General features: G+C 40.3%; 4 protein-coding genes across 4 annotated transcripts in view; all 4 read left to right on the forward strand.

Moving 5' to 3' along the window:
• The first annotated feature begins 4,957 nt into the window (after positions 1-4,957).
• Positions 4,958-36,969, forward strand: LOC115903324 (putative uncharacterized protein ENSP00000383407). The gene is made up of 9 exons (XM_030947749.1): positions 4,958-4,981; positions 14,205-14,342; positions 20,486-20,526; positions 22,911-22,948; positions 24,426-24,512; positions 28,307-28,374; positions 31,866-31,934; positions 34,853-34,976; positions 36,893-36,969. The coding sequence occupies exons 1-9, from the start codon at positions 4,958-4,960 to the stop codon at positions 36,967-36,969; spliced, it is 666 nt and encodes a 221-aa protein (XP_030803609.1).
• Positions 36,970-53,155: 16,186 nt separating this feature from the next.
• SAMSN1 (SAM domain, SH3 domain and nuclear localization signals 1) lies at positions 53,156-86,347 on the forward strand. Its single transcript, XM_030953155.1, has 8 exons — positions 53,156-53,282; positions 69,424-69,495; positions 70,071-70,226; positions 72,173-72,293; positions 73,614-73,765; positions 75,830-76,036; positions 77,536-77,686; positions 86,095-86,347. Exons 1-8 carry the CDS (start codon positions 53,226-53,228, stop codon positions 86,298-86,300), a joined length of 1,122 nt encoding a protein of 373 aa, XP_030809015.1. The 5' UTR covers positions 53,156-53,225; the 3' UTR covers positions 86,301-86,347.
• A 30,452-nt stretch (positions 86,348-116,799) lies between these two features.
• HSPA13 (heat shock protein family A (Hsp70) member 13) lies at positions 116,800-126,221 on the forward strand. The gene is made up of 5 exons (XM_030948875.1): positions 116,800-116,914; positions 118,353-118,693; positions 121,010-121,223; positions 121,788-121,955; positions 122,868-126,221. The coding sequence occupies exons 1-5, from the start codon at positions 116,890-116,892 to the stop codon at positions 123,521-123,523; spliced, it is 1,404 nt and encodes a 467-aa protein (XP_030804735.1). The 5' UTR covers positions 116,800-116,889; the 3' UTR covers positions 123,524-126,221.
• A 12,123-nt stretch (positions 126,222-138,344) lies between these two features.
• The window catches only part of LIPI (lipase I), a 15,894-nt gene continuing 10,059 nt past the window's right edge, over positions 138,345-144,179 (forward strand). Inside the window, exons 1-3 of the mRNA XM_030952789.1 lie at positions 138,345-138,402; positions 141,514-141,890; positions 143,753-143,861. Coding sequence (XP_030808649.1) covers positions 138,354-138,402; positions 141,514-141,890; positions 143,753-143,861 — 535 coding nt within the window. The 5' untranslated portion in view covers positions 138,345-138,353. The remainder of the gene's footprint in view (positions 138,403-141,513; positions 141,891-143,752; positions 143,862-144,179) is intronic.

Consider the following 144,179-nt stretch of genomic DNA (forward strand, 5'->3'; position numbering starts at 1 on the left):
TGACTTCTATACCCATAATTCACTGTAGACATCAGTTTTGTCTGATAATACATAAATTGACCTGATGATAGAAGTTAGCAGTTTTCACTCTAAATTGCAGAATAGCGCTAGATAGCAATAAAAAATGTGTGGGGTGATTCACTGAGTTTCTGTAAATTATAGAGCAGGGGATTTGGCCCTCCTGTTTAGGAAATGTACATTTCATCTCTAAAACAGAAATGTAGTTTTTCCTTTCATTAAAATATAAGTGCTCTGAAAAACAAAATTAAATCTTTTGGAACAAGGGAAAGAACAATGTTATTTAACCTGAAAAGAAGGTTAGCCTCAAGGAATAGCTGAATGTTACAATGAATCATATGGAAAACACCTTGGGCTTTTGTGGTGCTGTGATTAAATGTGATCAGTTAGCAGGACAAGGTGCGTGAAATTCTGATTACAGAGAATTTGATGGGAATTTTGCCAGTGACTTTATTATGCACATAGCTTCCCTTGGATCCTGGAAACTGTGAAAGCATTTTACTTGCCTATTTGATTTTGAGCTAGGGAATATTGGCTCTTCTTTATTTGCTTGATTTTCTGGGGTGGAGTAAATGTTATAGCATTTTATGTTGAGTAAGATTAAAATAGTCTCTAAGTGAGCTAAACTCTGTTGAAAATCCTTGTTGCAAAGGTGTAAAAGCTGCTGTATTGAATTGATCCCTACATCTGTAAGATTTTCTTTTCAGAGGAGGAACAGACTATTGCAATTTGGCAGAGGTGAGGAGGATTGTGAAGCTTTTTCCTTACCAATTTTTAATTAGCTGCTGAATGTAAAAGGAGGAAATGAAGAAGCTGCCTCTAAATTGAAGGAGATTCTAAAAGGGAAAAAAAATCAATACCGTTTAAGGAATCAGATTTTTAGTTGATACTTCATGGGTCCTTTCCAAACTATTAAGTAGATGTAATTTAGAGCCACTGATTGGAACATCTGATTCAGGAATATCAAATGTTAGTAGCTCTGTCTTAGAGACTCTATGGTGTTTGTGGTCTGAAATGGAGCTTTCTACCATTTGGAGTGTCTTCAGGGGATGTGCATGGCAGAAAATGTTAAACTTGTTTTACAGTAGAAGTCTCCCAGGTTCAAACAGGGACTTCTCATGGAGCTCTTGGCCATGGGTTGTGGGTCACACAGCTCTGCACAGAACTGCTTTGTCACCTGCCTGTTGGAAATGAGCAGGAGGACCTGAAAAGAGACAGGGGTTTTATGCAGTGTGTGCCTATGGGATTGCCCTCACGTGTCAGGGAATAAGTGGGGTATGGAGTAGGAACTGGCTCAAAGAAGTGCTGAAAGTTCTCCCCAAAGAAATGGGACAACGAGAGGGGAAGCCTCTGATTTAATTTCTGAACTTCCACTTCCTACCTAGATAATAGCAATGCGCTATGCTTACATTGAAATGATATTAAAGTAATAATTCAGCCTTTTACATGGAGTGAATAGAGAAATGTGGCCACTCAGCCTACAAGAAGTTATATATTTAACACTCAGACTATATCAGGCAGTAGCATTGCTGCTTTTGGTTTTAAACCTGTATGAAAACATTCAGATGGCAAATAAATGATGATCAGAATACAACTAGATGTAAATTTTAATTAAGGATTGATATGCTATAAGAGGAAAAACTGGAGGAGGAAGAAAATAGGAGTAAATATTATTTCCATATTTACTGAAATGTGTCCAAGTTAACAACTATTGATACATTATTTTATCTTTGTCCATCACACAAAGAAATCTGTGAACCATACAGCCCTGCTGAGTTCTCCCAGTGGCAGATGAAGCTGCACCAGTAGAGTGGCTGTCATTAGAAGGGGAGCCTGGAGCTAGAGCTCAATTGAGAGTACCTGCACCATACCTCGACCTTTACTGCTTGTATGCCATGTTAGATTATGGATTGCCACTTACTGTGAACACACAGCTGAAATCCATTCTCCTGAAAAGGCCAAGGATGCCTTGAGATCTCAGCTGTGAAGTCTATTCATTGTGCAGGAATAGAAAACTCAATATATGAAAGTCTCAATTTGTGTGACTTTTTTTTCCTTTTTTCCTTTTTTTTTTTTGAGGATGTAGAACCCAAGCATGCAGAAATCATGGAGCAGTGACAAAAGAGAATTAAATGCTCACCATAATGTAAGATTAAAGCTGGGAAGTGAGGGAAGTGAAGGTTCAACTATTTGATAAAAAACTTTTTCCTGTCTCCTGTTTTAGTGGGTTTGCTGTTTTGTTATGCTACTGCTGCAAAAAATGCACTATTTATAACTGATAAAATATACATAGAGGTCACAACACTGATGTTACTTTCAAATTTGATCTATTTAGTTACTGTTTTTTAATTATTCTCAAAGCTCAAATTCTTTCCACAGAGAGCAGTGGTGTCAAATGGCATTATGAACTCTTGCTGAATATTTTATTTATATTATTCATCCTGATAATAATCTGTTGCTTCTTATTTTAATTATTCTAGTAGGTGTTTCCTTACAGTTTGTGATTTATCTAGTAGTCTAATGTCATCTCTAGTTTAGGCCTATCAACAAAATTGACCCTTACAGAAAGTTGCATCAGTGAATAATAAACATGTAAAAAGTGCTACTTTTTCATAAGAGAGTTTTACCACTGACAATATCCAAAACCATGTATGAACATGTGCATTTTTGCCTTCCTACACAGTTTCCTTGCCATATATGTGTATCTGTAACTCTAAGTATAGGCTGCTTTTTCTATTTTAATATTTATTCTTAAATTATTCTCTGTTCTGCATGTCTACAAATATAGGCAAAATGAAAACTGAATGGCTTAGTTTAAGGTCTGCCCTTTTAGTTACTCTTACCTTGAGGATCTGCAGTATAAAATCAAGAAACTTCCTCCTAAATGGAGTTTCATTAATGGGTTTCAGAGTATATAGCCAAATCACCTCTAAAGCTACAACCCAAAATCAAGAAATTAAATAAGTCAGAATGGAAGATTCAGAATTACTTATTTTCATTTTACTATAGTAACTTATATAGTACTCTAGTCTTTCTGGAGTTTTCCAGATAGCTATTACTGTAAATAGGCATTAAAAAAAAAAAAGTAATTAATTCTCTTTAGCTGGAAAGGGTGCTTTTGGTCATTACTTTCATAGTGCTCTGCACATGAGGTTTCTGCTGGTAGTTTAGTTTTTCCAGCTGGAGAACCTGAGGCACAGGAAGGATTAGTACTTGCTCCGTCACAAGAAAACTAGCAAGTGAGCCATAAAGCAAATGCAAGCCCATCTGTGGCAAGCTTGGTCTCTCAAATGTCTATTTTTGTGTCACTAGGTGGTAATTGACAAAATCTGTTACTATTCCTCAAGTTTATAGAAGGAGTAAATGAGAAGTCTTTTATTAATTTGCTTCTAAATGATAACATTTGTCATAAAGCTTTTCACAGCCAACCCTACTTTACTAATATGTGAAACCAACCTGAAATTATAACTGAAAAGGAGGCCTGGGAAAAGCCTTCAAGAAGACTTTTACATACTTCACAGCAAATGGGAAGCATGTAAGTTAAGGATTTTTCCTTTTAAAATCCTGAGTCTTATCTGTGTTTTTTGTGTGAGCCTTGTTTGGGTTTTGCTCATGGTAGAAACGAATTATTTTAAAATGTATTTATCCTGCCAAAGTACAGATGTTTCAGATTTGCTGGGATGCAGATTCAGACTACAAAATTACTAGAATAAACTGAAACAGTCAGAAGTAGGAGTGATGAAAAAGATGCCTGTCCTTTACAAATATGAAGCTGAGGGCCCAAAGAAAGGAAATCAAGATCATGGTCATAACACGACACTGCCTCTCTATTAGTGATGAATTTCAGCTTCTCTGTTCAGTACCAATTGCTCCTTGTTCATGTAATCAAATTTCATAGCATTCACATAAAAGCTGTCAGAAATTAATTTATGGGAAATTAATTGTGGGTTGGTGGGCAATATTATTCCCAACACAGTCTAATTTCAGGTATTTAATAATCTGTAAAAATTGAGACTGACAGTGCTTTTTCAGCATTAATTCTTTGCTAGACTGCTCTATTCCACAATTGGTGATGGAATTTTCCAGGTTTATACCAGCTAGTGACATAGACTAGTGTTTTTCTCTACAATCACTTCTTCTTTGTTTGCTTGTCTGTGTGCATTATAATACCTCTCACTATAACCCATGGATCAGCTTTAACCACTCCCAATTTTTCTTATTTTCCAGATTTGCCAAATTTTCAAATGACAAAATTGGTTTAATTCTAATCTTCATCATCAAGCAATCAACATGTTAGGCAGCAGTTTGGTAACTATTTTTTAGAGTACAGATGTACAATTTGAGGTTTTTGCTTGGTTTTTCATTGGTTGGTCGTGGGTATTTTCAATAATTTGTTTGTGGCTCACAAGTTGGTTTTTTTTCCCCCGAGATCTGTAAGTAAGAATGTTCCATTCATAATGTAGTCACTAATAATTACTGAATTTTGTATATTAATTCATGTGTATAGAGAACCAGCATTTCATTAAAATTTCTGTCTTTTGATAATCTCAGTAAATTGAGAAGATTTGCCTTGGAGTTTGTTGCATGTGCCAGTAGCCTCAGACAGAAAAAGTTTTATTTCTCTTAGCTTATAAACTTTAATGGAAACAGCAGCTTGCAAGAGAGCATTTTCTGAGTTCATGAAAATCATTCAGACCGTGCTTTTGTTTTGCTAGTAAACACTGCTCTTTAATTCAGAAAACAGTTTGTATTGGCCTGGGGAAGCCTGTCTCATTTGATAATGGGCTCTGAATCCAGTGGATTATTGCAGGGATTTTATCTTGCAGTAATCTCCAGGGAGAAATGTACAAACAGCTGGGAGAGCAAGAGGGAACCGCATTGTGCAGCAGGAGTTTGTGGAGCAGAATTTTAGGGTGCTGGAGTGGATCTCAATACCAACATGAATCTTTTCTGTTTTTCTCTGGTAAGTGTGAACAGACATTTTTTTTAGTGGGTTATTGAGTTTATAAACTGAACTGGTGGGTGTGCTTCTATGGACAATAATGAAGGGTTTACATCACAAACAGTGCAAGGGTTGTATAACAGTGAGTGTCTCTAGCCTAGACAAGGAGATTTTGTGCAAGAAATTGTATGTAGCAAAATATGTTTAAGTAAAAATATAAAGCAGAGAATATATAATAAATGTGGCATCCACTATCTGGGACTATTGCAAAAACTTGCAGATTTAGTCATGAGGCTTTTAATCCAAGAATAGTAAAAACCTCTGAAGTATGATAAAATTACTAAATATATATATGTTATAGTTTGTTTTCCACAAGGGATTTTTTTTTTAAGATAATAGTATCTTCTTTTCCTTCTTCAGTAGTTTGGGAGAACTGCTAGAACTTTTCAAGCAATAGTTTTCTATTAGCCAAACATGAGAAGATGGTAACCAGGAATAAATTAGTCATGGCAATATTTGCACACAGACAGAGGACTTGATTTAAGACCCTCTTTAGTTGTTTTTTTGCACTTTCTGTTTGTTTGTTTGTTTGTTTTTGTTCGTTGGTTGGTTTGGGGAATTTTCTTTCTTTTCCCCCCCTTCTCTTTCCTTGCCTCAAGGCACCTGCTCAGAATGAACAGGTAAATCAGGATAGGAAATCCACAGAAACTGTTTCTGTTTTAAGAGCTTAACCATCTGCCAATACCAATGCCCAGTATTAGTAATGGTAATTAGCTGAGTATATTTGCTGTATTTACCCAGCACAGTAGATCTGTTTGCCCATTTTTCATCTTTTGTCCTGATATTTAGTATATCTTTCCCATACATTTAGAGAGAACAATAGAAATCAATATTCAAGCTGCACTGATAGAAACTCAAATAGGGCAACTGCTTTGTGTAAATCGTTGCTCCTGATTGCTAATACTATCTTAGTGCAGAGTCCTGGTGTTTTCCAGATCATAAGGATTAAAAGCTGGTTTGTACTTAAAGTAAAATGCAGTGGTATTTCAGGAATCTGTTGCAGGAGCCTCTCAAAAAAATAATTCCCTGGGAACTCAGTGACAATTTTGATCATAGTTTAGTGTGAATACCTATGTATTTGTACAAAGTTAACAATGGCTTTGTGGTACAGCCTGTAACAGCTTGAAAATCCTCATTTCAGAAGTTCTCTGGGAAAGAACTGTTCTATCAATATTGTACAGTTCTGCTGGAGCAGCTTCTTGTTTTCTAAGTAGTTCACTTTTAAAAAAGGTGTTGAGCCTTGTATTGGTAGAGAAACCAACATTTAGATGAAGTGTCAGGTAGATTGTGGGGGTGAGAGGAGGTCAAGTTCCAGTTTCCCTGTTAGAGTCGGTATGCAGCACCCAGGGTTTCTGTGGGAGAGGCAATGACTCCTGTGATAATGGATGGTTCAGACAAGTGAAAGCTGGTGCCATGATAGTTTCTGTAATGAAATAATTAGTTCTGTTTAAAGATTGCTGCTAAGAAGATAACCTCCCTTCTTTACAAGCTTTACGCGGGAGCCATTCTGTCCGCTTTAGTAATCTTCTGCTCACCCAGCAAAACACCTCACAAGTTATCAACATCTAAAGATAATTTATAGATCATTAATGTGTTTCATAAAAGGAAGAGCCCTCTGCAGTCCTCCCTGTGCCTGTGACATGGGGCAGTTGCTTTCAGTATTCAGATTGTCTAGCTTGGTAATGAGTTGGTGATCCAAGTATGTGAATGGGCCACTTTTACTCTGTCACCCTCTGACCATGGAAAGGCTGGCTGCAAAGTAGTTGTAGCATCAATATAAGGGTATTTTTCTCTTCAAGGGAGTAAAGCCAGGAATAATGAACAGCAACAATATAATTAGGATTCAAAGGCAACTTTTAAAGGTGTTATGGGAGGGAGTGGCTTAGTAGATGCAAATAGCCACCAAGAAATAGAAATCAAGGTTGATTTACATCGAGTGAACATCTGGAGCAACTGCTAAACCTGAAACTGTGGAAGAGAAATTCAGACTATTGACAGAACAAAAACAGCTGTACAAAAGAAATAACATTCTCATGGAAGTATTTATCTCATGAAGACTGACAAGATTTCAGACCGCAAAGATTGTGTGCATGTGTGTACTTATGTGTGCATATGCATATACTGTTAAAATACACTGGTTTATAGCTCAGAAAATACCTTTCTACCCTATAGTGGTTGAAGTAATCTACAACCCAAGAGAATGACAATAATATTCTGTTTAACAAGACTTCTGGCTAATCAAATGTGGTGGAACAACCAGGTTGTTAGAGGAACATCTGTTCATACTGTTGAATTTTAATTTGTGTTTGCTTTCATACCTGTCCATAAAACTGAGACATAGTTCTAGCATGAGACACAGTGTTATGGGCCGGTCTACAAAGTGGTGATGTGGAGGCTGGAGACACATAATAGTCACAAGAAGATTGTGGTGAGGCTTTGGAGCCTGAACTGGATTGTCCCCTTCCCAGTGAGGCAAACAGGAATTACTCCAATCTGTCACCACCTGGGAGTCCTCTGATCTCCTAGTATGAGTGCTCCAGCGTGGGGTGTTTCCCCAGCAGTACTTTGTGTCCTGAGTTGACTTCAGAATGATTTGGTTTCTCAACTGAGATTATTTTTCTCATCAGACTCATTGCCTTGTTCTCAAGAGATTTGCAGGCAAATTCGATTTGCCTTCAAAACCTTGTGTCCCTTTTCCATTTACAAAATGATCGACAGGGTAAATGTCCCTTTATTTTCTAGATATATTATGTTAGAAGGTCAACCTTAGACCATAAATTTGCAGCGTCTTTTCCATCTCATGGTGCTTAGCATGTCAGACAATTGAATCAGAACAATACTCTTTGTATTACGGGCAATATACAGAGAGAGTCCCAAATCAAGCACTGCTTTTGTATGAGTTGCAAGAAATTATGCTGCCAAACCACCTGTTTTGATACACTGCCTAATAAATATCAGAATCCTACAAATCTGACAAATGAAATTTATTACTGAACTGTGAATTCTTTTAGTTAGGGTAGAATCTTTTTCCTGCATTATTTTTTCGAAGTTGACTCTCCAATATCAAGGATATACACACTAGGGTTAGCACCAATTCACCTGGAACAGTACCAGTTAAACCTATCCTGACTTACACTCACAACCCCTGCCCTTCAGTGAAGTTTTCATAAAAAAGCACAGCAGAAACCTGTGTAAGAAGGCCAGCAGAGAAAGGCTGTGACACTCCTAATCACAGTGTTGTTCACATCAGTTATTCTGGTTGAGCACTGCTCTTAGGATTTAAGGCAAACAAGATCCCTTTCATTTGTCTATTTCTTTCCCATATGTTTCCTTTCTAACCACCACTTTTGCTAGGAAAATGTAAAGTTAAGTACTGAGTGAAAGTCTAATCCTCTTAGTGATTTTCAGTAGCATTGGACTAGTTATGTTTTATTTTGATTGTTGTTTTTAAAGATGTGCTGACAGCACAATGTAAAACGTATTACATGTAATGTTGTAAGCTGAAAAAGTCCTTGGCACTAAAAGCTAATGTTTCTATAGTGCAAAATGCAGAGCGAATGAGTATTAATAAAAGTGATGTAGTGGATAAATTGTGAATTAGCTGGAGCCTCTGTGTTAAAGAAACCATAGAAAGGTGCTAATGCTGTTCTGACTAGTGGGACATGATGATACTTAGGAATGGACTGGACTTAAAAATATGCTTTACCAAAGAAAAATTAGCTGAATGTGGAAAGACCTTCCTCTAAAGTGGTGCATGATTAGAAGAGATCTAAGTTGTTGAACTTTGTATGGCTTCCCATGTAATCATCTCTATATAGCCCTTGTTCCTTTTAGCTGGATTGCTATCATCCCACCATAGACAGGGTTCCACCCCTAAACCTGAGATGGAAAATGACCTGGCTGTGTTACTAAATTCTCCTCTACCTTATGATCAACCAAGTCTCTGCATGCCATGATGATAATAATATCATGCAAAGGGAAGAGCTACAGGCAATCATTTTCCTCTAGATCTGAACTAGAATATTTTGGGTGTTTTGTCCCCTAAAACTGCTGAAGCAAAGAGCTTCAGAAAGCCTTTTTTTATTCCATGTAGGATAAAGGAAATGTGCTAACCACTCCAGAATTAAGTTCATATTTTATTCTGCTATCTCTCATTTTCCTCTGCAATGTTTACTGTGCTCAGGACTTCTAAAATAATTAACGTATGAAATGACAAAACTTTACTGACTTGGCAGGTTTTGGTATAAAAGTAGATTTAACTAAAATAAAATAGAAGGGAGAAAGCAATTTTCAATTTCAGTTAAATACTTCGAGTTGCCCTCAAAGAAAGGCAATTATTACCAGAAAAACATACTCCTTTCTTTGCTTGCTCGTTATATACTTTATAACAGTTTTGAAAACTGAAGATGTATTTTCTCTTTTTTGGGCGCTATCCTTCTCACTCCTGTGCTTTTTTTGTGTGAGTTTTCTTTATTGCACTTGCTTTTCTGGTCCCCTCTCATATCCTTTCCCTCTCTGTCATGTGTTCTCACTCTTTCCTGTCTGCACTCACCTGAGCTCACAAAAGCCTCCCTTCCTCTCTCCACTCCATCTTCTTTTGTGTCCCTGTCTTATCTTTTAATTCTCCCACTCTCTCCTTTCACTGTTCCTTGGCTTTTGTTTTCTCTCCCTTTAGATCTTTCTCATGCTTCCCTTTCTCAGGAGCTCTCTTTATGCTTTTCCCTTACTTCAACAATGCCATGTGTTATTCCCTATTGAGTAGAAGCATATGGTTTCATTTTACGTTGCAGAATCCTGGAAAGGTTTTGAACTCATCCTTTTTGTCTAGAACCTGTGATTCTGCTCTCTCAGCCATTTTCTCTCTTCATGTGACCTCGCTCTCTTTTCTGCACCACCATGCCCTTTCTCCCTTGCTTCATACTTTGTGGCCACTCAATCTCATGCCCTGGTGCTCACTTTCTTGCACCCATTCTCCCTCTTTCCTGAGAGCTCTGTTTGTCACAAGGATTCCTTGCCCACCATTTCTCACATATTCACTGTTTCTTACAAGTTTTCCTGGTCTTTCTTATCCCCTTCCTCACAGCTCCTCTTTCTCGTGGCCTTGCACTGTCCCCTCCTTTCTCATGACCTCACCCCTTCCCTCACAACCTCATTCTCACTGTCTCTTCTGCCTGCACACTCAATTCTTGCACATGCCTTCTCTTTCTTGAACAATCTCTCTTTTGCTCACCATCTCTTCCTCACTCTTCTTCTCTGTGCTATTCACACTCCTTTCTTCTCATGCCCCCACTCTTGCTACCTTGTGCTTGCTGGTTTTTTGCATGCCATATTTTCCCAGCATTTTCTTTTCTCATGTTCTTTCCCCTTTTTTCTTACACTCTTTTTCTTGTCTTACTCTCAGATGTGCACTTTCTTGCAGCCTTGCTTATGCATGCTTGTGCTTCTTTGCACACTGCCTTTCTCAAGCACTTGCCCTTTGTCATGATGGTGCTTTTCTTGCACTCTTGCTCTACCCTTTGTCCTTTCCTTCGTGTGCTCTCCTGCCTTCAACCCTGCCCTTTCTTGCACTCACTCTTTCCTGTGCCCTCCTGCTTTCTCAAGAGTGGTTCTCTGTTATGTGAGCATTCCCTGTGATATGGGCTTGCTCTGCCTTACAGTAATATTTGTTTTCTTAATCTGTCTTGTGCACACTTCCTTTCTCACATCTCACTCTTTCTTTCATGCAGGGATACTTTCTCATACCCTCTCCTTTTCTCCCACCTTGATTTCCCTTACGTTCCTTTCTTGTGCCCTCACACTCTTTCTCAGAATCTTGGGCTTAACCATTTTTAAACCTTGATGCTTGTCTTCTCAGTCCATTTCTCTGCCCTTCTCCTTGTGCTTTCTCCCTCTTTATTTTTGTGCATTCCTTTTCTAGAGTGCTCCCCCTTTTTTTGTGGATTTGCTTCTCTTGTGACCTCCCTCTTTGCAGCACCTCCTTGCCCATGCTGGCAATTTCTCCTGCAACCATGCTCTCGCACACCATGGGCTCTGTCACACCCTTTTGCTTTGCTTTCTTGTGGCCACCCTTTCTCACACATTTGCTTTCTTGCCCATGTCCTCCCTTTGTCACACCCTAGCTCATTTCCCTGAATTTGATCTTTTTGGTGCCCTCTCTCTCTCATGTTCTCACTCTTCCTCATTCCCTGGCTCTTCCCCTACACTTGCCATTTCTCCTGTGCTGACTGTCCACACACTCCTGTGCTTCCTCCTGCACTCATAACCTTTCCAGTCCCTTATGTTCACTCTTCCTCAGGAAACTTTACTTCTCATCCATGTGAAAAATGCCAATCACTTGTTTCTAAAATTTTAAAAGTTTAATAATAATAAAATGGTTATAAAAATAGCAATATAATTAGAGTAATTATATAATATTAGAATAATAATATAATATTTGTATAATATTTTTATTATATAAAAATATAATGATTTAGACAATTTGGATTAGGACAATATAGAACAGTAGACAACAGAAACAAAGAGTTACAGACGTCCGGGTACCTCTTTCTGGGCAACATAAGCCCAAAAAGGACCCACGTTAACAGAGGATTAGCCCTTAAAAGTAATAGCCTGTTGTATATTCATACACCTCATGCACAATTCATAAATTCCATTCAAACACAGGATTCTGTCTGGTCAGTGTCAACTTCTTCCTCTGAATCCTGACTGCATCTTCAGAGATGAGCGAGGTGGGAAGAAGTCAGTTTCTCCTGATAATGGAGCAATAAATTCTCTTTCTCTGAAAGATTTAGGTGTCCTGTGGCTGCTATCTTGCTGCGAGTCCTTTCTTTAAAAAAAATATCTTACGTAGCATAGTTTCTACTTTAATATTTTGTTATAACCTAAAACTACATTTAACACACTACTTAAGAAAATTAATACAGCATAACTTTCTAACACAACACATATAATATTCATTTTAATATTTGCAAAAAGCCAACCATAAAATATGCATTTTTCACAATCCAACATCTCTGTCTCATGCTCTCTTTCTTCTTGTCTTCTCCCACTCTCACTCATGGCTCCTCTCACACATTCTCTGGCTCTCCCTTGCTACCTCATCCCTTTCTCTCTCTTCTCCCCTTGCTCCCTGTTTTGTGTGCTGGCTCTTCTTTGTGCACTCACTTTTTCTTGTGTTCTTTCTCACAGCAGTTGTGCTTTCCCATGTGCTCTACTTCCCTGCATCCTCTTCCTTATGCCCTGGCAATTCTTCATGCACTTCCTACTCCTTGTGCTCTCACCATTTCACATGGACCTGCTGTTTTTTCTGCACACTGGCTTTTTCTTACGTGCTCACCCTTTCTCACACCCTTGAGCTCCATCTTTCTCACACAAGATCTCTCTGTTGCATGAGCTCTTTCTCACATTTTTCCTTTCTCAAGCACTAGTTCTCATGCGCTCCCCATTATGCTCCTTCTCTAGTTCTCTAGTTCTCCCTCTCCTCCCTCTCTTATCCTTCCTCTCTTTCCTTCTTCTCCTCCCATCTTTTTCTGCATCCTTTTGGCATTTTCTTACCCTTTTCCTCCCCACCACTACTCTCTCCTTTCACTGTTCCTTGTACTATCTTTTCTCTCCCTTTTTAGCTCTCTCATACAAGTTCTCTTTTATGCTTCCCTCTCTTCATTAAATAATCTCTTCACCAAAGTTGTGCTTTATTCCCTATTGAGGAAGCATTTCACATTTCCCTGTGGTTGCATTTCACGTTGCAGAACCCTGGAAGTGTGTAACAAGTTTTTAAACACATCATTTTTGCCTAGAAGTGCTCCATCCACAACTTCAGATGGGGAGGCTGAACCATCATTGCTATATGGCAAAATACTTACAGTGATAAAAAATAAATGCAGTAATAAAAAAAATGCAGTTGCTGTCAAAACCCAGGCTCAGCTGGATATTCAGCACTTCCATGTGTTTCATAAACTAGGCACCAATTTCCCAGGAAGCATTAACTCATTAGTTCCTAGAATAGGCTCAAGTATGTAACTTGAGTATTTTCAAGAAATTCACCATGAAATATTTCTCCCAAAATATTTATTTTAGTTTGTCAAGAATCTAGTAGACTGAGGCAAATAAATATCCATTGATAAACATTGTGCTTGCAAAAATTAGTCATGTCTTTGAACTGCTGCTTCACCAGTCAAAAATATTGCCTGTAAAGCTTTATGTATTAATAATATAACTTCAAATATACATCTGTGTTTATCTTCTGTAATAAAGGAACAAATGCCTTTAAATAATAATATACTATGTTAATTTCAATGGTGTTGCTCTGCTGTAAGTCACACTGCTACAAATTTGATTTATTCCTTAATTAATGCAGTTAAAATTAGTAATCAAAATTCATTGGGAAAATATTCAGTGCAGATCAAAATGGCAACATCTAAAATTTAGGATCATCAGTTAGAGTGTCTTTAGTTTTGCCATCTGCTTTCACTTAACTCTTGAATTATGAAATGGCAGTGTGTATATGTAATCCTAGCTCTTGGAGTTGTGGGATAAATGTGAAAATCTTAGTTTCCATTAAGATGTTTATATTCTTGGTGGTTGGGTAAAAAGAACCTTACACATGCATTAAAACCCAGAGTTCAAAAATTTAAATGCAAATTGAATTTTTAATTCTAATCATTATCATTATTTTGGGGACCTAAACCATAATTGTCAAATTCTGGGTGCTGGCAGCACTGTTTCTGTCTAATTCTAAGTAATGGGGTTGTCTTTCTGCATCAAATTAACTTTTTTTTTTTGTATAGAAGTACTAGCTAGAAAACATTTTTATGGTTCATATAAAAGCTTTCATGGTATATGGTTTTCATAGTTTCCACAGGAATTTTCATGTAGTGTTCAGTTGGAGATATATACCTGGTTTTACTCCTTCTGAGCAGGTAGTATTCATTTTTACTGTACCCTCAGCTTTAACATGGCAATCTGTGGTGTCTAAGTCATGATGCTGTGAACTCCAGCATTTGGGTACTTACTAAAATCAACATCTATATGCCTTTTCAGAGAAAAAAAAACTAAGTAAAGGACTTCAAAAGACAGGGGAGGTAACACACACTCCATTATGCAAATCACACAAGCATCTTCCTTTTTAAATTACAGTTAATTGAATATATTTGCAAGTGTTCATCTGTGTTTAAATCTGTTTTAGGAGGGCTCGATGGACAGCCTGTATGAGCCTGTCCCAGAGCATCAGGAAGCCAAGGATGCAGCTACTCTTGAAAGCCAGGCTAGCACTCCAGTGAGCACACATGGAAACTCTGGGCCACCTGACAGGTCTATGTCTTTGGTGAGTAACATTTCATTGCAAAGCATGAAATGCATTTTGCAAAAAAAAAGCCTCTTGCTCTGTACATGGGCATGTGTGTGTTCTGCTGGCTTATCTGCCAGTTTGAACTATTTGGGCTCTTCAGAGCCACTGCTCACATCTCATCTCTGTAGCCAATGACCTGATTTCTGACCAGTCACAACAAGCACACTTGAAAAGCAGGTCATGAGTTTCTCTACAGCAAAAGGAGATCAGTGCAGCTGCACTGGACAAGGGAATTTCTCTTAGCAAGTAACAGAATATGAAAGCTCTGGGTACAGTTATTGGTATGGTTTGTCTCTAAATAATATACTATCATTGTCTTTGGTTGTCCTTTTTATTAACACAGAAAAATGCATTTCTAAAGCATGAGTTGCATGAATTTTGTAACTGATGGCCTCTGGAATAAACTTGACATTTTACAAGACCTCATTAGGCAAACATGTGAAGAAAGTTGTCTTCTGGGCTTTTTTTTCCCTTCCTAAATGATGTTAACCTACTTAATCCTTTCTTATTTGCATGTTATTGGTATAATAGATGATGCTTTGGCAAATACTTTAACATGGTATATTAAATTTCATAATCTTATTTATTTCAGAATCTCTGTTCTCTGCTTTGCAATGTGCCTTTGCTTATAATTACTGTTTCTATTTCAATGCATGATGCAGTCTGGTGATTGAATGAAGAGGAAATCAGGATGTTTATCATTCAAAGGAGACTGTCCTTCCTTCAGATATTGTGCCAAGTTTTACCCACATGCACTCTGGGTTAAGTACCATGTACCTATGATACTGCTGGGCCTTTGGTGTTGCAATATCACACAGCAGGTTTGCACACAGGATTTGCCTGGAGAAAGTGCTGGAGCTGGTGGGATGGGAGAATGCCTGGGGGTTTGTGGCATGTACTTGTTAAATTGCTAAAGGACTGAAAACAACTTGTTCTCAGACCCATCTGCTGTAACCACCTCACTTTGTGCATGTTCCTCTCTTCCACATAATCACCTTGGGACTGTAAATAATGGTCCTGCTTTTGAAAGTGTAGCAGTGCAGAGATCTCAAGATGATTCCTCACAGCATCAGCCTGTGCTGATGATCTATGAGCCTGGGCTCTGAAATGTCCCTACATTATAATTTTCCTGCAATGGGTGGGAGATGCTCTCCTGAGTGACAGGGTTTTTCCCCTTTACCAGGCTGTGGTTTTGTCACTATAAGAATGAGCTACCAGTTAAGACTGTATAATTGTGTTTATGTGGCTGTAACCTCATCCTAGCTTGACTGGAGTATGTTCATTGTGGGAAGCTCTAGTTATTTGTATTTGTGGACTGCATGCCATTCTACATGCCCAAAGATGAACAGTTCCTACAGCCATCCCTTTGCCATGACTCCAAACCAACTTAATTTTCAATGACTGCTACACTAATATTTCCTTGGCCAATACATGTTCATCTGTTAGAAGCAGTATTTAGACAACATAAAATGAAAAAGGCAGCTCTGTTTTTTGGTTTGTACCCAGAATAAGACATATGACATCCTAATGGACCTTGAAATAGAAAATTAATAGAAATTGCCCTTTATTTTCTCAAGGTATGGTAAAGACACACCCATAGCACTGTGCTCTGCTATGGTTTTCACAATGTGTAAAACTAAGGCTTAAAACTGGAGTGGTTGTTTATATCAGGTTGTTTCTTGCTTTTTCTTGTTTATTCTGCTTTTTATGTGTCAGCATCTTCAGACTTTTTATTGTATTGTGTTAGAGTTAGGCTTCATAAATTATTTGGCTAAAGAAAAATAATCAACCTATCCAGTAAAGAATTCCATATTCCTTGAGCCTGCCTGCAGAAGCGGATTTGCTACTAGTGCAGGATTAGAAAATCCCATACTTTAATCTGAACAAATTTTAGCAAAACATCTTTCATTTTGTAGGATAGTACTGCATAGTCCATGAAGGTACATGTATAACACTGAATAGAAGAATCCAGCACTTTGGTTTCTGCTACCTCTTATCAGGTATTTTTGTTTTTTTAAAGGAGATGTTATGGTGATGGCACATTTGTTCATCATTAAACTTACAGCTCATTCTCAATAAAAACAACACTAAATGGGGTAGGCACACTTGGCTCACTAGGTACAAACAAGAAACTTCCCAAGCCTGACTCTAGGTTTTATTTTCTGGTTTAAGAGAAAATAAAAGAGTTAAGCTCAGCACTTAACTAAAAATAACGTCTGGATGCTGTGTCACTGTGCTGGCTGTAGAATCAACACGATTATTTATAAAATACTTTCTAGAAATGGAAAACAAGATTAGTGATGACGTGTCAGCAGTAAGACCTATGGAAAAATGTGGCTAAGGCCAGAGGCCTGTGTGTAATCTTATCTGCTATTTCTGGCCTGTGAGTTATTACAGCTACACCTTGGATGAAGCCGTTAAGCTTATTAACCGAGCCCATTTGTACTTCTCTCCCATTTTTAATTCCGTCACTCGGTTCCAGGCTGCGGGGCAGCCCCCACAGCATGATAAATTCAGGACATTATTGGCTCCACTTAGCCATCCATCATTATCCAGTAATGCACGTACATAAGTGCACTGCTAAGTAGGCATGGACTGGAGTGAATCTTTAAATGGTTGGCTGAAGCACGGCAGGTTCCACAGAGCTGCTAAATCTCCAAAGGGTGGAGCAGCCTGCCATGGCACACTTCCTCCTCAGGAGGCTTTGACCTTTCCTTTTTCCTGTATAACTTCAAAATCAACAGGGCAGGCATGCAGGATCAGCTCCCCTCACATTTAAAAAGGGTGATCAGGGCTAGGAAAAATTCTTCCTCGTAATGCAGTAAGGTAGTGATTTTCTTGCAGTGAACGCATCTGTTGTGATTTGTCCTAATCATAGCTGTGCTGTGAAGTCCTTCTGGAGATGTGGGAAATATAGGCTAGTGTGGTCACTGAAGCTGTGCAGGACATCATTCAATGAACACAGTCTTTGGACATTCCTTTTTGAGCCAGGGCTCTGGCCAAGCACCTGCCCAAAATGACACATCCTGTACGAAGAAAAAGCTGTCTTTTATATTCACTGTTCTTCTACTTCACATGACTCCAGAGACCTGTTTAGTATCCAGAATTTTTTACCAGGGATGTTTCCACTCTGGGTTCCTGTGGTACTATCATGAGCCTGTTATTCACACTTGTCTTTTGATTTTAATCCTCCTGGAGAATTGGCCTGTTAACTTTGTGATTACTTTGCCTGTTGCTCAGCTTTAGTGATATTCTCAGAAAGAAAGAAAACAACAGATTTATGGAGTTGGTTTTGTAGTTCATGCATAGCAAAACTGAATTGGACCTTCCTGAGAAACTGCTGGTAGCCGTGAGCACATAATGAATCACATGGGTACTCTTTGCCTGTAACTTTTAATTCTATTCACTGGGAAACTGAATTTCTATCTCTTGTCACCTGGTGTCACAGTCTTCAACCTCATGGGCTGTCGCCAGCTTCTCAGGGAAAGAGCCTTCAGTATTAAAACCATTTTCATGTGCTGTCAGGCTGAAATCACCAAATGTCAAAAGATCCACATATTTTTGACTTGCTGACCATGATATGATTGACTACCCTGTATATCAGAAGGGTGCTAAAAAATTATCTATTGTTCTAAGCTGTTGCCGGGAATAAAAAAATTAGTTGTGATACCTGCCTCAATCTGCAGTGTTGTAATTGGCCTTTGATCCCAGCGAGGGCAAGAAGAGGGCTGCTTATCTGGAATGGTCATTTCCCTGTTTGCAAGTCTTAACACACACAGGAGCTCTAGCTTTTCTCAGCCAGCTTGGAAACACCAGAGGGTTTAATTCAATTCCTTAATTCAGAGTTCTTTGATGAAATCAGGAAGAAAAGGACTTTATCAATAATTTCATCATGTAGGGTTTCCCCATACACAGTTTTTTTCCTAGGAAACATTTGGGATAAGGAAGGAAAGAATTGTTCCCATAAACAAGATAATTATGCTCTTTGGAGAATGTGGAGAGTAAAGTCAAGGTGAACCTTTATTACATTCTAAGATAAAGTTTTTTTTAGAAACTAGTTTCATTTTAAAGTTACATATAATTTTAAACACAGTCAGTTCTGAAAGGATACTTTGAAAAAGTACAAACCAGAGTAATTTATTCTTGTACCCCAATTTAGCCACCTGATTCAAAAACAGCAGGAAGAATGTGTTGAATGAAATGTGCCATTTTAAAAGGCCATTTAAGTCCACTACCTATTTCATTTTGGCATTGCATCCCATGCTATCCTGTGAACTCACATTGCTCATCACCTCAATATATGATGTACAATCAATGCAAATTTGCTGGACTTTAGGAGTTGGTTTCAAGTTGTGGAGCAAAAGATGAAACCCTGCTTCATGGTCTACACCAGTTGTCTGGTGTGTGAAGATATGAATCAAATTTTTTTAGGTATATTGCCACAGTGGGGCCTGTCTCAAATTTTTCCCTGGATCCTATACAGATTTTAAGTTACAATATCCTTTGGTCTCTGACCTCCATGAATCATGCTTCCTTTAACAAACCTGTTTGAAATAAAATATTTAATTTTTTTCAATGAAATTTTTACACTACCCTTTTAAAGAAATCTTAAAATCACTTTTTAAACTTTTTTACTTCTCTGTGTTTGTGCACCTCAGTTAGTAATTTCTCCTGAGTTATTAAAAATATTTGTCCTAAGACTAAAATGTTGACATTTTTTTCAGCAAGAAATTTGTCTTACATTGCCTACATTATTTCAAAGTGAGTGAGAAATTTTGTATACTTTTTTGATCTACATACAGCATCTGTGAGCAAATTGACACAGACAAAAAAAATGTTGAAACTGCATATAGTTATTAGTATTCACAAATATCCATGCTAAAAGGGCCTCTTATACTCAGCTAAAATAACTTAGCACAGGAAAACAGCCTTTTCTTAATATACTCCCTGAAAAAGCTTAAAAAAATCTATGATGAGTTTTACTGAGAGGAGGGGGAGAAGTACAAAATGCTCAATTATGCACTTACATGGTTTTATGTAGTACAGGTTTTGGTTTTTTTGTCATGCTACCTGCATGGCATTTTTAAATTACTGTAGTCAGAGCCATACAGATGTAGTTAGTGCTACAAGAAGGAAACAAATTAAACTTAATATCATGAGGAATAGGTCCAGTTAGACTAAATTTACAGATTTATAAAATAATGAATGGTTATATCATTTTTTTAATGCCTCTTGTTGCACAACAGAGTGATATGGTATCATCATGGACATTTTTAACCCAGTTCCTACTTTTCAGGCTGGAAGAAATAAATAAGAAGAAAGTGATACAGTGCTTTGATATCCTGTCTCAGGAGATATCACAATAATATAGGGACAGAGATCTCTTCTGCCCTAGCATGACATCCTTAGGTTTTCCTACAGTTAAAATTAACCTCAAGCCCATGTTTAACTGCACAGCAAACATGCATTGAGGTGTTTTGCTATCATTTGCCCAGCAAGGCACAATTTTGTTCTCTCTTTCAACAGTTACATCACTTCTCCTCCTTCTCACACTTGTCAGGGTATAAGTATTTATTGTCTGGGCCCTGGGGACTGTGTGATCTTGCTTCCAGGCCAGTGTTTGATTCTGATTTGGTTCCCTTCTGGGTTTTCAATTTTATTTGCAGTTTCCTGCCCTCTTGCACAGTCCCCTGCATGTTTGGGTGTACAGGGTCTGTGTCTTGTGGCCATCCTGTGTGCTGTGTCCATCCCATTGCAACATGTGGGTATTTTAATCCTCATAAAGTTCCAGAGTCACACTATAGAAGAAATATGATATTTATTCCTGGGGTATGAGCACGGTTCTCTGGTTTTTCAGGGGTATTATGGTTGTCAGCTTCCTGGGAGCTATGGATAACTGAAGCCTCCTGAAATTAGGCCACATAATTACATATATTCTCTGCTGCACTGTGTCCTCCACAGCTCCAGCTGTTGGAAAAAGAGACTAGAAATGTTAGTGGATATTAAAAAGCTCACATCACAAGTACGTAATTCATTGTCTTTTCAGTGACAAAAAAATAATAGATTTGGATTAAACATTTTTGATTTTCATAGACCTTTTTTCTCTATCTTTTTAAAAGGAGTTTCCTGACTTTGAGAACACACTGACCAAAAAAAGAAAGTAAGTTGAGACCAGTTCAAGGTCTACACAGTGTCACTCTATTTGTCTGTACCTTTCATCCTTGTTGTTTTATTAAGGTTTGCCAATGTTGCTTTCATTCTCATGGAGTACATGTATTAATGTTACAGTTGAAGAGCACTTAACAAGCTTGTAATGCATTCCCAAGGCTCTTTTGCCATGACTTTTTCATATCCACACAGCTTTCTTCCAAAATATGAGAACCAGGACAGCTAAAATCAAATGCAGTTAATCTGAGCTTAGTTTAACCATATGTCTGCTTTACAGAGAGATTGAAGTGGTAACCTATTTTATAGCATGTTTGCACCATTGACCTGATAATCTCCTGAAGAGGGTTTTTTTGTTTGTTTGTTTGTGTTTTTAATCCAAGCAAAAAATTTGTTTGCAAAATGATTCAGATAAAGCAGGTCAGACAAAATTTTATGAATCATTTTTGCGATAGCAACATGTTTTGAATCCATTCATGGGCACAATGCTATGGTTTGAGCTAATGATTAATATTTATTAGCAGGCAGAGGAATTTATTTTGAAAATTCTTTTTTGTGCTTCATGTTGAAATCTATTGCATTACTTAAGTGGACCCCCTCAAATGAAATCTGAAATCCTGCCTAATGGAATGATACAGACAAATCTTATCTGTCTGCTGTGACAGACGAGAAAATCCCTGGAGTTTTTGTTTTTTGTTTTTTTCATCTGTAGGTGGGGCCCCACTAGACTCAGTACATCAATGTTATCTGTGTCTGTTGCTGAAAAATCTCAAAATGGGTAAAGATTTCTTAGAAAATTAAGAGCTCTTTTGTCTTTAATAAGAGTTCTAATCTGTTTCTTGTCATCTGATAAAAACACTAGTAACTTATCAGCTTCAAACACAGAGACATGTGCACTCATCTTTGAGATCTCAACTCTATTCACCAGTCAGGACTCTGAAACTCCTCCCAAAATTTCATTAATTAAAACATGGACATAACTCTCATGGATTTCTCTTACGCTTTAAAGGAAGTCAAACTATTCTTTAGGCCTTATCAAGTTCTACCACATATGCTAAAATCACCTGGATGCCTAAAATTGTCCTGCTTAGATCAGAACTAGATCTGCCCCATGAAAAAAAATAGCAATCTATAGCTAAAAATGTCAAATTTTACAATGCAAATAAAACTATTATTTTTGAAACCTAATCCTATTCTAAAAAAATTATCATAATTTAGAAACGTTGTTGAGATAATTTTACTGATCAAATGAAAAAAAAAGAGTGAGCTGGAAGAAAATAGTTTGGATCAATATGAAAATATTTTGTAATGAAAATTATTTCATTGTGTCCAGCCATCACTGTCCTGTCATGGCACTCCTAGTGATAATGCAGAAATTTCCCCATTGATCTTTCCTGTAGATATGGAGGAAGTGAATGAGGAATTAATCATTCTGTGTTCCCCACAATGGGGCAACAAGGAAGCACCACATTATATGGAGTAGCAGAAATAACATAAGTATTCCTTGTTTAGACAAGAAGAATTAAACAGTGGAATTCTGGAATCACAAAATCCAATCATTTTAAAAGAAACTGGTGGGGGGTACAGACTAGTTCCTTAAAAAACCCACAACTGTTTGGCTTCCTCTTCCTCAGGAAACCCTTCAGCACCTGCATGACTGAGAATGGGGTCCCAGTTTTTGTGTTCTTTCTCTTCTACTGATCATTGTCGCAGATTAGACAGTCCCTGCTCTCACCTACTATAACCACTGCTCATAAACTACTCTCTATTGGGTTTTTAATGGATAAAATGAAACAAATTAACCTTTATTCAAAGATTTTTTTTCCTCTCTGCTATCTATTCTTCAAGTTGTCCTCTATGAACTGCTGACCACAGATGGAGGCATGAATTAGGGCTAATCCTTGTTGTAAATGTGCAGAAAGCTCAAGGTTTGCTGGGGCAATGAAATGGCACTCAGGGTCCTGGGGATGTTCATATGTAGCTCTTTGGTTCAATCCCTTATCATGTCACCAAACTTAAGGCAATAATTCTAAAAGTTGTAGGACACTTCAGATTATGTCTAAAGGAAAGTATCTCTTCTTTTCTTCCTGATGGGTTGCCCGGATTCCAGCATGAATTCTTCGCTTCAAAAAGAAACTTGAGTCACATATTCTTGCAGAATGGAGCCTCAGACGCTTTCAGAGCTTTGTGTGGCATGTGGGAGTAGATGATTGGGTGAATGAGACAAGTAACTCCAATTAAAGCCACTGGGAATAATACAGCTCAATCCCTGTGCCCTGCTTTGAAGAATTAGTTTAGAAATACCCATATTTGATTAAACACGCTTTAATTTTTTCATTCTGACTTTCAGCTAATGGTAAATTCTTTTAATTCTTTTAGATCCATCCAGAAGTCCATGTCTGAAAATGAAGCATTTGGTTAGTAGCTGCTTAAATCATCTACTGTTTACTTGCTAATCTCAGAGAGCCAACTTAATTAAGGGTCTGGTTTGTTTTACAGCTGTTGGAGCAAATGCAAAGGAAAGGAAAAAAATAAAATTAAGCTATCAGTATATTCTCCCCTCTTCCCTGCTTTCCACACACATGTGTAGGTAGATATTGAAAACAAACTAGTTAAATATGGAAACCACATTGAGATGAAGAACCTGTTATGGGGCAACATTAGAAGTACTCAGCATGTCCCATGTTTCTATTAATTATTTCAATAAAACCCTGAAATGTCTCTGATCTAAGAAAATTCAGGTCCCTGCCCTTTCCCATTTTAAACTACTTTGCAAGAATTTTCACAAACAAGATCACCCAGAAGGAAATTCAGGGGTTTTGTTAAACCCTGACACTGGATTGTTAAATCCTGACACTGTGTATTGTTATCTACACTTGTGTTTCAATGGGTTCTATCTTGTAAATACTCTATAGGAAATAATCATCAGCTTCTTAAAGGTAAAGTATCCTGGATTTTTTTTTTTCCCAGTGAGAGCTTCCTGTTATCATGCTTTCATTTATTCTTTGGAGTTTTGGTTTAGTTGTTGTAACTAGTCCTTGCTGAGTACAAAGGCTATTGTATGTGGCTGTAATGATGTGGCTCTTTTCCACAACGTGTCTCAGAGAGATGAAAGCTCCCCTGTGTTAAGGCTTCACTCTGCAGCCCTGCACGGGGAACACTTTTGTGCAAGGTGCAATGAATTCCCAGCACCTGACAGGATCAACAAGAGCTTTCACAAAGAAAATTTTCTGAGTGAAACCCAGCATTAAACAAAACTCAACAAAACAAAACCAAACAAACCCAGAAAGCACAAACCCCCAACAGCTGTCTGCATGTTGTGAAGCACGAGCTCTCTGAAGTTCACTGAAGGAGCAGGAGAATGGCCATGTCCTTCTCAGAGCCAGCCTAGTTCAGCCAGCCAGGCTGAGACAGTCCAAGCCTTGGAGTCCACAGGGCATCCCTGTGGGCATCTTGGATGCTATTCCTTGCAAACACTCTAGCTCGGTAATGATAGACTTAAATAATAACAACAATAATTATACAATCAATACAATGCACAATATATAATACAGTAATTATACAATTCCTGGAAGCAAAACAAAGGCACAGATATTCTATGGCATCCTAGGTCTTAGATCCAGGGTTAAGATAACAATCATTCTGATCATATGTTAACAGTGTTAAATGAGGTATTAGACACAGCAAAAAATGATAAGACTTGAAATAAATATCATCCATCCATCCATCTTCCTATATTGCAAAATCATCAGTTCATTTCCATGTCTGAGCAGATGCTCCAGTGTTCTGCAAGCTTGTTTTGATTTGCATTCTGATGCTATTTTTATAGAATTTCCTGTTATTTCACAGATTTGCTATAAATTCAGGTGACTGCTCTCTGTGCTTTTACTTTAGACAGGAAAAATGTGAATGGCACACTTTGGCAGGGTTCCAGGAAGCCAGAGAATGATTCCTACATCAGAAGGCACTGCCAGCTTGAAGGTAATTGCTAAACATATTTCAGCTGATTTTGCATTTTCAGCTAAGTATTTTAAAAGGCACCTTGGAAAATTTCTCATTTTTGACCAATTATTCAGCTAAATAATTTGTCAGGTCTTTTAGAGATTTATTTTGTTCTCAAGTGGGGTAGAAGTTGTTAGAATAAAGCTTATCTTAAAACTGGGAAGATAAGAACACACTTTCTGACCAATTCACTCTGTAGTCCATGGGCCAAAAGAGACTTTCCCTGCAGTAAATTTCCATAGTTGTGTTGTGTAGGGCTTGCCAGCTGTAGTAATCCATGTTTCCTGGGTATTTTACACAGCTCCAGATATCCAACAGGGAAAGGGTGCAACTTTTCACTTTTGTAGTTGCAGGTGCAAAAGAGAGTTGGCCAAATTTTAGATGCAAGTACTTCGTCTGTTTCTCTTTTTAAACCTGTTCTGACTAACTTTATTAAAACAACCTTACAGCTAATGTTAGGAAGTTGCTATTGACACTGCTAAGAGTGTACCAATATAAATTCATTAAAATAACATTGAGTATTAACAAGTGAGTAGTCACCTCACCTATTTAATCACAAACTGGACTTTAAAAATCAACAGACTTTGATAGTCTGCTTGATGTTGCTTCCAGGAATGGCATTTATATTTGTACTTTTCAAAGTTAAGGTTGTTAAAGTTAAGTACTTAAGTAAGGTGTCTTACTGTTGCCTAATCAGACCAAACCAGATAAGGCTCAGCAGAAGCAGAAACCAAGAGATGTGAGATTAAATTGAAAGTATGTCTTGTTCTCAATTTAAACTAAAAAAGTGGGAATTTCTCCTGCACAAATGGTCTAGAGATCATCCACTGATAGGAGATTCCACTATTACCTGGATATGTCAAAGAAAGCATTGGACAGGGTGCCAACTTTCCTTCTGAATTTAGTTCAGTTCACCACTTGAAGTTAAACTCTTAAATGTTTGGAAATAGATCTGAAATTGCAATACATATTGCATTTGCCCATCTATGGGCAACTTTGGTTTCTTGTACCAGAACCAGAAATAAGAGATGACAGGAAGATTGAGAGGAATTCTTTTACTGAACTAGTGAAGAGAAAAGGGACCTTCAGTACATGTCATTGACTTGCAAGGAACAGGTTCTAATGACAGGTGAAAGAAATATTGGGTGTTTCCCTCCTGACAAGTCTTACTTTTAACCAAAACCATTTTGGAATGATTCTTCAATGATACTCCAGAGGTTGCTGGATTGGAAGCGGGTTCTCATTGGCTGAATGAGAAAGCAGAACTTTTTGACCTTCCTCCAAAGTCTCTTCTACTCCAGGCATTTTTTACCCTTTTAAATATCCAAAGCATGCAAAAGAAGCAGTGCACATTTTAAAAGCTGACAAGTGTTGTAATTGAAGGGCAGGGGCCCAGAGGGAACAGGAAGCAAAGCTGGCAGCTAAATAAAAATCTCCCTTTCCCCTACTGCAGTAAAATTATTTCAAGGGAAGTCCCCTTCACACAGTGGTGAAAACCTTTGCAAGGAGATTTACAGTGTATCACTATCGATCAAGATAATTTATCACTATTGATCAAACTTTTCTCTTACCAGAGATAATCCTTCAAGGTCTGCAAGTCTGTTGCATAAAATGAATTTCTGTTAGATTAAAAAAGCTGTCTATGGTGGTCACCATAGACTTCTCTGCTTGCTTCTGAACTGTATCCACAAACCTGTCTCAAATCTCACTGAAATAATTGTAGAGACATCCACAGACCCTGGTAGCCTTTGGATGAAGCCCTTGATGATATCATGTGTATTATTACATCTACAAACCCAAGTTTTCCAGGATGAACATGCAGTGAACACATACATATCCCACAGACACAATAGTGGAAACACCTGCCTTTGCTCTCCAGGCCAAACCCAAATCATCAGCACAAGATCTACCAGCCTAAAAGCATCATTGCTGAAAAGTTGACTGTGGATGTCACAGTCATTGGGCTTCCATGAAAGATTATGGAGATAAACAGGGAAGAGCCAACACCTCTCAGAGCCAGTGGCCACTGCTCCTAATTTGTTCCACAGGAGGGTGACTGGTATCTGCTGGCAGACTAGGAAGACAAGAACACTGCAGCTCTACTTGAAGTTCATTTATATATTTTGCATGAAGTTTTTTGTGTGTTTGTTGGGTGTTTTGTTTTGTTTTGTTGTTGGTTGGTTTTTTACACAAACACCTTATTTCATAATTCAGTGGGCTGCAGAGCTGATGTAAGCAAGATGTAAAAGCACTGTGGGTGCAGGATATTATAGCTAAAAGAAGGCATTGCAGTTTGGGGGGACTACTGATGTTTTCTTTAATAACTTGCTGGTTTAATTTGGGTTTGAACAATATTATGCCAAAAGCAGTGTCACTGTATATATTCAGTCAGGTTAAGGGCTTTCTATGTTTCCCCACAATTGTTTGTGATTCAGCTGCAAACAGCGACTCAGTGTTTTGGATTAGACTGTAGGAGGACTTTGGGGCAAAGAGCTGAACACTGCAGGATTGAATTTCCAGACTAAGCTCACAGAGTGTAGAGATGTGATGTACAGAGATGCCTGCAGGAGATGGAAACAAGTTATCCTGAGGACCAGAAAGAACCCAGTAATGTTAATCTGGTGTTGCAAGAGCACTGCTTGAGTTATGGTGCTCCTGGAAGTCCAGCTAGCTATATAATGAAATAAACAACTATATAATGAAATAAACAGATTGTCAGATGCCAGGCCCTCAGTGACTTCAGGGAGATTTGTAGGTGCTTAAGACAAAATCTGGATCAGGATCATGTGCCTCTTTGAATATAAATTTTTTAATAATCACATTCAGATTTTTTTCCCATGTGATAGCTAAGGAACCTAAGTCACAGAATTGTTCCCTGAATTGCTCTTTCTTTTCCTGTTAATAGTAGGGAATGCAATCAGTCTTGGCTGCATACAGTTAGTTTTTGTGGATCTATATGTTAAGTAAGCTGTCCTTTTGCTAGCAGAGCTACTGATGCTGTAAGGTATTCCACAGAAGCAAGAAAAATGAGAAAAAAAACCCCAAAACATTCTTGCTGTTTTCTAGTGACTTTAGAAAATGTGGTGTGATTAGCAGATATTTTTCTTCATGTTTTTTTCTCCCTGCAATGTCTGAGTGATCCTGATATCTGTTCTGATGGAATCTAATCACTAGGGCTGTCCTACAGCTAGATGCACAGTGGTAGGTGCTTTGCCTTAAGACGGGGAGTAAAAGTAGATCCTTCAAAGTAAGCTTGGTTAAAATAACTTTTCCAGACTTGTTTGACCTATTAGTGCTCATTGTTGTAGCGAAGGTTAATACTCTTCCCATCCAAGCATTCATTTATTGCAAGAGATGGAAGGACGTTCATCCTTTGAAAGCAATTTCTAATCTAATCTAAGTTAAACAGATTTCAGTTGGAAAGATCATTTTTGCCCTTCATTTTTTGTATGAATATTGTAGACTTTGCTGCTGTAAATGAGCAGGGCAAGAGGAAAGTCACAGTGGGGTTCTGGGTTAGTAAACTGAGGAGTGAGTACAGAAGAAATAAGCACAAATGAGTTTTCTTTCTGTCAGTCAGTTTGCCAATTTGTTCTGCAGTCTCACTTCAAAGCAGTTTAAGATAAAATGTGTGCTTAAATGATATAAGATTATCTTCAGAGAGTCAAAATGTCAGCTCCAAACATCAAGTGCAATTCAAATGATATTCCTCATTAAAACATGAAGCAGGACATTTTAAAGCATGTTTTCTCTTTTTTGGTCATAATTCACAGAAGATAATATTATTGCTGATGGAATACATTTGCTCCAAGGAAAGAAGATAGAAGAAACAACATGTCAGGTGAAACAACTACTCTTTTTTTTTTTTCAGAATCTAAATTTTCATTCAAATAAAATTTCATTTCTTGTTTCCATTCAGCATTTGCCTAGCCTAAACTTCATATTCGGTATGCCTCTGTATTTTAGAAGCTGATTTTAAAAGAAGACTCTGGTGACTTCCAAAGTTGTTCATGATTTTTCTTATGCAGGCCATATGGAATTCCTTGCCTAGAAAACCTCTTCCTTTCCTGAGTGAATACATTTCTGCTAAATTGATGTGCTAGAACTGTGTCTGGCAAGATCTGTCCTGAGTGTTTAGATCTGTCTTGCATGATCCATACTGGCATATGTGTCCTAATGCTTTCTGAATTTCTATCAACATATACCCTATTTCTTCTTCCTACATCTGTACTGGTCATCCCACTGGCATGAGGAATTAACAAATTCTGACCCCTGGGTTTGCATAATCATAGCAACAACATAAAAATAGGTAACAGCCCATCAGCTGGTGAACAGCAGAGGTGAGGAGAAAGACTGGTAGCTCTGGAATTGGAATGACGGGTGTTTGGGTTTTATTTCACTTCCAGTCCAGTATTTGCTCTGATAATGTTTTACTTCAGGTCCTATCTGTGACAAACTAGCTTAGCTCTGCTGATTTCACAGGACATAACAGTTTACCCAGTTTGGGTAAACCAAACTGTATACACACCTGTACATATGTGTGTGTTCCAAATGAGGAATGAATAAAATAAAGTTATTTAGAAGCTGAAAATCTATTAAATTTTCCTTTGCAGAAAAGTTTTAAATTCAAGGTGAGCATTAAACTTTAGAAAAAGCTCTGAGCTGAGCTTCCTCTGTTGTTTCTATACAATGTCAGAAGTCCTTTTAGATGTTTAGGTTAAAACCAAGAAAAAAATGTACATTCATCACCCTCAAGGTATCTGAGATAAGACAGGGAACTGTGAAGATCCAATGTTTAGGCAGTGCTCAGCTCCAGTGTAGGTCAAAGTCGAGATGTGGGTTAAAAAAAGTGTCAAATGATCTGTATATTGGGGAACAGAAAATTTCCATATTGGAAACCAAGGAAAGTCACTGTGTCCCAGGTTCCTCCTGCTTTCCCTCAGGGTTTTATCTGTCTCTGCACTGTTAGTTTGTTCTCATGATTATCTCCTCTCCCAGCTGACAAAAGAGTATCTGAGGAGGAAGGAAAGGAGAAAAGAACTCTTTTTTTTTTGCATCTCTTATTGTCTTTGATTTCTTTCTCTCATTCTCTAAGTATTGTGGAGAAAGATTATCCTTTGATTTCCTACAATAGTTCTTCCCTCAGTGTGAGGGATCTCTGGCTCTGCCCCTATCCTGCCATGACAGCTTTTGGGCTGGCTCCTGTTAAAGGTCCAGGAGGTCATTCCTTGGACATGAGAGACCATGGAGGGGAAAAGGGAATAAGGCCTATGTGTGCTTTAAGTATAAGTTCCCATAAAATCCCTTAAAACTTTTCTCCATGAACTATTTGCCCCATTTTAGAAGGAAAGTCCTTTTTTTTGACCTCTCAAAGCATTAGAAGATTTTTTTCAGATGCATGAATGAGGAACTATAGGGTCTTTGGTCCCTCAAAACTTTGATATCAGCTTAAGACCTATTGCACTTGCTTTATAAAAAATTCAAGTTTAATGGGATTATTTTGAATTTTAGTAATTGTTACCTCATGTCTTCATTATCATAGATCATCATTGATATAATTATTATATATCATAACTGATATAATTCTCTTTTAATCTTCCAAAATAGTCTGATTATATCTGTTTTCATTTGCTGCACTACATTATTCACACAAAGAAGGAAATGCTGAAAGAACAGCATTATGGGGAAGACGTTTTTCTGCAAAATCAGCAGAAATGAGTGCCTTCATGGAGTGCCTGTCTGCTGATGCACACTGCATGGGGAACAGACAGGGGGAATTAGAAGTCTGCATGCAATTGCACAACTGCAGCCTCAGGATCACAAAACTGGGTGGGATAGCTCACACAACTCAGCTGTCCCAGAAAGTCCAGGGAATTATAGGCTGCTACTCCCAGGAATGTGATGGAGCAATGGGCACAAACTGAGATACAGGAAATTTCACTTAACATAAAGAAAGCACTCTTCTAGTATAAGAGGTGGTCAGACACTGGTGAAGCTTCCTAGAGAGATTATGAGAAGTTTATCTTTGGAGATATTCCTGTCAGGAGATGGATCTATGCAACTTGCTCTGGTGACCAATTCTGAGCAGGGAGCTAAATTTGACAATCTCCAAAAGTGCATTTCTGCCTCAGCTGGTCTAAGGGAGTTTGTGATTCTGTGTGCCATGGAAGAGGCAAATTTACAAGCAGGAGTAAATGGAACAGATGAACACCTTAGATTTTTTTCCTTCTAGTTGAAGGGAAAAAAAAATAAAGGAGAAAGCAAGTAAGTTTCCCTGAATGGTTCACAAAAAGCTTTAATCCTTCTCCATTTCCTAAATTGACATTCATTCATTCCATTCATTCTGTAAGTGCTGGAAAATGGGGCTTAAAACAGAAGTACAGGTTGAGGGATGTAGCATGAGCACCACTTCAATAATTGTACCTTAACATAAAAAGTGCTTTTATTTTCTGCATTTATTTTTTGTACCTTTGTTCTTATTTACTCGTGTCTAGCAGGGCTCCCCTGATGGCTCGAAGCCTCTGTAGCATATTGGGAAGGACATAAAATACCAAGTAACGCAGTCTTTGGGCTAATACATTTTCAAAAATGTTTCATGCCTCATTTCTCACGTAAATTCATAGGTTGCATTTAGCCTTCAACGTGTCATTCATATTCATGAAGGAAAAAGGCCAATGTTCATCACTTTCCTGCTGAGCTGGAGGCACTGCCAGGCTTGCCCCCTAGGGACTGCAGCAGTGCCCCAAGGAAGGTGGATTCCCCTGCAGTTCCTCTCCTGAGGACGCTGTGACCAACAAATGGCTTATGGGCAGATGATCAAAGTGTAAATAGTCTTGTCTTAGTTCTGAGGATCCTCCCATTTTCTCCACATTGTTAATCCAGTTCAAACTCACACCCTTGGTGCTCAACATCCCAGGAAAAATGAGGTGAACTAAGCAAGACCCTTTTTAGAGCTGCGTCAGTGATGCTCCTCAGCTGGGGGATTGCTGCTTCCCTGCCTTTCCTGTTCATTGAGCAAGGAAAGCCAAGATCTAGGATGAGATCCAAGGATCCTACACTATAATGGAAGGCTCTGCCATGGTGCTGCTTTCAGTATGATGTCTCCAAGATGTTACTAAGTCCCAGACAACTGAGGAAATCAAGACAGCTCAATACCAACACAATTTCAATGGGTGGCAGCTGGTGTACGTCAGTCTTTTACTTTCATATCCACACAGTACTGGCCTGAAAAACTGCTGAGCTCCTGTCTATATTTAATTACGTGATGCTAATTATGCTTATTCATCTTATATAAGTTGTAATTTTTTTAACGTTACTTTTCTTACTATTTAGGTGATAAACTATGAGCAATGGATCCCACCTCGAGTTCACAGTCCAGGTGTGCCTGGTAACAGTGAAATGGTGAGTGGCCATGAAAATTGTAAGTTTCTTTCACCAGCAGCTGGGAAGAACAGGCTGGTTTTTCCTGTGCTATATGTTCTTTTTCCAAAAGCTCAAAGATCTTTATCCATATCCATGTTATTAATCATGATATCTCTTTGCCTTCTGCACAATACCTTATTATTGCTCTGCTATTAATCATTATATTTCTTTATCATTTAGAGAATATTGTATTATTGCTGTGATTCCCAAGACAGAATCTGCCTATTATCTTGGGCTGCTCAGTCTGCTTTGCACTCATTTTAAGCTTGTTGGAGTACCAGACCAACATCATGGGAATACTTAAAGGTCAGATATATATGGGCAGGAGCACATGAAAGCCTGCACAGTGCTTCTCTATACACTGGCTGACCATGGCTCTATCAACATTTTTAAACAGAAAATTTATCCAAATTTGGTGTGTCTTACAGAACTCTTTTAAGCAGGGCAAGAAGTTGTCTATCATCACACACTATTTTAATATTAATTATGTGCAGCCATGTTATTAATGAAGCTTCCCAAATATTTTCAAGGTACCATAACAATTAGCACTGTGGACACAGTAAACACACACTAATATTTATCTTCTCACTATTATTCTGTACTCTGAATTTAAGTGCATTGGTAGTCATGATTAAATCATTGCACTTTGGGAACGGCAAAGCAGTTGAAGAAAAATCACAGCGATTAGACTGGGCCATGACTAAATTCTTTATACTGAGAAGTGACATGCTGTGCAAGTAGTTTTATTGAAATTAATGCAGTTACACCCAGGAAAGAGAGTGCTCAACAGGACTGAGATTGCAGGAATCTGACCAGCAGTGTTTTACACTTAGCTTCCAAATTGCTGTATTGCTGTCACCAGGTTAATCCTCATAACACGTCACTGTGCAAAGATTTCTAAGGTATTTAAAATACCTTTGTAGAAACTGGAAACAGTTTATCAGACACAATTTAGGTCTTTCTTCTCTAATGCATTTTAGAATGCATTTTTAAAATGTATCTTTTTTGTGCTTAAGTATTTCTGCACACTCCATGCAAATTATTTGCAACTAAAGGGCAGCCTGTGATTTATTTTTTTATACAACTCATTTTGATTTGTGAGGTGCCATGATTTTTTCATCACTAAAGCCCATTAAGTAGGGAAATCAATAATATTCTTGGTTCTTGTTCATGCGGGAATTCTTTCCTTATAGATAGCTTTGCTTATAGATTGGGGCAAAGCACAGTTCACCTGATTGTCTGGTTTCTACACCAAAGAATGTTTGGATAGGCAGACAAAAATCCATTTTTTAATGCTTAGGTAAGCCAAAATAAAAGACTGTAAATTTAAAGGCTGTCTCACCACCAGCTGATACTGCATGAGCTTTTTTTTCCGTGAGAGAGAGTTACTGCAGTTATTATTTAAGCACTCATGACTTTTCCCTAACAATAGACTCTATGAAATTAGTGCTTTTAAGGAAAAGAGGATTAGAGTTTGCCATTAATGAAATTATCTGAATAGATTATCTTCCATTTATCTTGATGTCTCCATGATGGAAATCCCAGATCATAAATCAAAGTCATCATGTTGCTTTTGTGTTGTTACTTACAAGTGAACAAATTATTATTGCTACAAGAGATCTAATATGAGAGCAATATTAGCATTTTAAACCACTGTGATTTATTTTGCAAAGACATCTCACAATGAGAGACTGAAAAATTGCACCTCAGTTTCTCTTGTTAGCTGAGGTAAAAAAGCATTCCTGCTATCTTGAATTTGGAAGAGGAAAGAAATCTACACACAGGTGAAGGACAGAAAAAGCACAGCAGAACAGTTGGTGCTGATGAGCTGATGAGCTGATGTCCACACTGTGTCCTGTGGGGTGGTCTACCTGTGCTCACATTCTCTCTGTTGGACACCAACCAGAAGCTGGAGGTCATCAACTGAACTTCTGGAAAATGTCTTTTGTTTTAATTTCATCTGTAGTAAGTTCAGGTTGTGGCACTTTGAGACCATAGTGCAGCTTTCAGGGATAGCTGTGAAATTGACTGCAAAACTAAGACAGTAATGAAGGGACACTGGAGACATGAAATGGTGTCAACTCTCTGGCTTCCTGCTCTGCTCCTGTGGTGGATTCCCAGTTTCCAGAACACTGTAGATTTCATGAAATATAGCTTGCTGCTGAGAAGGAGGGAGTCTAAAGCCAAGTGCTATCCATTGTGGGAACTTTTCATTATTGTGATTAAAGAAGGAGGACTCCTAGGGTCCTGTCTTTAAGGAAAGAAGTCAGCATAGGCTCCATCAGCATCAGTGTGATTTATATCACCCATGAAGGTAGCCCTGAAAGGTGTATCTAGACACCTTTAATAAAACAATAACAAAAATAATAGTAATAATAATAATAACAAACTATAATATTAACTTATTATTATTATTAACATTACTAAGAGTATTTTATCATAGCAGTGCCTGAAAGAATAAAGCATTTCAGATTTTTTGGGCTGTGTACATGATTTCACTTGGTCCAGTACTGAATACAAGCAGGACCAAGTGAAATAAACAAAATATATGTTCATTTCACTTGGTCCTGCTTGTATTCAGTAATGCTCAGGTACTCAAGAAAAGTAATATGGAAACAGCAATATGAACAGTGGCCTAAGCTTGATGTTTCTTGTGAGTTGCCTTTTTCTCTTTTTTTACCTATTTGTCCAAAGCAAGGAAAGGCCTAACTTTCAAAGCATTGTGTCAATGATCAATTGTTTGAATCTAACAGTTCGTCATTCTTAAGATAAACACCCTTAGTTTTTATTTTTAGGGTTTGAATGATTTTAATGTCTTTCTTGTTTTGTTTTGGTTGTTTTTGTTTGGTTTTTTTGTTGTTGTTGTTTTTGTTTTGGTTTGGGGTTTTTTTTGGCAGGTTACAGAACCAGACAATAAAACTGAATCCAGGGGAACATTAAAAAGATTGCAGAAATTGGTCCGAACAAAGAAAACAAGTACACAAAGTTTGGAGGATATCAAGCACGTTCTGGTTCCCCTCAGTAAGTACAGCATCACATCAGCATTCTTCCTAACATTTGGCAAATGACACTGGATTAAACATAACTGTAAACAATCCTGTCCTGGTCTGTCATTCACCACCCACAATTTTCAACCCCCAACTGAGATGTTACTGTGATACCACTCCAGCTCTGACTTCCCCATAGTGTGAAAACCTGTTTCCTGTCACTCTAGCTGGAGTTTTGAAACAGCAGATCTCTCAAGTGGGGATTTTAGGTAAATAGAATTGTATAACAGCAGGGTCTCCATGCCGGAGACACTTTGGCTTTCCTAGTTTTGTATCATGTTTTGGGCCAGAAAGGCAAAATTCACCAATGGGAAGATAATTTCCAGTGCTAATCCATGGGTCAGTAGTGTCTGCAAGTGCAGGGAGGTCTGAGTATGATAAGCAAGGCAGACTCTCATCATACCTGAGTGCCCAGGGCTGTAAGACACAGGAATTCTGAACTGATTCTGGCCTCAGCTGATTTTCTGGAGTCTCCTATGGATCTCTGGTCTGACTGTGCAATAGTTCTTCCTCTGAACTTGTTCTGCTAACGTTATTTTAACAGTGCATGCATTGGTTGTACAATGCACTTGTTTGTATGATTACTTATAATCCAGCATTAGCAAAATGAGTTTAAACTGTCTGTTGAACTACTGCTCCAGCCAAATCACTGCTTGGGCTGAAACACATGAAGAAATAGGGATTTTTGTAACACAACATACATACAAGGGGTGGGAGAGCAATTGTCCAGAAAGCTTCCTGAACTTTTCCAGCTCAACTCATGCTGTCTGAAACTATCAGCAATATGACATTCAGTTAGCAAATTTTCATGGGCAGAAATAATAACATTTTCCACACCTTTGAGGGAACAAGACGAATATAGCAAATGGAGAATAAATCTCACTTTTGGCTCTGATGCCTGACCCAGTAAAAAATCCTTTCCATCTCCCTAATTATCATAATTATTTGGTTTTGGTTTTGTTATGGGTTTGTTTGTTTGTGGGGTTTTGGTTTTTTTTTTTTGTATGCATATGTGAGTTTTGTTTATTTTTGGTTTGGTTTGGGGTTTTTTTTGTGTGGGAGTTTTTTTGTTGTAATTTTTTTAATGGAGTCCTTGACTTCTTCATTATCTAGAGTGAAAGACAGCTATTAAGTTAAAAAAAAGTGTGCTACTTTCTCTATGAATTGCAACATACTATAACAAGTATTTGCATTTTTAAAGGTACCTTAGAAGATGCTTATCTCTCTGAAGAGGATGAAGAAGCATTAACTTCTTGCATGAAGCTGACAAAGCCTCAGGAAAAGAAGACATGGAAAGATAACACAAGAAGAAAAGAAGAGCCTGAGACCAGGACAGATTTTATTTCTGCATCTCTGGGCCGCTCATACACTTCCAGACTTAATAACTTAGGAACTATTTCAATTCATTCTGAAACAGAATTTCACTTGTGGAGTGACTGGAAGCCATTTCCTGACAACCAGCTCTGTCCTTGTGACTTTTTAATTTCAAAAATAGAGGAATGGGAAAACTGTACTTGCTCTTCTCATCAGCCACATCTTGCATATTCCCTAACAGATATGGATCTACAGTACTCCTGGGTAAGTGGAAGTGGTTTCTTTTGTGCTGATATGCATAAAAATTGGAAACTTTTTGCTCTGATTCAGCATTAAAGAGATACTGTCATCTTCCATGTGGTTATGAAATGCTATAAACCAAATTTAGATTTCAGGTAAATGGATGTGAATGCATTGTTCAGGCTAACACCAGGGCTTCATATAGCCCTGGGTAGTTCAATTTTAACCATGCAGACATCAGCAGCTTAGAGATGGAAGGCTCTAGGCTATTCTGTTTCTCATCAGCACACTCATGTTTTTTGGGTTTTTTCATCTGTACTATACTCATCCTTCCAGGCTTAGAAAACTTTCTGGAAGTCTGGGTTAAGTCAGTAAGAGACAATGAAGCCAATGGACTTGGAGCAGGCTCCTAGAGGTCACTGCAATGCTAGTAAAGGACACTAGAGTTATTTAGGCAAATGTTAGAGGTTGCAGAGGTATCTGTGTTTCTATCTTCTTGGTCAGCTTAGCTGCTGGAGCCTATTTTTGCAATTACCTGTGTGGCAGCAAGAAGATTCTAGAGACAGAAACAAAGAAGCAGAGTTTAACCTTGTTCTGAAATTATCCTCCTGGACAGATCTCTGGAGGAGGTTTTTGTGGTTTAATTGCAGGCTTTTTAAAAAAGGGATATTCAAAACTAGAAGAGCAAAACCAAGAGAAACTCTTTTTGGTGAGCTATACAAAATATAGACACTGCAACAAGGATTTTCTCCCTCTCCTCACTAGGCACAGCAGGTCTTCTGGCACTCCACATAGTGGTGAGCACATGGGGGGTGATTGGTACAATCATATACATCAGGGAAGCAGTAAAAAGCAGCCACTTTTCCCTTTCTGCCTGTTCCCTCTACAGTGCTCCAGGGGCAGAGCTGGCTCTCACTGTGGAATAAGACCATCTCCCAGGAAAGTACAGCCAAACCACAGGAGGTGAGACACCTGCAGAAACCTGAGCCAGCTGTGTTCAAATGTAGGGCTGAGCAATCACAGCCTGAGATCAGAGAGTGTCCTGCTGGGAGCAGCATGATCTGAGTGCCATTAGAGAGGTAATAGATGGGGGTCTGTACAGCAGCCATATTTCTGAATTCATGGAGGAGGTAATTCAGCTCCTTTCCAATGGCACAGTAGCTGACATACCAGGCAGGACCTGAAATGTGGGATTTATCTAGCTCTAGATTTTCCTGGGATTTGATGTAGAAAATAGAGTCTGAAGCTTTGATGGATAATTAGAAAAAGCAAGGAAGGAAACTATCCTAAAAAAAGCTGAGGGAGATGCATCAGAGACACCCTGGTCGGCCTAAGCCCTGCACACTCCCAGGGAGAGCACCTGCAGCCAGACCTGCGGGACAGAGAGTTGACAGAAATGGGCTGGGAGCTGTGAACAAAGGCTGTGGTCTGCCAGAGGAGTCCCCCTGCATGCCAGGGAACAGGAGCCTCTGCACAAAGTGAATTGTGTCAGGGATGCTGGCCTCCATCATCTGCCTGGCTCCTTTATGCAAGTAGCTGTCAGCATCCCAAGCGAAGGCTCAAGTCCTAGGTAAAAACAGTAATAGAGGTGTTGGTCAGATTCATAACAACATAAGTGTCAATTCAAATAATTTTATTTCATTTTGTCACAAACAGAATGAACGTTAATGTTCCCTACCCTGGTGAGATTTGTTCTACCCATGTTACTATTAAGTGCCAGCAAGGGGTTTAGTGCCTTCTTTTCCTGAATTGTTTATTTTGCCATCTGCCTTCCTGACGGGCTCTCTGACTTTAATGTATCTCTGTGGGCTTAGTGCCTTTAGATTTAGGTTACAGCCAATGGCAAGACATCTCATTCTTTGCATCTGCATTCTACCAACTGGCTCAGCTGAAGATTACAAAGGCTGGATTTTCCGTTTGCTGTTTAAGGATCAAAAAGCGGACACTGGTGGTTTTGCTATGAGAGGATCAGACAGAGGGAGTGGTGCAGATGTTCTTTCTGATGTTGATTTACTTATTAGAGTAAAAGCAATATATTCCATAATACTCTTCCCTATTCTGTGAGAAAGAAGGTATGGTTTCATTTTCTTGACTTGGTAACTCCTCTGTTGTGTCTGCTGCAGCAAGTTGTGGAGGAGATAGCTGGAGATGAGCTATCAAAATGCTTTTTGTATGTCCCAAATTGAGACTAAACTGGTAGATGTAAGACAAAGATCCAAGATTCTGCTATTCCATCAGCAAACTGCTGCTGATCTGGCTTGGGGGACAGACAAATATCTAGATCAGACAAATATTATCCAGACATATCTCAGCAATGCACACAAAGCTGATCAGGCCTGGCCTTTATTAAAGCTTGAATGGCAGATAGTGAATTAAGTAGTGCTTTCCTGTAATCACAAGGAAAGACATGGATCTCTCCATGACAGATTGCTGTTTAGAGAGACAAAATATGAATTATCCTAACTCCCTTCCTCCAATTTTTTCCCTTGACACCTTTCTTCCCTTGATTCCTTCTTCCCTTCTTCTGCCTCAGCACTTTACACAGCCTCCCTTGTGGTGCTTTATATTGCCAGTTTTTGTCACCTAAACCAGTAAAAATGCTGACAGAGGTCATTCTAGCAAGGACTGTGAGAATAGACTCCAAAAACCATATCCATTTTCAGTTCCAACAGGCTCCTCCAGCCACTTTTCTTCCAGCCTCCCCAGTTGAACCCTCAGTAACCACCTGCATTAGCTGGACAGCCTCTGGCACAGGGATATTGCAGACCACCCACATTTCACCCATCCTGCCATGGTGCCACCATTAGATTCTTTGTGCAGAGTTAACTTAACCACAGATCTTTTATATATATATATATTTTTTTTTTTTTATCATTCAGCTTTTTAAAATATAATTAGTGGTTGGCCAAAATTTTGCTAGGGGCAACATAAAGCATTGCTTTTTTTGGTGCGTCAAGCTTGCCATGTGAAATTATTGTTACTGGTATTCTTTCCAGAGACATGTAATTTATAAATACTTCTTCCCTAGAAAGTGGAAGAGTATATTTTTAAAAATACAGTGTACTTGAGGGGGAAAATAAGAAAAATATTCTTGCATGCTTGGATTAAGTAACTACTATGCTGCATATTTTTCTATTATCACAAAGTATATTTGGGATATTTGGCTGATGTTTGTGATATGAATCAGCTGAAAAGCAGGCAGAGGATAGAATAAAAAATTGTCCAGACACCACTTTAACAACCACTTGACCCTAATGGGAAAGGTTATTGGATTTTTATACTTCTTTTTATTCCTCAGGCTTAGCCCTGCAGAAAGCAGTTAAGCTGTCTGTCTCAGACTTGTTTTTTCTCTTTTTTTTTTGTGTTTACTAAAAGCTGCCCTTCTGTCATTTGTATGCTAAGATACTCAGTACCCCAACAAAGTAGTATGCTTAGAAGTGCCATGTCCATATGACTTTTATAGAAGCTCTTTCAGCCTTCTGTTGCTTTTTCTCAATCTGTGCAATTGCATAAGGCTTTTGCAACCTCATGAGGCAGGAAAAATCTACAGTCAGAAGGCTGTAAACTACAGGAGCTTGCTAGGCTTGAATGGACCTGAAAGGCACAGTGAGGTCACAGTGAGGTCCTCTTCACAAAAGGGTTCTCAGACTATCCTGGACAGCGTGGGACAAAGAGAAGAAAAGCAGATGAGTCCTTTTCTACATCACTGGCTGACCCATCCACTCTCCCAATATCTGTGAAATATGGAAGATGCATTTGTAGAATCACACAGGCCTGCTTTACAGGAAAAGGAGAGGAGACAACATCCTCTGTTGGAGGCAAATCAGCAGAGAGTTACTGGAAGTGGGTTTCTCTTCTTCACACCTCTTAGCAGCATGGTTAAGTTTTACAGAATAAGGATTTAGTCATTGATACCATAAGAATATTTTTTTTGGTGCAACCTGTGTTTGGCATTCAGTGAGAATGAAGTATGAGGGACATTCCCCAAGACTAAGAAGACCTGGCATTTTGATGAGGAGAAAGAAAAAAAAATCTAAAGGTACTGCAAAGGAAGATACATTTTCTCTCCCATTTTCACGTTAAGAGGAGATTAGAAATCTTTGAAAGATTGGTTTCTATCTGATATGAATGCGTTGCATTGTGGTGGAATGAACAATAAGTTTGGGGAAACTGCAAAAGTTTTTATGCCAATTCCTGTGTTCATTCTCTCCAAGTTCCTCTCAGGAAAGTGTTGTGATCTTATCAGGATTATGTTTGCCCTGCTGTTACTGGCCATGGTTCTCTGCCGTTTCAGTGACCTTGTGGCTTTTTCCTTTCCTCCTGCTCTGGCTGCTTCCTAGTCAGACAAGCCATGTCTCAGCATCTCCCTTTGACCCCTAGGAGACATGGCTACTTTGACACTCTAATTGTCAACCCTGGTTTTGTACATTTCCTTACTCCAACCTTTCCTGACACATTGTGCATAGGTTCTGGCTGCTGGTTGCCCCATCACAGCCTTGCTTCCTTGCTGTGGTTGCTCTTACCCTGCCCTCTGCCCCTCCTCTGATCATTTTGGTTCTCAAAAACGTGCTGCATATTGCCTGGAGGTTGATGCAGGTGTGGGGTGTCTGTGATACCAGGAACTGATCTCTGCTCCCTGGACTGGTGGAGTGGGGAGGAAGGGTACAGACAGCTGGTAATGAACAGACAGGGCACAGTGCTCTTCTCCAGTAAAATGTGTTCCAAAGCTCAAATTTCTATTTGCACTGCCCAGAGAATTGCTGTGGGAAGATTTCTGCTCCATTTCAGCCAGCAGTTTCTGCTGCACACCAGAATGCTGTAGGCTTTAATGGACTTTCTGACTGCTCAATTTTCTTAAGCAATTTGACTGTTTTCTGCAGTTTTTCCTTTCTTCAGCTAATGTCTTTCTGTTGAGAGACACCTGAACATGCCTTAGAAGAGCTTTCTCAATTGCATTTTGAATCCTCATTTGGCACAAATATAGCACTAAAAAGAATGCCTGGAAGTCCCCAGATTGCTTTTCTGAGACACCAATTTTCAGCTGCTCTGGTCACTCTGGCTGCTTTACTGTCAGTAATAAGTGGTCCTTTTAAAATCTATGGCTCTTATTCCTATTTCAGTGACAAGGTAGGAAGCCAGATCCTCACCAAGTATAAATCTATTTTCTATGGGTGTTAGAGGGTCCTGCTCAGCTGTAGCCAAGCTGAGGCCCAAAGTCTTTGCCCAGAGAAGAGATAGAGGGCAGCTGGAAAGAGGCAGTAAACAAAACCAATCAAGACCATGATATGCACGTTCAGGTGACAAGCTGTGGCTAAGACATGAAAACAGGATTTGTTTCCTAAGATATGAAACTGTCCCCAGCTGCTTCTCTTTCATCTTGTCATATCTTCATTTATAAGGCCCTCAACAGGTTTCCTGTTGCTTTTTATAACATTCTGGCTAATTTCGGTGCTCTCCCCACTGTTCCACCAGCTCAGCCCTTCTCCCTCTGCATTCAGCACCTCTCTTGCAAGGTGAAGAGACAGCTAGAAACACCCCCATGCTCTCCAGAGTGCAGACATGAGATATAAAGGAACTGACAGACAAAAAGGAACAGTGCTACAAAGGCACTCCTCTTCTCTCCATTCAAACCCTGTTCCAGAACCTTGCGAAAACTTATTTTGAATTTTAAGATTTGTGAGGGGGTAGGGATTGTGATTTATGCAAATCTGTTGTAGTAAAGTGCTGGTGACATTTGAATGGCTTTGTTTTTTAAACTGATGAAAAGACAAGAGCCACAACTAAATTTTAAGTGTTTACTTTTCCTGGAAATATGAAGAAAAATATGGACTCAGAAAAAAAAAGACACAAATACTAGTGAACTTAAGACCACTCTTGATGCTTTGGAGTCTGTGGAGTTTTACTTTTTCTACTTTCGCAAGAACCTTTATTCAAGAAACAGTTACAGCAACAAGTTGTACAGGGCCTGCTTCAGTTAAATACAAAAAGTGAGAGAAAATTACCTCTTAAAGTGCAAGGCTTCTCACAAGCTTTGTTCTGGGAAGACAGGAAGCTGTGAGGGTGTCCAGCCTCTCTAAAGATGCACCATTGCACTATGCTGATAGCAAATATCTGTCAGCACCATTCCACTTCCTACAGTGATTTTTGCTATTTCTTGCATAGTAATGTGAAAAATTTGGTGTCCTCATCTGTGATGACTTTGACCATGCAATCTTAAAGCAGGTTTTAAAAAATGTGAAAAATCGGATGCTGTTATTCTTCACTATGGTAACTCTTGCCCTATTTTTTATTTTTAATACCTGACTAGAATTTTCATAGCTATATAGGGAATGATATCATACTTTCCATTAATCTTAAAGGCATGTATACCTAACTCTACCAAAAAGCATCCCAAAATTTTTCTGCCACAAACTTCTGGGCTGTTTTGTGAAGTTGGATTGCTAGTACTCACTAGTATATATGAGGTAGAATGATAATGAAGTGAATTTATTTGCACTAAAAGGTATTTTAGAGTACCACAACAGTGTTAATATCGTTGCAGATAACTGCAGAAAAACATTGCTATTCACCTCAGCAGATTTCATGGGTTTGCTTCTGACATAGCTGCTAGGTCCTGCAGAGCTACAGCTAGAGAGAGAAATGAAAGATTTTGGATTACTGTCATGAATGTAGTATGAAAGGCAAAGTGATCATTGAAATTGCAGGGAAAACTGTGCATTTCCTAGACTTATTCTTTGTAAATGGCACATGACTTCTCAACAGAGAGAGTGCTACCTGCTTCATGAAACATGATTAAGAGTCAAAATACAATTAAGCTAAGTGGAGTTGTTGGTAACAAACTGTCTAGTAAAAGGATGACTTCCTGCTAGCCTACTTTAGAATTGCCAAAATGATGCACTTTTGCATGCTGAAGGAAATAGATTGCATTGCCTGTCTGCTGCTTTTCTGTGACAATTTCATCCTTATGTGGATCTGCTATCAGTCCAGTATAAAGGACATTCTTCTTGTTGTTTTTTATGAAAAAAAAAAATGTTTTCAAGTCTATCATTTCTTCCCATACACCATACAAAGAAAAAAAAAGAAAAAGAAAAATACACATTACTCTGCTTGATCAGTGCTCCTGCTGAATGAATCAGCTACTCCAGGCTGTGTTTTCATGCTGTGTTGTGCTAGTGCATTAGCTCCTGGTGCTGACAGGGGTACCTTGACCAATGAGACCATCAGGCAACTTCTACAATTTTTACAGTGCAGTTTATCTCCTCACACAAGTAATGCTGCTTTACTTCTGTGTAGATTCACTTTTGAAACATAAATATTTTCTAGACCTCGTGCTTATTGAGTTGGTGATAAGCTTCCCATTTGTAGCCAAAATGTTTAATCTTCACCGTGCTTGCAGTAGCTCAGTGCACTCTCTGTGTGCTCATCCTGATGCAGGAAAATGAGCAAAGTTAGCTTCAGATTTCCTCAGAATCCCTAATGAAACTAAATTAAAGTGCTAATTAGGTGAGGATCTTGAGGCTTTGGTAAGGAAGCCATGGCTGAAGATGACTCAAGGATCCTCACTGACCTTAAGTTACAAGAAAAGCTAAGTGGTGGCTAGCAGTGCACCCACAATGCCTGACATTCCTTGTCTTCTCCTCTAGCTGACTCAAATGGCTCTTCTTTTGGGGGACATCATCTTTCTGGAAGTTCTGAGATGGCTCAGAACCTGGTTATGTTTCCTTGCTTCTTTTGTGAGTTCAGATTAAACTTGTTATGCTCTTTGGTAAGTCACTTTTGTATAGTTTGAAGTGCTCCCTAAAGCCTATTTGTGAAATAAGCCTTTCATAAATCATAAGAAATTAGTTCTGTTTACATCTCCCTCACACAGAAGTGAAGGGAAAGTCACATGATATCAGTGCTCAGCAGTGGCACAAATGGAAGAGTGAAGATTTTCCGTGCCAGAAAGGTACTAAGGTTTCCAGGGCTGCAGCATTATTATAATGAATGTGTTTCAAACCCATTTAAAAGAAGTCCTTCTGTTGTGACATTCTCCAAAAGCAGGGCATGTCTTGCATAATTCCAAACTTGTTTTTAGAAACTGAAAATTTAATGTGAAAACTGTGTGTTCATCCAGCTTGGAAAAAATACTTGTGGGCGAAATGAGCAAAATTAGGGCCTGAATAAGAGGACTGGAAATGAAACAATGAACACAGAGTGGGCACACCTGTAATTCTGCTATTTAAGTATTCTCAGATATATGGACAGATCATTGAAAGACAAAGATCAGGGCTTTCCAGAAAAAAATGGACAGTGATTTATATCTGAGTATTCACTTTTATTTTGAAAGGAATTCACCTCTGGTAATGAAATTTCTGGACCGTTTTTCTGTAGACAGTTAATTGATTGCAGAAGTTCACCTTCCCTAATACATAAGGAAAGCAAATTGGAAACTTGAGCATAACATAATTCTTGCTGGAAGTGCTTACACTCCAATCCGTTTGAAAAAAACTGGCTGAATAATTTTTGCAGAAGAACCAAATTAATTAGGTTAAATGACGTGAAACTTCTTGTTCACTTCTACTTACAACTTACCTTTGATAGCATAGCACAAGAAATGATGACAAACAGTGTGTGGGAAGTAGGAAAATCAGGAGTTCAGATAGTTTAAGATCATGAGACAGAAACTTTTGCAGCTATCTTGAGGGTTTCTATATTTAGTTCTAGATTGTGTAAGTGTTTTAATACCTAGATTTCCTTTTTCACATTTATACTTCAACATAATTTCCCTAAGAAATATAGCAGGATAGTATTCAGATTTTCCAGTCTGAAAGACTGAAATCAAACTCCCCAAACTTTGCCTGCATTTATATTTGCTCAAATTTTCTGCACACCTAACCACAGGGTCACACCCTGAGAATTACACACAGTCAATGATCAATTGCAAAGTAAATAACTTTTAACACAATTTCTTAGTGCTCCCCTGAACTAGAAGGCCAAAATAAATTCTTACTCCACTTCCTTATAGCAGCAGAGGTTATTTAAACCCATGAATCATGATCCAGTGATTAAGGATGTAGATAATGCAGATTCAACTCCCTGCACTACTACAGACCTCTTGTGTGAAATTAGACAAATCTCTTCATTTGTCTGCCTCAGGCTTCATTTGCAAAATGGGGATGGTGTGTTCCTGTACACATCAGTTGGTTGTGCATGAGTGAGGATACATATTCCAGCCTGTGCCCCAGAAGGGCAGCAGTTCAAACACTTTATTTGCAGGGCCTGACACTGTCATTCAGATTCATAGTTTGCACTAAATTAGACAGACATTCAGTAGAGAAAATGTGGTAAATGTTACAGCTGTCTTATTAAAACTGCACCATGAAACACACATGTGTAGAGGTGAGAATCAGGTATCACAGATAGCAATAATTCTGCTATCCCTTGGCTTCAAAAGTTTGTTTTCTTCCTCTAATGAGTTTGGGTGTGTATTGTATATAAAGGTACTGATTTTTAGGGATTTAGGTATTATTCTTTTACCTCTAGGGGTGTTTGAGCCCAAAGATATTTCAAAGGTTCTTGTGAACTTTCTCCTCACAAACCAGAGGAGCATAATATCAATGTTTCTCTCCACCAGTTTCTACATATATTAAAAAAAACCCCAAATACTTGTAAACTAGAAGGCCTAAATCCAGGTTTCAGTTTCCTCCTGGAATAAGGATCCTCTCCAGTTTGTCTGTAGCTCAGTAAACCATTTAGCAGATTACGGAGTTGTTTGCAGGAAAGGTTTTGCTGCCTTTTCATCAGCTTCTGCTTTCTGTAGCAGCAGTAAGGCAAAGGAAACAGAAACCACACAAAATAATACCTGTGATAGAAGAAAAAATATCATATAAATGAGAATAGATGGTTAAAAAAAAGGTTCTCTAGAGAAGAGGTATGCAAAGTGAGACAAAAGCTGTGGGAAGTGAGAGGGGAAGGAGTTGGATAATAGAATGGAAAAAGGTAAGGATTGGTGGGAGGAATATGGAAGGGAGAAGTTTGTGAAGAGGTAAAGCGTTACTCTCTTTCTACAAAGCACAGCTTTGGAGGCTGCTTTCCATTTCCATTCCCTTGTCTCCCCAAAGACAAGTTACTGACACTTAAGTAATTACCTTAAACATAGTGAGCACTGTGACTGTCCCTGTGAGTGCCTTTAGCCTACAGCCTGAGATAAAGCATGTTATCTAAAACCCTTAATGAAATAAATTTATGTGACTGTGCTTCACTTCATCTGATTGATGGGGTAAGAGCAAGTCCCCACCCTGCTAGAGAGGCTCAGCTGACCTGGGGCAGCTTACTCAGTTGTGACCATGCAGCCACAGCCTGAACCATCCCATAAAATCCTGAGAGGGGCAAGAGGAGCGGTGGCCATGACCAACAGAGGGTGCAGCCACCACCTTGCCAGTCCTCAGCGCTAAAATCCAGCAGGAATAGCATCTCCTCTCATTTGTCAGGGAGCTCAGCATGGCTGTAGCTTTCCCACCCTCCCTCACTCCTGCTCTGGATCAAGCAGCTGAGGGATGCAGGTAACCTCCTACACCTGCCAGACCAGCCCAGAGCACGAGCCAGGCTGCCCTACACTGAGGTTCACACCTGGAAGTAAGAGAAAATCAGCCTCTCAGGTCTCATTCCCAGTGTGTGTGATTTGGCAGGTCTGCTGATGGAGCTATTCTGACCCATTCCTGCCAGATTTTGAAGGTATTGCCATCAATGTTAGCACCTGAAATAAGTTTTGCTACAGTAAGCCCACAGCTCTGGCAGAGAGCATTGATAGGAAAGGAGGGAAGGGATGATGAAGATTGCAGATTATCACCTTTTCTCAATGATGAAAACTTTTTGTATCTCTGCTGGCTATCAGTCAGGTATCACATCATTTAAATAGGTAGAAATAGATTTTTAAAACCAATTACAAATAAAACTCTCTTGTCCCTCTTTATCACTTCCAAATTAGGATTTTCACTCACTTTAAACCATGTTAGAGGAGAAGGGGAGAACAACACTTTCCTCTAGAATCAGTATGAAATCCAAGCCCTGGAATGGATGTGCAGTGTGCTGTGTTATTCCTCTTCCTGTTAGCCTTTGCATAGCAGTCCTTATACTGTGATGGCACAGCAATGTGACACTCTGACACCAGTGAAGAAATTCAGCAGGAGATGTTTACTGGGAAAAGATGGTTTCAACTGCAGAGTGTTCTGACAGCAGGCTGGCATTAGAGTTAATCAGAATTTACTTCTGTTGATCTTGATTCTAATCAGAGATAGGCTGGCAGACGTCATGTACATACCTTGAAAAAATCCCCTGCTGCACTGTCAGTGCTCCTGTGTTAAGCTGGTCTTCTAAATACCAAATGAAGCATGTCATGTTTTGTGTATGAGATTAAAACAGAGAGCCTAAATTTATTTTTATATCAGTTTCCTTTATTGAAAGTCTCATATCTGAGCTTTTTAAACAGATGTACAAGACAACCGTCACTATTTATGTGTAAATGCATTTCTGGGAGCCTGAGCTTCAGCTGGATGACTATAAAGCAAGTCATCCAAACCTGCAAATTCCATGGGATAAAATGCCCTTGTAGCTGATTAGTAATCACAGCATTCACCAACAGAATCCACTGAGATGTTCTAGGTATGAACACTGCAGTGTCTTTTAGCATTGATTTTAACATTCACTCTGAAACAGTGTGGCTGCTCCCCTGCACGTCTGAACTGACAGCAGCAGCATCCTGCCCGTTGCTTTCTGCTGTTCATCACAAACTGGAAAGTGCACTCTGCTTGCAGAGCGCAGGAATTGTACAGGAAAACCACCAGTGACGCACATTTCTGCAGCAGACTTTGCACAGATGCTGGATAAGCCTGTGGCTTCTGCTTTACCACACATCAACATTGCTGACTTTGGTTTACTCAATATGAACACGTAGAAGATATAGACACAACTTTGGGTCTTGCTCTTCAAGCTAATAAGAAAGGGATTTGTTCAATAGGTGAAAGCCAATCTCCTTGAGAATCCTTATGTCACAGTAGTATAGATTTTTATTAGTGTTAGGGCTAACCTGACATAGTGTAGGAATGACTGATCTGTTCATCTACTGCTAATGCAAGGGAATGTGTTGGGATCAAAGCTTGAGATAAGTTCCTGGTACTTCAATTTCCCTTTAGGCCAGGTGGTGTTGGGAACGTGCCAAGGACACAGTCTGAGGGCCTGGCAATGAGACTCTTTTTCTTCCTCACAGAGCATCAACCACTCTTTAGGACCAGACACCTCTTTAAACTCTGGTAGTGGTGTTCTATAGCCTGTCCCTGCCATAATTCTTCATGACTCCATTGACCTTAAAGGCAAAGGGTTAGCATAAAAGGAAGAATCACAGTAACATTTTTTTCAGGAAGAGAAGGAGGCCCAATAGTCTGAGAGGCCAAAATCCCATTTCCTATGATCTGTCACAATGAGAATATTCCTGCTGTTTTGCACCCTGGTGGTTGCTCAAAAAAGCTTTGACTCCCACTCTTTGTGGTGTCTTATGCCTTTTCATTTTATGTATATTATTAAAAATCCACCCAATGTAAATGATTTACCAATAATTAAGTTTTTGAAGCAAAAATTTTTAGTTTTGAAGCAAAAATTAAGTTTTTGAATTTAGGTGGTAGTTATTGCCTTGGCAGCATGGCCAGGTTTCATAAGTATTATACTTTGTATGGGGTAGGAGTCTTCTTGATAAAGGGTCAACACAGCTACAAATCAAAACTGTAAGTTTAAAATATTCTTTAACCATGTCCTGTCTCTCTAAGACTCTGAGGTTCTGTAGCTTCTACATTTTCTATTCCTGATGAAAAAAGCACATGGAGCCTATTCAATAGGAAATCATGCACCTGGTTGTGTGAAGTCCCTAAATATTTTGGACCAATTTTAAATACTAAGTTCTGGATGAAGAATTTTCAGAGCATGTGGGTGTCTTAAAGATGGGACTTTAAGCATCCATTTCCATTCCCCCGCAATCCAGTGGGAAATCACAGCCTTGATCTTTGGCATTAAAATTAAAGTGAGTATGTTGTTTAAATAGTTACAGCCCAGGCCTCAACCTCTGTCTTCTTTCATGGCTTGTCAGTGGAGAGAGGGCTTGATTTTACTTTTCACACTTTTTCCTTTTAGTTTCTGAAGAGTCTTTGCTTTTATGGAGAGAGCTCTGCTGAGGATTAGCAGTGACTGTAGCTGTGGCTGGCTCAAATCAGACCGGGAGAGGGAAGTATCTAGCTAAATTCTGGCCCATAATTAATACATTTGAGGAAATTGTGTTCTGCTCACGAACATTCCTTGAGGAAATAAAGATTAAATTTGTTGAGTAAATTATTCACTGCAAATTATTCACTCAGCTTCACTTGCTATTCTGAGATTTCTGCAATATCTAAGTGAGTTAGATGGCACAGGGAGATGCACAGCCATAAAAATCACAGGCTGAAGGCAGGATTCCTTTCTTGTTCAAAATATGTCTTCTTTTAATTAAAATAAACAGACTAAGACACTCTGGGCTTGTTTAGTATTAGGGAAAGCAATGTAGAGCCCCAAGGTATCTTTAAGCCTCCAGTTAAACTTGGGCCAGTTTTGTCTGATGGACAATGAGAAACGAGTTGCTAACACAGAGAAAGTCTCATTTCATTTGCTTTTTGACAAGTGGCCAGAGAGTTAAACACTTCAACCTACTTCACACCCTACTTTCTGGTTTTATCAGAATAATCAGGTATTGAAAGGATGAGTTTACTCTTGCAGTTTAGTGTGGAAGTGATCTCTCCTCTCAGGGAAGGTAACTGGATGGAGCCCCTGAGCGAATATGATACCATGTGGGAGGGAGGCACATAAAGCACTTGAACATCCAGGACCATTCATCATGGTCCATTCATTAAAAGTGAGTAATGATAATAATAGGCTGTAAGGGATGTTGCCTTTTATAAATATAATGACAGTGAGAATCATTCTCATGAGGTCATCTTAATTATTTTTAAGTGGATAGCCTTTCTGCCTGTAAGACTTTCCAGATAAAAGAGTGACATTGCCTGGTTGTTTCAGGATAGAGGAGTCAGTCCAAGCCCCATAAAAATTACCTGAAAAACCCCTATTGATTTCACTGGGATTTGGATCAGATTCAAAATCCAGCAAGGAAATGGAATAAGTTACAGGCAGCCATGTCAAACAGAATACTAAGTATAAGAATTTTTCTTTAAATATTACACGGGTACTCATTCCCCTTTGAAAAATTAGCTTCAAATACAGAGGATATAAGCACAAAGCTTATTATTAATTTTTAATTCAAAAGGGCTCCTTTTGAAACCTAATGGTTAACTAATTTAAATGAACTTAATGTTATATATGTTTGATTTTCTTCACTTTGTTACTTTTTAAAACTGGTGGGTCAGTCTTCCAAGGGCAAGAACATAATCAGGTCAGCCTTCAAGCTGCTATAATTTTTCTGATATGTGGATGAGGAAAGGAAATAGATATGGGTGGGTACTATATCTCTTGAAATAGCCTCTTTCTTCCTGTTTAACAATAAATATTCTACAGAAAGGAAGCTCATATATTACTCTTCAGCTGAGTTCCCATTTTATTAATCATGAAGATTTTAACAGTGGCCTGAGACAGGAAATCACAGTCTAATGATCAGGAGAGTCTGATTTAATCCTCACGTTTGGATCAGATTAAAAAGAAAACCAATATACTGCAATGTAAATCTATGGAGATAATAATCAAGTTTAATTACTATTAAACATACATGCAGCTTTTATAACAACTTATGGCCCTACTGAATTACTGAGGCTGATTAAATATCCATGGTAAAACCTCCTTCTGCTTAGAAACTTAAACTGATGTTTCAGGTGGTCTTTTCAAATATAGGGAAAAAATATCTCTGAGTTCTCCATTATTATAATTAATTTATTAGTAATAATCTCAATAATTAGGAACTCTAATGGATATGTTATTCTCAATAACAAAACCCTCACATTCAACTTTGGTTTAAATTAGTATTGTTCTGATTAAAATGTGAAGTGAAGCTTCATGGGCTGAGGTTCAAAACATAGCCCACTGCAGCCCACTAACCCAGAGATTTTTGGGCCTGTATTTGACAAAATGTCACTACCTCAACCTCAGTTCCTCCTCCCCTTCTTACCAAACTCCCATCTTAGAAAGCCTGGAAAGGAAAACCTCATAACACCATTAGTGTATAACAATTATTCCTTCATCAGTCAGTCTCAGTCCATCCAGCTGCCCATCCATTAGAACCCAAAAAACCCTCCAAAACTTCTTTTAAACATTTAAGGAGAAGTCCAAATAGTAAGCCAAAATGGGAATGCTCAAAATGCTCATCTCATGAGCATGTCTTATCCCTCCTTGGAATATTCGTATGATAGAAGAGAAACAAGAGTATTTTAAAAAGAGCTTTTATTTATGCCAAAATTATGAGTTAAGGCTGCTTAGAAAAAAATAATTTTGAAAAAATAACAAAATTTTGAAAAAAGTTACCATTTTTTTTGACAGTTACTCCTAAACCTTTTTCTTACAACTTTACTAAGATATTTCTTTTACATAGAATCTTACTTAAGATTTAATTGAAGCTCTGTGAGGAGACTGAAAATTTGTGGTTTGAAACTGAGAATTTGCCTCCACTTCTCAACAAGATGTTGGGAATATTTAATAGTTTCAAGGTTTGTGGCCCATGATTCACAACAAATAAGTTTTACTAAGGATGCTCAAGACTTTTGTTTTTCTCTAAGATAAAAAAATTCAAGCAAAATGAAGCAGGAATTTCAGCTCTTTTAATAGCTTCACTTTCTTTTAGCTTTTGGGCTGGTTTTCAAGAGGTTGTAGAAGATCTCTGTCATTTCCCTCAACCTCTTTGTTTAAAGCCTTCTGTAAGACTTGCCTTTACTCCCAGCGATTTTTCAGTGAATCAAGGAAAGTGGAGGACTGAAAAGTGCTGTTTCAGAGAGTTCCAGTTCTGTGATAAATGGCAAAAAAATTATTCCACCACGCAAAAGAAAAAAAAGGCTTTAGATAATTCCCTTCTCTACCAAACAACAACCTTTAATCTCATTGTTTGTATTGCATTGCTGGAGAGCCAAGAGAGGAATGGAGGAGTTAGAGGCCAATTACGCCCACAGTGTAGCTCACATCTGGTATCAATAATAGTTGATATTATTGTTCTTGGCCCTCTGAATATCAGCACACCTTCTTCACACACAAGTCCCAGCACCGGTGGAAATAAAGGTGCACTTAGTGCCACAAGGCTAGAAAGAGAAAAATTGAGAGAGGAAAAGAGAATGATTTTCGTGAGGTTATCCAAAACCTTACTAAGGACTGATGGCAACACAGCAGCAGATAAGTTTTAAAGCATTTCTACTTCGACCCCTGCCCTAATTTTCAACTCATGTCCTTGGTGCACCTCTCTCTTTCTCGTCCCCGTCACTTCCTCCCTTCCTTCCTCACCCCCTCCCCAAAGGAAGGATTCAGTGTGCTGCCCCATGCCTCAAGGCAGCCCAGTGAAGTCACATCCTGGTAGAATCAGGAACTGCATAACCCCTGCACACGTCCGGAGTGCCCTCCCTTGCACTCACTTTGGTCACAAATTCATAGCAGTTGCACGTCCAGTGGATTAACTGAGTTAAACATGCTGAAGAGAAAACCATCTAATGCCTCTGAGAAGGAGAAAAGCCAAAAGCCAAAGGTAAGGTGTCTCATTTTTGTCACCAATTAATAATAATAACACGAATTCTTAACTTTTAATGAGAGGGTTTCCTCTTAAACCCTAGCTTCAGGATTTTCTTATGTGCTTGCAAGTACCTCGGTGCTATAAACTCAGGAATCTGTCTGCATTTATTCACTTTATAATAGTAAAGAGCCAATTCAAGGAATAATCATTGTGAAGCTGCTATAGCTGTGCTAAAGAATTCTGGTGCTGGACTTTGCCTGTGGTTGTATGCTCTGCATCAGTCTTTTAGCAGATGGGCACCCAAAATCCCCTCTGTCCATTTCATCTATGATGTCCCAGAAAGGCGTGTGAGAATCAGTGAAGAATTAGAAAAGCTATTAAATTTGTTCCTTATTTTAATAAATTTGCTTTTGCATCACCATAACCACAGGAGAAGAGGGTACTTGGCAATCAGTGCTTGTCATCTTAATTTCTCTGGGAATCATTAGAATATTAGCCTAGAAGAAATACTCTGAGCAAATTGACTATGTGCTACACTGGACACTTTCCACAATCTGGAATTGCAAGAAAGGAAGTGAGAGTTTTGCAAGATGCATAAGGATGTGTCCAATGCTGGAAATTTATTTTCAGTCCCTGCCTGGATTGAGTCCAAAATGACCTCTGTGCATTGTATTGTAAAAGTATTGTAGAGTATTGCAAGGCTGCAGTGCAACAGCTACTGCTCAACCTGAGTACTTCAGCCTCCATTTCTGCCTCAGTTTATCAGTGCTGAAAATTTACCAAAGAGATTAGAAAAGCCTTTTAGTGTTTCTCTGCTCTCAACAACAGTTGTTTCATAATTTACAGACCCACCTTCTCATTGTTTGGGGACAGACCTCCTTTAGTGCCTTCTGTGTCCTAAGAGATTACTGCAGACACTTTTTCAGCAAGGACGTCTTCTGGTTTCACCCAGCATTGGCTTTTGTAGACTGTGCTTGCAATTTCAGACCATGACTCATTAACAGTTAAAATTAGTGGCTTTTTCCATGGATTTGAAGTGATTTTGATACTATTTTCCCCCACATTTTTATTTTTTTTTAAGCATTGCACTGGTTGGTTTGGTATGAGTTTTTTTCTTCCCCTTCATTACACTGTGTTTTAATGGCAGGGAAGAATTATAATTAATACCTAATTATATTATCGATTAAACAAGAAATGACCATGAAAGACTCTGGGGATGGGCTTTGTTCCCCTCTCTTTAAAATTTTCAAAGTTTTAAAGAGAGGGAAACAAAGCCCATTCCAATTCAGTTTTGACCACTCTCCTCTTCCAAAATAAGGCACTTCTTAACAATAATCTGATTTTTACTTTTAAATGGCCATTTTTGTACAGAACTGTGTAAACTTTCCCCAAGGGGAGTGCCTTTGCTGGATGTGCTGCTCACAATCAGGGCAGGGGAGCAGACAGCCCCATGTTGCACAGAACAGGAATCTTGGCTTCTTGTAGCATGTTTCAAAACTCGTCCCAGGGAAGCAACGTAAATACTCAAGTTGCTTAATGTTGAGTTGGGTAAGATGGGACACAAGTCCTCACCTCTTGGAGAAGTTACAGGATTTCACAAGTGACCTCTGTGGGTCATGTCCTGGCTGGCCCTGCTCTGTGCTGGCCACATTTGGTCCCTCCTCAGGCTCACATGGCATGATACCATTGCCACTGGGCAGGTCTTGGGCTTCCTCACCTTGCCTTTGGGCCACTGAGACATCCAAGTGTCTCCAACACATCCACACAGACCTGTGAGAGAGCCATAAGGCCTGAATTTGCATTTTAAATGAAAATCAGGTTTGCAGCCTTACACCTTCAAGGGGGACACCAAAAAGATCTTTTTAGGTAATTGAATCTTAACCATGGTGACCACTTGTCTTTATCACAATTATATGAATTTCTGTGTGTTAATTAGCGTTTCAACAATATTTTCTTTTTAATCCTTTTGGTTTTATTATTTTCTAATGTGAAGAATACTGGCATGAATTGATGCCTTTTGATAAAGATTAATGAATATCACAGAAGGCTGGTGTTAAAGCATTTCTCAAGACAACCTGCTGCCCCTATGTAAAACCCCTCATGGAGGTGGGAAATTCAATGACCAATGCAAGAGTAATACAGGTTCAATATCTCACTGTTCACTATGTGCAATGCAGTTGCCTTATTTATTATTGTGGTGCTTAAGGGACTTCTGCAGATGTGTTAGATGCTGCATAGACAAAAATCTATTTTAACGCTCTCAGTGTACACTATGAAAAAGTTAATCTATGCCACAAAAGAATAGTTTTGCAGGGGGTTTTTTTGTCATTCAGCAAGATTTCAGTAATGCTGCAGCCATGCTAATAACTTCTTTCAATGTCTGGCAACTCTTGTGTATTCATGGATATGCATATAACTACTGAATGCATTTATATAAATAAACACTTACTGTTAGGCAAAAAGACATCTAAACCAGGTGTAATTTCAGAGAAAACTGGGAGAGAAATGAGATAGAAATGCATTCAAAAGAGATACTGGAAGGATTCTGATCCTTTGCAAATGTTTGTCATTGTAGCTGTTCATACTAGTGCACATTTATACCTTGTATAACAGCTTAGGAAGCTGAATTATAAAGGAAAAGTCTTAAGGGTTAAAAATACCCTGCTTAATGTGGAAGAAATTCAACCAAGTGAAGGGTTGAAGCTCTCTATTCCAAGCCTATCTGATCTAACCTATCTGTCTATCCAGGACCTTAAATGACTTTTAGAAAGTCATACAAGACACACAGAATGTGTGCATCTTCCATCCCTCCCTTTAGGGAGTCCTTACCTGCCCTCCTTTCATTTCTGCCAGATGAGACACAGCTTGGTTTAAACAGTGTAGCTGCTCAGAGCTGCAGAATTATGTGTGGGCAGGTGAGGTCAGCCAAAGTAGGTCTCGCACAAAGCCCTGAGGTCCATGGTCATGCTGATGGCTGGAGTGGCTCACTGTGGCTCCTGCATTCCTGGAGCCCAGCAGAGCAGGAAAATAAGTGGGAAAGGACACATGTCCTAGATATGCTTCAGCTATGGGTCTGTGCAGTCTGTCCCACCACCCCTCAGAGAGCTGGGGAGGAGGAGAGCAGTTGATTTGGAGGATGAAGGAAAGAGTCCTGAAATCACCCGAATTTCAGCCTCTCTGAGCCTTATGATGTTACAGATGTCAGTGCATCTGGGGAGTGGAATGAAGCAGATTTAGAATGATGGTAAGAAAAAACCCCTCTAACAAAATATACAGGTTCTAGGCTGCTCTTTTGTATACCCTTCAGGCAGCACCATACACATAAAACCCCATTGAAGCACTTCACAGCTGTTCTGCATTCCATTTAGCACTGTTTTACACATTTGTCCAGGTGCAAATAATCTGTAAAACATCCCTGCATTGTCTTGCCCACTTGGCAGCACATGTAATGTGCTGGGCAGAACCTACTCCTTTCTCTCTCTCTCTCTCCCCCTATTCCTCCGGACACAGCAAACTTGAGAACTGCCTGATGATTCTTGGCTTTACTTCAACATGAAGCAAAGATGACTTTGTGCCAGTTTTTCTGGCTTGACTGAAAAAAGTCTTGTGTCATTATTCTACATGACAGTTGATCTATGTTTATGCTAAAGGTTTGAGACGTTTTTGTTTCCTTATTCTGCTTCCAAATGCACTTGGTGCTTTAAGCTCAGCTTACTTCTGGTGTGTAAGACAATTCAGGGTCAATGCCTCTGCATTTTGTTTAGGCAAAAAAGATGTCCAATCTTCTAATTAAATCAATATTTGCTTACTTAGGTGATAAACCATTATTTGTTTTCAGGGTTATGAGAAAAGAGTGGCAAATCCAACGGGAGGAAACATTTTAATATGCAAATTTGTTCCCTAGTACAATTTCATACCAGTAATTTTACTTTTTATAAGCTTAAAATGAAACCCTGACATTGCAGAAATCAATGCACATTTTTGCCATATTCTTGAGGCCAGAATTTCACCTTTTTATATTTTCTTCACAGAAGGCCTGATCCTGATTCTGACTTAAATGAATAAATTAGCTGTGATCCCATTGATTTCAGCAGGATTATCTGAGTAAAGTTTATTGCTTGCCTAGGAGTTTGGAGCCTGTAATGCAGACAGATGCTATAAGGAAGTTTTTTGGTGCTCATTTGTCTCAGATGGTGGCTCGTGCCTCTCCAATGGGGAATATTTATGAAAGAAAAGAAAACAGAAAATAGGTGCAGCAAACCTAAACACCCAAAATAATTCGAGACATAATTAGAACTTCTGTAGGACAAGATCTGCAGTGAAGAAATTGCTCGGTGTTAATGAATATTAACTAGGATTTATCCTTGAGTGGGGAAAGCTGAAGGTTTTAATTTCATTTCAAAGGTAAAGACTGGTAGAGTTATGAAGTTTTCTATTCTTTTCTTTCCCCCTGAAATTTCAAGTGCATAATAAATGAGCCAGTGCTAATGTCACAGATGCTAATTTTCACAACCACGACTGAAGTGATGTTGGTTTCCATTCGCATTTCATTCTAACAATGATGAGAGGTGATGAGTTGATGATAAGCTGTTTTCACCGTACTGCCCGCTGTGCAAATTTATGCTTATAGGCAAAGATGACACATAGTTCTGTCATTAAAGGGCTTTAGTGCATTGCCTCTTGAGCAAAGACTGTTTGTCAAAATCCATTTGAACTCTGGTAAATAAGGAGGAACAGATGACAACATCTGGGAAGTATTTTTAAGAACATGGTTTATGCTGTAAATACCTGTGGGCCTTTAGCAGGGGGGTTCAGAGAAAAATAATGATACTTGTAAAAGCCATGTGTGTGGAGATGGGGAAAGGAGGGATTGCAGGTGACACTTCAGAAGGTGTTTTCTGTCTCCCCTAGGCTTCATAAAATACTGGAACAAGGTTAGAGTGAACTTTGGGTGATTTTCCTTGTATGAGTGGGCGGTTCTACAATCATCTCACTGCTTCTCTGACTTCTGCTATTTTTTCTTTATTTATAGTATCATCATGCTTCACAGTCATCAGCTAATTATTCTTTATTTTCATGAGCAGCTTCAGAAAGTTGTGTCTTAACATATATGTCAACGTATCTCTTCTAGAGAGCTATTGAAATTTGAGGGATTTTGCTTTCTCAGCAGGAAGTAAAGGTCCAAAGTGTTTGTGGGGAAAGAACAGTCATCTTCGACCTGGCCCTTGGCAGGAGACTGATTAGGGTGACCAGACTCCCCATTTTATGCTCACATCAAGGCAGTCTCACAACTCTTGGCTAGCTTTTGTTATAATGGAAAAATTATATCTGTGGCCTGTTCCAGTACTGATTTATTTTGTGTGTTCCCTTGATTAAAGCATCTTTTGACATTTTTGTCATCTTTGCACAATGCTCATTTAATTTCTTTTTTCTTCCCTGTCTTAGTTTCCTTCACTAGCCAGGCTTAAGTCCTTAAGAGCAGAATATTTTAAAATAAGTGAGAGCAACCTTCTGAAGGGAATATTTACACATTAATATTCATTTTGCTTACAGTAACAAATCGAGGGTTTTGTTTGTTTTCTTAAGCAAGTAGGAACATTTCAAAAAGTCTGCCTGAACCACCTTATCCAGGCATTTTTAGAAACCAGACTATCAGCCACAGCATTTATAACTTTGCTCTCTGATAAATAAAGTAGCACAACTGACAAGGTGACATAAATCAGCATTAGCTGCTTCCTAATTCTTTAAGAATTGTTTAAGAGCAGTTGACTTACTTACTGTGTTTCTAGGAAAACCTAAATACCCCAAAGTAAACATTGGTCAGGATACCTGTCATTGCTGGGGAAAAAGCAGTAAAAATGTATGGGCACGACTGGCAGAGGATGTGGCTTACAGTTTCCTGTACTTCCATATTCATCTAGTAATCTATGCCACAGCATAAATTCAGACAAGAGCTGTTATAAAGCCATCACTTGGCAGCTGTAAAGGCACTTTCTGGGTGGCCACAAACACTTCAGCCCAAAGATCAATCCCTTGCTATGTAGAACCTGCTGGAAATACCTGCTCTTGAGAAGGGGAAAAAAACTCTTCTGGGTCTCTGTAATCACAATATCCCTTCAGCTTTCTTGTCTGAAAGGCTGAAACAAAGACAGCAGAGTTACTCCAGTTGTTAGAAACAGTTGTACTCTGTTCCACAAATTGGCAGTGTCAGTGGTTTTGCTCAGCATTTGCTGCTTGGCACCAGGCTACAGATTATATATGCTCTGAATATTTAGCATATCATATATCCTTGAAGCCATCCTAATGGAAAACTTTGTTTCATGAATCAGAGCTGTGTTGTATGCCTGTTGTTATTCCACAGGAAGATGAACGATCACTTATCTTTTTTATAAGTGAAATCTCTTTTGTATTCATGCTTACTCTAACCCTTGTAGCTTTTTTAAAAAAATTATTCCACTTACAGTGCACTCAAGAGCACATTCTTACTATTTTTCTTCTTAAACCTGAGAGTGAAATTCCAGACTGTGGAAAAGTTTGGATACTTCTTCAGGGAAGCTTCTTCTTTGACTATGCACAATCTATACCTTTCTGCCACTTTTCCTCTCCATACTTTCTTTAGTTTATTCCATGGATACACAGAAATCTGGATTAAGACTTCGCCTGTACAGAGTCTTCAGGCTGCTTTATTGCCAGTCATAACATCTCCTGGCCCCTTTCTGGAAAGCTGAAATTCAAGAGCAAAGGGTCTTCTATCTCATCAGCCAGCACTGGAGCTGACAAGTGTTCTCTGGCAGCAAGCTCTAGTGACCTGCTGGTTTGCACCATTATGTCTTCTGGGAGGAGTTTTAGTCCTTTTCCTACCCTTCTTTGTCTTAATCTCTTTTATCATCTTCTCAAGAACAGTCGTGTGACCTAACACTGCTGAACTTGATTTCCAGGAGGTGTTGAATGGTCACTTCCTTGAGAATTGTAGGAAGTGAGAGTTCCCCTACTTGTCCATGCTGACCTGATGTGGTAGATTTGGTAGGTTCTCTGTTCTTCCAGGTATGTTGAAGGACAAGTGGCACATAAGTCCCTGAATACTTGAGTACCTGGCTTTAGGTTTTTCTGCAGTGCTCCTCATGGCTTCTTCAGGGGAGGATAAACACCAGAGGAGTTCTGCTCCACCAGAAAACATGCTGCAGTTCCATGTCTTCCCTCTACCATTATGTTTGAGACAGAGATGGAGATGTGTCACTGACAGGCTGCAGCCATGAGACAAAGAAATCAGCCTCACTTAGTGACAGTGCAGCCCAAAGCAGATGTGTGAGGAGGGGACAAGAGTGGCTGAGCCAGCTGAGCAAGCTCACGTGGCTTCTCTGCTGCCTGCACCTGTGCAAAGGGGATGCTCAGCTCTGCTGCTCCTAAATGGTTTCACTGGCCACAGCTGTGCTGTTTTGCCCTTGCATTTCTGTCTCTCTGCCTCCTTCTTTAATATCCGATGTAATGTTCAAAAACCACTTCAAAAAGCAGAAAAGGGGACGTGGTTCACTGATGGTTAAGCAGCTCACAACCTGTGGAGAGGTTGCATGAAATGACTGATGGTGGTAGAGCAGCCATCCAGCTCTAGCACAAACATGTGCCAGGGCTCTTCTGATGTTGATTACTGGCATGTTTACATTATTTTCTTCCTGTGTCTGTAATGGAGGTTGCATTTGCTTGACTAATATGTCTTGGTAATTGTGGTCAAATGTTTGAAAATGTCTTTGTGTTTGCGATTTTAGCCAGTATCTGAAGGAATGGGAAGAGGCAACATCTTCCTATTCCTTCAAGAGAGCTTAAAACGATGTAGTTGGTAGAGTTCCCTTTGCAGTTATAGGGCTGATTTCAGTAGGATTTGGGATATGTCCTTAAATCTGGGTTCAAAGAACACCTCAAAGCCCTCACTGGTGTCACTGCCTCAGGAGCAGCACCTCACTGGTGTCTTCGCTTCATGTGGTTCTCATGGAAGCTGCTGGAGCAGGGGAGGTGGAAAATGCTCAGTCTCACTCTTCTCATGTGTCAGAATGAAAACACACTTCAGGCACCTGGTACACTTGTTTTTCATGAAATGAAGGTGTAGTTTTCCACTGAGCTGTGATCGCAACAACTCACGCCATGGAGATAATCAAATGGACAGAGGGGAGTGCATGTGCCCTTCCTGGTACCCCAGTGAGCTGTTGATTGTATTAATTCCTTTTCTGGAATGACCTAAACAGAATCAGAATGATATCTTCAGATATCTGTCAGAATTCAGATATCTTCAGATATCTAAATTCCTAGAGTCTTTTTCCCTAGGATTGCAATTATAGAGCTTGCACTACAATGCAAACATGGAATTTAATACATTATAACTTGTGGACTAAGAAGGCTTCTTACACACTCCCAAATCGTATGGAAACCCTGAGCTGCCAACCTTCTTTCAGCTTCTATACAAAGCCAAAAGCTTGCTGAACTTATAAAGTCAATAGTCCCAGAAGCATATTTAGGATTCCCAGGCATAAATTGTGCAAGCATGTCCAGTTTTTAAAGCCTGAGAAGCTGCAATTAAGTGCCACGTTTGCTTTCTTCAAGTGGACAGTAAAGATGATTTTGGCCTTTGGATGACAACAAGCCAACATTGGAACACAGCCATTTGACAAGGGAGGACACAAGAAAAAGTAAAAATGGTGACCCTAGTTTACATTTCAAAGGAGTCAAAAGTGAACCCACTCTAATGAACCTAGTATTTTATTTCTTTGTTGCTTTTTTTTGCTTTGTTTTCCAATATAAAAATTATTTAAATAAATGGACAGATAGATCTGATGAAGCACTCAAATTCACAGTGACTGATGATAGATACGGCACTGAATTTTGCTTCTCTACTGTAGTGCATCTCCATTAAGGCAATTTCAGCTAATCTCACTATGGATTCATTAATCAAGTGTAGTCAGGATGTCTGAAGGGAGATAATGAGGGGGAAAAATGGCCTATTGTTTGGATCTTATTCTTCAGCTAGTTATTTTGTTTATCATGTCCCATAATATTTGTACCCCAATAAATAAGTTCCAGTTGCAATTAGTTATCACAGCAGATGTCTGGGACACCTTTACTTACAAATTCAAAATCATTCCATAATAGGTCAATTAAATTTGGGCTCTCTTTACATCACATGCCTATACAGTATCAGTTAGCAGTGAAATGGAAACAAGGTGGACTGGTGCATTTTTAAATTTCCTCCCTTTATCCGAAGATGCAAGCATCCACAGAGATAAAGTCCCTAATCCCACATCTTTTTCTCTAAGCACTAATATCCTGCAGTATCAGCAGTCCTTAGTGTCTTCCAAAATTTCTCCTCTAAAATGCCCAAGAAAAGATTTGTTCATTTTTTACTTACTTTTACTCATTTAGGATTACATACTGTATATCTGCCCCACATAAAGCTGTCACTATATTACTTAAAAAAAAAAAGAAAAGTTGAGGTTCTGAGAGCCCGGTGGGTTTGGAGACTGCTGAAGATGGGAATGTTTATAAGCTCTGTGATATTAACTGCAGCACTCAACCTCAGGTGACATAAAGCATGCAAAAAAGAACTTTCTGTCAGTTTTATTATTTCTAAAAAGGTTCCCCTTGAAAGAGAAGAGTGACCTTGCTCTGCTGAGCTGACATATGCCACTGAATTAATGGCTGGGCTTTGCTGTAGGGAAGCTTGCAGAAACATTACAACTCCAATGGCTGAGTTTGCTGCGAACATTAATCAGGGGAACCAAGATGATGTATCAAACACTCATTTAAAAGTAATAAAAACTAACTCTCTTTCTGGCCCCCTCCCCCAAGTTCCTTAGAATTAGCTTATTGTTGGTCATTACCTGTTGTCAAGGGTAAGGCTGCAGTAGGGCAGTGAAACTCATGTAAGGGCTTTCTGAAGTTTGCTTACTCTTCAGAAAAAGAACAAACGAGCTTTTGGGACGGTCAGACTTGACCGTGGCTTAGAGGTTATTTTTTTAATCTTGTTTTCATCTGGAAGGTCGTTTGAAGGAACACCTTCCACTGAACAGCCACATTCCCACCTCCTCTGCCAGTGCATGCTGGTTGCCACACTTGTGGGTGTGCTGGCCAGGCCTGGGGGTCTCTGTCTGTAAAACTGAACCTTTGGGGCTGGATTCTTCTCAGCCCCTCTTTGGGCATATGTATTTTTGTCTTCACTTGAGGTAAACATGCTTGTGAGTAATTTCTCTCACACAGGAAATCCAGCAAAACCCTGCAAGGTCAGGACCTAGATAACACACAGCATTATTAAAATAATGCTGTTTAAGTAAGCAGGGGAAGGACTTTAATTGAAGCTGCTAGGTGATTTGGTTTTAAAATGTGAGAATTCGTCTGTGAATTCAGCGGGTTTGAAGAGGAGGAAGTTTCAGGAGAGGAAAGATGCTGGTATTTAAGGGATTAAAGATCAAAGCCTGCAATGCTTATGTAGTGTTTAACCAGTCTTTACTCAGGCAGTGCTCCCCTCTACTGCAGTGATGGTTTTGTGGAGGGTGGATTTCAAGGCTCATCCCTCGGTGTTTCTGCCCATGTGTAAATGAAGGGTAGAAAAACGATAGCAGGGAGGTGGAAGTGCACATCATGCCAAATCCTTAACTGTCATTTTCATAGCTCCTCTGAGTTTGTCACACATCCTTAACCTTCTTTTAAAGTCATTTTCTTTTCATGGTTTTGTGTGCTACTGAAAGTCACTTTTAATTAAATGTCATATAAATAATAAAGCCTTAATTACATAATTATTGTAAATACCTGTGTGCACACTCCCAGAATTGGACAGACTGCCAGAAGAGCACTTGGAGTGACTTTTCTCATTGGAAACTGAGAGTGCTCTGCAGCAGCTGGGCAGGAACAATGGTGCTCAAAACGCAGGGTCAACGTGCATTTAAAGAAAGTGGAGTCAGGTCCCCCCCCCGCTGCACATTTTGCAATACTCACTTGCACAAAACTTTCCGAGTGTTAAGACTGGCATTTCCTAAATTGCTTCCTTATTTAGTCCTTCACAAAGATGTTTAATCAACACAGCACTTTTTTTTTTTTTTTTTTTTGCCTGACCATACTGCCTCTTTGCTCATATGTCCTACACGGCTGCCCCTTCCAGGGGAAGACTTACAGACCTTGCAAAAAATCCCAGCCTCGTTTAACTTCAGGAACAGCAGCTCTGCCCTTCTCTCAGCTGCCCCAGTGCCTGCCCAGGGCAAGGTGCCCCTGGAAGGACTGGAGGCTGGTTTTTAGTGGTGATTCTCACTGGGTTATTGGGAACTCCGTGCCTGGTGTCAGCGGGGAGTTAGGGCTGAGAGACCGAGGCTGGTACCACTTAGAGGCACTGATAAAACAGCTGCTCAGTGTTTACTTTGGAGAGCGCAGTTTGTTCACCTGGAGGAGTGTTAGTTATGATTAACTCATTTTTTAAATTCAGCTTTGCTTTTCCAGTGCTTTTCCACTGTTAAAATTAGGCTGTTTGATCCGAGGCTTGGTGGTGGCAGTTCTGTTCAAGGTCCACTTTGCTCCCCTCTCTCCCCCACCTCCATGCAGCTACTGAACACCAGGCCATGATAACAACCAGTCTTTTATAGAGTCATTTTTAAGCCAGTTAAAAATGCCATTTCAGTAGATTGCTCTATTTGAGTTAGCAGGAACAAGCTGTATCTTTTTTATTGCTTTTGACTGGTGAAGTGCAAGGTTTAGGCCGTGTTTCATGTGGGCTATAAAGTTATATTAATGTGTTGGTTAGTGGTCAGTAGTTCTGTATGTGTAACTAATATGTAAATAGGAAAAATTCCCTGTGGTACAGAGGTCATGATGTTTTCTCTTTTGTTGCTTCCCTTACCCTTTGGAGAGTGACTAAATCTTTTATGCAAATTCTCATTCTTCATACAGAAGTGAGGATTTTTTTGGTGGTGTTTGGTTTGTGGGTTTTTTTCCCACAGAACATCCAAAAAGCTATAAATTGCTGTCTTGCCATCTGGGAAAGTAGGAGACAATTCTTTTGATTATCTATGCAAGAAGATAAGCTAGCAGAGTGGAAATATTCATCCCTACTCAGTAACTCTTTCATTCTCAGAGTGGTCTCCTCCTTCTGAAGGGACTAGAACCATCAGGGAATAGAACAAATGAATCAAATCCTGATCTCCACTTATCTCCATCAATCAGAGCAGCAAGAACAGGCTGTTCTCCTGAGGGCTGCTGTATCTGCTCTCAAAAAAGAGGAAGAAGACAAGTGTCTGTGGCAGGCAAGGAAATTGAGCAACATGCTGAGCTCCCTTTTTATTATTTCCAGCGTCCACTTTTGCCCCTGTACAGCTTACATGGTTTGGGTAGTTTAAGGATGAATGGAAGCTAAAAATTAAAATGCATGGAGGAATTTGAAGAGATTTACTTGTGTGAGAGGGTCAGTACAAAGCCTTTGACACATGCAGGATTTAAAAGATATTTTGAATGGGACTTGAGGCAAAATATAATGGGCCAGAATTTATGACAGCAGGCAACCACATTGCTGAGCAGTGTGAATTGTCCAAAGAAAAATATGGGATGAATATCTCCCATAATGATTATTTATCAGGATAACTGCAGTCAGTTTTGGCTCAAAGGTTGTTTTTAGACACAGGGAAGCTCTGACTAGTTTGTCACAGAAAAGAACTTACTTCTCCTATGATATGTCCTACAAGGGAAGGATGTTTCATAACAGAAAGACATGGATTGCAGAACCTGTTTTTGTCCTACTATTTACATACCATACCATATTATTTTCTAGGGAAAATGATAGGCTATTTACAGTCAAGCCAGACAATCAACTGCAGACTGTCCAAATTAAAATAAACAACAATTACGTAGCACTTTTCCTTTTAAAAGGGTTATTTAAAATTCCTGGATTTCAAGGAATAAATGATATAGGAGAAGGAAGAAGGTTTTCAAATACTGAAAAGTGTCTTTGATATTTTCTATTATGTTAGTTTGGAATACTGAGTGGGAAGAGATGAAAGTTAACGCGTTGATTTATAGAAATTATTTGATCAGTCCTTGTGCGGGAAAACACAGTTGTTTCTCCCTGTGCCCATGCCTCCATTAGATTTTACTGAGCAAATTCATATTTGCTTAACATATCCCTGGGTAGCTCTTGCATGAACTGAGCCAGAAAAACCACTTAACTTTATAGGATGCTGAATCCTGGTATCAAAAGTCAATAGCGTATTTTCTCTTAGTAGCTTTGCATTTACTTTAAAAGCTTCCCTTCACCTGGAAATAAGGCCTGTCCATATCTTCACAAAGTAGGTGTTCCCTGACACTAATGCAGTGACTGACACTACTGAAAGTAATAGTCCCATTCCCTTTGCAGCCAGGAGCCCCTAAATCTGCTTTTCGTTATCAGTATAATGGGGTTGGATACATTTTTAAAAGGTGGTGCCTATTGATTACTTAATGGAAAAAGTTAGTGTAGAGAACTGCTGAAACAGCCCTATTCAGTGCTCTCCAGTGCAGCAACACCATTATCTAGAACAGTGGAAATCATCCTGTAACCCTTATTAATATTTAATAAGGATGAAGCAACATTGAAGTACACTACCAAATAGCCCCAGGCTCCTGCACGTGTAGGATATAAGGTTGTTTCGAGGGTCAGAAAAGAATAATTGTGCTCAAGTGTTTATAGGTAAGACCAACACTAAACAATGTTTTCCCTCTTGTTCCCTTTAAACTATTTCCAGCACATCTGCACTTTAATATACACTTATTCCTACTAGACATATTGAAGTGTTGGAATGCAACAGAAAGGTCAGTATATGTTTAGAGATTGCTGAGACAATTTTATACTTTCCCTTCCCAGTGTTGCTGTGAATCCCAGGCTCCCTTCTCCCTCCTGCTCTGTGCTGCAGGGCACATTTGGCTGGGCTGTCAAGCTAGTCAAAGGTGTTAATCCTGTCTAATAGAACCATAATCCTCAGGGCTGTGTTTTTATATCATACTATTGAGCTAACCCCTTGTCACAGGATGTTCTTCATCTACTTAATGGCAAAGCTCTTTATGGGAATTTTAGATAAAATTAAATGTACAATTCAAATAGTAATTTTCAGTCCCACAATGTAAAAAAAAAAAACCTAAAACAAATAAACCATAGTGTTTAGACAACAGAGATTTTACAATCAATAAAGAATGATTTTTGTAATTTTTTATTTTCCCCTCAGTGAATAGTAAATGTCATTATGGTTGTCCAAAAATATTCACAAATCTGGGTCAGTTTCTTCAAATAACCTTTGGCTGGAAATATTTTTCAGGTTAGATGTGCCCAGAAATACAGTGCAGGAGGGAAAAAGAGGATGTTATTATTCTTTTAAGCTGCACTGCTTAGAATATGAAGCCAAAATATGGGTAGGCTTTTCTCTTCCATCTGACTCTGCTCAGGCTCCCGCTGCTATGTCCACATTCATTTTTGGGGAAGGTGGCAGAACTGGTTAATAAATAAGTTTGGGGAAAGAGGGAAATACTTCAAGGAGGGATTCTTCCTTAATTTCTCTGGAAGCAGGTCCATGCCAGCACTAAGTGTGCTCCCAAACCAGTCCTTTGCTCCTCCTCTTTGGTTGCCCAAAGGATGTTCTACCTCTGTTGCTCCTGAGGCTGCCTCATGACAATTTTTGCCTGGTGGAGAAAACTGGAATTCTGTAATAGGAAAGCTGGGAGTTCACAAGCCTTTTGTGAGGATTGACAGAAAAAGGAGGGAGCTGGAGATGCCAGGTGAAGAGTGCACAGTGGGTGCTTTAGAAATCTAGGGGAGATGAAAATATGACTCATGTGGCTGGGGGTGGGGGAAGGAAGCAATGGAACAAGGAACTAGTTTGGCTGAAATCACATGGGCAAGGCAAAAGGATGAATAAGTACAGGAAAAGCTGTAGCCAAGATACTCTGAAATCACTTATTAAATCAGACAGAATGTATTTACTTTTTGGTTTACTATTTTGTTCAGTGTCTTTTTCCTCCAGAGGGGATTTTGAATACTTAAAAATAGACTGAGTTTATATTGCCTCATGTATAATAGAGAGCCCTGCTCAAGAACTCTCATACTGCATTAAAGATTTTCATTTAGTATGGAAGAGGGAAGTACTTAAAAAAACCCAAGCCATTCTAGATCTAGCTGTGAGTATTGGTGAAGACATAAAAACAAGCTCTTAAAGACACTGTAGAGTGGACAGATTTCCAAATTCTGGCTGTTTCTAGTGCCACACTTAAAGGGACTCCTGACTTAGCATCAATGTGATTTTATGCATTTTGCCCCATGGGCAGGGCAATGTCAGGCAGCTCTGCCTGAGCATGTCTGACAGGTATTTCTGTATGCCCCCACTCAAAATCTACTGTGCCCCCCTCCCTCCTTTCCATGCCATTTATCCACATGCAGAAAGAGTGAAAACTAGAAGGAAGTCAGAGCAATCCTTCACTGTCTCTTAATGCACACCTCAGCTTTGTTAAGTCAAGTAAAGTTGTGGCATGGCAGAAAATTGTATCCATCTATGTTTAAAAATTGGAATTTCTAATTGGAAAATTGGGAAGAAAAGCACAAGGCCTGCCTGATTATTCTGTTACTTACTCCCTTTGCAATGTGTGCATTTTGGACAAGATGTATTCATAATCCTCAGCAGTCCTTGCTCATTCCTGATGGTAAAGAATCATAAATTGTCTTCCCAGCTGCAAAAATACATTGTATAAATTGCCACAATTTACACGACCACAACTAAGTCTATTGCTTGTATCATATTTATGATGACACCTTTTTTTTTTTTTGAAACTCATAAACAAGTCTTTCTTACCTGCAAATAATGCATGGTTATTTACATACATAAGTAATGTGAAACAGATGTAGAAGAACTCATAATCATATCCATTACCTAATTAGTATTTGAAGCAGTATTGTTTCTCTTACTTATTTTTCTACTTCTGCCTGTACAGTCATAATTTTTTTCCCCTACAGTCACCTCATATTTTGTTTCTAGCTGGATGCAGCAGTTCATTGCCTGCTGATATGGGAGGGATTTTTATCACCAACAGGTGGCTTGACAGTCTTTAAGTCTCAATAACAGAACAAAGCAAAACAGCAGCAGTGAGTCAAGGTTTGTCTTCTCTTCTTTTGCAGCGCACGAGCAGCTTTGGGAGCTTTGACCGTTTCAGGCATCACTCGATATCAAAGACAGATGATTCAGCTGAGGTCTGTAGAACACAAAGTTTGAATTTCTGCAGTTCACTTTCCCATGGCAGTTATGCAAAAACACTGGGAAGCTCTTGTGTAAATTCTGCAGTGCTGAGAACTTTACTTGCATACCTACATCTATTCATTGATTGAGGCCTTGACAAAAAAAAAACAACAAGAGAATCACACCTAAACTTGGCACTTTGATGTGAAAATAGAAACAATTTAAAAAAAAAGTGCACTTCACATTGGTGCATGCCTAAAGTAACCAGCACTTTACAAGTAACCCACAGATCTCTCACTTGTTTTCAAGACCTCTGTAAAAATTCCCTCAATTCTTATTGATATTAGGGACAATAAATAATGGGAAACAACATTAACTACCATAAAATAGATTTTCTTTCTGTCATTCATACATAGAGTATTGTGCTGCAAACCTGTTTAGGTGCACAGTTTCCAAGGAAAATAGCCATGACTGAATATTGTCATGCTAACTGTGTTAGTGTCCTTAATATTTCCCTGTAATTTCTGCTTCAGCTTGCTGTGTTTTATTTTTGTGGTGAGTTATTGCTTACTTTTTGATTTCAAAACAGATATCTGAACTGGAGACTATAAGTGACATTGGGGAAGCAGTACAAATCAAAGCAGCAAACAATGGAGGGAGCCTGAGTAAGAAGATGAGAGCCATTTCACTTACCATGAAGAAAAAGATGGGTAAAAAATACATCAAGGCACTCTCTGAGGAGATGGTAAATACAGCCTAAGAGCCTTGTGTTTGTTGGAAATACATGTGAAGTAGTAAAAATATTATGTGCATTTTTTTCTGTCCATGTTTCAACTATCTTCAGCTGTGACAAACCATAAAACCAGGGTAACAACACATACTGAACTAAGCCAGCTTTTGGTATGTACCTGCTCTTTCATCTGCATTTTAGTGTACACACAAATCACACAGTAAGGGCTCAAGAGTCATAAGAATTTTACTTCATTTAATTTTGCTTTTTCATCAAGCAGCACTTGTATGAGCATGTGTGTATAAGCACAAAAAAAACCTCATCATGTGGACACAAGGGAGTTTTGGTTGAACCCCATGATCAGTCTGATGCTCAGTGTGTACAAAAATCTTTATTAAAAGAATTTATCTCCCAGTACAAGAATTATTCCTGAAGTCCACTTTGTAAAGGTCAGCCAGCATCCTAGAGAATTCCAACTCATATGCCTTATCTCCTTTTACCTTATATAATCTGAAACTATCTTTATTAAACATAAAAAAACATAATCTTGCACATACTGAAAACCCTGTTTTCTCAGTACTTTGTATCAGTAAGTTCCAAAATTTTAAGGAAAAAACTTGTCACACTTAACAATCCTAAAAAAATCTATCTAGTCTGCATCCTATCTCAAGTGTCAATATCAAGTAAGTAAGGAAAATCAATGAGGAATGTCACAAGTAGAAAATAATTTTTCACAGGATAACTTTAAATACCTTTTCTAGGACCAAGACAAGGTTCTGTATTTTATTAGTTTAGTTTTCTTTTATTTTTTTTCTAAAGTGCAATCGATGATCTTTATATTATATTTTTATATTTCCTTTCTGCACATTTAAAGCAGCAATTCCCATGACAGAAATTCAATGGATTATCTGGTTGGACACACATGTAGCATGATCTTCCTTCCTGCAGGAGATGATGACAATCAATACCAGCCTCCTGATTAATCTGTTATGCTGCTGGCTGTTGTAACAAGCACAATTCTTGTTGAAATCCAGTTTAGTTCTTCATTTCAGTTCTCTGCATGATATGTATCTCTATGGGTCTCTACTTCACGCATGCACTGTCATCTCTGCTTCATCACCTTACTGGTGAATAACTAATTTTTCCCCAAATACAGTGTGCTGAAGGAAGTTTCAGTTGCATCAGGATCTCACATGCACTGGCAACATGATGAATTTTACTGAAAAATCCTTCCTTTTAAAAGATCATCCCTATTTAATTTATCTGTTACATTGTCTCTGACTTAACTGTGACTGAAATATGGATCTTATTGTTTTGAACAGGCTGTGATTCCTGAGATGTGATTTATTGGGATAAACTCAAGGGGCCAATTTCATACACCATTAGACTTTGTGAGGGAAACATGTACCTGTTAATTCTGAAACGCCCTGGATTTCGAGGACAGGGTGAATGTTGGGCAGTGCGATGAGCTCAGTGCTAGAACACACCAGTTCCCCACGTGTGTGTAAGCTGTCCCCAGCCTGCCACCAAGCAACCACCATCCTCACAAGTTCAGTGTAAAACACAGCTGTGCCGGCCAGCTCTTCACCACCTGCCTTCAGAGCTGAGCTTTATATTTCCTTCTCTGAGACAAGCAGACAAAATCTTATCAGGCTGCCCACAAATTTTCCATTCCAAGCTTTCAGCTCTGCCATGGTGTGTTGCAGTCTTCCTTTGAGCAGGGAGGGGATGAAGTGAGTGGGACAGAAACAAGAGGGAATTTCTCCAGGATCATAAAATACTGGGGGTGATTGTTGGGCATTGTTAGTACCAGGCAGCAACTTCAGAGAATATCTTCTCTCACAAAGGAGTTCTCAATAAAGTGCAATGCGGGGCTAATCTCCAATGAAGCTTTAAAACAAAAAAAAATTCTTTAAAATACATTTCTTGGGGGTTAACATTTTATTTTTTTTGTGTTAAAGAATGAAGAGGGAAAAGAAGACAGTGATCCTGGTGGTGGAGCACACACTGAGAAGGTCTCCCTAAAAACCAGTGACTCTTTGGAAAGTCTCTACAGTCTGAACAGTGGCCAGAGCTCATCTAGTAAGTACAAGACACCTATACTTCTTATTCAGTCACTGGATCAATATAGTTATTGCTTATGTCTGTGGAATCAGAGCTGGTGATCAAAAATGTGATGGTAGAGAGCTCTTCATTCTGGCAGACAAAAGTGTAATTTGGTTAAATGGGTAGGGTAGATATACATCTATACACAAATAAGTTGAGTGGTTTTTAAGAGTGGAAATACTAAGTGAAGAAATAAATAACATGAACTACATGAATTATAGGGTATAGTGCTGGTATATATGCCATACATTTTTGTGGGGTTATCATCTGCCTTAGTGCTGGGTTTGCAATCACTGGGTGCAGCTACACAAGATGGTGGGGGATGTGGGTCTCACCTGGCAGCTTTGGGACATGATGTAGAGAGACACAGACCACCTGAAACCCACTGAAAACCCTCCCCCATCAGGGTAGCCTTGCTCAGAGGAGTCACTGATGAGAAATGTGCCTCCACCTCTCCCTGTGTTGCCCTGCTGTGGATATCTGCTGGGTGGCAGGCCACTGCTATCCCTGGTTACACTGCTGCGCCACCCTGCAGGCACTGCCCGAGCCCTGAGTGCAGCCTGGAGCTGCAGTTCAGTCCATTTGCACTTAGAGTTAATCTGGCCCTGAGATGGAGCTGTGCACTTAAGCAATCACCTCAAACAAAACCATTTTTATGATCATTTTCTGTGACGTGATTTGTGAAAATCGTATATGGGAGTTTACTTCCAATACACTGCTGCTCTTATCTAAAAACATATTTGGATGGGATATTGCAGAGCTTGCTCAAATTTGCTTGAATTACTCTGCTGATATTTTATTGCTCAACTTGGATAAAATGACAGGCAGAAATGTTGATAAGATTAAAATTTCCCTCTGCAATGCAGGTTCCTTTGATGTTTCAGCTAGCTCTGGAATGAAATAAAATAACTTCTACAGTAGTTGTTTTCATTTCTCTGAATAAACAGGAGAAGTTCAGCAGAATTAATTCCTTAAATTGCACTTTTAGGGTACATTTTATTAATCTGCAGAGGTAATATTTCAGAAAGTCTGTAAATAAAATGCGTAGTCTATTAGTATCATCACCAGAAAAAGATTACTTTAGGGAAGATATTAATGAAAGATCTCCTACCCATTTTGTGCTGTCTCTTGTAGCATGATTTTTATTGAATGCAGTTATCCTGGAAGGTGTCAAACCCACACAGGATATGTTCTGTCTCTGATTCTGTGGTATTGAACCCCTTCCTTTGGGCTGCTGTGCAGAGTTGCATGTGTGGGTATTTGGTGCAGGGGTGTCTCAAGCTGCCTCTGTCCCAGGTGGGGTGACCAGCTGCTCGGATGGCACCAGCAACAGGGACAGCCTCCGCCTGGACGATGAGGTGCCCTACAACGGCCCCTTCTGCGGCCGCGCCAAAGTGCACACCGACTTCACACCCAGCCCTTATGACACTGACTCGCTCAAAATCAAGGTAGGACAGCCACCAGGACTCCTTCTCTCCCACTAGCGATGCCAGGGGCACCATTTTTTACACATAAATAACACATTTAAGAATGAATTTTTACCTGCTCAAGCACGTGGAACACTCTAAAAGCAAGGCTGGTCTGGTTTCGCAATGCTCCTATAAGGACTTAGCTCAGACAGGGCTGCTAAGCCAAGTGCTGCTAAAGGCTTTTTAAGGCACAGATTCCAGGTAGGAACCCCTTCATGGTATCTCCCTACCTACCCCAGCCTTCCTCAGAGTAAAATACGCGTTGCTTCCCACATACAACACAGGAGAATTGGGATGTTGTATGTGGGAAGCATACAACACATATGCAGGGTCTGGAGTAAGAAAGAGTAAAGTCTCATGGGATGTGAAGTTGTCTCCCCAAGCTTTCCCAGTCACAACTAGGATGTATCCAAAGCTCAGTGGCACCCACTACCTTTAATAAAAACAGTTTGCCTTTCCATTAAATTTTCTTTAAGCCTATGTTTGAGCTGTGAACATTATTCAGCCCAGACATGGGCTGTGTGAGTGAGGAAGAAGAGCAACAAACAGGGGCCCAGATGAACATTACTTAAACACTCCAGCCCTTCAGACTCTTTTCTTCTTCACAGCTTCTTCATTTTGCCAAATCCTGTATCTCACACAGGCTCCTTCTCCTCCTCTCTGGCCTACATGAGAGCTGTTGCTCTGCTGGTACTTGCAGTCTTCAGCACTTACGCTCCATTTCCACCCACATCTAGGGCATTTCTTTTAACACAGTTTAACAGTTTTAACTATTTAACTGGTCATGAAATGGCAAATATCTGCTGGCTCATATAGGTTTCTTTTTTAGTCATTAGGGTGGTGTATTTTGGAATTATAAGCTGATACTTAGGGTTGAAATCCCCTGTATTTATCACACAAAATTTCAGTACCCTGAATCTGAATTCAAAGTGCATCTGCAGCTTGGCTTGGAGCCACTGCCTAATCCTGACCTGCATCCACATCTGAAGCTCCTGAGCTTGTAGAATAACGTGTGCTTGTAGACCTTTAAATAAATGTTTGTTTAGTTTCCACTTCAAATGTGCTCACAGCTCTGAGCCCCCATGTTCTAACTAAACCAGGTCACCAGCTCACAGTCAATTTTGTGCTTGGGTTTGTACAAAAACTAGGGTGACCACCTGACTTGCTGTTCCTTGACCAGACCAGAAAAGATGTAAATCTTGGAGCTGTGGACACATCTTAACAAACTGAGTTTGATTCTAACTTTGTAACAGAATCCCAAAAGAAGCAGGTATTTGTTGGATAACTCTTCAAAGGCTTTCAACATTTTTCTGTGATACATGCCAAGAAGAAAGGGCTCATTTTTGAGGTCCTTGGAAGCAAGTTGTGTAGGGTGCATGACTTTGTAAGAGCCTTTTTACTATGAGAATTACTCAGAATGACTGTTTTCCTGAGCTGAGACCTTGGTTCCCACAGTGTGGCTGTGAACACCTTCACCAAAAAACCTTCTTGAAATAGCTGTGTTGTCACCTTTTTAAGCACCCGTATTTGTTAAGGGAGTTAAATGTTCTTTATTATCTTTGAGAAATGCAGCCAGTGATTTTTCCTGTCAAATGGGTAGGAGTCCACCTTTCACATAGATCAGCTATCTGTTTCTGGAGACCCTTGAGAGGCTAGATAATAAGATTGTTCTGTAAATGCTATGGCACATATTTTGCAAATAACCTTACAGTCACCCCTTGCTTTTTGCCATAACCATGCCCACTGCCCATGACAAAAGTTAATTGCTGATGCAACCCTATCCCTTTTCAGGGACCAAGTGAAGCACAAAAATAGTGAGAGGGGCTGCTTGTGCTCACCTCTCCTTCACAAAGGTTTGGAGATAAGGACTAGCTCCACTTTCTGTTATTATTTTCCTGGGATTTTATAAAAGCAAAGGCACTAAATCTAGGTAATCTAAAAAAGTTATTTCACACTGACTAGTGCTGCTTTTGGTCCATAGAGGAAAAGCTACATATAACAAACCAGAGGTGTAAACAGTGGTGTGCTTTTTTATTGTTCTAGAAAGGAGACATCATAGATATCATCTGCAAAACTCCCATGGGCATATGGACAGGCATGCTGAACAACAAAGTAGGAAATTTCAAGTTCATTTATGTGGATATTATCTTGGAAGAAGAAGCTGCACCCAGAAAGATAACCCCACACAGAGGAAGCAAAAGGACCAAGCCTAAAACATTGCAAGAGCTCCTGGAATGTGTCCACCTGCAGGTCAGCCAAGGCATTTCCCAGCTCTGTTTGAAAAGTTCCCTTTCTGTGTGCTCGGGTTTGAATGTCATTTACAGGCAGGAGGAGAAAGGCAGGTTTCAGCAGCTTTGATGGCAGCAAAGCAAAGCAAAGCAACCTCGTGTCTGTCTTTTATCTGATGTGAGTGATGCCAAGATGGTTTTTTGCCTTTTTTATATACTTTATATAATTTCTATGTAACCTCAGTATTCCTAGCATGCATAGATGTAATTCCTTAAGTCTGATAATTTAGCATAGTCTTAGTATTTTGTTAGGCCAGGAGACCAAACATCCTAAATACCTGGTAGCAGGAGGCCAGAAAACCCTACACTATCTTGGGAAACCAAGGTCCTCTCTAGAAAATATCCTGTAAACTTGAGATTTGGCTCATCCAAGGGGGAATTCCATGGATGGAGGAAAATCCCACCATTCATCCAGGCCTCCCATTGGGGCATCCTTGTTAGATATGCTAATTTATAAGGTCAAAAAATTGTATACACAACCAATGGTATGTGTGCATTGTGGCACATTACACCCTGGTGAAGGGTGCACCAATAAGGATCCTTATTAAATACTGAGGTAAACCCCCTTATCCCTTAACTGTGTCTGGTTCTCAGTTTTTAAGACCAGGAAAGGCATCATGAGTGGCTTATAGAACTGCATTTTACCACATCATGTGGCTGTCCCACTCAGAGAGGGACACTGGTGACTTGTCAGCTCAGCCTGACTGCAGTTGTGTGTTTAAGTACAGGAGATGTGTGGCTGTGGATGTTTCAGGGGCAGGGCTGCAGTCTGACTCCAGAGCCAAAACTGAGAATTTGTGTTTCTCATTTCTTGTGATCTTTAGGGAGCAATAGTATTTTTGCACCAGGCTCATGTTGAGTCTCTCTCCCTCTCTGCAACCCTAGATCTTGACTGAGTGTCAAAGTGTAATGAGGTCGTGATTTACAAGTAATATTTTTAATAAAGGTAATTGCTTTGCTGCTGATGCAAACACTCCTTTCCCTGGAGCATGCACAGAGGTTTGTACTGAGTTGACACACAGCTCAAGGGGGACCTTGTGTGACACAGCAGGGCCCAGGGCTCCCTCTGCTTCTCCCCTTGCTTGGATCAAGGGGTTCCTCTCCTGAAAAGGCAGAGCACTCCTCACCTCAGAGCCCCTCCTGGGCTCAGCATGGGAGACACTCATGGAGTGACCCACAAAAGTCCAGACCCTCAGCAGATTAAATAATTTCTGACAGAGCTCTGCCCTGGTGCTGTTTGCTGCGGGGCTGTGCTAGGGAGCTCAGGCACAGATGCTGGCATGGCCAGGAGGCCTCCCAGGTATCTCTGCCTGTGTTCCCTCTTGCTCTCCACCTCTCCAGTTGGACTGGAGAACAGAGCCCATTTCAACCTGGCCAAAAAGAAAAGGTGAAATTGTGCCTATTCCTCTACTAAACACAGTGCTTTTTTCCATGAGAGGATTTGCTTGTTTCCTTTTGTAGGAATATGCCTCAACCCTCCTGCTGAATGGCTATGAAACTCCAGACGACTTAAAGGATCTACATGAAAGCCACCTTATTGAATTAAATATTTCTAACCCAGAAGACAGGGCAAGATTGTTATCAGCAATTGAAAATCTCCAGGACTGTGACAGTAAGTGTTTAATATTTGTCAAGAGTATATGCACTAGTATCTTAAGCATAAGAGAGCTTAGGTCAAACAGCTTCAATAAGGAATTTTCTTTAATTTTTTTAAACAACATTCTGCAGATAATTACAAATTTTTTCTTTCCTCACTTCATCCCACACTTAAATCCTTATCCAAATTAGCTTTTTTTTTGGTAGGAAAATATTGTAAAAAAAAAAAAAATATATATATATGTATATAAAAAATAAATTTAATAGCTGGTTTGTATTCATCTCTCAAAATTAATCTAACTGCTGTTTCTGGTGAGCTTCCAAGAGTTGAACATATGGGGTGTGTATATGCATGTGTATTGATCACCATTTTGTTTTCTTCACTTGTTCCTTTTGTGGGGAGTGGAAAAGCTAGGATATGGAACAGGAAAAACTTTTCTTATGATATTTTGATGATATTTCCAGTCTGAATTTGAATTGTAAATAATTTATGTCAGTTGTGTAGAAACTACAGCTAAGCATCTACTTAATTAGGTACTCAGCCAAAACAGGAGGGAGGGGTTTTCATTTTCATTAATATTTGTGCATACTCCCCCTATGCTGAGCAGTCATGTCATCAAATGTGCACTTCCAATTGAGAAGCATAGAAAAAAGAGAGAGAAGGATAAACAATGTATTCCTGGGATAGTCTAATAGCAATTTTTTTTCAGGTATACACTTATCTCCTCAGTATGTAGACAGCTTTCCATTTTTTTTCTGAATGTTTGGGCTTTTTTTGGAACCCCATTTGTACATTAAGTGGTTCCTGTTCTTATTCAGCTTCCAGTGAAAGGCTCTTGCAAATTTGTTGGAGTGCCATTAGAAAGGTTTTCTTTGCCCTCCAGGTTCAGAAGTTCTTTCTGGTCTATAGCTTTGTGAGATGACAGGTTTGAAAAGAACTCTTGAAGGGTTGTCTATGTAGAACCAAAGATTGAAAGAGTGAATCCAGAAAAGAAAAGGGTTACATTTTGCACAAGTTTTATTGCAGGGATCTGCCAGGAAGGCACCTGAAAATGTACATACTGAGTATAGTGGGTTTGTTGTGGGAACCAGCATTGCTGCACTTTCTGCACCTATTACTGCGAATGTTTTTCCACATTTAACACCAGAAAAATAGTAAAGAAAAATACTAGATTGTAATTTTGCAGTTTTGCATAGGCGTGAAAGCCAAACTGAAACATAATGGTTTCTAACAGACCACACAAGTGCTGAACTGTTCTGTAGTGGTGAGACTATGGTTTGCTATTTGTATTTGCTGCGTAACAAATAGCAGAGCAAGCAGCTTTCGATGCTGAATGTGTCTTAACCCCTCATGTTCTACATGCACCTGTGCAAGAACCAAACCTAACAAGGTACTTATATGTCCCATATTCTGAAAATGAATATATTCATCCTTATTATCCAAACTGGGTTCTTCCTATGTTGGCAGCATAGGATTTAGTCACTTCTCCAAGCAAAACAGTGTCCCTGATGTTATCTGCATGGTTTAAGAGTTCAAATTCATGTAACAGCTCTGGGAATAATACCGTTAAATCTTATGAAGGGGTCCCTGCTTCAGAATCAGTGATGACACTGAAGTCTTATTTCAATAGATGAAATAAATATTTGTTTCACATGCACTTTAGATAGGTACAGCAAATCTCTCCAGAATTCAAATTCAATCAAATAATTTCCCATAATTTATGAATGCTCACAGGGACCAGAACCACAACATCTTTTTGTGTCATACCAACTATAAGCATTCGTTTAAGTCTAGTTAAATTTGGTAAGATTCGTGTATATTTTAGGGTAAGCCATGAGTAAATACTGTCCTCGTTTGATTCTTGAATCCTCGGTGTCTGGTTCAGAGGGATCAGAGAATTTGTCACATGGCTGGTGGGGATAGAACTGAACAACCTGTTCCAGAAAGGAGGATACTAAAGACCAGAATGGATAGTAGCTATCTGTTAAGTTGTTATAACAAAAGACAGGGCGTCAAGATGATCTTGGGGATAAGCTCTGCATGAGTCTGACGTTGTACAAATCATTTGACCTCTTTGTCCTTCTGTCAATCAGATTGGAAAATTGGGTTGAAAGAGCTGGGTGCTACTCTGAAAGTGAATTCTGCATCTGGACTGAACTTTCCTGGGTCAATATTTTTTTCTCCTAAATGGGCATGGCTCAGTCCAGCATAAATGATTTTTTAATTAAAATTGATTTTGTGCATTGCTTAGAAGTGAGCTGCATAATTACCCACAGCTACAACGTAATCTGTTTATTGGCCAAGAGAATTCTAGATAGAATTTCAGCACTTTCCAGGCAAAAAGTTCACTTTTTAAAAATAAGCTTTATGAAAAAGTAAGCTAAGGCCATGGAGTGTATTTACTGCTCTAGGCCCATCTTCCTCACAGAGCTTGGAAGACTTCCATGTCTCTGCATTCCATTCATGCTCCCATGTTTGATTAATGGGTGGAGAGGCAGGTATGGCCCAGAGTTGAAATACAAGGGTTTCTGAGTTTTTGTGACACTGCCATTACTCAGAACAACCAAGTATGCTGGAACATAGCCTCATTTTACTAGACCCTCCTATAAATGCAGTAAAACAAGATTTCATATTTCTTTAATGTGAAATCTGATCTTGTGAGATGTCCAGAGGTTTTTACAAGGCTTTTAATTTCTTTGTCGTTCCTTGGCTTTTTCTTGACATTTATTGTATGTTATGGTAAGTAATTTCTTCATGACACATACTCATGGTGTATAATTCATCTCACAGAATAAACATTTATTGAGTTTTCTAACCAAAAGATCTGCAGCAGTAGTTTCCACATTTTATGCTACTTAAAGCCATGCAAAATACAGGAATTTTGGCAGTGACATTTTTTAAACTTACATTTGATTTAGACCTGAGTGAATTTGAAAGAATAAATTTTACCCATCTTATAATATGAATTTTAAAAAGTAAGTTTTATTTAGCAATTGCTACCACACAGTGTTTTTAAAGCAGATTTTTCTTTTTATTACTGCACTATTTTCTTTCTCCCTTTCCTGGGAATCCAGGCCCAAATTCATCACCTTGAAGTACTTCATGTAGCAAGGCTATCCTACAACTGCAAGGATTTGTAAGCTCCTCATGACCTTCCCCCCTTCTCAGACATTTTTTTAGATTTTCTGTAAGTTGGTCAAACCTATATATTTGGGGCACAAGTCTTGGTTTCCATGAATTCATGGCTGTGAGGAAAAAAAAAAAGGCTTTTTCATAAAGTATTTCTTAATAGCTTTCCATTCTTCTCCCAGATGGCTTCTAGACAGGAGATGGATGTCTGTGCTTTTGTAGGATGCTATTTTTAAAGTGCAGCAGTTGCTGGATGGTTAATGAATAAAGTAATAAAAGAAGTTTGGAACTTCTTTTCTTGACCGCTTCCCAGGACACACGTTTCTGTGTGTGCAAAATAGGCTTGATTCTCTTCTCACATACATGATTTAAATCAAGAAGTTCACCCCTGAAATCCACTGGGTTACACTAGTCTAAAGCTACACTGAGCTAAAGAAAAATGAGACTCCATTGGATATGTGCATGCAGGTAATTTTATGGAAAAACCCCAAAAGGTGAATATGTGCAATTTGGGGGATAATATTTTACACACATCTCCCAAATCCATTTTCTTAGCTTGCTTTTCATATTTAGGTGCAGATCATACTTCAAATTCCACTACTAATACCAAATAAGGTTTACTCTTTATTTACTGTTCTTGGACAGCAAGATAGGAGATAGATAAGGACATGACTTTCGGTTCTCAGTCACATCCCTTATATGAAAATCAGGGACCAAGAGTTCCATTTTACACTGGGCAGTGCCTTTCAGTACATGGGATCATACAGTACCTTGTCAAGGTCAAATAGTGCTCAAAGACAATCTCCCCTTCTGTACTGTGGTACAACACATTGGCCTGAACATAATATTTCCAGATCTCCCAAGGAAGCTCATCCTTGCATGAGTATTAGTATTTTTCACCTTTTTTTTTCAGGCACATCTGTTTGCTTCCAGATTTTAGATAAAAAAGAAGCTTCTCATTTCTGTTTTCACCACAAGTTCTCACATCAGTTCAATAACTTTTTCCTCCCACAAAAGCTGTGCCACTGATTTCAGTGGATGCAATATTTTAAGTCGCATATCTCTAAATAACCACAAAATATTTAGTCTTCTGAATGCCCAAAGTACTGCACAAACCACTCCAGGTTTCTCTGCATCTTTTCCAAGAATTACTGTCCTTTACTGCTGCCAGATGATCCTTTCTGAGTTTGATGCACTGTGAGATCTCATTTCATTTTCACACTTAGATGGTCTAATTGGTGCAGGTGATACATGCCCCGTGTACATACATAGGAGGTCTGGCTTCATCCTCCAAAACTGACTTTGTTCAGTGGGGCCCAGTGACAGGGCAAGGAGCAATGGCCATAAATGAAAACACAAGAAGTTTCATCTCAACACGAAGAACTTTTACACTGAGGGAGGCAGAGCACTGGAGCAGCTGCCCAGAGAGGGAGCAGAATCTCCCTCTCTGGAGACATTCCAAACCCACTTGGACACATTCCCGTGTCACCAGCTCCGGGTGACCCTGCCTTGGCAGGGGGTTGGACCAGATGATCTCCAGAGGTCTGTTCCAAGTATCCTATGATTCTGTGATTTTGAGCCTTTAGTCACTGAAAGGTGCTGCTCAGAATGGCACTACTGCAAGGTGAGTGACTCAGCCTAAAGCACTCAGGAGCCCAGTGCTCCTAGCCCAGCTGACAAACCTCACAAAGGCAAAATCTCAGAGGGCCCACTCATGAAGTCTGGTTTGCTCTTGGGTGACCTTCTTTTAGTCCAAGACAAAATCCAAGCCTCCTGCCACTCATCTGGTTTAAACTGACATAACTGCACAGGAGTCAGAGTGACCTCTGTGCATTCTTGAGCTGAATTCCCTTAAAGCCAAGCTTAAAGTGCTTCCCTAATCAGGACTTTAACCTCATTAGGAAGGGGAAAAGCGCTGGTGAAGGAAAAAGAAATCTATCCTTGCACATGTCGTGCACATCTAAGTCATTGAATAACAAAAACTCATTTTAAAGGTCTAAGAAGTGAGGAAGATAAGGGATGCATCACACATCTCTCACCAAGGCTAAAGGCCTCACATTCTTTTCAGAAGTCTGAATACAATCCTACTGTCTAAAAGAGTACTGGAATATATGTGTCAAAATGATGCATATCTTGGGCTCTTCTGGCCATATCATAGACAACAGTGACTGAGAGCCATTTATCTTCTGTGAAACTGCTTTACTGTAGAAAAATGATAGGACTTCCATTTGTTGATAAGATAGTTATTTCTGATGATTCCGCAACATCTAGCGGCAGTTTAATTTTATCAATTCCTGTTTTCTGTGCAGCGTGGCTTTCTTCTGATGTCCAAAAGATTAAGGCAGCAAACCCACCTTTCCTAATGTAGAACTTGAGCATGTACATGTTAGAGAAAGGACATAAGCAGAATGGAATAGAAGAGCCAAAAACATTAAAAAAAAAAAAAAAAAAGAGTAAAGTTCCTTTGCTCTCCTCATGAAGCAACTTCTAAAATTGCACGATATGTATTTTTATAATACTCAGGATCCTGTTCAAATGGTTTAGTAGTTACTGCAGAATATTTAAGACTGCTTTAAAGAGAAAAAAAGGCACCAAACTTTGCTTACTGTCTTTTCTTCATAAAAATCGAAGGCAAGGGGTGTTCTTCCAACTTTTTCTGCTTAGAATGAAAAATAGAAAACATAACATTTTTACTCAGGTGTCTCAAACACCTGAATATTTTTACTCGGGTGTCTCACACACCTGAATATTTTTGTTTTTCAGTTTTTCATGTAAGAAAATTCAACTAGATTTACAGGAAGATTCACACATATGTATGTCTTCTAAATAGAAAATTTCTCATTTTCCTAATTGACCTAAATTCAGAATGAAAAAACGAAAAAAGAAGAAATCTCAGTTCCAGGCTTGTCTGTGCATTTTTCCCTGGGGAGACATTGATAAAAAAATTAGGATCTGTTGTTTATATAGGAACTGCTTAGGTTATATAGACAACCAGTTACAAGGCACTAATACAGTGACTAAGACGGCATTTTCCTTTTAATCCACTACTCGGTCTTCTTCCCATTGTAGAACAAACAAAGTGGATGGGGGCTCGTCTCTGACCTTGAAAATGTAAACAGGATTAACACTTTGTAGGTCAGTGCTTGCCAGGGCAGCAGATGATCTGGAGCAGCAGATGAGAGGGCAGCAAGCAGCAGTGGGTGGCCGAGGGGATGAGGGGGACGCAAAGGGCAGGAGGGCTCCCGGTGCTACACAAGCCTTGGTTCCCCTTGCCCCAAGGTGGGATGGTGCTGCAGGGAGCTGGGGACACACTCAGGACCACGCTTTGCTGGGGCATCTCTGTTTTTTGTGCTGAATTACTTCTGTGGCTGCCAACTGCAGTGGGAATACCTTCCCCAGTGCGATGCCTTTGTGATTCCTTCCCGACTTCAATCAGAAATCAATCGGACCCTACATGATCAAATATTTTCCCTGCAAAGAGAGAGATAACATTTGACATGACAAACTGTGTTCTGTAAAGTGAGAAGGAGATCAAACACTTACAGATATCAATTAAATCTGCTGCAACGTGTGCTCTTGCACGCAAGTGCAATTAACAATTAATTTATTAGAGAACAAGGTGGGACTTTTATTCCTTGGGAAATATTTAAAGGAAATTTTTTTCATTATTCTTCGAAATACCTCTGGTTGTGCCTATACCCTCAGACTTTATTGAAAAAATAACTAAGTTGAGACTTTGGATTCTTTAAAAAAATCAGCTAAGTTTTTCAATTTATTAGGCAACTGGAAGGTGAAGATATTAAGTATATTTAATCAGGCCAAACAAATCTAAAAGACTTCCATCAAGACCTCAAAATGCTTCTCAGTAAATCAAAATGCTTTGTGAAGCTTGTTGAAATCTCACACAGTGAAAAAGGTCTCCAAAGAAACTCTCCCACTATTCCATTTCACTGTAAAGGAATGAAAAATTTCAGTCTTTCATTTCTAATTTATTCTCTGTTATTCAATACAAGATAGAAAAAAAAAATCAAATTTAAAATATTTCCCATTTTACAAATTTCCAACAATTGAAATAAAAGTCAATATAATGCTCTTTGTGGAAATTTTAAAATTCTAGGAACTAAAATAGATATAGATTTTGACACAGCATTAAATCCTTCATATCTTCGGACTTCCATTCCATTTCAACTTGAATTGAGACAGCTTAAATATCTGGAGCAAAACCATCAGTTTCCTCTGCGATGTGTTCCTTATACTTTATTCAGAAAGCCAAATACAGTTTGAAGTAAAACTACAGCTACAGGTGGTTGGTAACAGCACAAGAAAAAAAGTAGGAAATGGAAAGATTTATATTTTATAGCTTATTTTCTTAAGAAATGTGCTGTGAGTAAATATGTACTTCACAGCTAGAGAACAGGACAAGGAAATTTAAAACCTGTACACATAAGAGTCATTAGATACTTGTATGTCCTATCCTGTTGAATTTTTCTTGAGAGGTCTGCTGATACTACCACTGAGTTCCAGATTTTTGAATTTGAACAGATTAGTCATCCAGCAGCTAAACAAGGGCAAATTATTTGCAAGATAATTTGCTTCTGCTTAGTTTTGGAACAGTGTTCAAAAATCATACAGCAACAATTAGGCATCTTAGCTTCCTCTGAGGTTTCTGTGTTTTGGAAAATAACCTTGTGGATATCAAGCTGAGCTTGGTGGAAGTTTCCATCAGCCACCCACTCCTGCTGAAAAGCTGGGTGCTTAGAAAAGCTGGTTGGCACGTCTTTGTGCCAAGCACTTCTGAAGGGCAGCACATTCTCTGTGCTGCAGAGAGCACATCAGGTGGTGGGGGTTGCACTCCAAAGAACCAAATCTATAGAGAAATGTGTTTTAAACAAGCCTCAGTGGTTAATTCAGTATCCCACTCTGCAATACACGAGCTCGGGAGGGGGAAGGTTCCATCTCTGCTGTGGGCACGGTGACCACACACAGTCACTGTTGCACTCTGCACAGCCTGAAGGACCTCAGCATAAAGGATCAGGCCAAAGCCCCTAGCATTCATCTCTGAGAAACATCCAGAAGGAAAAAGACCAACCTCATTGTCAGCTCAGGTGTTGCTACACTCGTGTAACCGTACTTTTATTCTCTCTGTTTCTGATGGACAAAATATATTGATGTAGTCATGTGTAGGTTACCAGCTCTGTTTCCAAAGTTCTTCACGATCAGTCATGCTGCTATCTCAGCTCTTTCCCAAGGTACTTGTATTGACAATTTTTTCTTTCTTTTTCTGTTCTTTCTAGTTGAAGAACAGCAGAAAAGCGAGGATGGTCAGGAGACGCAGAACTTGAGCCCTCACCAGAGTTTTGACAAATCACAGTTAAATGACTGTCCAAGAGATTCTGGCTGTTACATCTCATCAGAAAATTCAGATAATGGTAAAGAAGAAGCAGACCCAGAAGCCCTGTCTGACATGGTGCAGTCAATAACAATCAGTGAGTCAAACTGATTCGGTCCTGCTGCTTTTCTGCAGATTTTCAGAAAAGACAATCACATTTGTCAGTATGGTGGCACAGAAGCAGAATACAAAATATTCTCAACACTGAAAATCTACTTTTTTCTGATCCATGATGCTCTAAACTGTTTCATATGTGGACACTTGATAGCTAAATGTTTGTTGATTATAAGAATTTCTCATGTTTTTCTTTTCAATGAATCCACAGGTATCTCCTTGAAAAAGTTTATACAAAAGTATTTATAAATATTTGTACAGCAAATGCATTTTCTATATTAGTAGAGATTTTTTTTTAGGTAGTGGTTCATAATCTGGAGATGTTAATTTCTGGAACAGTCCAAAATGTAAATATTGTACATATTTATTTTAAAAATATACGGATTAATCACACTGTCTCTATTTTCAGTTGTGTTTTGCTGAATTGTGTACAGAATGTTTTTCATTGATATATCATCATAATAAAAAGGTGGATACATTTGCACCCTACTTTGAAAAGTACCAAGCCAATTCTCACTAATATTAAAGCTGTTTCACACCACTTTTGGCCAAAATGAGCTCTAAAGTAGACTGTCATTTTTCCTGTACTTTTCCCTGGAGGCATGAGAGAACTGTAGGGTGAATCTGAATTCAGTTCTCTGTGGTCCTTATGTTGTGGAAGAACACAGCCACCCAAATGGCAGTGGCAATTTTTTTATGGTTCTTTTCACACCTGTTCTCATTTGTCCCAAGCATTATACAGAGAATTCAAACTCAGAGCAAAAAGCCATCAGGATCAGTGCTATGCTTTTATAATAACATTTTGTGGAGGTGTTGCCTTTTGTGTGTGGTGTGAAGTTTGTTAATAGAGTATGTGTTTGTATACAGAACTCGGAAGCTAACATGGTTATTGTACCTGACTGTCTTTCATATGAGATTTTATTGTCTTCTCCCAGTGTATTTCACACTGGAATACACATTTTTAACTGCCTGTCTTCTTTCAGAGTACTTCCTTCAATAATAAACAGAATCATGTGTTTAAACCCTTTAAAAATACTTGATTTTTAATGTGGTCATTACATTTCAAAGACTGCTCTCTTCTAAGACTAACACAGTAAATAGTAATTCCACTGAGCATTTTTAGCATGCATAAGAATCTGTGTATCAAGTCAATAGGGGGACTTTTTGCTCAGTCATTAGTCACAAAATTTTCATAATTTAAGGAATTTTGCATTTATGTTAAAGAGCTTCCACATATTGCTGACAGCTTGAAAGAAAATCACCTTCAGAAGAGATAAAACACAAAAAGATCCACCCCTAAAAGAGTATTTCTGAAGAAGCTATAAACAAATGTGAAGCTTTTTCTCCCTTCCTTTTTCTTTTCCCCAATGCAAATGTTTTCTGTACTTTTCATGACTTCTCAAAAGACTGCTGCTGTCAGACTCCTAACACACAAGTCTGCTTTGAAGGCTGTAGTATAAAATTGCCATTTTAGAAAATTGCATTAACAGGATTTCAAAGATTTGGAGTAAATAAACTCTGTTTAGGAAAAAAAAAAAACACCCAAAAGGGAGCTACTATGATTTGTTTCTGGTTTTAACTTAATTTTCATACTAGCAACAAATGTCATCATTTAGCAGCAATGACCCCATACTGCCAGGTGTGGTGGGGATGCAGAACCCTTGGTGGGATGAAGAATGGGAGAGCTTGTATCAAGCAGCTGTATTTGTTTCTTAATGCTTTTCCAGCCAGTAGTGCATCATGACATGCAGTACTGACATTACTTAATATGACTTAACTTCTGAAATAATGGGTTTGAATTGGCTTCTATCATCTCCTCGTTCTAGAGAAGGACTAAACTCAGCTTGAATTTCTCTCAGAGGGGCTTATCTTGTGGCTTTTGTGGCAGATTGCACTTGGTTTTCAGGTTCTGAAGACATCTGCAAAATTGCTGAACCTATAAAAGGATGTTGAGGCGAGCTTGAATATGATTGTGGCTGTCAAGAAGCACTTAAGTTAGCTGGGTCAAGGACTAACAGCCACAGAGACCAGAGCTGTGCCCTGATATAAATACTCTGATAAATGCTAATTTGCACAGGTTTGCAAATGAAAATAGGCCTCCCTAAACATTTGCACTGAGACAGGCAAAGCTTTCAACAGAGCAAAATACCCAACAGCTGCTGTATTTTACAGGAACGAAACTCTGCCTATTGGGCTGATGGCAAGGGGGTACAGGTGTAAGGTGAAGTAGTTGGGAACTAAGGGCATGAGTTGTAACTGCTCTGATCTCTAATCAGCAAGGCTTTGTCTAAAGGGCCTCTTATTTAGAAAAAGGTATCAACTGAAAGCTTGCTTGAGACTTTTGTAGCTTCCTGCGAAGGCAGAGCAGATTAGATCTCAAACTGAGACGCTTCCGCTCTCTCACACTGTTCTGAGAAAAAGAATGAGGAAATTTTGTACCACAAAGAAAAAATTGTGTTTCCTACAAGCAGCAGACCCAACTTGCTTTCCTCTCTTGGTCTCATTAATCACACTGATCACGGATTAAAATGTTTGGAAAGGCAGAAGCATTTCTCCAACTGGTTTAAGTGCTGGGTAATCTGAATAAAAGGTTATTCTAGGAGTTCTTGGAAAAAGTCTGGTGGAGATCTAAGAGACTTTCAAGTAATTCTTAAAATGTCCCTGAGATAGGGAAGAGAAGAAAACAGTAGAGGTTTTGTTCCTCTCTGTCACTTGCCCAAGAGTGTCATGTGCCTTTTCATTTTCATTAACCTTCCTCTACATTTAAGGAGGACTAAGACATTTGCAAGTCTCTGATTTGGAGCCCGCTCCCTGCAGTTACAAAGAAATGCAAAACCAGTCAGTAATAGCAGAGGCAGAGCTGATGAGGGACAGTCCTTGCAGCCTTTAGGGAGTGGGGATTTCCTGGCTGCACAGGGCTGTGCTGCAGGTGCAGCAGCCTCCCCAGAGCTGGCTATTGACACATGTGCTGCTGCTGCTGCTGCCCACAGCAGAAAGCCACAACTCAGAAAGGCTTGGGTGACCCCCCACAAAAATTCAGGTGCTGGCAGGCCTCCTTGTTCCCAAAGCAAACCCATCTCTGGTCAAAGTTAGCAGTGTTTAACAGTGCTGCCCTGTGCTCAGCCCCCAGTGACTGCCATCCACAGCTGGCATCACATTAAAGGAGGGCTGCTCTACCATCAAAAAAAGGAGCTGAGTTCCATGCTATGCATGATCCTTGTGGACTAGGCTGCAGATCCCCAGAGGCAGCATCCTGCTCTCCAGAATCTGTAACAACACCTCTGAAAGCCAGAGTGCAGCAGCCTAGGGGCTACCAGCAAGGAAGGGCTTGCTTTCATTTTGCTGAGGTGCCCATGAGCAGAGGAAGTACAAAGAATTTGGGCAGCTCTGTGGAAATTCTGGAGAGGATTCATCTCTGAGGGACTTGACTAACTACAGGCTGCCAGCTGGACTTCACAGCACTCACACAACCCTGCCAATTGGCCCAGCCAATTTTCCACCCACCTTACCACTCAGTTTTCCATCCCATAACTCACCAATTCTACCCCTGAGTGTCTGTTCTGTGATGTGCAGAAGCCCACAGCTCATCAGCTGTGATATAAAGGGCCCCTTTGTACCACAGCACTTTCTCCCACGCTGTGGCAATTGAAATAATTTCTGGCACTGTTATAGAGCTGCATCACACTGGAAGACCCATTTGTAAAGAAGGCTGGTGCACAGATCACAAGGCAATATTGAAAGAATAAATGGGTGCTGTGAAACAGACAGGCCAGTTTGTAGATGTCACAGTGTTCACAGGATGAGTACAACCTGCCCCTTGCTTGGAAATCAGTTTTTCCATCAAGTCAAGGCCGGTACAGCTCCTTCTGCCCACGCAAACACTCACAGATCTGTGGACAACACGTAAGGGAAGATGTGCCACAGGCTGCCCCAGTGCCTGGGGTCACAGTGGCAGCTTGGTATCTGTCCTGAGACAGCTTTGATGGCAGTTGTGCAACTGAGTCTCAGTGTCACAGATGCCTGAGCCTTTTGTCAGTCAGAGAGAAGGAGTCTCAACAAGTCTGGTAACAGCATGGCAAACACTCTGCCTTTTTCACAGCTCAGAGATGAGGTTTTGGCCTATGTTAGCTTTTGAATGGATTATTGGCATCATGCTGTGTCTGCTGGCTGCATATGATGTGGTACTGCTTTGTGCAGTGACACTCTTTGTGCTGGTCCAGGAATAGGTGACATAGGATGGCACAAGTGTATCCCTTTGGTTTAAGAGTTCCTGCATGAGATGCTCATCTGTGCCCCTGATCCTCAGTTCCTGGGAGGCAATGAGCACATTTTTCCCTACAGCTGACAACGTGGAACAGGCTATAATATGGCTTATGGAGCATTCAGTTTGTATGTACCCAGCATTACCTGATGAACCCACCAGCCTGCAGCTCCTCATCTGCCTGTGATTTCCTGAGGATTGCCGGAGGACTGACACAGGCACAGGCTGGAATCCTTGCTGCAGGTTGACTGAACCCAGTTTTGGGGTTCTCAGCACAGGAAGGATGTGCTGGAGCCAGGCCAGAGGAGGCACCAAGGTGGTCAGAGGGATGGAGCAGCTCTGCTGGGAGGAAAGGCTGAGAGGATTTTTAGCCTGGAGAAGAGAAGGCTTTGGGGTGACCTAATTGTGGCCTTTCAGTACCTGAAGGGAGCCCAAAGGAAAGATGGAGAGAGACTATTTACAAGGGTCTGGAGTGACAGGACAAGGGTGAATGGCTTCAAACTGACAGAAAGCAGGTTTAGATAAGAAATTAGGGAAAAAATTATTTGTGGTGAGGGTGGCAAGGCATTGGAACAGATTTCTCAGAGAAGTTGAGGATGTCCCGCCCCTGGAAGAGTTTAAAGAAAGGTTGGATGGATCTCTGAGAAACCTGGTCCTCTGACAGGTGTTCCTGCCCAGGTACGGGGCTGGAATAGATGATCTGTAAGGTTCCTTTCAAAGCATTCTATGGCTCTATAATTCTGTGATTCTATGATTAACTAATCCTAGAGGAAGGGCTGGTCTGTTCATTGCAAAACCAATAGAAGTGGTTTCAAATCTTCTATTTTCTCCTGGCTAGGAAAGGCCAACAAATGCCACTACAGACACATAGGCAAAAGGGGCTGGAGAACAGCAATGAATTCAGGGAAACACAGCTGTTGAATCTACAGAGTTCCACCATGTATGCACAAACAGCAGTCATTGCAATGAACATGAACTAGGTATTCAGGGAAATATGGATTCTCTGGAAGGAGGACATATGTAGGGGGATACAGTATGGGTAAATGAAGGTGGTATAGAATGTAATCTTATCCCCTAAAGAGTTGCAGCTGAACCAATTACTAAAGATTAGGAGCAGGCCTGATGTTAACAGGCCACACCTGTAGCCAACAAGAAGAGTGTTATAAAAGAGTGGATTGGTGGGAACTGGAGTCAGTTGGCTGCTGTGAGGACAAGGAGGAGTCAGTGCCTGGAGGAGCTGCCTGCGAGAAGCATCAAGGAGGTATGAAACTCTAGTAATATGGAACCTTTGCAATATAACGACAATAGAACTCTTGCACTATAATGATGACAGACATAGATGGGAGAAGGTCCATGATAGGCTTGGAGGGTCTGAGAGGGTCATTTTATTTTTTGTGGCTAGGCAGAATTAGGTCTGATATGCTCAGAGATCTCTGCTAGGCATGAGAACTGTCTGCTGACAGCAAGAGCACAGAAAATCTGCCAGTGCCAAGAAGTCATGCACAAATGAGGGACAAGAGGGCTGGAGGGCAAGTGGTGCTCCTTAACAGTTCACATACCTTGGCTGCTTAATTTAAGCCTGGCCAGTGTCCCACAGAGTGCGTGTTTCCTGGGCAAAGCACACGTGTCCTCAGCTCCCAAGGCCCTTTCCCCATGCCAATCCTCGCTATTTCTCTGGAGACCTCTCGTGCTGTGTGCCATACACAGGTCTGTAGGGTGGACCATCAAAGGTGTAGCCATGTTGTGCAACTCAGCACTAGGACATGGAGACAGGTTAGGACTGTGCAGGGCCATCAGGGAATTTTGGCAGGCTGTGGCCAACCTGGTGACACCCTTTGGCTACCAGTTATGTCCGTGTGGCTGAGGGAGGGAGGGCTTCAACCTGAATCATTCCCAAGCCTCAGTTTTGCTGCAGAAAGAACCAAACTGTGTGAATTGTAGATACCCTGAATGCAAACAAATATAAAAGTGTTGAGGGTTACTCAGTGACTTGGGGTGGAGTTTCTATGCAGTGTGTCCTCTGCCACCAGCACAGACAGCCTGTGCTATTCCCATCTCCTGAAGCACCTCATCCAGACACTACTGACCTGCTTTGCTCTGACACCCAGTACCCAGTGCAGGTCTCAGTGACTGCTCCTGCAGCTGCTTAGCTCAGCCAGAGCTGAAAATCAGGCCCCAGCCTTTTGCCACCTTTCTTTGAAAAGAAACAAGGTCTTTATGCCTGTGATGCACATTATATCACAAATCTCTCTAAAATGTTCACCATCGTATTTGAGAGCAGTCCCTTGCTGCCTATCAAAAAAAAAATCCTCCAGGGAAGGCACTTCTCAAATACTGTTGGCAATAACCTTAGACTTTAGAGAGTGCAAATGTAAAAGAAGTGGAAATAGAAAGCCACTCATGTGGGGAAAAAAACACTTTAGAGAAAAATGAATACAGCAAACCCGAGGAACTTGCACTCTTTTAAAGAAATCTCTCTGTACATTATTACCTAACTACTTTGCCTCCCAAGTTTGCTCTCATCTCCAACACAAGAGGTGAATGACTATCATTATTTACCCCAGCATATTAAAATAAAATGTAGCTTACTCAATAACAGTTATTTCTCTTTAAATGTATCTTTGGTAAAAATATACAGCAAATACTTCCTTATTGATGTTTTGAGCTACAAGGATATTTAAAGAGAGTGCTGAAGTATCAGAAGGAGCTAAAAGATCATGACAGCCAACTAATAGCTGTTCACCCCTCCATTGTATGTACATGCCCACAGGACATCTACCTGTCTTAGTTCTGCTTCACTTTTCAGCCAAAATGTAATAGCAGTCTTATTTTAATCTGGTTAAGGAAATGATGCTTTGTGACCTAGAAAAGGCTTTGGAGGGGCTGCTTTTTCATTTTGCTTGCAGCGTGGAGGGAAAGCCATTATCAGTGGAAGGGGCTGTGTGACCAGTGACTCTGCCAGCTGCAGTTTCCTTTTGTTGGAAAAACACATTGGGAAAATTGACTGGTTTGGACAGAATTTGTAGATCTATTTAACAGATAGCTAAGGTATGAGAAACTTTGTGTGTTGTGAAAAGCACAAAGGCTGCAGCTACATGGCTCAGCCCTACAGCTGTTCAGTGAGGTCTGTGAACAGAAAACAATGGCTGAGTGTCCAGCAAAACAGGAGCTGGGCATGAGCATATGCAGACCAGTCACCTTTAATTCTTGCATAAACTCAGTCTCTCCAACACTGTAATTCTGTTGTTTCCTCTGGCAAAAGACCTAAATCTTGCCCAACTGGCAGAAAAATTAGGCATTATTTGACAAAAAATAAACAAATTTGTGTGAGACACGATTCAACAATATAAGATCCTAGATAAGAGGTTTAGGTACATACTGTACAGTACTTCATAGTTTCAAAATTGAATACAGGGGATCATTTAATTAAAACCTATTCAACTGAAAATCCTATTTATCTGAAACAAATGTTTGTCCTATCTATAATATCAACAAACTATTCACATGAGCAAGTAGCAATAAACAACAGAAAGATGCACAATGAATGTCAATTAACACAATTTGCTATCAAATAAACTTGCAGTTTATGTGTACAGCTTTAGCACTGTCCTGTGTATCCATTATAAAGGTCAATTAACCTCAATTGTAGCTAGTCAGCTTGTTCTAAAACAAAATCAACATAAGATACCTTTCAATTTTTTTTAAATCAGCATCTCAGCAATTCGGTTGCCTGGCATGGAAGAACTTCTAAATTGCTAAAAGTCTTTGCAAAAAAGTTTTATGTTAGAAAATGTCAAAAAAAAAAGAAAAGAAAGAGAGAATGAGATTGGCTGAAATTGTCAAGGTATCACAGGGTGGCTGCATAAGGCTTTTAAAAATATTCATTATTCAGCACATAATCATGGATTCAAAACAACAAAGAGCTTTGGTATGTGTGTGCCTCAAAGGATGAAAATCTTCCTAAGTAAAGCTTTCGATGCATAGACTAATCCAAGACTACACTAACAAATCTCTTGAAATGGAAATCCTTGCTGCAAATGGCCTGTGTGCTTTAAACACTATCAAAAGGGTTCTTTCCCCCCCCAGCCCCTCCCCCTTTGGCTGCAGAATGTCAGCATTTATGGTAAAAGTCAATCAGGTGCTCACTTGTTCCGCTTAATCAGGAAGAAGTGGTACCACGTGAGCACTGGGAGCTCTCATCTGGAATTGCACAAGCATCACTAACTCAAAGGGCCATCAATGCTGTAGAAAGCAAAGGCAAGTGGTTAGAAGGCTGACATATTGGTCTGTAAGAGAGGCAATAAATATTTGAAAATCACACTTGGAAATACAGATGAATCAAAAAAAAATACAAACAACAACAACAAAAAAAAAAATCCAATCCCTGAAGAACACAAACCTGAAAAAAAAAACAATACACACAAAAATAAACCCCAAACCAAACCCCAAAAAACTGATATGGATTATTGATCACTCTGCAGGACATTCTCCAGTGGCTGTTCCAGCCACCAGCCATTGAGTAAGGCTTCTATCCAACCTGTCAGTGTTTGAGAGGCTGTTTAACTCAATTCTTAAAAAACAATGGGCAAGGTGGTGGCTGACATGATGAATCACAACTCTGGCCCCTCCAGATGCTTCTCCAGTCTGTTTAAAGCTGATGATAGTTATAAAATGACTACAGTGGTGTCTTCTCTCTTTAGAAGGAAATCATAGGAGACTGTACCAAGACCTAAGGCAAAAAAAGATTGCTTTCTTGGCACACACAAACACACCTTCCTTCTCAGAAGGTTAACAGGGGCTCTGTGCTTTCTGTGTCCTTTATGAACTTTGCCTTTGCTGTAGGCAGAGCGTGTTCAGTGCTACAGAGCAATTTTTCCACTGCTACTGAAACTCACAGAATATTAAAAAAAAAAGAAAAGGCAGAACTTTAGAGCATAATTATACCAGACATAAACCTGTGGGAAAAGGCTTTGTTTTCTGGGTAAAATTCACCTGTGTCCCTAAGGCCTATGCAATACTTGCCTACAATTGTAGTCTGAAAACTGCAGTCTCTTATCTACTTTAGAGTATCCTGGCTCACTGCTTCATTCTACTTCAGTGCTTAATTCTTCCTAGAGGTGGTTTTTACTTACCCCTTCATTGCTACAGCAAACATCAAACTGCATTACACTGCTTAACTCATCAGGATTACAGCAGTAAAAACAGCAACTAGCATTCATAAAAAAAGTAAGAGTCACTTCCCTGGCTGATGGGAGCAGGCTTTCAAAGCTCAGCTACAAACATGAACACAGTTCATGACTAAAGAAGCAGCAAGAAGATTTCTTTGCATTTTTTCACATTGCTAAAAGAAGCCCTCCTAAAAACAAGTCAGTTTCTGAATCTTAGCATTACAGTTTCAGCATGAGATAGAGTGAAAACAGATGCTTGGCTTGTCTAGCTAAAGATGAATGGGTGATCTGTACAGACCTGGCAGAAATCTTCAGATAATCCTTAAGTTTCATGTAAAAACAGAAAATGTTCAGTTATTGATCCAGGATATGTGGGGATGTTGCAGTTCCTTCAACTCAAAAAAAAAAATCATATTTACTATGATTTCTCTCTAGCTGATAAACTTTCAAATCAAACTGTTCTGCACCCTGGTAGTAACTTGCTAGAGGAAAGCATGCCTCATAAATCATGGGGCTCAGTCTAGTAACAGTGTAAGAAAAAGACCATCTGAGTCAGCCAGCTTGGTGTAAGGTAATACCTCCTAAAAGGCATCCTAAACATCATCAGGGTCTTGTGAAACAACATTTTGATTAGCTAAGTGAAAATGAATCACAAGTGTTGGCATACAGCTATACTATCATTTTATTCAAAGAATGATCAATCGGTGGCAGAGTGACGAAACATTAAACAGACAGATCAATTCAAGACATTATATTCTTACAAGTCTCCTAGATCCTCTGCTCAAGATCTGATAGTCTCCACAAGACTTATCAGACAGGGATGATAATTACAAAGATATGGTAATTGAGGGCATTATATCAAGCGTGTGAGCTGGATCTGCTGTCACAGCAAGAACTCCTTCACCGAGAGCTGGCAGGGAAGGATTTTCTTCCCCTGTGATGGCACAGCAGGATCCTCATCCAGCCACTGGCACAGTAACAGGTTCCACTTTAAATCCATCCTATCTACACCCTGTTGAAGTAATTCAGTTAATTGTGTGCATCAGTCTGGGGAGGAATCTTTCATGCTGCTAGTTATGCCCTTGGATGAGGAGGGGAGCAATCAAACACTGAGGGGGCTCTGCTGCCTGCTAGACCTGGAGCTGCTGCCTCAGAGCCAAGAGTCCACTTAAGCACCAAGGAACCAGCAGCCCACAGGATCAACCAAGCTTTTAAATGCTATAAATTACTCAAGAAGGGACGTGGTGTAAGCATAAATGTTCACCGTGGTGCGCAGCGTGGGGGGAAAGCTAGCCAGAGTATGACTTGGCAATTTAGAGAATTTGATGCTAATGTTAGTTTATTAAATTTCTTTTTTTAGCATTAGGGGAAAAAAAAAAGTAAAAGGAAAGACAGACTGAGTAAAACTAAAAGAATTGCAATGAAGAGCAGACAAAACATTCATCCTGACAGCTGAGACAGAGTTCTTCTCCAGACTGTGCCAATATTGACTTCCACATAAAGTCCTATTTTTTATAGAAGAGGTTAACCTTTCACAATTTACTTACTCATGAAATATAAGGTGAACAGAGACACTAATGCAAATGATCCAGTATATTAAAAAATGCATTGAGCCAGGAAACATTCAAAGTTCTGTTATAAATTATCTTTTAAGGTCTGGAATAGTAGACATAGTGGCTGTGCCAAGCCCTATTAACTGGAATAGATGGATTTAGAAGGAATCTTCTCTTAGGGCTGGTCTTTAAAAGATATGGGGGCTTTCTGTCCCACTCATCCTTCAAAGATTATTTTTTAAAAGGGTTATAGATAGCCCATCATGTTGTTAGGACCTGAGTAGCAAAGTATATATGGGCAACTAGAAGTATATATTTCAAAAGAGCAAGGTATAATAACAACAGTTTGATCCCTTCCTATCCCATCCCATAAAAGTTATCACTATCATTTATAAGAGTGGGGGAGAAAGAGGTTTCTTTGGCTTGGTCAGCTTTTGATATGAGCTGCAAATGATGGGTTGTGCTGTTCTCCTTCCCCTCCTGCCCTCAGACTCAGTAACCCAGGACAAGCAGCTGATCTGAAAAACAAAGTTTTTCTGCTTCTCCCTCCAGCCTGGGACACCAGAGAGATAAATTCACACACCACTACTTTATTTCTACTACAATTCCACTGACTCAGAGACTTTTTTGGTAATGCTGGAAGTCTGAAAGAGCAGGAGACTATGAGGAAGTTCCTCTAATTTTCCTGCTGCTTGGGGAGCTGGAAGGCCTGTAGGTGTTACCTAAATCTTGATAACATGAAATGGCAAATGTGGGGTAGCAATACTGTGCCAGGTCTCTGTGCAGACAATTTTATTCAGCTGCAGTAATTCTTTCCTCTTTATGAGGAAACTAGGGTTTTAGGGGAAGTCTTTGTACAGATCAGTTCCAAATAAACCCCAGCTACACCTATTTCTTGGTAGAGGCAAATCTTCACTAAGAGAAAATTGCTAAATCCCAGAATCAGAGAGCTTGGAGATGGGATGAATGCTTTTCCCTATGGGTCTGTCCTTTAGCAGTCAGGTTTAGAACTTGCCAACATCAGCTGAGATGAATGGAAAGGTTTTCATAGAGACTGGGACAGGACAGACTTTAAAATGACTAATGTGCTAGTTGGTGAGAAGTAAAAGGGATAAAAATAGAAAGATGAAAAAAAGAAAATCTTTCTTTGGGTACAAGATTTGATACGGAGATTTTTGCTACGTGGTCTGTGCTGAGAACCCTCTAACACCTTGGAGGGACCATTCTGGTTTAGTTCACCTGCTGTGACTGAGACAGAACAGGGTTAGTGTTGAGACAGCAGGAGAAAAGGATTTCCTCTGGCAGGGGTATTGACCTAGCTAACAAGAAATGCCAAAGAGATGCTGGATGTGATAAGAGATTCCAGGATACCTTGCTCCAGAGTCCCCAGCTTCAGTCAGTTTATGTGAATCCAGTGTTGCATACCTTAGCAAAGCCAAAGGAGACAGCAGACCATGCACTCAGCTGGGGCTGGGTTTCACAGTTCTTTGCTCAATATGTGATGCTTTTGTGAGGGCCATTCAAGTTCAGCAGTCAAGCATGGAGCAACTCAGACACCATGTCCTCCTCACATGTCCAGGTACTCTTCACAAGCTGCAGCATTGCAGTACTGCATGAAGGGCTGCTCGGAGCCAAAACTGGTTCCTACACCTGCCAGAAGGTAAATTAGCAATAGTGATTTTTTACAAGTACAGTTTCTCAGTTGTTTTAAAGTCAGCCAGTAACTTAGGTGGTTACTTTCTTAGCAAGAAAAGTGCTTGTGCAGTATCTGCCCAAAGGTGCTTGAACTATCTGGCATTTAATCATTCTTTTTAATTTAACAGAGAAAGATAACTCCTCTCGTGTCTAGTCTCTTCAGGAGGTGACTTACTTCCTGTGTAATTTCCCTTCGTGCAGCATGAAAAACAGCTATGCTGTTCATCTCTTCCTGTCTCCTCATTTTTAGCTCTAAGCTACAGAGCTGGGTACTGTTGCACATTATGCCAGAGGTCTATTAAGCAGCATACTGGTGCACCGAGGTGGAAAAATGTAGCAGGCAGTGATGCTGGCTGCGTTCAGCACCAGCCTCGTAAATCCTGGGCACATTCTCTGCATCCTCGAAGAGGGGCTGAGGTAAAAGAGAAAAGCTGTGCTACCTGCATCCATGATGGATTGCTAGCACTGAAATGTCCCCTCAGTTGTGCTGCTGCTCCTTTGCCACCTTCACTCCAAGGTGTGACAGTGGTCACAAGGGTTCTTGGTTGAGGGAAGAGACGAGAACGTTGACTTCATGTTCAGAAGGCTTGATTTATTATTTTATGATATATATATATTACATTATAACTATACTAAAAAGAAAAAGAAGGAAAGGTTTCCTCAGGAGGCTAGCTAAGCTAAGAATAGACAAGAAAGAATGATAACAAAAGCAGCCGGCTTGGACCGAGAGAGAGAACCAGCTCTCCCGTGACTGGTCACTGAATCAAAACATCCACACGGGACCAATCACGGATCCCCCTGTTGCATCCCACAGCAGCAGATAACCATCGTTTACATATGGTTTCTGAGGCCTCAGCTTCTCAGAAGGAAAAATCCTAAAGAAAGGATTTTTAGTGAAAATATGTCTGCGACACCAAGGCCCATGGCAGCAGGAGCAAAGGTGGCAAAGGCAGAGACAAGAAAGGGAAGGAAGGGCAAGGGGATGTGCCCAGGTTATTCCATCCACATGCATCAGGACTGAGGCCTTGGACATGTTGTCAGATGCTACACAGGAGCAAATCCACAGCTTCCCCAGCCTGGTGTGGGCTGGCAGCCAGACACAGAGTTGGGAAGTCACAACCAGCTCCTCACTCTGTTTCAACAAACGTGGACTCAGCAACGCTGAAGCCCTGGCCCAGCGCCTTTGTTGAACACAGAGCCTGAGATGTGGGTGTGTTTTTACCACTCACACTCTCTCCTGAAGTCTGACTGGAACTTTTATGCAGAATTCACTCGCTGAGTTTTTAATTCTTTGCAGGCAAAACAATGTGTCAGCAGGTGTTGTCCTGCTCTCTGAAAGAAGTAATCATCTTCAGCAGTGCTTCCAGTCAGAGGGTCTCCAGGGTTAACTCCAAACTTTGCAAGGTCAAAGGGGATGTTTGAAAGAGAGGGCTCTGGACTTAGCTCCAAAGCCTGTCAAGCACTTTAAGTGTCACATGGCACTCGTTGGAAGTATCACTGTCCCTATGTTTTGGGTGTAAATTGCAATATAAAGTGACACAAGTTTTGCTACAGGCTCCTCCAAAGTGGTGGTGGCTGATATTAGGAGTGATATCCCATGTTTGTCCATGTTCTCCTTGGATACTCTGAGAGTATCAGCACCTCAGCCCCCACAGCTGTGAGCCAGCACAGAACTGGAAATGAGCTCTTAGATTTACCTGCCAGGGAGCTTTGAGTCAGTGCCTGCAGGTCAGCAGCACTGAGCCATCCCTGTGAGCCGTGCTGCCCCTGCAGCTCCTGTGCTGCTGCACAGCCTCACCCCTCAAGCCTCAAACACCAAGTGCCCAAACAAACACCAGAAATGGTGCTCCAGCAAATTGTTCCTCCTATGGGCATGAAAACAAAATAAAACCCCTCACTTTGATAACTTCTTTTGAAGTTATCCTGCACTCACTGAATGGGACTGAAAAAATTAAGGTGCTCTTCCTCCTCTGCCCCTGCTATTTTTGGTGGCAGCCACCCCCCATTCCCCAGATCTGTCCTTCCCACCTCCTGTGCACGCCTCCAGAACTACAATGGACTGGGAAAATGCAATGTTTGAGTCACAAGGCTTGGCCAAGAGGTTAACAGTGCACCCACACTAAAAATGCTGGGGTGCATCTCAGCCAAAGGGTCAGCACTGCTCACACCCAGCTCTGTGCCCTGGGCCTGCAGCTGGATTTATCCAGGAGCCAACATGGAACTCTGGGGAGACAGCAGAGACACTGCCAGCCCCTCCATGCTGTGAGCAGATGAAGAGGGGAGCACCTCCCATTTGGAACGGGGAATAATTAAGATATCAGGATTTAATTCATTTATTTTTGTCCTAAAAACATTGCTTTAGAAAGCTCCTGTTTTCTTCAGGGTTGCAGAGGATAACAAATGGGTGGGGAGGCCAGGGGACAGAGCCCTGGCAGCTGAGGCAAGAGCCATGCTGAGGAATACCTCATGTTAAACAAGCAGGATAATTATTCTGCTCTACTTAGCACCAGCCAGGCCTCATTCGGAGAGCAACGCTCATTTTGGGGCACTGCATTTTCAAACAGACAGAGACACTGGAGAGAGTTCAGATGAGAGCAACAAAAATGATTTAAGAGTTAGTAAATAAGACCTCTGAGAAAAGGTTATGAGAGCAGGGGCTGCTCAGTCTGGAGGAAAGAGGACTGGGGGGAAGCATTACTGTCTGCAGATATGCAAAGGGCTGTTCCAGAGATGACATAGACCAATTATTCTCATTAGAGAACAAGAACAGAACAAGAAGCAATGGGTTTAAGATGCAGCAAGGGGGAATTTAGATTAAATAATAGGCAAATGTTATAACTGTGGGAAAAGTTAGGCTATGGAAGAAGTTTACAGTAAAGTTTGCAGAATCACCTTTACTGGAGAAATATGTGGCTGAGATGAGAGACCTGTCTGTCAGGGCTAGGCTAAGAATTGGACATACAGAGCTCTCCTCCACTGCACAGAGGTGATCCTGAGCCCTTCACAGGCAGACAAGGATGGCCATTCCTAATAAACAGAAAGGAAAATGAGGGGTTTGTGTATATGCACATGAATGCACGTGTGTATGAATACTGCTGTAATTAACACTGTACAACAAAAGAAATGCTATCAGTAGTCACAGCCCTTATTCTTATTCCATGTTTTGTCCCAAAACATCATCTCTCCACATCAGTCTTTCTCCAGCACTAGGGAAGTCACAACTGGGACATCAGTAAAACCATACATACATATTTGGGTTCCAGTTCTACATTATTTGTCTCACAAATAATGGTGAGCTTGGCAGGAAGCTCACAGAGCTTGATTTACAACCAAAATAAACACATGATGTGCAAGTGCCATGGATGGCCAACCATGCTAATGCCATGGAGGCTTGCTGTGACAGCTGCATCATTCCACCTCTATGCTAGTTCAGATACAAGTGCACAACACCAGGTCCTTTGTACTCAATGTTAACTACAAACCAGAAATCAACAAAGGCACAGGTGGGGAACCACAGATGGAAATGGAAGCACTGAGTCACTCCCACTGCTACCTGCAGTTTGAGAACAGTGCAAAGCCAAAGAAATGCCACTATGAATATAGAGTGCAAACAGAGAAATAGCCGTGTCTGAAGCTCAAATATTACCTTGAATTCATGTTATCCCTACCACTTCTGTAAAGTCCTAAATACTTTGAAAAGTACACTTGCAAGTAAGCACTGCACTAACAATACATTTGTTTGGGGTTTTTTTCTCTCCCTAAAACATTAACTTCACCTTTTGTCATTAAAAGAATGTCCAGCCCAAACTAAAAAGGCTCCCATACTAGCTCCCACTCAAAAGCTAATCTCAGAATTTTGAAAATTTTGGACTAAATAATACGATTAATGTTGACGTACCATTTAACCTGGAGTGAGGCTTTATGCTGAAGTTTTATAAATATATTTGAAACAGAAAGAAGAAAAAAAAAAGTGGCCATAGGCACAGTGTTAATCCAAATGTGAACACTGAGAAGAGTGACAGTGCAGCCAGGTACAGACTGCTTATTTGCTACTACACCACGGCTGCCCAGAAACACTCCTCTCCTTGCTGTAGGTCACTGCTTTGGAGAGGTTATCACCACTGACCAAGCTCTTTGCAACATTTTTTTGAGGCTATCGTAAAGGCAAGCAAGAAGCATGTGCTGATAAAGAACTGATTTGAAATGTCAGCCTTATGGGAGGAGGTGCCAGTACAGCTGGCTGCCTTTTTTAATTTTTTTATTTTTCTCAAGTACAAGAGGATTAAAGCCTTCCTGGTCAGGAAGAAAACCCAGAGGAAAAGAAGCCAAAAGTCTAACAGGGCTATGAACCTCACAGCTATAGCAATAATTTTGCAAATGACTAATAATAAGGAGTCGATAATCCAAAGGATGATCTCTGAAGTGAAGAGCACCAAATTGCTTTGGGGAGAAAATCAATTTTCTCCTTTTGCGGCTGCACAGCCTACAATATGCAAATGCACAGAAGTTACCATAGTCACAGAAACCTGAATATCAACTTGGAAGAGAAAAAAAACCCAAGGAATTTTACTAGGATTGCTCAAAAATATCCTCTTCATGAATGGATGCGTATCTGCTTTATTGACACAGCTGCAATGTTATTCTGATATTCTTCATCACAAAGGCTGACAGCCGTCTAGAGATGTCAGCATCTGTGAAAGAGATGCTGCACTGTGGTGAAAGCAGAATGGGGCAACTGGGTCTGGAAGGCAGCAGAGAAATCAAATTATCATCAAATATTGTGGACAGATTTTTAACATCTCTTCCCTTGCTGAGTGGTGTCTTACTCCATAACTGGGTCACTGAAATTAATGGAACTACTTGCAAGTAAAACAGAACTCAACGTGCCTTAGAGCATCAGAGTCTGACCCACAGCACATATTCAAATGTCACCTTGAATTTTAATGTATCTCGGACTTGAGGGGGTTTAAAAAATATTATTGATTTAGAAATAGACTCCTTATTGGGATCAGGCTCTTTTTTTCCACTAGAAGCACAAATGTCTTTAGAGGAGATGTCTGAACATTTGGCCACTTGTTACTAAAAATCCCATTTCCATGCCTGTGTAATCCACATTCCCTGAAGGTTTTGAGAGCAAGGAGCTTATTGTTGATGAAAAGGGAGAAGTGCAGCCTAAGGGCTGCTTGGGAACTCCAGATGGATGGAGGTCTCCAAGGGGAGGGGTGCATTCCTCGAGCATCTGCTGGCGAGCCAGGAAGACTGTATGGGACAGAGCTCAGGCACGTTGCAGTTAAGCATCGGGTTTAGGGACTTTGGTTAAAACGTGTTTAACCTCTGGATTTAAGGATAAAATACCATTATCCCTATTGGGGGATAACTGACAAAAGCACTGTATCAATTGTGCTCAGAACGATGAGTTTCCCTAATTACAAGCACCGCCTTTAGGACCACACTGGGGAAGCCTCTGGAAAGACTCAGAAATGAGACAAGGAAAGTTTTATCCAGAACAGCTTATTTAGGAGCAAGGATTTTTCTCAGCCTCAGTGTATCCCTGGTATTTTCTAAAAATGGGAACAGAATGGTGTCACTTCTGAGATGTTGAAAAGAGCTGAAAGTACTTGGACTCAAGCCATGGAGAGAGAGAGCAACCCAACTGAGGGACATGGACAAGGACCTCCTGGACTTATTACATGACTTGAGAGAAGGCACAGACACCACTCAGTGCTGAAAAAAGGAAAGCAAAGCAGTGAGAGATCTTTGTGCCCCACAGGTGAATTTCCCCACTTCTGGACAAAAAATTCTTAGACTTAACACAGAATATGAAAAAAGTATTTGTGAATTGCCTCACTGCTTATGTCTCTGAGAGACAGACTGGGGCTAAGATTCACTAGGAAGGGAAAGTGTCACCTAATACCATTTCACTGTTCCTCAAACTTATTCTGTGACCCCTTTTATATCTGCTTTAATATCTGCTCTTCAGAGACACAAGGGGTTATTAACACCATCATAGATAACTTCATTTAGTCTCCCAAGCTACTGGGATAAGGCACTAAGCTGGAGCTATTTAAATATTTTTAAGGTAACTCCTAAAGCCTGAATACAGAACTTATTAATACCTGTAGTGCTTCACTGAAAACATGATGAGGTCAAGAAGCTGCAAACTTGTCCTGTCCAAGGTCAACTGAAATATTTGTACTCCACAGGCTACCTGCCATGAAACCAAAGTTTGCCTCCAAGGATGGTTTAGGTCAGGCCATGAAGCTCTGGGCTTCCAGCCTCCCTCTCTGCTGGGGTGTTGCTGCTGAGTTAATTTTCAGTCCTGAAGTAAAATGACACTAGGATATGATGTGCTCTAATATCAAAAATATGTATTTGGAAATAAACAATAACAGCAAAATGTACAGGCTGCACATCACCTCCATGCCACTGGGCATTGCTTGGCTTAGGCTCATTCCTTACAGGAATTACCATAGAAACAAACTGGTTGTCTAACACAGCAAGTTACAAGAGCTGTCTCAGAAGAAGGTGCTATGAAATATTTACACACATTAATTCTCTGGAGTCACTTATGGCATGCATAGGCCTTAGAAAAGTTTTGTCCTGACACAATTTTGTACAAGTTGGTCATAACTCTGCAACTTGAAAATCATTATCCTCTCCATCAGCTTCTGTTCTTGCTCTTATTGTCAACCTGCAAGTCCAGTCTGAGGCACCCACAACATTTAGCCTTTTATAAGACAAACCTCATCAAGAATTCAGTTCAGCAAACCTTGACAAGAATTTTTCTTTGCAAGGAGCAGACAGACTATGTATATATATTTAAGGATAACATGGGAGTTGGTTGCCTTAGTAACAGGATCTTTCAGCCATTGCATTTAGTATTTACTCAGCACTGGAAATGTACACTGTATTGAGAAAAAATACAGTATTTTTATTAGTCTGCCCCTGTGTATATGCCCATCAGCAGCAAATACACACTGTGTAGTTTGACTTTCCATTTCTGAGTTATGTGAAACCTCTGAGACGGGAGCATGCAGAAATGAAACCAGGGCACCTGGTGCAATGTATTTTTGTTACAAGTGTTTTGAGAGAGAAAAAAAAAAAAAGCCTGTTGTGAGAGTTTAAAGCTCTGCACTAAAGATATTCCTTGGCTCTCAATAATACATCCAGAAGCAGAAAACTATAAAAGCATTTCTATCCCATGGTTTCATACTCTGTTGAAAACAAATATACAGAAAATAGTTATGAAAGAGGATATTTGTAAAGTGGCAGTTTCCCCACCTGCATTAATGTGCAGTACCAGTTAACAAGATGTGTTAAAAGGCTGTTTTCCTTGGCATCTGGGGGATGGAGGGGAGTGTACATACATTTAAAGTGCTATTTCAAATTCTGCTTCACTCCGGGTGAAACAAGGCACCAGTTACAGCTGCATCAATTAAAATGCAGGAGAAATTAAACAGAATCGAGCCATTGAATTTTGGGACCAGCCAGGATGCCACAAAGTTTATATCTCTTCCTGGGCAAACACGGCATGGGATTTTTCGTCCTCCCAGCAAGACAAAGTTGCCTTCAGGTGCTAAGCACAAACCCAGCACCTCCAGCGGCCCAGTGCCTCCTGTGGGGGCACAGGGCTGCCTGGAACAGAGGGGATGTTCCATGGCACAGAGTCCCCCCCTCCTCTGGGAAGTGCAGAGCAGGGAATTGCTTTGCTCCAAACCAACAGGCAAAGACCCACTGGGTTTTCACAGATTTTATTTCAAGACCCAAGAACAGAACAAGGCTCTTCTTCTTGGAAGTATGAGAGCAGGTCACCCAGGACCTTATGGTCCCAGATGTTCAGGGCTCAGGTTTAAGCATGTAAACCAACCTGGCAGACTGGTTCTTCTAATAGTCTGTGCATTCTCTCTTTCTCTTATGGTAACCCAGCTCTTGCACTGATAAGAAATCCACTCCTGGGCTGCTCTTTCTCATTACAATTTAAGAAAGTGTAAAACACTTCTGTATTATAGCAATTTAATATCTGATATGGCCTCTGTCACAGTGTTATATCACACCCTTACAGCATGATGGACTCCAGTCTAATACAGCTTTTCCTTCTCTAACTACTGCAATCTTATATCCATTTTGCAATTCAGATGGAACAGACCCTGCCCAGACAGGAAAGCAGAATGTTATAATCTCATGGAATAACTTAAATGTAATTACAGGCAAAACATTTATTCTACATTAAAAAATAAGAGCTGGAAAATAGCTGTGGAAAAGGCCTAACAGTGGAGAGATCAGGCTGAACCAGATAGTTCTGCTGGTTTAAAGCAGTGCCCGACAAGTGCAGGCTTTTTCTTCTGTCATGAACAGTTTTCTCCCCAGTCCTGACTTTCTCAGGTTTTATTTAGCACAAAATATTGTTGCATAGATGGGTTTGCAATGGACTTTTGGGTTAACTGCTGGAGACTCTGCTACCAGGCAGCATTACTGGGCTTTGCACTCCCCCCAGAGGGGCAGGAGTGTGAGTCACTGTGTCCCTGTGCAGAGCTCTGCTGCTGCTCCAGCAGCTGGAAAAGCCAGGGGTGCCACACAATGTCAGTGCAAGGGACTGGCAAAGCACCCAGCTGGATGGGGATCAGCAGCAGGAGGAGCAGAGAGGTGGATCCATTACCCAAGAGATATCACATCCCCCAGGTAGAATAAAATGTTTGTGTTTAAAAAGAAAAGCGGTTTTTTCCCCATTTCTGTTGCCATCCTTCAGTGTAATATAGAGAAACCTTAGTATTTCTGTAAAAAGTGGAGGGGAAAAAATAGACAATCCACATTGTTTAAAAATGGCATAGAGATGGCAAGCTGCTTTTCCTGACAGGCCCTCCATGAATTACCTCATTACAGCAGGCTGCAAACTAAGCTGCATTTTCTCAGGACTGTCTTTTACAGGAAGAGCTCTGCTGCTGTTTATCACACACTTGAACTAAAATCTACCAATCTGCAGTAAAAAAAAAAAAGGAGTGCTGAGAATTGAGAAAAGGTTTCAGCTAGTAGAGCTTTTTGTCTAATTTAAAAAAAAAAATCTTTGCTTGTCCTGCTTAGATTTTAGAGCCACGGAATTTGAAACAAAAATAAGTAAAACACAGAGAGGCTCACCTGCAGAATTCTTACCCACACAATAATCAGAAAGAAGAAACAAAATGGCAGTGAATTACTAACTCTCAGTGACTGCAGATAATAGACAACTCAATATTATTTTATGGGAGATCCCATGTACAAAATCAAATTACCAAAGAGTTTTAATTATTTGGCTCCCAATCCCATACACTTTGGAACTATCCAGACATGCCATATTTTCCATATGTTGACCCAGAATGTGTAATCCAATTTCAAAAAGCTGTGTATTAGTAGCTGCGACCATACAGAGCATGATATACAACTATTGTTTTGCTTTCAATTAATGTAGTAGCAACAAGGATGCAGACAGATCTTGCAATTTGGGTTATTCATTACTACTGAAATTGCAACACCTTTTGTTTCCATTTGTTTTATTTTGCTGATAAGCATATTGCAGGTTTTTTGACTGCATTTTTTTTGATTGGCACAGCACTGTGTATCTGTGTCTATCCTAAAGTGCTTCTGTCATACCTAACTGCTTCTGAAATGAAAGCACAGACAATGGTGACTGCAATAAACAGCAGACAGAAAAGGACAGGTAGTTTGTTGTATTGTTCCTTGGATCCTTTTCAGCAAAATGAGTGCAAGGTATTGATGTTGCATGATGTGAACTGAATCTACATCTCCTCATGAGAGAGAGGACAGCTACAGCGGGAGTAAACAGGTAAGGAGAAAAAAAAAAAGAGTAAGTTTGTTGTTCAGCAGCTGAAGCTGTCAAGGTCCTTAGGAAAGGGAAAATCTGAAAGAATCGACATCTGTCAGCTCTGCTCACTTTGGGACTGACTGACAGCAAGAGAAGAGCATTATACTGAGATGGGAAACATTTGGGACTTCTCCAGACCATAAGAGATGCATTCTCTGTCCCAACAATTCAGCAGAAATTGATATACTTCTATTGCCTCTCCCTGAGCTTGTGAAATCCCTCCCTCACATATCTAACTGCAGCTGTGGGTGCTGTGGGAGCACCTGAGTGTGCTCACAGCCACAGAGCCCCCTGTGCTATGTACTGCAAACAGAAAGAAAAGAAAAAGGAAGTCCAGCCCAATGAGACTGTTTGCACACAGTCAGAAATTTTTCTTAGTGCCATGACATAAACATACTGCTGCATTTTTATCAGTATTTTGTATTTGGTAAAAATATTCTGAAGCTTAAGGGCTCAGCGCCCACAAATATGCTGGCACAGGGATTTTGCATATCTTGTAAAGTCTCTGCCTGTGCTTGGGTGTGCATAAGCAGTGGCTGATTTTTCAAACATTTCATATCTGAGTTGCAGCACTGAGCCAAAAGCCGGGCACTGAATTATGGGCTGCACAAAGGTGTTGGTACAGCCCAGCAGATCTACACACAGTGCAATCATTGAAGAAAGAGAGAGGAAACTGGCATGGGGCTTTGATTTTATTGTGATTGCACAGAAAGGCTAACCTCTGCTTCTGTGGATGGATCATTTTCCCTAGCTGCACACACTTCTCCTGGAATGGCTCTAACTCCACAGTATCTGCTTCCAACAAGCTTCTCTCCAGGCTAAACAGACACTTGTACTCACACAGCAGTGCAGGGGGAGTGATGCTGAGAAAAGAAGACGTGGTGTGGCTGACATCTTGGCTTGTCTTGTGATCTGAGTAACGTCGGAACGATTCCATCAATACTGTCAGAAACAGGTTCCAGAGCCCTCCAGGTAGGTTGCAAGCCTTGGCACAGGGAACAACTAATACAGAATGGTTGCCAATTGACCAGAGGTTCTGGGAAGGTACAAACGAACATCAAGGACCTTGACTTAGGCTGATGACACAGTTTTCTTCCTCTGTGTTCTCAACATTTCACCCCCTGTTTCAGAGGGTATGAAAGAAGCGTGGTGGGCTATGCTGTCAAGTGCTATTGGTTTTACATATGGCACTCAGGAATGAGTGACACCAAAACTGAGTTTGTATAACGCTGGATGAGCTTGCTCACATCTCAGTTGTACCTGAACCATGTATCCACTAAACTGAAGTAAGCTGGGCATTTACACAATAATGGCAACTCTGGTTCCTGCAGGACATGTGTACTATAAAGATCATTAGGAAATGCCATTACCAGGAGAAGTGTCCTCTTCCATCAAATCTTTGATATTACTGCTTAATAGATTCCTAAAAATAATGGAAGAAGGCTGTTGTGAGATCTCTGGAACAGTGTTTTAGACATCTCAAACTGTATTGGCCCTCCAGGCTTGTTATTTATTCTTGAGTCACTGACCTTCAGTGTTCCTTCGCTTCACACAGTGTAAAGAGGAATACATGCTCTTACCTGTTATTTCCTCCTGGATTGGAAACAATATGGGCCAGGGAGCTGGGTCTTCTAGGAAAATAGATAGAGCTAGCTGCTCCTGGAGTACCATAACACTACTTCTGAGTGATGACTGAAATAGATCATCTGTGCCAGTCAAAAGATTCACAGTAAAGGTCTAAAAGTTCTTATCCAGTGTACAAACCCACTGAGGTAGTGCAGGGGATACCTCCAGGAAAAGAACAAATGTAAAACAGATACTCTGATACTTCTGCCTCAGTACTCCACAAAAAAAAAAAATTAAAAAAAATTTTTAAAAAAATTTTAAAAAAGGGAGGACAGAACATAACTTTTCTTTATCCACACATATTGCAAAACTTCTGCTCTGCCTGGGGAGCTTGCTGTTCAGGCAGCTGCATTTGAGTGCATTCTTGTGTTTATCCTTTTGTTGTCATTTACAATAGACCAAATTGACAAGCCTGACTGACATCTGTATGGATTTCATATACACAGCAGCAACATGAATGAGGTAAAGTGGCCTCTTGGGAGACTGCTGGAACTCTTATTCATTATCATTATCACCATGATGATTGGTGCAGATGATGAGGCTCCCAGCCATCCCATCCTTGAGCTCTGCAGCCCTTCACACAGCGAGGTGCTGCAAACACTGCTGTGAGAGATCACTTTCCTGTCACCCCGTGCAGCCCCACCCTCCCTGCTCCCACACAGGACACCCAAGCTGAGCAGAAGGTGGATGATATGTTCCAGGCACCAGCATGAATCCAAGCCAAGCCACGGTTCAGGCCCACTACCCCAGGCTGATGTGGCTGGGGAGAATTCAGCCAAGTTCACAGCTGCCTTTTGCAACACTGGCCCACTTCACCGTGGTCAAGCAGGAAGAGAAACTCTCAGTTACCAGATCATTAAATCCCAAACTGCTTTCTCTCTTCAATAGAATGTCACTGGTTTTTATTTTTCACAGAAAGCTGCATCAGCATTCAGACCAACCGAAATTCAAGAAGAAAAGTAGGACAGATAAAAAATCTGTGAAAATCTCTTTTCTCTTCCAAATTGTTTTTCCTAGACACCTACTGGGTTACATTATACTGGTATCACTGCAACTGTATTCATGAAAGGGGAAATAGTAATTTCATTGTTAACCTCAAAATTATTTCATGAGGGTTTGGTGAAATGGGTATGTTAAAGCAATTAAAGAAACTGTAATGAAAATGTGGCACCATTTTCATGACTTACACCTTTACAAGGCTTTGGATAACTCCTGCTAAAGGTTAATATGCTTTATATGAATCTGCAGGTATCTGTCAGACACCACAAGCAATCTGGGGAAGGAATGCTGCATGGCAGAGACATCTGCTGGGTGCTTCTTGCACTCCTCCCACGCCTCGTGGTTCAGCTCTCCGGGATTGTGGATCCTGGGAGAAGCCCTGAGCTGCTCCTGCTGCCTCCAGCTGGGGAGTGAGTTTGTGACTAATGGAGAATGCAGCACACCCCTGCCCAGCCAGTCAGCCACTCAACAGGAGCCAGAAATCTTTAGGCTGTGTGCTGGAATTTTAATGGAAACTTTTGCATCTAAATTGAAGGCTATGCTCCTCTATCCAGCTGCCTGACATTGAACTGTCAGAGGAAGGCTGCTGAAATTCATCCCTTTCCCAAGCATATACAGCAGGAGAAGATCAGTGTTTTAATTAGGGAAAGGAACTATCAGGGACCTCTGCAATTTTGACAACATACTCGCACTAAGGCACTGTTATCTAAGTTAAAAACTGAAAATGAGGTTTCAGATTCAGATCTCCTAAATACCTTGCATCAATCACCTCCCTTCTCAGAGAGAGACTGATGCTGCTCTCCACCTACAAAGTGGATCTCAATCCCTCTCCCCCTTCCCCCTTCATAGTGGGAAAACATGGATTGATCACCCTGGGTTGATGGGATCACACTGTGCTTTGACCATATCCCAGCATCCTGTGTTTCAGCTTTAGACACTGGCTGAGACAATGCAGAAAGCATTCACCAAGTAAACCCTAGAAAGATGAAATCCTGTTTTACACAACAGCAGAAAAGAGGATGCTCTGCAAACTCAATTCCCTTTTCTCCAAATGCAGGGATCCAGCTGATGCAAAGCATCCTGCGAATGAAAACAAGCTGTATTTGATTCCACGCACACCGAATGCTTGAACTGTGTTTAGCACATCACAGGTGTAGGGTTTGAGTGATAATCCCCAGTGTAGCAGGATTTTTCCTGCAGACACCAGTTCACATCTGATGGGAGACTGTTTTAAAACCAGCCTCTGCTCTTACATTGTAAGAACAATTCTCTCCCTCAAGCTACTTGCAGACAAAAACATGTTTACCTCCACCTATCAAAGCACCAGGGGAAAAGAACAGCCCCTTGAAGGAAATTAATCCCTGAAAAGCGTTTGAAATGTTATAAACAGCTTATTACCAGAGTGAACAGGTGCACTAAGAAGGATAAACAAGCATTTGCCCAGCCCCTCAGAGGGAGCTGGCTGCACACCCCTTTTACAGTCACACCAGAGGCAGGTGGGTGCCTGGGTCCCAGTGTGTGGTGGCCCAGGGCCACTTGATGTGGCCCAGCCCAGGTGTCCAAGGCAAGCAGCTCAGGACTGCAGCCCCTGGCACTGCAGTGCCTCACTCAGGGGCACCCAGAGAAGCTTTGTCACAGCTTTTCCAAGCAGTTGTGCAGGTCTGAGCTTGCACTGCCCACCCTCAGGTGAGGGTGCTCACCATGGAGGATGTGCCCTGCCTGCTGTCTCAGGGAAGTGGCAAAAGCACAGCACTCCAGAAAAACAAAGAGGAGCCTTCCAGTGTCTGCCCCAAACACATTTATTTTATGCTTTCCCCATGAGGGGAAAGCATAAATGCCCCCCCACCCTGTGGGTGGGACAGCCACTCCATAGCTGTCTCTCCCAGTCAAATAAGCCTCTCCCTCATTGCCCAATGAATATTGAATTATTCTGTGCAGAATCAAGCTGTTTTCTCCAGAAACACTGAATGTTCCCTTCTGTTCCTGAGCAACCCATTCCTGAGTGCCGCACTCCCTCAGATAATGGAGGAAAATGGAGACAGGGTCCCTCTCACAAAGGACAGTAGGTAAGAAAAGGTGGTAAAGAAGACACAGTCGTAATGCCCAAAAACACAAGGGCAAGGTCACTAGGACTAGCTCTGCCTATTTTGGAGATGCAAGACAAGTCTGGCATCACTGTGCAGAGTCCAGGAGTATCCATGAGCAGGTCTTGATTAGGTCATGGAGAAGACCTGGAGGGAAACAATTAGGCACTTGTGGGCTTCTTTTAAGCACATCTGTTGGGGTCTCTAGCTTGTCAGAGTGACCCCGAGAAATGTTAGAAAGTCTTTTCTTAGCCCGGCGCTTGAAGAATGAGTCAGAGCTCTTCAGTTCTCGGTCTCAAGGTTGTTTATTGTATCTTATCTATAAAATTCTTTCTCCTGCCCTGCCGAGGTCCACTCAGCAAGACAGTCCAGGCACTCTGCCTGCCCCTGGGGTGGTGTTATATCTTTATACTAAAAACTACATGTACAATGTTTACAATTACTTTCCAATACCTATCACCTATGTTAGACAGTGAGCTTCTACTCTAAACCAATCTGAAAGTGCCAACATCACAGCAGAAGATGGAGGCCAAGAAGAAGGAGAAAGGCCCAGATCCCTCCATCTTGCCTCCTGAACCCCCATACCAAAAACCCCAAAATCTACTTTTCCACCTCGTGATAACTTCGCTATTATTCTACCTAAACTGTTGTGGCTTGCTGATCTTCATATAAGGTTGGTAATTTGCTCCACGGGTCATAATCAAAACCACAGGTGTTTTGGGCTCTGTGCCAGGGCTTCTGAGCCCCCTGGCAGGGGTCTTGGCTGTCCTGGACAGCCAGAGGAATGTTCTGGGTTCCAACACACATCTGCTGAAGACCAGGTGCCCAAGGGACTACAGGATCCTTGTGGTGGACTGAGCCCTCAAACTCTGCTGCCGCCCAAAGCAGCTACAGGGGAGTCAGTGGCTTCTGCAGAAGCTTCTGGCACGGCAGAGCTTTGCTGCAGGGCAGAAAGCCTGCTGAGATGCTCCCCTTGACTTGCCTCCCAGGGAACAGCCAGGCCTCCAGGGAGTCAGTCAGCTGGGGAGGCCTTGAGTGACACACTGAATTCATTAGGCTGCTCTGCTAAAGAGAAATAGAATGGAAATTACACAGGGAAAATAAAGGGCATTTGAGTTCTGTCCTTGGGCAGGTATGGTAACAAGTGATCCCAAAGTCTCTCAGAGGTTTAACCTCAAGGACAAAAACCAAAGCCCAGCCTCTGCTCCAGAAAAGGAAAAAATCTCTGAAATGAGAGGCTGGTATATTTTTTAAAACACATCCCTACATATCTGCACTCTGCAGTGTCATATTTCAGATGGTCCCTATGTATTAAAAAAAAGGACCTGCTATTAAATATCAAAATCATGAGCAAAATCCAGTTTGATTGTACACCCTGTTTGTGCTAAACCTTTTTTTCTGCTCACCATCCACTGACAGTGGCATAAAACACAAAGTGCCCGCTCATGAGATGAGGAAATACTGCAAACAACTATTGTGAGTTTCCATTCACTTAAGAATGAGCAAGATGACAATGGTTCCACTTCAAGAAAAATTATTAAAGTATCCAAAAGAAATTAAGAAAAGAAATTAAGTTACCTAAGTAATTAAAAAACAGCTAGATTATAAGTCATTAAGGAGGCTGAATGGTTTAACCTTTTCTTCCCTTTTCAAAGAGTTTCCACCTTCTCACGCTGAGAATGAAGCACATCACTTTATGTTAACTATAAACGGAGGATGAATGCATTTTTTACAATTAATTTAAAGCAGTGCCACTTTCATTGCATATCGAAGAAGCTTTTAAGAAGTGAGCTCCTGAGAATTACTTTTGGGTTATGTGTCTTTCCACCACTTAGGAAAAACAGAGATGCTGGAGATGGTAACTGCAATAGGAGTCTAACTTTTCTTCCTCCACTACACTATTAGCTACCAGCTACTCATTTATGAATATTTTTTATATTTTAAAAGCTTCTGACTTAAACTTCTGCCTGACACAGAAACCTGCTCTGCAAGAACGTGAAAATCCATTATTCCTTATGAGGAGAGGGAGAGGGAGAGGGAGAGGGAGAGGGAGAGGGAGAGGGAGAGGGAGAGGGAGAGGGAGGGAAAAGAAAGGGAAGGGAAAAGAAAGGGCAAAGAAAGGGAAAAGAAAGGGAAGGGAAAAAAAAGGGAAAAAGGGAAAGGGAAAAGAAAGGGAAAAGAAAAGGAAAGAAAAGAAAGAAAGAAAAAAGAAAAAAAAAAAAAAAAAAAAAAAAAAAAAAAAAAAAAAAAAAAAAAAAAAAAAAAAAAAAAAAAAAAAAAAAAAAAAAAAAAAAAAAAAAAAAAAAAAAAAAGAAAGGAAAAAAAAAAAAAAAAAAAGAAAAAAGAAAAAAAAAAGAAAAGAAAAAGAGGGAAGGGAGGGAGGGGAGGGAAGGGGAGGGGAGGGGAGGGAGGAAGGGAAGGGAAGGAAGGAAGGGAAGGGAAGGGAAGGGAAGGGAAGGGAAGGGAAGGGAAGGAAAAGGAAAAGGAAAAGGAAAAGGAAAAGGAAAAGGAAAAGGAAAAGGAAAAGGAAAAGGAAAAGGAAAAGGAAAAGGAAAAGGAAAAGGAAAGGGATAACTGATGAGAAGCAAAATACAGAGTTTGGTTCACACTGCATTTCTTAGCGTGGTTGCCAATTCTGCCCCTCCAGGACGCATTTGAGGTTTCACCTGCGTTCTCCTTCCTTCTCTAAATGCCAGGTGGGCAAGAAGCTATTCTCCCCTCACCATTAATATGACAGCTGGGTAACTTGTAGCCAGTGAGCTGTGATTTGTTTGCTGAAATGCATATTTATTGTAAAGTTTTGAGAACCGGTGTGCTTGATGTGTGGAAAGCTTCTGCCTTGCACCCTGTGCAGAATAAACAATGTCTCCTTTCCGAACCTGGCTCTTGGCCGTGTGAAAGACACCACGGCCAGGCTCTGTCGAAACCCTCGCAGAGGGGGTTTCCGTACATTCTAGCTGAAAACCGAGAGGGATAAAGGAAGATGTTCCGCTCCGGCACCGCCACAGCCGCGGTCTCTGATGCCTCACGCTGGCGGGAGGCCGCAGAGCACCATGGCGCCAGGGCCCGGGACTACCGCTCCCAGCAGCCACTGTGACCCCCCTCGGGTCATGCCTGCGCATGCGCTCCTGAAAGGGCACACACTGCCTCCCCTGCTAACGGGTAACGCGCCTCGCCGCCCATTGGCTGGTACCCGCCGGAACCGGCCGCGCCGCGATGCGCATTGGGAGTTATGGTTTTCTCGCACATAGCAACAGCGAGGCTGGCGGGATACGCGTACTACCGTTCCCTGCGTGCCCCGCGCGGCCCGGAAAGAGCCGTCAGCGCCGGAGCCACGGGCAGACATGGCGGGGCAGATGGCTGTGCTGGGTGAGGCGGTGGTGCGGCTGGGCTGCGGGGTTTTGGGGGGTTTTGCTTCCGCTCTCGCGTATTTCTGACACCGGTGTGTCACCCCGGGCTGGCCCTCCATGGTGGCAGGAGCTTCCCGTGCTCGCTGTGTTATGCTGTGTGCAGTTCTGGGCTCCTCTGTACAGGAGAGACGGGGACTCCTCGAGCGGGTCCAGCGGAGGGCAGCAAAGATGAGGAGGGGACTGGGCCTTTTAGAAGCAAAGGCTAAGGGGGCTGGGGCTGTTGGGCCTCGAGAAAGGAGGGGACCTCATCAATGTATTCTTCCCATTCCCATCAATGTATTCCTCCCAGTGTCTGCAGGGCAAGGTCAGAGCAGGGACCAGGCTCTGCTCGGTGATGCCCAGCAATGGGACAGGGGCAGGAATTGACTCACGGGAAGTTTCACCTGAACATGAGGAAGAAATTCTTCACTGTGCAGTGACCAAAACTTGGAACAGATCACCCAGAGAGGGTGTGGAGTCTCCCTCACTGGAGATATCCCAGAAGTGTCTGGGATGACCCTGCTTGAGCAGGGAGGTGGGACCAGATGATCCCCTGTGGTCCTTTCCAGCCTGACCCATTGTGGGATTCTGTCAAAGCCAGAGTGCACAGTGGCACATTGCTCAGAAATATCTGGGAAGGTTTTGCAGCCCAGAGCAAGCCAGAGCTTTCCAACCAGTCTGTTTGAAGCACTAAAATGGCCACCCTTCCCTGCTGGGGAAAAAAAAGAGGTCACCCACTCTTTGAAATTTAACTTTATTCTTGTTGAGATTTTGTTTGTTGGGGCTTTTTTTTGGTAATCATCTGAGGCATTACTTGATGCTAGAATTTGGGGTTTCATGTGTTTGCTGATTATAAGTAAAATTAAAATCAACAACAAACTCTTCTGCACATAAACTGGTCTATCCCTTGGGTTTCAAGGTACAGGAAAGATTCAGAGGTGTGGGAATATGCTTTTTTGGGAGCTATGGCTGAAGCAGAATGAGGTACTATGGGTTTCTCTCCCCTTATTTTTAGACTTTTGGTGAAGCTGGAGGTGTTAGAATTGGGGGTTTGTCATTTCACTGTAATTTTGGGTGGCCCCATTAACTCAGTGTCCTTTTGGGGTCATTCACAGGCAGCTCCTGCACAAGTACTAATTAGCTTGTGTTATTGCAGTAACACAGAAACAGAATTATTACAGTGTGGTGATATTTTTGGCTTGGCTGTCTCTTGGCCTTTTTTTTTCTTAATCAGTTTAATATTTAATGCCTTAAATTCTTGACTCCTAGCCGCTCTCTGTTGAGCAGGAAATTAACAACTAATTAGGCAGCTAACGAGGCTCCGGGGTGTGAAATAAAGCAGCGTGTCACATGGAGTCACTTGTGTAGGTTGGCAGAGTTGATGGCCTAACCCTGCTGTTCCCAACTCTGTGTTTCAGGCTCTGCTGTGCTGGCCCTGCTCTTAGCCAGCTACCTGGCACAGCAGTACCTGCCCATGCCCACGCCCAGGGTGATCGGGATCGACCTGGGCACCACCTACTGCTCCGTGGGCGTGTTCCTGCCGGGCAGCGGCGCTGTGAGGGTCATCCTGGACGAGAGCGGCCACAGCAGCATCCCCAGCGTGGTCTCCTTCACGGACGCGGGCGTGCACGTGGGATACCAGGGCCTGGAGCTGGCTGATGCCAACCCCCAGAACACCATCTATGATGCCAAGAGGTTCATCGGGAAAGTCTTCACTCCAGAAGAGCTGCAGAGTGAAAGCAGCAGGTATCCCTTTAAGGTAAGCAGCCACCACCTGCAGTTCACTCCAGGCAGTAAGGAATGTCCTGCAGGATGCAATCCAGGCTGGGCATGGAGATCCAGAGCAGCCCTGGGGGTGCTGGTGGGTGAGAGGCTGGCCATGCCCTGGCCAGTGGGAGCCCAGAGCCCCCCGTGTGCTGGGCTCATCCAGAGCCCCGTGGGCAGCAGGGCAGGGAGGGGATTCTGCCCCTCTGCCCCCTCTGCTGAGAGCCCACCTGCAGGGCTGCATCCAGCTCTGGGCTCCCAGCACAGCAAGGACAGGGACCTGCTGCAGCCAGGCCAGAGGAGGCACCAAGGGGATCAGAGGGATGGAGCAGCTCTGCTGGGAGGAAAGGCTGAGAGAATTGGGATTGTTCAGCCTGGAAAGAGCAGAACAATCTGGGGTGACCTGACTGGGTGTCGGGGTCTCTAACTTGTCAGAGTGACCCTGAGAAATGTTAAAAAGTCTTCTTAGCCCAGCGCTTGAAGAAGGAGTCAGGGCTCTTCATTTCTTGGTCTCAAGGTTGTTTATTGTTCCTTATCTATGAAATTCTTTCTCCTGCCCTGCCGAGGTCCACTCAGCAAGACAGTCCAGGCACTCTGCCTGCCCCTGGGGTGGTGTTATGTCTTTATACTAAAAACTACATATACAATGTTTACAATAACTTCCCAATACCTATCACCTATGTTAGACAGTGAGCTTCTACTCTAAACCAATCTGAAAGTGCCAACATCACAGCAGAAGATGGAGGCCAAGAAGAAGAAGAAGAAAGGCAGGACACCCCCAGATCCCTCCATCTTGCCTCCTGAACCCCCATTCTAAAAAACCCCAAAATCTACTTTTCCACCTCGTGATAAATTCACTATTATTCTACTTTATTTATTGTGGCTGGCAGATCTTTATCTAAGGTTGGTAACTTGCTCCACGAGTCATAATCAAAACCAGAGGCATCTTGGGGTCTGTGCCAAGGTCTCTGAGCCCCCTGGCAGGGCTCTTGGCTGCTCAGGACAGCCAGAGGGATGTCCTAAGTCCTGACAACTGGGGCCTACCACTACCTGAAGGGAGCCCCCAAGAAAGATGGAGAGGGACTTCTGACAAGAGGATGGAGTGAAAGGACAAGGGGGAATGGCTTTAAGCTGAGAGAGAGTAGCTTTAGATTAGAGATTAGGAAAAACATTCCTTACTGTGGGGGTGGTGAAGCCCTGGCAGAGGTTTCCCAGAGAAGTTGCAGACACTCCATCCTCTGAAGTGTTCAAGGCCAGGTTGGATAGGGCTCCAAGCAACCTTGTCTAGTGGAAGGTGTCTCTGCCCCTGGCAGGGGGTTGGAAGGAGATGAGCTGTAAGGTCCCTCCAACCTGATTCTATGAGACCTGAAATGTGGTTGATCATCTTGTCAGACCTTGAGTCATATGGCCCAGTCTGATGTGCCTGAAAACCATCAGAGGTATCCAGAGAGCAGAAGGAAATGGTTATTGTGTACCTCTGCATTAGAGCTCATAATGATTTTCCAGAGGACCCTGTGTTTCCCTACTGAGAAATGTGTTTCTGGGTAACCTTCCAGTCCCATCTCTGAAAGGATAAATTTAAACTTGAAATGCTAACTGTGCTCTCCTGAAACTTTACTTCTCCCTAAAATTGTAAAATAAAAACACAAACAAAAATCAACAAACCTCCCCACCCCCAAAAAAAACCCAAAAAACCAAAACCCAGAAAAGTTTTAAAGCCACATCTTCTCTGTCCCAGTGTGTTTTTTCCTTCAGTACTTTACTACTTACTTGACCAGCAGCAGAACTTGAAAGTTGCTTTAAAGAAAAACTAACCTGCATTATATGAGCATGGTGCAGAATTGGTTGAAAAAACAAAAAAAAATTGTGTACTGCAAGTGGTCTTTGAAGACTTTTTAATTTTTAATATTGTTAAGAGAAGCTGTTTCAGTACCAAGCTGTTTGTTTCCTTTCAGAAACCTGAAAAGTAACTTAATGATTAAAAAACCATCCCTTCTGTCTTTGAATGGGGTGTTGGAAGTTGACTCCACAGTTTCTAGGTCTTAACTTTTTTTAATGTATTTTACTAGGGCATAGTAGGTGTCATTTGTTTGGATATACTTTCACCCCTTAAGTGGCATGTTTTGTATAATCCTCCTAATCAAGAAATAAAAGTGGCCCAGAAATGACAAAAGCACATTTAAACTTTTCCTGAAAGACATGCAAATCTCTTTTTCCTGAGACTACATGCAAATAAAATATTTGGTGGGAACGGGGTGGGGGAACACAGGAGGAATTCTCACTTGGGGGTTGTGTTGCTTTATCCTTCTAGATTGTCAACAAGAATGGATTAGCTGAATTTTCTGTGACAACTAATGAAACCTTTCACATCACTCCAGAGCGCATTGGCTCTCAGCTGCTGCTGAAACTGAAGAAAATGGCAGAAGCCAACCTTGGCATGTCCATTTCCAAGGCAGTCATCTCCGTGCCTGCAGAGTTTGATGAAAGGCAGAGGAATTCTACCATTAAGGCAGCTAACCTTGCAGGTGATGTCTCTCTATTCCAGAGTTTTTCTTGGAGAGCTTGAGGTCTGTTTCACTAACAGTAAGGTCTTTGTGGAGGATATAGAAACAGTGAATCAGTGACAGAGAAGCTTAGAATGGATTTATTGTGAGGAACAGCTCAGAGTACCAACAGGTGCAGCTGGCTAATGCAGACATAGATGGCTGGAAGTAAGTTTTACTTCAGGGAAAACAGTCTTTTTTATAATCTCCAAATAGGGAGACTGTATAGAGCACCCTTGGACAATCATTTAAACAGGAATAGAATGCATGGAATAAATCTCCTTAACAAGGTTCCTCTGGAAGCAGTGTGTTTGGGCACATTATGGTTTGTGATTTTGCCCTGATGCTGAAGCAGTACTATTTTAGGATTAAGTAAGGGAGTTCATTTGTTACTATTACTTAGTAAACTACTTCCTTTAGATCTGACACTTAACTTGAGTGTGTTTAAGAAAGCCCCAACAAGTAATGGCAAATGTCGTTCTGATGTAAGAACTGCAGTTTGCTGAGGTGTACCTGAGTGTTGATTGTTGTCTCTGCTCCTCATAGGGCTCAGTGTTTTGCGAGTAATCAACGAGCCCACAGCTGCTGCTATGGCTTATGGGCTGCACAAAGCTGATGTGTTTAATGTCCTGGTGGTGGATTTGGGTGGAGGAACTTTGGACGTGTCTCTGTTGAACAAGATGGGAGGGATGTTCATCACACGAGCCATGGCAGGTGAGAAAAATGCTTTTGTTTCTCAAGGAGTGGGAGGCAAGGTGCACCTGAAGTCACTGTTGGAGGGCTTTTAAAACTTACCAGCCATGTCACAGAGTGTTTTCCCAATGCACTCTCAGCTGATTTTCATGCAAATTTAGGTTTGTGGCTGGTTTCAGCAATTAAGACCACAGAGTCATAGGTTTTGGCTGTAAGTTGTGGTTTCATTTTATCCGTGTCTGTTAACTTTTGTGCCCACTAATAAAGTGCTGGTGCATGTTACACTTACTGTGACCAAACTTTTGGGGGCTTGGGATTGTTTCAAATCTTTCTGTCACCTTTGCCCAAACCGCGAATATTGGCAGATCACTGACCAGTGCTTTGGTGCCTCCTTGCCAGTTTGGTGCCAGTTGAGCTGAGCAGGGTTTAGGAATGCACGGGCTGTTAACCCAGAAGTTTTGGGATTGGTGTGTGAATGGTTCAGCCCCTGGCACAGAGCTCTGGCAGCAGTGTTTGGTCACACTAGTGAAGAGACAGCCATGCTTCAGCTGGCCTGCATGCACACAGCTCTGAGGTGCAGTGCCAGCTGCCTGTGTTGCCTTCGGCAAGCAAGTTGTGATGTGAGCTGCTGCTCACTCCAGTTAGAGTGGAACAGCAAGAAAGATTCAGCAGCTTCACTCTGATTTAGTTAGATAGAGGTCCACTAAATGAGTTACTGTTTTTAGTCAAAACAAAACTGGAAATTATTATTCATCATGTGTGCAGTGGACAACCATTTTGTCTATTGTCACAGCTCTGTGAGCTCATGTGCTTGTGGTCCTTCTGTGATTGTTCTTGCCCTTGAGCACCATCTCCCAGTGAAAGAGAGGCAGTGTGCTGCTTTCTGGGGCTTTGAAGGTGCTCTCTCTGATGCCTTCTCTTCTGATCTTTCAGGTAACAACAAACTGGGAGGACAGGATTTCAATCAGAGGTTGATGGTGTATTTGTATGATCAGCTCCGTCAGAGGTACGGCTCTCTGCCCACACAGAAGGAGGAGATTCACCGCCTCAGACAGGCTGTGGAAGCTGTTAAATTAAACCTGACTGTCCATGAGGCAGCTACACTGAGGGTGCTGCTGACTCTGCCAGCAAATGAGCTGACAAGAGAACTTGCAAAAAGCCAGGTAAAAACCAACAGTGCCTCACAAAATGCAGAAGGCCTGAAAAATCTTGGAGACACTTCCAAAGTAGAGAGCAACTTTGTGGAAGTCGTGTTTGAAACAGAAGTCTCTCGGAAGCTGTTTGAGATGTTAAATAAGGACCTTTTTGAGAAGATTCTCGTGCCCATTGAACAGGTGTTGCGGGAAGGGCACCTGCACAAGGCAGAAGTGGATGAAATTGTGTTAGTCGGAGGCTCCACACGGATTCCCAAAATACGTGAAGTTATTCGAGACTTCTTTGGAAAGAAACCCAACACCTCTGTGGATCCTGACCTGGCAGTTGTGACAGGTGTAGCCATCCAAGCAGGAATTCTTGCTGGATCCTGGCCTCTCCAAGTCAGTGCTATAGAAATCCCCAACAAACATTTACGGAAGACTAATTTTAACTGAAAAGAAGCTCTTCTCAATTGCATTCCAGCTCTCCAAAAGGATCCATACTTATCTGACTGGCAGTGGAGCCTAATCTTAGCTTCATTCTATTCAATTTTCACCTGTTCCCATTAGGTGTTACTGGACACCTAACCTGTGCTAAAGCTTGATGTTACTTTAAAGGTACAAACGAGTTCTGGAGTGTGCTGTGTTTACTTGGAGAGGGGATATTGGATGAAAATGCCAGTGATGACACACCCACATTTTCTTGCTAAATTTTATTAGCAAATCCTGGAGCGGTGTGTATTTGAAGTATCAAGGGAGTGTGACCAAAGGTTTGACATGATGTAGTACTGAGGTATTCCTGGGTCCAGAGTATTTACTTGGAAGGACTGTGAAGCAGCGTTGATGCACAGAGCACTGGCAGTGTTCAGCTTACACTTATTTATTAGATTGAGCCATTTGAGCATTTAAGCAGCTTTCCTAAAGGCATCTTGCAGCTTAAATGAGACTGAGGCATTCACTTGGTTCTTCTGCTGTTCATAACAGCATAATGGTATGCTGAGGCTCCATGGCAAATTGTCCCATTATTAGGAAACCTTACTGAAAATGTAACTCTTGCCAGTGCAGTTTCTTGGTCTCCAAGGGCTTCATTCCTGACCTGGCTGTGATGGTTAAACCAGGTACTGCTGTTTTACCACTGATGTTCTCCACAGAGAACGAGGGTATATTGCCAAATATTCATACCTGCCCCTGCCTTATTTTAAAACTACAGTGATTTTATGTATCTTGAAGCCACACCTGCCTGTTTTCCCTTGAATTTGACCACCACGAATTTCATCATTCTGCATTTACAAGTGTGTGACATCTTGAAGCACCCCAAGCCATACTGACCTCGTGGAGAGACTGTGGGACAGAAGGGATGGCCTGGATGAAATGTAATTCCTGTAGCCTTAGTAAATGAAAATTGACCCAACTACTTTGTGCTTTTTAGTTCTTATGTGGTTTAAGTTTTTTCATATCCCTACTCTAAATGGAACAGAGATTGTAGCTGTCCTATTGGGAAAGGAACAGTGTTGTGTGTAATTGGGGGTTTGAGGTGGCACTTTTTAGGACTCTCTTTTAGGCAAATAGATCACTATCCAGATACCTTGAAAATGTGTTGTGAGGAGAACAAAGTCACTGATCTGAAAAAGAACCAAACTGGTGACAGTTCTCTTTGGAGGGATTAAGCAATAATCAAGCACCAGCTGAATTCTGTTATCTGCTTGGAACTTCCTACCAAAAAAAACACGTCCTTCAGCTAAGACTGGTTTCAGCATCCATCAGCCCAGTCTTCATCAAGTAAGCTCCAGTAACAGGTAGTTTTAAGGATTTTCTTGTCTTCTCCAGAATAATTTTGTATTAACCTTGCTAAGATAAAGTGTGGGGCTTAGATTTATTGTTTTAACCTATGACTATATTAAAATAGGCTTATTACTCTCCTGGCAGCAGGCCTGATTTATGGCACTGCCATAAATCAGTTGTGCTGATTCAGCTGTTTGCATAGCTATTGTCTAAATGCATCTTTGAGGTAATCCAATTAAAAACCTCTTAAATTGAATCATAGTTGCACACAGCCATTCCATCAGCATTGTTTAACTTGACAAAGGATTCCCAAAGTACTGCTGACATCTGCTTAATTTTCCTGCATTGAAAACGAGGAATTTTTTTTTTTCATTTGAGGATTCTTTCCTTACTTTGTGCCTCTTTGAAAGTGACCCCAGCTAAGTATGGAACTTCCAGTAAGTAAAACTCCTGCAGTGAAAGAAGTGCCTCTTCAGTGACACCATGGATGAACGCAGTACAGTCCTCAGTTGCTGCTGGGGGCCTTTGCTTTGCTTTGTAAATGTGTGTGTTCAACATCTGTACCAACTCTTTAGAGTCATTGTGGCCTTTCCTTCTGCCCTGCTGTAAGTTCATCTCAAAATCCACTGGAGGTACAGTAGGGCTTTGGTCTTCATGTCTTTAATGCACTGTGTAAAGCAAGCAGACCTATATAGAAACAGAACCACATCACAGAGAAGTTAAACTATTAAAAGCTTTTGCAGTTTTGGGACAAGTTAGGTAGGAGCTGTTAAAACTCTCAAAGCAAATAAATGAAGTACTTTTTTTCTTTCACATCCTACTTCACCCTGGGGGAGTTAAATCTCCTTCAGCGTTAATCTGGGAACTGGAAGGGAAGGGCAGGTTGTTTACTTGTAAAAACTAAATCCACAAGAGGGTATTTATTCAGAGATCTTTACAGGTTGGAGTTTTTAGTAGAGAAGTTACTATACACTGGATATCACAATGCATCCTTATTTATTAAATTTTCTGAATTATTTATTTTCTTTCTTTTAATACTGTATTTTGGCACAGACAATTGAATTTTAAAGACGAGTCCACTGCACTAAGTGGATATTTCCAGGTGTGCACATGGGCTGCTTACCAAAAGTCTCTCTGTAAAAAAGGTGATACTTGAAGGCTGAAATCTTTCTGTAATCCTTATGATTGTCTGTGGTGGTAGGTGTGTAACCAATTTCTCTAGCTAAGGCTTTTTGGCGAGTTGAAATTCTGAAAGCATCAAGAGGCCTCAACAATTGTGTGTTCCCTAATTGTTTCCCAGTGCAGATGATGAAATGCATTTTATAAATAACATTTTCGATTTTTTTAATAAAAGCAATTTCTACCCCTTGGATCTGTCTTCTTTCACTTTCTCAAGGAAATTCTGTCTTCCTCAAATTCCTTTGAAGTGTAGAAGATGAGGTTGTGTCAGCTATGAGAGAGTTTGTACATCTGCCTTGTCTTGGGGAGCTGTAGAGTCTGCAGAGCCTGAACAATTACAGTGTTTCATCAATGTTTCAAAGCTGGCAAAAAGCAGAAGTTACAGTCAAATATGAGGGGTACAGCTCACTGAAAGAGAAGGAATGGCTTTGCTGACACTAGTCCAGCATTTTCTTTTCTCTCAGGCTTTGCCATTGTTCAGTCTGCAGCTCTCTCAGCTGCATTCTGAAAGTAACTGGAAGTGAAAGGATATGTCGGCCGGGCAGTAAGCATGGAAAGCTCTCCCCACACATTAAAGTAAATAAAGTGCACTGATGCCTCTCCTCAGACTGTTTTCTCTAGACCTTGCAAAAGGGATTGGTTCCTGAGGTATTGATGGCTACCTCCCCTAGCCTATGTGCCCAAAACTTTGTCTTGGGCAAGAAATTAAGATTGTACTTGGCACACCAGGTGTCAGCATTAAACTAATTTAACAGGGCTGTATCCAGGAACTTTATTTCATTTTTTGGTTTTTTTTAAGCAGCTGATGGGAGATCTTAAGAGAATACTGATTGCATGCCAGTATTAAATTTCAAGAGCTTCAGGAACTGCAGTGAAAATGGAAATAACTATTTATGTGGCCTACAGAAGCAGATACACTTAGCTGTCACTTCAAGTAAGTGTACATAACCTGAACTGCTTCTGTAATTAGTATGGTAGTTTACATTAATATTTACCAGCAAAGAGGCAGCTCCACCTGACTGCATTTTTTGGGATTCTTTCACAATGAGATTTTGTAATGCTCAGTTAGATATGTGAGATGTGGTTTTCAGTTTTACAGAAATCACAAACGGAAAACTGACTTAACGGGGCACATTTATTGCCTCAAGAACTACCTAAGTGTACATGGGGGGGATGTGTATGTCTTAAAAATTAGCCCCAAGTGGCATCTGTCTCTGTGTCCATACAGCAAGCAGTTTTGTTTAGTTCAAGTTAAAATCAGCATGTCAACAGCAAGATTTATTTTTCAATCAGTCTTTACTAATGCAAAAGTTTTAGCATATGCCATGAAAATCCATCCCTGCTTCATTCTGTTGTCCCAGTGCCAATATGATAAAACAAGTGATTTGTATAAAATCTGAATTTTAAGAAACCTGAGCAATATATACAGATTGTAGCTGCAGTAAATAGCAGTGCTGCAAGGGGCTCTTGAGTAAGTCAGTTGTTTTACATGGAATATAAAATACTGCACCTGTATATATGGAATGCCAGAGATCCTTTGAGCATTCCTTCAGAATTCACTTACTAGTTTTCTTTATCTTCTTATCCCAGCCTCTGCAACCATTTCAGAAAAGGCATTTTTTCACTGTAACAAAGTCTGTGGTGTATCATATTCTAGAATCCTTCATGCATCCAGAACAAGCACTCTACAATACAAGAGCAGAAAGATTACAGAAGAAAAATCAGCTCTACAGCCACATTTTCCAGTCCTCGTACAGATATCTCTGGATTATGGTAACGTATTTCAAGGAAGTAATTTATTTTTCAAATGGCTTATCAAAACTAACCTCTCTGAATCCATGACTGTGTGTAACCTGCAGTTAACACTGTGCAGTTGTGAAACTCTCTTTTTATGGTGTACTGCACAAAGTTATCTCTGTTTCCATGTCAACAGAAGCTGTCACCTCATCTAGAACCAGATTTTTGTCTTCTGTAGCAAAGCATGGGCCAGACAGACCAGCTGTCTCTGCCCAACACTGTTAAAAATACGTTTGAGAAGGGCAAGTCGGGCACATGGAGGAAAAGAAGCACAAGATAAAGCTGAGATTACTGTGGAGCATGTCTGTGGAGCACTTCTTTTCTAACAATACTTTATGCTTCTGAAAACTACTAAAAATATGTTCATCCTGCTTTGGAATTTTATTTCTTCTTGCTCAGCATATCAATAGTAGTTAAGGTAGGACTCTTCAACACCCATGGCTGAACTTTGAATCTTAAAAGAGTCTTCAGTTTTATATTCACATTATAGTGGGCACTAGGAATGAGCCAGATTGAATGCTGAACCACTTTTTAATAATGTTGAGTGTAACAGTTTGGATACTTCTATATGTTAGCTGTAGTATGCACCTTCCAGAAATGTCCTCCTGAAAATGATCTGTCTGAAAAATTCAGGTCGATACTCAGTACACTATTTAAGGCCTGTCCCTTTGCTGCTGAAAGCTTCAATATTTGTCTCCTCAGTTTAGAGTTCTTTTATTTCAAGTGTCACTCTCCTTGCATAACTATGGGTTAATGTTTCAAAGTTAAAACTGTGTTGTTTTGCCTAAACAAATAGAACAAAAGAATAAGCTCTCTGGACTTTGGTGGGTTTTGAATTTGTTGGGGTTTGTTTTGGTTCATTGGTTTTTTTGTTGGTTTTTTTGGTTTTTTTTCCTGTTTTGATTTATTTTTTTTTATATTTAAATAAATGAGCACTTTTCTACCCAAATTTAATGAGGTGCTGCAAGAGTTGCAACACCATGCCCCCCTTTTTTACACTTGCTTGTATGCTTGAGCTGAAAATAGACTACTCCCTTGGCTTCTCATACAGCACAGGCCATCAGAATTTATACCACTGTGACCAGTTGGTCACGTCAAAAAAACTTGCACTACCAGAATAGTTCTACTAAGAATGACAGGAGATGTGTCATTTCTATCCTGATACCTTCTGAAGTAAATTCTCTGGAAGGATCACACAGTTTTACAGTACTGGAAAATAACAGCATTAGCACTTGCTTGATTATGTACCTGAGATTTTCACCACCTTCTGAAATCTCATGGGGGAGCTTCTTTGGCAGTGACTGGACAAAATCCTTTAAGTCACATAATTCCAGCACCTCCCACAGTTCAAGATCAGAGTGTTTTCCAAGTGGATCCAGATTTGACTGCAGTATCCCAGAAAACAAGATGGGGTCCCAAATAGCAGCAGAATGTGACTGCACAATTCCAACATGATCCTAAAATGGGCTGTCATAAATCCTTACATTAATAGAAGGAACTGAGACAAATAATCTTGGGAATGGATCTTTGCAAGGGAAATTTTAAGTTTGAAGCTGGTGAATGGAGGACAAAAATTGTGGGCAGTCCCTGTGAGCTCAGTTCCTCATTAAGGTGAATCATAAAGGGCAAGAGATTTCTTGTGCATTCTCTGTGCAATGGTTTGGTGGCTGACTAAAGACCTGCCCAGCACCTGGCAACAGCCACAGCACATGAATGATTATTAAGGTTTGTGGTGCTCTTGAGACTACATTCATGAGCACTGTTAAGAAAAATGAAAAGGCTATGACTCTAAGTTAAATATCCTTAATTTCCTGTAGGAAAGGTGACATGTTCAACAGCGAGAACACCTGTAGAGATTTATAGACTGAACTAATGCTCCTAGAGATGGTGAACAGACACCTTGACTGAGTGCAGTCACAGTGGCTGTGTCCCAACAGGCATAAGAGGCCAACAACAGTCAGTAGCAAGTTATATGCAAACAGAACAGTGACAATTTTGAGGGAGCTCAGTGACCAAACAGGACCGTTGAAAGGGTAGCAGAGCTTGTGCCTGTTCTTCATTTAAACTTCATGTTACTTGCACTAGAACAACATAAGTAATTTTCTAATCTGTACTTTAATGTGATCCTTAAAAGCTGTGTGTATGAGGTGTATTTGGCTGATCTGAAGAAGTTACATGCACACTGTCAGCTTTGGTATTCGCCATGCCCTTGTTTCTGTCCCAGATTTTTACCTTCATCCACTCTCTGACCTATGCAGTTCAACACTCCAGACTGCACCTACTCCTCACAAGCTTCAGTCTCCCTTTTTCCACCTTTCAGTTCTATTCTGAACCCAGCCTGTAAGGTCACTGCATTGTTGGGTTCCTCTCAGTTCAGTTGTGTGGATGTGAAACCAATATACTCCATCCACAGCAAGTCAGACTCGCAACTGCAGTTGAGAAAATACTGTGTAATTACATACTTAAAATAATTAAAATTTTGATCAAAACCTTTTGTAAGTTATTACTTTAAACTCAGTAAAGAGATGTAAGAAACTAAAAACTGCAACTTGCAAAGGAAGACATTTTATGAAAACAAATGTCCAGTGTTTTCCTATCAGTGATACTTATGCCACCAGCAGCAACTTCCCCTCTATTGCTAGTGTGTATGTTCCACTGATCAGAGGAAGAGCTGCAAGCAAGAAACACTTTAAAATCTTCTTATAAATCATCAAAAAATACATGCATTTGATGCTAAGCAAAAAAGAATACTATAAAATCAGGCAATTTTTTCCTGCTTAACATACTTTGGTTCCCACAGTGAAGCAGCCCATGAACTGAACTCCTTGGATGTGGCACATTCACTGGATTTCTTTTGTTAGAGGGAATCCAGAAGATGGGCTCCAGGCACACATATTCCAGCCAGCTGCTAATGGGCATTCAAGCTTAGACCATGTTTGCACAGCAAAGCAGGGGGGCACAGCCTTCAGCACTTGGGGCTGCTCTGGCATTGCATCAGTTAAGAAGTGGCTCAGGGCTTTTTAATACCTACTTTTTAATACCTATTTTTTGTGTTTCAGCAGCCCTTTCTGTTGCAGACTCCTGCCCAGCTGACCCTCTTCCTTTGAAGAACTCACTACATTGGAAAAAAACCAGAAAAATATTTTCAATAATATACCATGAGTAGATACTTACAGCACAAGAAGCCAAAAGTGAAAATGTTTTATTTTTTCAGCTTATAATTATGATTCTGTAGCAAAATTTAGAATGCTCTAAATTTTCCAGCAATTCTTTCACTCATTTCCAGGAATAGAAGAAGGAATATATTGAGAAGCTGGTATGAAAATTAAAAATACTAAGCAAACACAGTATACAAATTTTGTCACCTTCCACTGGGTTTGTCTCCTCACTTGTATGCTCTGAACTGAAGACTTGAACAAGCTCAGAAAAACTACCTCTCCTTGAAAGGAGTTCTTGGTAGGTTCCTATTTGACTTATTCCTCCCTCTTTCATCACTATTATTAGATCAGTGTGAGGTAAGAGGGTGAGGTTATGGGTCACCAATGTAAAAATCTGCAACACAATGGTTTCTATATTCATTTAATATAAACATATACTAAAAGCAGCCATTCTGTTATGATAGCTGGAATGTTATAATGGAATTCTCCTGTGATTTTGCTCATGCATTTGTCTACCTTATTATTATCATTGTTCTTCTTATTATTATTATTTATTGCCTACTTTGCTACACCAGTCTTTTAATTGTAATTAATTAATTAATTGTAATGTCAAACTATAAGCTTATAGCTACTTGCTATTGCTTGTACTTGCCTGTTTCTTAATGTTTAATGTTTTTTCACCTGTTTCCTGCTCAAGAATGACTTAGAATAGGTTTAAAGAAAAGAATTAGATGCTCCAGCTTTTAATACACTACATGAATTTTGATAGTCTCAATATTAAAATCTGCTTACAAGTCTACCATCACTGGAGTTCTTGTTTCTGCCAGATACTTATAAGCCATGGAGTGGGTAAATTAAGAACAGGAAGAAGGGAGAGAGAAAAAAGACAATAGTGAAGTCAGTAATGCTGACCCAATAGTAGGTATTTCATGTTAATGCATGTGTTTTGCAGGCAGCAGTGGGAATAATCTGTACTAACTTATATCATTGAGATTTTGACAAATCTTACCTTCCCACATTAATGGTTTTAAATGGGAGAATTTATTCCTCCAGATTCCACTTTCCCATAGGAACTTCTTTATTCAACAAGAACCCGTTCATTCTGTAACCTGTACTGCTTTTTGTTTAACCTCTTTATTCAGAATAATTGTCATCAACCTGTTAGGTAAGAGAAGAGCTTTTGTGGAATGACTGTACAAAGCAGTTTGTACAATTTGAAAGGAAGCCATTGAGGTTGCCTTGATTTTTAGGAGATCTGAAAGGTTAGCTTCAATTAGCTTCTCAAAAAGATGGTTTCCAACATGTACATCTACAGCAGGAGAGGGTCATCCAGGAGATACAAGTCAGCCTTGCTGTGCACAGCTCTAGCAAGGCTCACTCTCTGCTTCTGCCCTCCACTTACATTGACACCCTAAGGAAAGAAAGCCAAAACAATCCACATTTAAATAGGAAATACTAAAGGCCTGTGTATTATACTCAGTCTTGACAAAAATTGGGTTCTGCTGATTATTCTCACTCCAAATTGGGCAAATTCAAGGTTAAACTAAAAACTTTTGTAAAACTAAAAAAATATATTTTATTTACAATTATACAGGCATTTTTATACTATAGAGAAAAGGGCAGATACAAAATTCTATAAGAAAAAAGCCATTTCCAAAGTTTTTAAGAGTTCAGAACTTGAACAGAATTTAAGTTCAAAGTAAGTAACCAAAGCAAGGAGATGGGCAGGATGTACTTGGCTGAGCACTGATTAGTCATCAGTGTTAATTATCAAACAGATAATCATAAAACCATAGAATCCATAAATTATATTACTGTTTAATTTCTGACACCTCAGATTCTCACCCTTTCTCCAGTGTCTGTTTGGTCTCCATTCAGTAACTGTTCCAAATCTGGCAGTAAAGCACAAGACTCTAAAACAAGTTCTTAGCATGGCCCATTTAGAATGGAACCAAAGGGAATATTTTCCTGTAAACTGTCATTTCAAATCCAGGCCTGCTGAGAAACATATGCCACAGAACCCTAAAAACATTGGAAACAATTTTATTTGGGCTTTCTCAACATATAAAACAGCATTTAAAAATAAATTTGAAATTCCATCTTTGCCTCAAAGTAACACCAATAATTCCTTCCAAAACCTGAGCACTATTAAAATTTGTCATCAATGATTTGAATATTGTTAAAATTTTTATTAAGTCAGGTAATAAAAACAATCTGCAGAATATTGCACTATAACAGCTTTCCTATAAAAAAACACATATGACTTTGAATAAAACTGACAGAGCAGGGACATATATGGAGCAAAGTCTTCCAGGGAAAGATCACAGTGACAAACTGTGATATTACACTGCATATAGATATTACATCCATTGTAATGCCTATATGCAGGAGACTGGGTCTTATTAGACATCAAAACACAGTTTGATGGCCTGTATTTTTATATAAAATATGGAATGTGTCAGCTTTAGAATTTAAGATTACATGATAGGAACAAAGTGCTTTTAAATATTTTCTTATATTAACCTACATGCCCTCTGAAAATCTGTTCATTAGTTCTGCTTAACTGGGGTACTGGGAATATTTCTCTGTCTGCTCTGGGTGCCCTGACCCCTAGGGGAACACTGACTTTGACCCTCATTCAGGGAGAAAATTTCCCAGACTTCAAGATAGACTGGAATTCACAAAAGTGTGAAATCGATTATAGAGAGCAGTGTAGGTGTATCACTTGGGGAGAAATTTAGGTTTTGGGATTTTTAGTATGTTGTAGATGGAAGCAAGGTGGAGGGCACAGGGTCTCACCTGGGGTTTTTTCTTCATTCTTCTTCTTCCTTCTTCTTCATGGGTTTGGGTGGCATTTTGTAATTGGGCAGAAAAGTCCTCATTGTGGGCTTCTAGGGATCAGTTATTGGGTTAAAAGGCAAAATAATCCAGGTGTCAGTTCTTAATTGGATAGTTTAGTCATAAAAGACCTTGTAACAAGAGATAGTTGGCCATTTTGTGCTTCTAACGAAAAGATGACAAACTCACAGTAGTGAGACTGTTTTACTGATAAGAAATAATAAACATTGGGTCTGAACATGAACTACCATTTCAAGTGCCTTCAACCCAGACCCAGAGAAACTGATAAAAACCAAAACTGATAAAAAAATTATTAAAAAGATGATTAATCCAGTTATCCAGTATTAGCTTTTTCTTGACTTCCTGTGGTTCTGGCCATGCTCTCTTTGTCTCCTTTTGTTATTTTTGATACTCCGTGTGTCATTGTCACAACTCTGCCATTTTCTCATTCTTTCAGGCAGTCTTTCCTCCACCTGGTGCCCTTCACATTCACTTGGATGTGTCAGGGCCAACTCAGAAGAGCTCTGTGCAATCTTAACATTTGCACCTTGATTCTGGTGAGGACAAAACTATAAATTTGAAGGCACTGGCGGAGGGAGGCACCTGCTGGTAAGACCTGATGGAGTCTTTATTGTGTACTGTCATGCTAAAAAATGGTACCTCTAGAGAAACAGACACTGGAGTTGTTAACACTGGGAAAGTTCGGAATAGTTTAACTTTGCATGCATTAGGGCTTTAAAAATTGAGAGACTGTCAAACTATAACATAACACAGAATGTTTGAAAATAGAGGTGATCTACTTTATTCCAACATCTAGTATAGCTGGAAAAATAAACATGTCAGAGAAGAGTGACATGTGAGGGGGGTGCATGCTCTGTGGCTGTGCTGGAGGAGATGGAGAGGGGGACAGAGCAAAGAGTGGCAACAGTGGGCACAGGTCCAACATGTTGCAGTGATCACATGACACTTCAGCGTTTTAAGGCACTTAAGTCAGTTTTTCTTTCCTGGGTTCCCCTGCTGACAGGAGGAAAGGGTTGATGTTGGCAAGCCTCGCAGTGGAAGCATGCATGGCACAGGAACAAAGCCCTGGGAAGAATTGTGTGTGCCACAGGGTATTTGCTTCTCCTCTGAGTGACACTGAAAGTGAACAGCAAATAACCACTGGGAAACCACATAATTATGTGAAAATTGGGCTAAGAAACTGCACTCCCCAAATGTTGCCCTCATCAGCATGGTAAAGCATTGCAATACTTACTGACAAAACACACGTAAGCAATATTGTTATGTTGTTCACTTCTCAATAAAGATTACTGGAGTATGGTTGCTATCTTTAAAGATGGAGTTACACCTGCATTATAGCCCACAGCTGCCTGGTTGCTACAAACAGGTTTCAATCATGTCTACATATTCAGCATTCCAAGTATATTTTTAAAGTGTAATTTTACAAAGGAGCGCATTTTCACAAGTCATCCTGATGACAACAATGTGACAAATAATCATTAAAGAATTTATTTCCCAAAGCATAAATGGTGTGCATTGCCTCAGTGCCCATATTTTCTAAAGGAGAGGATTAGTCACCAACTTGTCAAGCCTATTTAGGAAGGGATTATCAATTTACAGGAATTGCAAGCACCAGTGTAGAAGACAGTAAGTCTCACATTTCTTCCAACAAGTCCATTTTTTTGTTTGCAATCTTTAGATAACTTATTTTCATAGTTAAACATAGGGCATTGCAAAAGCCTGATGGGATTTTCTCTTGCCTGGAAGGGATCAGTGCTCTTAAGCTTAGTGGTTAGAGAGGAATTTTTCTGTAGAAGAGGCTTGAGAGGGAAGAGGAATGAGAGTTGTTCTGAGAATGGGATTTCCCAACACCACGGAATCCCTGTGGGCAGAGAGGAGATTAGAAGGGGAAATACCATTTGCATATGACCACAGATCAAGGCTTGTGTAAGAATTCCATCTTCATCTTGAGAAACCACACTGTAATTTTTTTTTAGATACTATTTTACCCAAAACTTCTGGGGATAAATTCAATTGTACTAGTGCCATTCTTTTATTGATAAACCACAGCAATCTTGTACTGTAGTAAAATTAAATGTTTATATCTTTTTTCAGCTTGAATACTTAGCCAGCAGTGTGTGGGGTCCCCTAAAATTATCAGGGTTTATTCAGCAGGTGGTGACTCTGGCAGTCCTGAGCACTTTGGGGGTCAAAGTCCTGAAAAGACAGTGCCAGCATCCTCCACTGGTTTGCATAAGGCACTTTTGAAGCAGATAACTCTGCTTTTCAGTGTGAGGAGGAGTGAATCCTTGTGGGAAAAGCACAAGTCCTAATGAGTGGACATAAAAACAGTGCAGCAAAGCAGGATGGGAAATAGCTGAACTTTGGAGATTGTGAGAGTGTACCTGGAATTCAGTCTCACCAGGAAGGATTTACCTGGCAGGGAGATGTCAGGAGAACCTACAGTATAACCAGTAACAGGAGTTGGGATTTCTGAATTTCTCAGAAGCACAAGTGCCACTGTTGGTGAGCACAGTTCCCTTGTCACACGACAGAGACATGAATTCACCCCAGTTCAACATCCTGATTAACACCACAAAACTTTCTGGGCATTCATTTGGTAAGGGAGTCCTTCCCCAGCACTGGTTTCAGAGGGCTTTGAAACCATTTCATGGGGGTTTATATCAACATTGTTGTGAGCTGGGCTTATTTCAGTTTTCAGTTCAAGGGAAACTTAAAAATGTCCTTTCTTTTCCCTGTTTCTGTGTAAAAGAAAAAATGTTAGTTTATTCACAGCTAGTGGCATTAGGTACATGTAAAAGTACATATATAAGATTTTCCTCTACGTTCAGGGGATTGGCTTTTGTATAAACCCAAGAAATGCTTTACTGGGGCTGTTAGCAATTTGGTTTTAGTGGTGTTGATCTCTCCATGCTTTAACTTGTTTATGAATGGGTACTGTATACAGAGTGCATGCTAAGGCTCCCTGACTGGAGGTTTCTTGGGGGCACTAAGATTTTGTTGTAACAATAATCTAGATTAAAAAGTTGTGAGAGGAAAGAGCCAGACTGACACTCTGCCATTACTTGTTCCAAGCAATATGTGATGTCAGCAAAGCTGTGCTCTTATAGTAGTGGTTGGGCAAAGTGTCAAAGATTTGAGATGACAGGGAAGTACAAAGGAATTCAAGAGCTGCCATAGTGAACTTTACTCCAAACAAAGTGACATATTCGAGAAATGGGAGCAAAAATTAAATAAAGGTCATTTGTTGAGATGAGTTGATTTTCATAACAGCAGACCTGCTGCATCTTTTGCTCCTTGTGACTTCATTCAAAGCGAAAAAGACACCTTTGGTGACACCTCCTAAAGGCTGTCTGCTGCAAAACTTGTGCAGCACAGCTTTGGTGAGCTGCTCAGATCCATAAAGCTGAAGACACTGATCACTCAAAATTAAGTAATGAAACACATTAACACACACTAACACACACACACACACGCACACACATACATGTACACCCTTAACCGTAGTGGAAAGAAACAAAGGAAACTAGACCTATGTTTAGAAGTGCTGTAAAGAATACTCCATGCAAAAAACATTCCTAAGGTACATTTGCATCCTATTTGAATGGTTGTGGTATGGTTTTCTTTCTCCTGCACTGGAAATAATCGGGCCAGAGATGTAGGCAAGCTGAGTATCCACACTTCACACATGAATAATGCAGGGCTTATCTGCCTCTGCCTCACCTCAAACTTTAAAAATCTGTAGTCTGCACTCCTGTATTTACCCAGTGAAGTAATGTGTAAATAAATGAGCTTCATAAAAATAAGTATTTCTTGATTTGTTTCACAGCTGGGATACAGAGGGAATGAGGTTAAAAAGCACACAGCAAATCAATATCTGGGTGAGGTATGTGAGACTCTAAGCTCCACCTCTTTGCCAGAGAAACTTTTGCATACCCTCTCAGAATTTAGATTAGAGAATGAATCCTGGGAAAAGCTCAGATGATAATTTTATGGAAAAATGATCTCTGGATACACAGTTCTCAGAACTGTTTTCAATTTCTTACAGGGAGATCCTACCATCAGCAGAATGACTTTTTGTTCTAAGCTCCTTTTGCCCATCTCAGTGCTCCTACTTGCAGTTCAGTTTAACGGAACTGCAGTTCAGTTAAAACCCCCACACTGAGGGTCTTTAATAGCATGCACCACTAGATACTCCACTTCCTAAACTCCTCACATGCAGGAGTTGCCAGCAATACGTGACATCACTTGCTTACGTGTAAATCTGCTGATAGACAGAGAGGGAAATAGATTAGAAATCAGTCCCAACCCTCACAGCCCAGTAACCACCCCATCTACTGAAGTCACTCAATAGGAGGAGTCAGAAGTGCAGAAGCTTGGCCACAGCTTCATTTTCTGCTTCCTACTTGCTTCATTGGTGTCATTCAGTTGTGTTACACATCTGGCATAAGGAAACACTCAATTTGCCATTTGTTTGTGGATATTACACATCACTTTTTCTCCACTTCCACATGCTGAAATTGTGTTTCTTCCTCTGTTTGATATACTGGGTGAGACCAGGTAAGAACCATTAGCTTGCTTGTAATGTGGAATCTTTGCTTTAATCAAACATTTAAAAAAATGAATATTCCTTCATTTAAATTGGCCACAAGATTAAGATAAAATCTTTAGTAAAAAGAATTCAATAACTTTGAAACTGAGACATAAGTTTTTTGTTTTAAAGTAAATAGAACCAAACCTGATACTTTATCTGTGCTTGTACTTTGCCCAGAGACCTGCTCAGGTATGTGCACTTTGTACAAAGTAGACGTAATCATGAAATAGTCTTAATATACTCATGTGAATTTATTGGTTGTTGCTGATGTGATAGGTGCTTAGATTTTCAAGTTACAAGTCACATTTTAAAATAGTTACAAAAAAGACTGTAAACTTAAGATTTTTCCCTTTTCAACCACACAAGGTAATTAAAATGCTTACAAATGTGCACAAGAATGTTACAATTATACATTAACTTGCTTAAAATGCATGCTTAACAGCCCAATGCCTACGTGTGTGTTTTGATTGCACAGAAAAGAGTGAGTACTTCAACAAGAGAGCACAAAGGGCAGCTGGGTATTGCTTCCAATGCTCAATGAGAAACAGGAGATTGAAAAACTTCCCCCTATGACTCCTCGCTGAACAATTCAAAATATTAAATCTATAAACCTATTTGTATTACTTATCTAATTCCACAGTAAAAACATCATCATTTCGCTTTTATTCTCTAGTTACTTTTGAAATAATAACTTCTTTCATTTCACAGCCAAGAGCAAACAAGTTGCTTCTCTTTGACATTTGCCAGCTAGAAAATAGGTTTGGCAGTTAAAATAATTTCCTTATGATAGATTTCTCACTCCCATGGAACAGACTGTGTCTGGTTTATCTCACTGTCATTCCACTGGTTTTAGAAGAAGTTTACCAATCAAATGATTTTAAAAAATTCAAAATTTTTAAAGGGATACAGAGCAATAGCTTACCATGAATCTTTTATATTTTAGATATGAAGGAGTGAATTTTAAGGATCAGTGGTTAAACTTGGATTTAAAGACCAGATCAGGCAAAATGAGAGTTTTATGTTGTACCTTTGAGACTATAATCAAGTGACTGGTTTTTATTTTCACTTTGTAGGTGAAGTTAGCGTAATGTAATTTATATTCTAGTTTTATCATAATATACAAAGATATGAAAACCAGAAATCAAACGTGACACATATTGTCAACATCTCAGGATCATGTCACATGCAGGACATTTTACCAGGATCTTGATTGTTATATTTATAAAATTCAAGTCCACTTCAGCTGAACAGTTTTCAGTTTCAGAACTTCTTGGATAAGACCAAGTGATGAAATGAGTTGCCTTCCTGTATCACTTGTTAGTTAATAACCTGGCTAGTAATCTCAGTTAAAGTTATTTATATTATTACGTGTTTAAATGATAAAAACAATGGTATTTATTTTTCAATATAATTCAGTATTTTTCTCCATGTAATAATTGTGCTTACTGTCATAACATCATGATAGACAAGAAACTTTTGTCTGGTTGGTTTGCAGCAGGGAGTTTCAGCTTATTTTTAACACTGTGTAACTTTAAGCCTGCTCTTGTTTGGACTATATCCATTATTTTTTTGTGATGTCCAGCCCAGAGGTGACCAATCTAGTCCTTGTAGATACATGGTTTGGCATTAGAGGTGATTGGTCTAGTTCCCTAAATTAGTGAATTAGTGTCTTTAGTGCCTTTACTGAATCTTTACTGCACCTTGAATGCCATAATTCACAGTGTTCAGCTTTGCTTAGACCTGACCTGTAGTATTGAACACGTATTTCAGATACCCTGTAAGCCACCCACACTTGCCTTTGGCAGCTTTAAGACAGGCTGCAGGCTTGCTGTCCATCTCAGATGTGGTGGATTTGGTTCTGCCTGTGAGCTGTTCTCTGGGAAAAGGAGAAGGGCTGGAACTGCTTCTCTTATGCCTCAAAAAATCAGAGAAATTCAGGTTACTTTTAAAATATTATTTTTAAGGAACTAAGAAGACACTATTTGTTTTCTCACTTTTGCTTTCTTGAAAGTGACTTGTTTTGCAAAGGTTTTAATGATGGAAGAGTTGAAAAGGTGCCATCAAGTAACAGAGAGACAAAAGTATTGTGTAAAGTAATGTAACGCACTGGAAGTCAAGAGATGGGCCAAAAACCTTGACCAGAAAACAACTAACACCATAGCAAAGGTGAAGAGGCCATTGCAGAAAAACTGACAGGTGTTGGTGTTCTGCCCAGAATCCTGAAGTGGTTTATCCATACAATGGGACCTCAGCAGCCAAAAGATATCTTTGAAGTGTGAACTTTGGATGTTGATAACCAGGCAGGGGAGAAATTTAATCTTTTTAGACTCTTTTGAAAATCTCCATCGTCTTGTTGAGCAGCTAAACCTGGTTACACCCTCACTGTCCAAGTAGAGACAGAAATGCTAAATCCTGCTGTTTGTCTTGTGCCATTAAGTATATTGACCTTAATTCTTATTTTTTCAAACTCAGAGCAAGATTCTTTGGTTTTTCTGCCTTTGTTTCTTGGTAATGGTGCCATTATGGTGATCCAAAGTTAGAAAAGGGTTCTGGATCATTCCTGTTTTGTCAGGCAGCTATTTCTTATTGCTAGATCAAACAAATAAGGTCTAAGTATTGGCAGCACAGCCACTCTGGCCCAAAGAGGAAGAAACAACCACAAAAGCCTTCCTGTTTATACAGCACACACTTCTTGTGAAAAAATTCTGAGAACCTGCCTTTGATGGTGAAGTAAAAGATCTTATCAAGACTGGCTACTAATTAGCAGTTATAAGGAGAAAATACACTGTTCAGGAAAAATTGGGATAATTTCACATTTGAAGGGTTGAGAGGAGCCCTGGTGATATATATATATAATGGTGGTATATATATAATAGTGGTGTCTGCAGAGTCATTGGTTAAATTGTGGTTCCTTGTTTAAATGCGTGTTTTGACACCTCTTTCCAAAGGTCAAGAGTAAAGAAAATGGAAGTTCTCCACCTTCAGCAGAAAAAAGATATGGAAAGAAAAGTGAAGAAGTGGTATTTCAGGTAGCCCAACTCATCAAATGACTGTCTTAACATTTTCATCTTTTTCAGATGAGGCAAAAATATGTCCTGAATTTACAGACCTTAACCTAGGTGATGCCTTGACTGGAACAGAACTCTATGTTCAGCTACTCCTGTACACAAGGGAAAATCCAGATTGTGCTGAGAGACTCATTGAACTCAATGTTACTGCATCTAAGTACCTGAATACAACCAAGAAAATTGTCTTTGTTATTCACGGCTTCAGGCCAACAGGATCTCCTCCAGCATGGCTGGGTGACATGAAGAAGCTTTTACTGTCTTCAGAGGATATTAATCTCATTATAGTTGATTGGAATCGTGGTGCTACCACTGTGAATTACGTAACTGCTGTGAAAAACTGCAGAAAAGTTGCAGAAATACTGAAGAATTATGTTGACCAGATGCTGGTAAGGCAGAGCATTGCATCTGTTTTGAATAAGTATGAAGAGCATGGTTTGATTGGGAATGGATATTTAAAATATATCTATAGAGAAGTCCAGTGAACAATATCAAATCACATTTCTTTATAGAGGTATTACTAACTTGCAGTTATTATTGCATATATTATCTTCACCGAAGTTCTTAATTCCTTTCACTGAAATGTGCCTGAAAGTGCATCTGATTTCTTGAACCAGCTGGAAGTTTTAGGTCTTCTGGAAAGAGTGAATTCAGCAGCGGGACAGTAGAGGGAGAGATATTCTAATAGTATGTAGCATAAACATTTTACAAAGGCATTGCACCACTATTTTTACTATTAATTTACTGAAAATAAAGGTTTTAAATGAGAAATAAGCCACTGACAAAGATATAAATATTAATTTTAAAATGGTATAAACTTCTTGCTGAAACCATAGTTGATGCCAATGGTCTTAATTGGACTTAAGATTTATTGGTTAATCAAACGGACAAAACATGTGATGATGTTCTTTATGCCGTTGTCTGATTTGTCACTTGAATTTTCATCTTTTCTCACCACTTATTTCTCAGCCATTCTCAGAAATTTTGAATGCTGTGATGTAGGGGGATAGAATATAAGAAAATAAAGGTGGTGTAGAAAGTAACCTTACCCCTAAGGAGTTGCAGCTGGGCCAATTATCAAAGATGAGGAACAAGCCTGACTTTAACAGGCCACAGCTGTAACCAGTGAGGAGAAGAGTGCTATAAAAGAGTGGGGTGGCTGGGTGAGAAGGGAGCAGGAGTCATTTGGCTGCTTTGTGAAGAAGAAAGAGCCAGTGCTTTGAGGTGCTGCTCATGAGAAGCACCAAGAAGGTATGGAACTTTTGTGATAGGAGACAACAGTATGGAACCCCTGCAATAGGATGACAACACTATGTAGTAAAAAAAAATTCCTGTGGAATTTCAGGGCAATATCCAACATTTTGAGAAGGGTTTTCTCTCCTTTCACCTCAGCCTATCAGAATCTGTCAGCGGGGATGAGATACAGTGATAGCAATTTACAATTGTGCCACTAGATTTATTGTTATGGAATAAAAAATAAGGTAGGACTGTGAAAAGATTAATTAAGTTAATTGCTGTTTACAGATCTGCCTGGCAAACAGTGCCAGTGTGTGTGAGTCCTGAAAGTGGTGGGGGAGGAGGGTCTGTAGTGTCCCACAGCTATCACTTTCACACTTGCAAGCTGTTGTGAGGCCCTTTTAATTCATTTTAAGACACACTAATATTTCAGGTGCTGTGTGTCATCCCATCATTTTGCAGGGATTCTAGCTAGGTCAGGTGACACTGTTTTAGAGTTCTTCTGTAGATTTTCATTTGGGTTTTTTGAATACTGTCTGCTTTGTAGAATAGGTGTTTTAAGGTGTGCATTATTCAGCTGCTGTGTGACAAAAGTATTTGTTAATGGCATTATGTTTTTAATTTATTTTATTGGAAGGATAAAGCAGGGCAAGATTTTTTTTCCCTCCTTTGTTGCTTTGGTTCGACTTTCTTTTATCTGATAAATGTCTTCCTCTTCCCTTCTAACTAATGTGGCATTTCAGGAGAAATGTGATTCAAGCTTCCTTTTTACATTTTTCTAGTTAAAGAATTTCATAATTTCTACACTTTAACATAATTCCTACACTTTTATGATTTCTACACTAATATAGAATTGCAAACTGAAAGGAGCTTTGTAATATCCTTTTTTTTTTGAGCTAGAAAATTAAAAATATAATTTAAAGTACTGACCAGAAGTGAAAACTAAATCAGCCTAGTGATTTCTGTTCCATTAATTCTGTGTGTGACTGGCTTTGGTGTTTTTTCTTCCTGGTAGGTGGGTGGAGCTTCTCTTGACTCTCTCTATATGATTGGAGTTAGTCTTGGTGCTCATATAGCTGGTTTTGTTGGCCAGAAGTACAATGGCAAACTTGGCAGAATTACAGGTAAGGCTTTTAATCCTAGTGCACATATTCTGTTGTACCTTGTGTTGTTGTCAGAGCTCTGAGATGTCGGCAAACGAAAATTGAATATTTAATGGCATGCATGAGAAAAAATATAGCCCTGGTAGCAGTTCAGAATATGGGGCAAGTCTGCCTTCAGGACTTAAATTACAGATTAAATTTTCCAACCTGGTTACCTCTAGTGTCTCAAATGAAAATTGAGTGCTTCATCTAGATGACGCTTACGTTAAATGATACACTACCTGAGTGTCTGACTCAGTTGTGCTCTGGAAGTGAGGGCAGTTATTTTGGGCATTTTAG

Source organism: Camarhynchus parvulus, chromosome 1, assembly GCF_901933205.1.
Source record: "Camarhynchus parvulus chromosome 1, STF_HiC, whole genome shotgun sequence".
Classification (NCBI taxonomy): Eukaryota; Metazoa; Chordata; class Aves; order Passeriformes; family Thraupidae; genus Camarhynchus; species Camarhynchus parvulus.

Excerpts from the sequence above, each read along its gene's own strand:
- LOC115903324 (XM_030947749.1), top strand. The coding sequence starts at position 4,958 with ATGAATCTTTTCTGTTTTTCTCTG. Across the intron at positions 24,513-28,306 it reads AAGGCACTGCCAGCTTGAAG|AAGATAATATTATTGCTGAT; the intron begins GTAATTGCTAAA and ends CATAATTCACAG. Across the intron at positions 28,375-31,865 it reads TAGAAGAAACAACATGTCAG|GTGATAAACTATGAGCAATG; the intron begins GTGAAACAACTA and ends CTTACTATTTAG.
- SAMSN1 (XM_030953155.1), top strand. The coding sequence starts at position 53,226 with ATGCTGAAGAGAAAACCATCTAATGCCTCTGAGAAGGAGAAAAGCCAA. Across the intron at positions 72,294-73,613 it reads CAGTGGCCAGAGCTCATCTA|GTGGGGTGACCAGCTGCTCG; the intron begins GTAAGTACAAGA and ends CCTCTGTCCCAG. Across the intron at positions 76,037-77,535 it reads TGGAATGTGTCCACCTGCAG|GAATATGCCTCAACCCTCCT; the intron begins GTCAGCCAAGGC and ends TTCCTTTTGTAG.
- HSPA13 (XM_030948875.1), top strand. The coding sequence starts at position 116,890 with ATGGCGGGGCAGATGGCTGTGCTGG. Across the intron at positions 118,694-121,009 it reads GCAGCAGGTATCCCTTTAAG|ATTGTCAACAAGAATGGATT; the intron begins GTAAGCAGCCAC and ends TTATCCTTCTAG. Across the intron at positions 121,224-121,787 it reads TAAGGCAGCTAACCTTGCAG|GGCTCAGTGTTTTGCGAGTA; the intron begins GTGATGTCTCTC and ends TGCTCCTCATAG.